Genomic DNA, 101,244 nt, shown 5'->3' on the forward strand with positions numbered 1-101,244 from the left:
CATGGATTCATAAGCAGCGTCGCAAAGGTTCCACAATGGATCAGTGATCTCCCCTGAGTGAGCGGAAGCCACCAGCTCCCATTGGAGGAGCCTGTAGTGAGCTCGGTGACCACGTTTTACAAAAGGACCAGGACCAGCCCTGCTGGGGTTTGGTTGGGGGGAGTGGGGGGGGAGGGGGGGGGGGTGGTGTGTGTGTGTGTGTGTGTGGAAATATGTGTGGGAGTTGAGTGCGGACAGGGTCATGATACCACCCACGACACAAAAGTTTAGATTTTTGGATCTGTGCCTTTGTTCAGCCCCAGCATCAGGTCGTTTTAAAGGAATGGGTTAATGTGGGTGTTGAAATAACTGCTGCATCATTAATTCTGCCCACATGGAAAATAACCAGTGTAAAGGACAACTGCCATTTCCTGTGGAACTGCATCCCAGGAGAAGTGGAAGCCTACACGCTGTCTCAGAGGGAAAGAGGCAGGCAAGAAGTGAGGTGGTTACAGGAAAGGAGATTTCACTTTTTGCTGGGGAGCTACACTATGAGAAGACACAGTAACTCATTCAGTAATTGAATAATTACAACCTTACAAACCTTATGTAGCTTCTCATCTTTCAAGTGTTCACTTTGAATATTATGTATTTTATTTGTCATTGGCATTCTACATAATTAAAGGCAACAGGAAGACACTGGAAGTAATACATGGCCCAGGACATGTTACATAGGAGATACCAGATGGCTGCCAATGAACAACAATTTATTAACCTGATTCTGGAGTCCAGATTACAATGTTAACAGTGAGAACAAAACTCAAGTATTTTACGTAGATCATCTAAACTCCAGGTGATTATTATAATAAGTATGAATTATAATGGGACAGAATTTGCTGTCAAAATAACAGGGAGAACAATGGTACTTGCCATTGTTTGTGTGTAAATGTCACAGCAGCTTCAGGAGCAGGGGCAGTTGTGAGATTAAATGTGAAAATATTAAAGTTGGTGTCTGAGTTGTGCCCTTCCTCTGCTAGCTACACGAACTAACATCTTGCTGTCTGTCTGACCGTTGAAATGCATTGAATATTATGAAGTTGCTATCTTTGCCCAGAAAGGTAAATCACGTCATATAGTCTAAGTACTCTTTTTACTGTATCATAAATTTTAATTACAATCTCTCTAGCCCTGAAAATAAACGATCACAAGTGTATAGTCTCATTCTTCAGGTTTTGATTATTGATGAAGGTCTTTTTTTTTAATCTGCTCTTTTTTCCTACGTCTTAATCCAATCTGTCTTTTCCTCTCTATCTCTTTCTGTACTTGGTTTGAGGATGAGTTCACTCACTCTAACTTACATTTCCTGGTTCAGGGTCTGCACTTGTCAATCCTTGATCCTTCAACTCTGATTGGTTAAGGGGGAAAAAAAGACTCATTTCTATAGCACCTTTCACATAGGGTGTCCCACAGCATGTCACAGCCAATGAGATACTGTTTGAAGTGCAGCTATGGTTGTAAGGTAGAAAGCACAGTAACCAATGCTTCACAAACAGCAATGTGAGTGTGACCAGATAATCTGCTTTTTGTGTTATTGATTGAGGGATAAACATTGGTCAGGACCCTGGGGGGAACGCTCCAGCTCTTCTTCAAAATAGTGCCATGGGATCTTTTACACCCAACTGAAAGTGCAGATGGAATCTCAGTTTAACGTCTCATCTGAAAGGAGTCACCTCTGACAGTGTAGCACTCCCTTATTATTGCACTGGTGTGCAGCCTGGATTGTTGTCCTGAAGTCCCGGAATGGGATTCAAACCCACAAAACTTTGATTTAAGACGTGAGAGTGCTACCAACGGAGCCACAGCTGACAGAGCAGGGAGTGAGGGAAGTTTCACTTGGGACTAGGAGGATAAGCAGGCTTGAGAAAACTACTGGAATAGCATCAGGAGGGCTTAGCTGAAATAAATCGTGAGAAAATATCAGAGCAGAGAGCGAAGGAAGGAGATAAGAACGGCGTTGTAGAAGGATCAAAGGATATCAAACAACTAAATGAGAAATGCATGAAAAAGAATAAAGATCAATGTTCAAAAGATTGGAATCAGTTGAGTGGCACGCGTGTGAAGACATTCTAAACATTTGATGCACTGATAACTAAGGAAGGATATGATATAATGCAGCCCACACAGATTACTTAAAGACAAGTTGTGTTTAACAATTATAATAGAGGTTTCCTTTTAGAAAGAAAATTACTAATTGGGCAGAGGGTCCAGTAGATGTAGTTAATATAAATGTTCAGAAGGGATTTGACAAGGCATATGCTTGAATTTTTTCAACTTAAGAGGAAAGGAAAGCAACATGGATGGAAAGTTTGTTGATGAAGGGTCCGGGCTTAGCTCAGTTTTGTTTGCTCTTCGTTGTTTCTATTGTTGCTCTGTTGTGGAATACGGCTGATCCCTGGCACGTGGAGATGATTTGGGCACAGGAACACTATTCCAACGTTTTCTGAGAACAAAGTATGTGAAATATGACTGTGCATCAAGAGAGAAGTAAGAATTGGGAGCCTAAAAAATGTGCAAGTAAAATTAGCAACAAAAAAAAAAACAATTTTTAAAGTTTTTACAACCACAACAAAAATTAAACTTATACCAGGAAAAGCTTGGAATATATAACTGGTCAGCCAGCGTGTCTATACATGAAAAAAAAAATCAACATGTCAGGTACAATCCCTCTTCAGAACAGGTCTAACAAAGACTTTCATCAACAATGTTAATCTGTCTTTTCACTACCCTGACTGATCAATAGTATGTATTTAGTATCTTCTAGTTTTAATTTCAGACTTGCAGCATTTACCGGGTTTAAGGCTAAGCTAATTGAAAAGAACCATTGTGGGTGACCCAATGCTACTGTCTGGAGATTGCAACCAACAAATGTAATGCTCACAACCACTTGTAAATTCCTTGATCAGTTGTCTGGGAACGAGCCAGTTTAACTGTACAGCTACCATAACCCAGTAGTAAACTCTGTCTCCACTGAAGTGGTTGTGCTGGGCGATTAGGTTTATTGTTTCTGATCTTCTTCCTCCAGATCGCAAACTGACAAAAGCCGCAGCAACAAATGAATATTTCAGCAGGGTGCTGAATTAGCCATCGCTCACTCTGTGGTCGCTTTTAAAAAGAAAACATCTCTCACAGCGACAGCAGCTAAACAAAGTTACACAGTTGCCTTGGCAGGACTGGTTTGTTAAAAGCTGAGGTGCCTGTGAACTTTAAATTATACAGGCATCTTCTAACAGTCCAGCTCAGAGGCTGTGTCTGGTTTCATTATTGACAAACAGAGACTCAAAAAGGTCAGAAGAATGCTACAGAAAGTACTTAACTCATCCCAGACAGTCCAAAGTATTTTTTTTTTAAAAAGCGAGTAGACTTGGAAAATTGGTTTTGTAAATATTTGACTATTTTGAAATACTGGGACTGCTGTGTCTTAAGATTTTAGTTTCAGTACCAGCCAGCCCATGGGAGTGTGTAATTAACAATCCTGTGCCCATTTGTGATGTATTCTGGTGGGGGGGGGGGGGGGGGGGGGGGGGGGGTGGTCTCTGTTGACCTTGCAAAAAAAAATTTCCTTCCCTCCTCAACTTCAGTCCTTCACTCGCCCCAGAAGGTCACTGCGATATGCTGACTACCAGGAGCAGATTCCTGCCAGAAGACAGAACCCTATATTTAGTGTGCTTCAGACGTGAACATTTAGTAGCACTGACATGATCGGAACACTGAAGTTCACTGCTCGAGAGGTGTAAGGACACGTGTTTGTCTACAGGATTTTGAATCAGAATAAATCATGTAGTGAAGGATTTGCAACTGAAACTAAGAGGTGCCATAGCCCTCGTGGGGTACAATGCAGGAGGCTCATATTTGGGGAATTCTCCCAACACAAAGACGAGTTGCCTTGAGTAGCTCATTTGCTGGGATTAAATGCACATTTAAAAGCAAAGGCTGGTAAAGCGAGTGATGTGTGTTGGAGCCGTGCACATATTTGAAATATTTGAGTTATTGTCTGCGTAACTTCATATCTGTAACCTCCGACCTGTAACAATATATTACAGACTCTGAAATCACCGGGTTTTTTTTCCCCGAGGGTGTCATTAAGCGTCGGTGTTGCTTACATTTTCTTTGTGGTTTCTCTAATTTCCCCAACCTCATTGACAAGGAAACATTTGCTCAGAACAGGTTGTGAGTTAATTTCCAGGGTTCGTCGAGAGCTGATTCACTTTGCACATGGAAAACCACGTGTGAACCCAGCAGCTCTGGGCTGTTGAGAAATAGGAGGCAGCTCATGTGAAAACACCAGCACAGACCAGCTGGGCTGAATGGCCTGTTTCTGTGATTGACATCAGTCGGGGTGACTGATGTTTGACCTGCTCCTAAAGCTATAACAATACCAAGCAGTTAGCTCAGTCAATTGAAAATTTGAAAACCGAGATTGATAGATTTTAGTTGGGCAAAGATATTAAGGATTATGGAATCAAAGCAAACTTAAAAGGATCAGCCGTGGTCTGACTGAATGGTGGAACAGGCTCGAGGGGCTGAATGGCCTCCTGTTCCAGTACTCTTTCCATTTCTGGCAGTCCCAACAAGAGCTCTTCCCCACACAGAGTTCACCCCTCAAAGGGCAAGGCTGGCAGGGGATGAGAGAATATGGGACTATCCAATGTGCTCCCCGGCACGGAATGCTTGGTCATTTCTGGATTTTGTATTCTTCAGGATTATGGAATAACATCAGAGTGTGTAACCACAAGTATGTGAGTCAGAAAACAGCGTAGATATAAATATTTAGCTAAAGTATAAAACAGTAGAAAAACATTATAAAGTAGTAATAAAGATTGTTTTATTTATCAGACACTGTCTCCTGTACTAAAATGATGCCAATGATGCCAATGAATTCTGTGGAATTCAGAGAGCAGTGGAGGCAGGGTCATTAAACATATTCAAGGGTATGTTAGATAGGATTTTAGTCGACAAGGGAGTCAAGGGTTATGGGAGACAGGCAGGTAAGCAGAGTTGTTAGATCAGCCACAATCTTATTGAATGGCAGAGTAGGCTCGAGGGCCTACTCCTAATCCTATTTCTTATGTTCTTATGTACAATCAGTAAAACAAAAGAGAAGGATATAGTTTTTTTCTCCTTGTATAAAACTTACACATTGAAGAAATTGTGTTAAAGGTAAGTATAACATCGGTAAGAATTGAATTACAAGATGCAGGGTATAGCATTTTCACAGGATCTGGAAGATTCTGCTGGCTGATGGGGGTCATTGGGTATGCAGTTAAAACTAATAGGAACAAGATATTTAGTCTCAGCAGCTCAGACACAGTACTAGCTTAAGACAAAGAGATCCCATTGTCTGTGCATTGACTCAGCATCAACAGGATCAGAAAAATAATTATGGCTAACCCAAAACTTACGAGTTTTGTTTTTGTCCATTCTATCATTGACTGATCATGGAACAATTACACACTGTTCACAACAAGACAAACACCATCAATGGGATAGGTTTAAAAGTGGAAGCATCCAAACTAGCAAAAGATCATTTTCTTCATCTTATATTGAACCTTTTTACACATTTTTTCTAATTGTACATAAATCTTGTAAAGATATTTGCTATTCAGTAATTCCTTTTGCAACATTGCTATATCCTAAGTGGAATAACAGCCTAACCAGGCCAACCGCACTGAAGTCCATTCCTGTATACTCATCCCCTGATATCTATGAAACATTTACCCCATGGGATAAACAGGAACTCCATGCGGTTACTGCAATGTTTGGTGTGATAAGTGTTGCTCTTACGCTCTATGCACTAATTTTTCTGCGGTAGAACAAAAAATGAAAACTTCTTTAAACATGCACCAGAATCTGACTCAGACTCTGGTTATCATTTACAGGGGATTTAAAAAACATTCCAGTCACAGCTGTAAATCAGGAGGTGGAAGGGAGAGGGTAACTTGGTGAAATTACAATCACTAGGGAAGCGGTGCTGAGCAAGCTGATGGAGCTGCGGACTGACAAGTCTCCGGGTCCTGAGGACTTCACCCTAAGGTCTTAAAAGAGGTGACTAATGAGGTAGTAGATGAATGGTGTTAATTTTCCAAAATTCGCTAAATTCTGGAAAGTAGCAAATATAACCCCTCTATTCAAGGAGGGAGGGAGGCAGAAAACAGGAAACTATAGGCCAGTTAGCTTGACGTCTGTCATGGGGAAGGTGTTAGAGTCGATCGTTAAAGAGGTTATAGCTGGGCACTTAGAAAAACTCAAGGTAATTGCCAAGTGTCAGCATTTTTTATGAAAGGGAAATCATGTTTAACCAATTTAGATTCCTAACTACATCATTCTGATAAAGGACCAATTTTTCCATGAGAATGTAAAGACCCCATTCAACTTGTTCTCACTTGCACAGATCAACATGTGCCCCCCACACATGCCCTGGGATACCCCCCTACTTCAGTACAGCCCTCATCCTGCAGCCTCTTCCCTTGCCTGAGGCCACTTCTCCCCCTTCCCAAAACAAGCCCCAGCCCTGCAGCTGTTGAAAAGCCACCTCCACCTTACGGCTGCTCTGGTCGGTAGAGACCTGCCCATGAAAGCCCCCCTAAAAGCGACATGGTGCTGCCTGTGAAGCCTGGTGCTGATGACCATGAGTGTTGCCTGAAGCGAGATAGGTAAACAAACCTCGAAGTCCTGAGCAAAGTGCAGCTCGCCAGGTGTACGTCGCTTATGTACAGTTGTGACACACGCCAACGTGCCTGGATGATCCAGCGGGGGTGGGGGGATGATTCCGGAGAGCAAGGCTTAGAGCGAGATGCTAAGGTATCGAAATTAGGTTCCCAATGTGCGGCCTGCCATTGACGGATGGAGCGGATCATCGCAAACTGGTTTCACCATGGCATCAAACCGATTTTTGGCCTTCTCACCCTATTCCCCCCCGCGTCTGCCATAACGTCCAACACCAACAGGGCCGGAAAACTCCTGCCAAAATCTTAATGGAAAAAAGTTAGTTTTGACCTGAACATATCCATCAGCATTGGCATGAAGTAGATCAGGAGAAGCCTTTTTACATTACTGGAATAAATTACCTTGTTTGATACCTTCACTAGTTAACACAAGCCATGCAGCTGCTGAAGGAATGTCAAATTCTGATACAAATAGTTAGCCAGTATGAAATATATTTTTCTTTAAAACTTCATCAATGACCTTCTTTCTATCATAAGGTCAGAAGTGGGGATGTTCGCTGATGATTGCGATTCCTCAGACACTGAAGCAGTCCATGTCCAAATGCAGCAAGACCTGGTCAATATTCGGGCTTGGGCTGATAAGTAGCTAGAAACATTCAGGACAGGCAAGTGTCAGGCAATGACCATCTCAAACAAGAGAGAATCTAACCATCGCCACTTGACATTCAATGACATTACCATCACTGAATCCCCCACTATCAACATCCTGGGGGGTTCCCATTGACCAGAAACTGAATTGGGCCAGACATATAAATACTGGGGCTACAAGAGCAGGTCAGAGGCTAGGAATCCTGTGGTGAGTAACTCACCTCCTGACTCCCCAAAGCCTGTCCACCATCTACAAGGCACAAGTCAGGAGTGTGATGGAATATTGTCCACTTGCCTGGATAAGTGCAGCTCCAACAACACTCAAGAAGCTCAACACCATCCAGAGCAAAGCAGCCCACTTGATCAGTACCCTATCCACCACCTTAAACATTCACTTCCCCCACCACCAACGCACAGTGGCAGCAGTGTGTACCATCTACAGGGTGCACTGCCGGAACTCACCAAGGCTCTTTACCTTCCAAATCCACGACTGTCACCATCTAGAAGGACAAGGGCAGCAGATAGATGGGAACACCACCACCTGGAAGTTCCCCTCCAAGCCACTCACCATCCTGACTTGGAAATATATCGCCGTTCCTTCACTGTCGCTGGGTCAAAATCCTGGAGCTCCCTCCCTAACAGTATTGTGGGTGTACCTACACCACATGGGCTGCAGTGGTTCAAGAAGGCAGCTCACCACCACCTTCTCAAGGGCAATTAGGAATGATAATAAATGCTGGTCTAGCCAGTGATGCCCACATCCCATAAAATAAAATAAAGAACCTAAGAAATAGGAGTACATGTAGACCATTCAGCCCATCAAGCCTGCTCCATCATTCAATAAGGTCATGGCTGATCTTCTACCTGAATTTCATTTTGCCACCTTATGCCTTCTCACCTTTGAACCATATCCCTTGATTCCCTTGGTATCCTAACGTCTGTCAATCTCAGCCTTGAATATATTCAATGCTGGAGCATCCACAGCTCTCTGGAATAGACAATTCCAAAGATTTACAGCTCTCCGAGTGAAAAAATTTCTCCTCATCTCTGTCCTAAGTGGCCGATCCCTTATCCAGAAAATATGACCCCAGGTTCCAGACTTTTTAGCCAGAGGAAACACCCTCAAGCTTTTACCGTCAAGTCCTCAAAGATATGCCACTGCTTGTTACCCAGTGGAGCTCAAGTACCTTTCATCAGAGAGGGTGACTGAATCATCACAGGCCACTCTAATAATGGTCATTTATAAAGCTGACTGGTAGCAGAGAAGCTAAACAATCAGCTGCTGGAATGGAATGCTGTTGGAACACAGAAAACAAAAAGAAAATAAAAATTGTGCAAGTATAAATGCAACAATATTTCCAAAAATGTATTATGACATGTATTAAGTGATAATATAAAATGCTTCATTTCTAATTCTCATTGGTTACCTCTCAATCAAAGATTTCCAAAGCTTAGGAAAGCGTAACTTCAGCAACAACCACATCCTGAGACAGATGGCAGAAATGGTTGTGCTCACAGCAGGGAAGATTAAAGACATTCCAAACTCCTTTACTGAACACATGTTTGAAGGCACGTTGGTGGGGGAGGTGGTGGGGGGGAGAAAAGAGCACAATAGCCTTTTATCATTATAACTTGGGTTCGAGTCCAAAGCAGGACCACATTAGGGAAACCACATCCGCTGCTTTCAGCTGTAAGAACCGTGCATCAAGGGAGTTCAGACAGTTGGAATCATGCCCCCAAGCAGGTACATGGCCACATACACACACACACACACACGCACGACTGGCCATGAATCGGAAGGTCACCTGTGGGTGGCGAAGGTGAGAAATGGCAATGCTGCCACTGGGTTCCCCTTGCTTTCTCCAAAAGTATCAGTCATCGTGATCCAGAAAAAGAAAACATTTAAAACTGTACAGACAAAAAAAAAAATTAATGATTTCCTGCCAGTAGCAAGATTAGATTGTCTCTAATTAGGCCATTATGAGAAATGAAATCATTCTGCAAGAATATTTAACCTTTTGTATTCCAGTTTGTTTTAACACACCATTGAACGCCCTGTGGAGATGTACAGACATAAATACCAGTTGCAGATAACGACTGCAATATGTGAAATATCTTCATATCACCTGGTTCAAAGAAAACATAATCCCATAAATATCTGTCACTAGTTGTGGGGAAAACGTAGGTTTTAAGCTCTTACTCTTTCCACATTGCAAATTTGCAACACTTCAAATACATCTAGCTTCAAAATTCTAAATTTTGGCATTGGAAGAGCCAAGCTGTTTGCCAACTGTGTTAGCATGCTGCAGTTTATTAGGGTGCTAGGGTTAGAAGGTTGTCCTACAAGGAGATCTCGATTAGAATGGCCCTTATACTCCCTAGAGTATACAAGAATGAGGTGATCTCACTGAAACTTATAAAATTCTTGGAGGGCGTGATAGGGTACATGCTGTCAAGGTGTCTCCCGCTAGCTGGAGGGTCTAGAACAAGGGGGTCACAGGCTCAAGATAACGGGTTGGTCATCTATGACTGAGACGAGGAAACATTTCTTCATTCAGAGGGCTGTGATTCTTTGGAATTGTCTAGCCCAAAGAGCTGCGGATGATCCATTGTTGAGCATACTCAAGACTGGGATCGACAGGTTTACGGACACAGAGAATCAGAGGATAGGGCGGGACATATAGGGGAATTGATATAGAAGATCAGTCATGATCCTAGTGAATGGTGGAGCAGGTTGGAGGGACCAAGTGGCCTACTCCTATTCTTATGTTACGATACACCTACAAGCTAATAGAATACTTAAGCTACAAGAAAGAGTATCAGCTGCCCTGATCATTTGGCTGGTAAATGCACTGTTCACTGTGAAACTAATCTGTGTGCAACCCAGTGGATCTTGCAGAAAAGTGCGCGTGACGATCAGAGGAGATGAACGTGATAGCCCAATACAAATGGGCTGGCACCGACAGTCTAGACTCAAAATTGACGCTAGACGGGGCATTGGCCACCTTGAGATATGAAGAATGAGGGAACAACTTGTATTCATATAGTACCTAGAGCAGGTGGCCAAAAACTTGTTTAAAATAGGTAGGTACTAAGGAGTTTCTTAAAGGAGAGAGAGGTGGAGAGGCAGAAAAGTTTAGGGAAGGAATTCCAGAACTTAGGGTCGAGGCATCTGAAGGAATGGCTGCCAGTGGTGAAGTGATTAAAACTGGGGATGTGCAAAAGGGCAAAGTTGGAGGAGTGTGGATATCTGAGAGATGGGGGGTTAGATATTAGGGATAGGCAGGGGCGAGGACATGGAGGGCTTTGAAAATAAGGATACATCCCCCTTAGAGTCAAAGTTCATACAGAATCAGCGGTAAACATTGAGCCTTTCCACAATCCTTCTAAACATCCATCTCTTTAGTGCTGCTTCCCAAGTTATTAGATAGTTAGTGGCATATACTGAACCACGCACTGTATAAAGAGAAATGCAAAGGCAAAATCTGTTTGCAGGACGAAGGTGTCACTCAAGAATGCATTGCAAACAGGATATTCAACAACACAAATTGTGGGGCAAATGTACTGGAACACAGCAAGTGGAAAACACTGAAGCAGATTTCTTTCCTTGATGTGTCTATTAAAAGATGGAAACTCAATCATATTGACAAGAGATGAAAAATACTGGTCAGAATGAATGAGGTGGGATACAATTTCATTTTGTGACTAAACAGGTTCATTTTTGCCCAAATTTAAAGTACTGTGGATACACAGGTCACAGCTGAGTGCATTGCAAGGCTTTTCCATTCATCATAAACACTGTCAAAAATTGAACTTAGAACCATAAGACATAGGAGCAGAAGTGGCCATTCGGCCCATCGAGTCTGGTCCACCATTCAATGAGATCATGGCTGATCTGATAATCCTCAATTCCACTTTCCTGTCTTTTTCCCATAACCCTTGATTCCCTTACTGATTAAAAATCTGTCTATCTCTGCCTCGAATATACTTAATGACCCAGCCTCTACAGCCCTCTGCGGTAAAGAATTCCATAGATTCGCTACCCTCTGAGAGAAGAAATTCCTCCTCACCTGTGTCTTAAATGGGCGACCCCTTACTCTGAGATTATGTCCTCTGGTCCTAGGCTCTCCCACAAGGGGGAACAGCATCTACTCTGTCAAGCTCCCTAAGAATCTTATGTTTTAATAAGGTCACCTCTCATTCTTCTAAACTCCAATGAGTACAGGCCCAACCGACTCAACCTCTCCTCATAAGAAAATCCCTCCATACCTGGGATCAACCTAGTGAATCCCTGGACTGCCTCCAATGCCAGTATATCTTTCCTTAAATAAAACTGTTCAGAGTATTCTAGGTGTGGTCTAACTAGTGCCTTGTCTAGTTTTAGCAAGACTACCATATTTTTATATTCAATTTCACTTGAAATAAAGGCCAACATTCCATTTGCCTTTCCTATTGCCTGCTGAACTTGTGCACGAATCTCAAAAAGCTAACATACAAGGACTCCCAAATTCCTGTGCTGCAGCTTTCTGCAGTCTTTCTCCATTTAAATAATATTCAGCTCCTCTATTCTTCCTGCCAAAATGCATAACCTCACATTTTCCCACATTATATTCCATCTGCCAAGTTTTTGCCCACTCACTTAACCTGTCTATATCCCTCTGTAGACTCTTTGTGTCATCCTCACCACTTGCCTTCCCATCTACCTTTGTATCATCCGCAAACTTGGTGATAGTACATTCATTTCCCTCATCCAAGTCATTAATATATATTGTAAGTAATTGTGGCCCCAGCACTGATCCCTGTGATGCTCCACTAGTTAGTTACGGGTTGCCATCCTGAAAATACCCCCCTGATCCCAACTCTATCTTCTATTAGCTAGCCAATCCTCTATCCATGCTAATATACTACCCTCAACACCATGGGCTCTTATCTTATTAAGTAGCCTTATGTGCGGTACCTTATGGAAATCCAAATATATTACATCTACTGGTTCCCCTTTATCTATCCTGCTTGTTACCTCCTCAAAGAATTCCAATAAATTTGTCAGGTATGACTTCCCCTTCATGAAGCCATGCTGACTCTGCTTGGTTATATTATGTATTTATACATATATTACATATTTTGTAAATGGGTTTCATTTTGGGCAATAGGAATGTTGCCTTTAGAGTTATTTTGTACCATAAGTACTTAAACTTGTTCCGACTCTGATCCATAAAATGTCACATTGGGCGGCTGTTCTTCAATCATGGGCCCATGTTTATGTTGGGGTGGGGAGTTCTATAAAAGGAAACAAGGATGAAGATCACACAGGGAAAGAACATTGGGAGAGAAAAACCGATGGTTAAAATAGGCAGGAGGTAGATAATGGTAAGAGGAGCGACTGAGAGAATTTTGTTTTTTGCGAGGGGCTGGAGGGTGGGGGGTGGTGGTAGGAAGAGTGGCTGACTGCCAAGCCATCAGTGATCGCAGAGTGTTGGATCTTCACTATCAGTACTATGAAGGACAGAATCAAGCAAGAAATTCCTGACGTATGCTATCTCAGCCATATTCATGAGACTGCCTCCTTTTGGGGGTTGTGGGGGTGCAGTTATACTGTTATGCACGGGAGAAGATTCCTCTCCCTTTGACAAGCTTGACCACCACTTGTAATGTTTAGGAACAAGCGCACAAAGATACAATGAGCAACACAAGGAAGGGGCAGTGTTGGTGTAAAGTCTAAACAGTTTCTTTAACATAGACAGGCAATGGCTTAATTAGCTTGAATTCAGTTTATTCTGTTTTGACATTCTAAGCATTCCCTTTATGGGCTGTAGTTGCACCAGTCCCTGTGCTTACCTATGTAGCAAATTCCTGTCCTGTCTTCATCCTTCAAAAACAATGTTAATAGCAGTTGTTTCAATATCCACATGAAGCAGCTTTAGGCTATATTGACTGATTAAACTGGATGAGGCAGGACCGTAAACAATTCAGAACGTCATTCACGACATTCAAAGCTATTTAATGATTGAACAGGAATGGCTTCACTGGTATAAGAAAGCTGTACCACAACATAGCACAGTCTCAACTGTTGCCCAACTCAATAGAACAGGGCAAAGTTTAGACCTGTGCTAATAAGGTGAGTCATTATGTTAGCTGGAGAAAAACCTCAGAACAACCAAATTCACTTCTAGCCAGCTTGAATGACAACTCTTTATGAACAATATCAAATACTTTTTAATGTTGTCTTGGAACTGAGCATTACTAATAACATGAATGTTCAAGTATTTGATTAAAACAGGTTTTGCGCTATTAAATGCTGAGGCTTGCTCCCTAGCTTGTGCAGCTAACAATTTAAATACTACAACCGAGGACAGGGAAGGAGAAAAAAACCCCAGTCAGAGTGGTAGCTATGTTCTCTCCTGGAGAAAGTGTAGACCGACAGGTGGAAAGAGGGGATTAGAATCATGTACAGTCACCTCACAGGCTGACAGATGGAAAATGGGCAGCTCAGGAACAGGGTTGCCAACACTGCCTACAAAACCACACTCAAACCAAAATCAGTGTTGACTAGAAAGAAAACTGTTACGAGGAAAAAGTATCAGATTTTTCACCCAGAAGAACCCCCAAAAAAATACAAACAGAAATATTACAGTGAAGGGTTCTTCAAAATCCATTAAAACGTTCAGTAACTAAAAGACAGCTGTACGGAGCAACTGAAAACATCTACTGTAACAAGACTGCAGACTGGTCTGAGGGACGTGACGCTTGCTAGACAGTTACCTAAAACACAGAACATTCCACAGGCCTTCCTGGATTATTGTCTCAAAAGCTTTGGTCACACCATGTAGAGGTCCTTATTCTGCTCATGGGACTTATTGAGTTTGACCTGCTGCTAAGGTCCCTGTCCTGCAGGGAATCTGCACTGATTCTGGGTACACAGGAATGAAGGGAGTGACAATCTGATTGGCCTTTGCAAGAATTTGTCCTGCTCCTGAAAGAAGTGATATGCCACAATGATAGTCATAGGTGGACTTGTTCACTTTCCCTTTGTAGAGGCGAGTTATGGAGGCATCCTTGTAGTCTTGGGGCACAGTGCCCTGGTTCCAGATTAGGCAGAAGGGGCTAGTGAGTTTCCCAACCATGAGAGTCCCTCTACACTTGAATATTTCAGGTGGGAGGTCATCAGCTCCCAGCAACTCACCCATAGAAAGTTGCTTTATGACCTTCATGACTTCCGCTTGAGAGCAGGTTCTTCCAGAGTGTGGTGCTGTGGAAGCGACTGAATGGTATCATTGCACACTGTGGTTTGTTGGGTTAGGAGGTTGAAGTGCTCTGCTCAACGAGGGAGAATCTCATGTCTATTTATTAGGAGTTGAGTGCTGAGAGGATGGATATCACACCGCTGGTTTCGGGACCATAGACTGAGCACAGACGTTCATGTGGAGCCTTCGGGTCATTTTTACCAGAAGCTGCTTGAAGCTCATCAGCCTAATTTTCCCACCATTGGTTCTACATCTCAGTTTGGTGTGCAGCATGTGTTTTGAATGATGGTATTTGACGTCCCTTGGTGATTTCTTGTCAGATATGCAAGACCTGAGAGCGTCGTGTGCTTTGTCTAGAAGCTTGTCCATGACTTGGTTGTCTTTGTCAAACCAGTCTTAGTGCTCCACCACCCCGCTCCCCCCACCCCCCCGCCCCCCACCAACCCACTTAGCGAATCCTAGGCCCTCAGATGCCACGCTGTAACATTCTTTAATTTTTTCCAAGAATCTTCAATGGCAATATTGTCCTCCAGGATATCAGCAATTCCTGTGGCTAGATTGTGTTCCAGTTCTTGTCTCTTGGCTATGACATTAAGAACAGTTACATCGAGCTTCCTTTGTGGCTTGACTTGGTGCCAAAGTGCCTTTGAAGATAAAATCTAAGACAATCCTCTTGACAAGACCAGCATCGTGCAACTTTAAGGGAAGGGATAGTGCGTAGCCTTTGAGATCTCTCTGTCGCACAATAACGCAGTTGAACATGTGCCAGTGTTTGGATCTGGGGTGTATCCTTGTTGTTTTCAGTTTGTCTGCTTGCTGGAAGACTATTTGTCATAGTCAAGTCAAACTCAAGAGAAGGGGTGGGCCATTGGAGCTTGCTCTGCAATACCTCGGTGTCCTTTTACTCCTCTTCATGCATAATAGTCTGTGTCAACACTGGCATTGAAATCACCAAGAATAATGAGTTTGTCCTGGTTTGGGGGGGGCGGTGAGGGGGGGTGAGTGGGGTATTTGAATTATCTTGCTGATTCGTCACAGAATGCTGCTTTGACCTCATCTGTATGTCTCATTGTTAGAGCATAGGAGCTAATGAGTGCTGCATGCCCGTTACTGGCAAGATATAAATGAAGAACCATGAGTCAATTGCTGATCCCCGAAGGAAGTGAGTCAAGTGTGCGTACTAGTTCAGGTCGAATGCAAAGTCTCGCCTGACTGTTAAGGCTTGACTTGACTATGACAATAGTTTCAGAACAAGGAATGTTAAATTGTTAGATTTTATCTTCAAGGCACTTTGGCACCAAGTCAAGCCACAAAGGAAGCTCGATGTAACTGTTCTTAATGTCATAGCCAAGAGACAAGAACTGGATTGCCATGCATCTGAGGGCCTAGGGACAAAGACAACCAAGTCATGGACAAGCTTTATACGATGGCTAGTAGTCTTGTGCTTTACATTTTCACCACAAGAAATGGATGACCAGTCAGGAGCGGTAACCTGACAAAGAGAGGTGATGGCGTAGTGATATTGTCGCTGGACTTGTAATCCAGAGACCCAGGGGAATGCTCTGGGGACCCGGATTTGAATTGCACCATGGCAGATGGTGGAATTTGAATTAATTCCAGATTTTTATTGAAAAGTCTAATGATGACCATGAAATTGCCAATTGTTGTAAAAACCCATCTGGTTCACTAATGTCCTTTAGGGAAGGAAATCTGTCGTCCTTACCAGGTCTGGCCTACATGTGACTCCAGACCCACAGCAATATGGTTGACTCTTAAATGCCCTCTGAAATGGCCTAGCAAGCCACTCAGTTGTAACGGACGGCTACAAAGTCAAACAAGGAATGAAACCAGAGGGACCACCTGGCATCTATCTAGGCACCAGAAACAACAACGGCAATCTCAGCCTTGTTGACCCTGCAAATCCTTCTTACTAACATCTGGGGGGCTAGTGCCAAAATTGGGAGAGCTATCTCACAGACTAGTCAAACAACAGCCCGACATAGTTGTACTCACGGAATCATACCTTACAGATAATGCCCCAGACGCCACCATCCCTGGGTATGTCCTGTCCCACCGGCAGGTCAGGCCCAGCAGAGGTGGCGGCACAGTGGTATACAGTCGGGCGGGAGTTGTCCTGGGAGTCCTCAACATCAATCCCATGAAGTCTCATGGCATCAGGTCAAACATGGGCAAGGAAACCTTCTGCTGATTACCACGTACCATCCTCTCTCAGCTGATGAATCAGTGCTCCTCCATGTTGAACATCACTTGGAGAATGCACTGAGTGTGGCAAGGGCGCAAAATGTTCCCTGGGTGGGGGGCTTCAATGTCCATCACCAAGAGTGGCTTGGTAGCACCACTACTGACCGAGCTGGCCGAGTCCTAAATGACATAGCTGCTAGACAGTGTCTGCAGCAGGTGGTGAGGGAACCAACAAGAGGGAAAAACATACTTGACCTCATCCTCACCAACCTGCCTGCCACAGATGCATCTGTTCATGACAGTATCAGTAGGAGTGACCACCGCACAGTCCTTGTGGAGATGAAGTCCCATCTTCACACTGAGGATACCATCCAGCATGTTGTGTGGCACTGCCACCCTGCTAAATGGGATCGATTTCGAACAGATCTCGCAACTCAAGATTGGGCATCCATGAGGTGCTGTGGGCCATCAACAGCAGCAGAATTGTACTCGAACACAATCTGTAACCTCATGGACTGGCATATACCCCACTCTACCATTACCAGCAAGTCAGGGGATCAACCCTGGTTCAATGAAGAGTGCAGGAGGGCATGCCAGGAGCAACACCAGGCATACCTAAAAATGAGGTATCAACCTGGTGAAGCTATAAAACAGGACTACTTGCATGCCAAACAGCATAAGCAGCAAGTGATAGACAGAGCTAAGCTAGCCCACAACCAATGCATACGATCCAAGCTCTGCAGTCCTGCCACATCCAGTCATGAATGGTGGTGGGCAATTAAACAACTCACTGGAGGAGGAGGCTCCACAAATATCCCCATCCTCAATGATGGGGGAGCCCAGGGCATCAGGGCAAAAGATGAGGCTGAAGCCGAGTGGATAATCCATCTCGGCCTCCTCCGGAGGTCCCCAGCATCACAGATGCCAGTCTTCAGCCAATTCGATTCACTCTACGTGATATCAAGAAGTGGCTGAAGGCACTGGATACTGCAAAGGCTATGGGCCCTGATGATATTCCAGCAATAGTACTGAAGACTTGTGCTCCAGAACTTGCCGTACCCCTAGCCAAGCTGTTCCAGTACAGCTACAACACTGGCATCTACCCAGCTATGTGGAAAATTGCCCAGGAATGTCTGTACACAAAAAGCAGGACAAATCCAACCCGGCCAATTACCACCCCAACAGTCTACTCTCCATCATCAGTAAAATAATGGAAGAGGTTATCAACAGTGCTATCAAGCAGCACTTGATTAGCAATAACCTGCTCACTGACGCCCAGTTTGGGTTCCGCCAGGGCCACTCAGCTCCTGACCTAATTACAGCCTTGGCTCAAACATGGACAAAAGAGCTGAACTCCTGAGGTGAGATGAGAGTGACTGCCCTTGACATCAAGGCAGTATTTGACCGAGTGCAGCATCAAGGAGCCCTAGCAAAACTGGAGTCAATGGGAATCAGGGGGAAACTCTCTGGTTGGAGTCATACCTAGCAGAAAGGAAGATGGTTGCAGTTGTTGGAGGTCAGTCATCTCAGCTCCAGGACATCAGTGCAGGAGCTCCTCAGGGTAGTGTCTTCGGCCCAGCCATCTTCAACTGTTGCATCAGTGACCTTCCTTCCATCATAAGGTCAAAAGTGGGGATTTTTGCTGATGATTCCACCATTCGCGATGACTCAGATACTGAAGCAGTCCATGTCCAAATGCAGCAAGACCTGGACAACATCCAGGCTTGGGCTGAAATTTGGCAAGTAACATTCATGCCACACCAAGTGCCAGGTAATGACCATCTTCAATAAGAGAGAATCCAACCATCACCCCTTGATGTTCAATGGCATTACCATCACTGAATCCCCCACTATCAACATCCTGGACATTACCATTGACCGGAAACTGAACTGGACTAGCCATATAAATACTGTGGCTACAAGAACAGGTCAGAGGCTAGGAATCCTGTGACAAGTAACTCAACTCCTGACTCCCCAAAGCCTATTTACCATCTACAAGGCACAAGTCAGGATTGTGATGGAACACTCCCCACTTGCCTGGATGAGTGCAGCTCCCACAACACAATAAGCTTGACGCCTTCCAGGACAAAGCAGCCCACTTGATTGGCACCACATCCACATTCACTCCCTTCACCTCCGACACAGTGGCAGCAGTATGTACCATCTACAAGATGCACGGCAGGAATTCACCAAGGCTCCTTCGACAGCACCTTCCAAGCCCAAGACCGCTACCATCTAGAAGCACAAGGGCAGCATATGGATGGGAACATCACCACCTGGAAGTTCTCCTCCAAGACACTCACCATCCTGACTTGGAAATATATCACCGTTCCTTCACTGTCACTGGGTCAAAATCCTGGAACTCCCCACCCCACCCAAACAGCATTGTGAGTGCACCTACACCACATGGACTCCAGCAGTTCACCACCGCCTTCTCAAGGCCAACTAGGGATGGGCAATAAATGCTGGCCTGGCCAGCAAAGCCCACATCCAGTGGATGAATTTTTAAAAAAGGTGAGGGGAGAGGAGGCTGTGTTTAGGGTTCTTCCACTTTTTCTTGCCTGGATCGGGGGAAGCCATATTGTACCGGAGAAGGTCTGCTCTGTCACCCCAGGATACGAACTCTACATCTATCCCAATCTGTGTAAAGAGACCATCACTGAGGTCCCCGGTGTGCAGGATTATGGTGGAATACTGCCAGCAGCAACCTCTACCTGCCCCCATCATCACAGGACTTGGTATATCTGGTGTTTTGGCATTTGATGGCTCACTGAGCAACCTGCACGTTAAGTATAGTGAAGTGGGTAATTTGTACAGAAGGTACAAGGTACAAAGCCCTGAAAAGATGATCAGTGTCATTCACTCATTTCACCTTGGCATGATGGCCAGCGCAATGCAAAGTGGCGTCAGTCACTGCCTTTCCTATCACCAACCCCACGAAGCAAGGCTATGTATTGGCTCCAGCTGTTTTCCATGCTTCTGGGCTATGTTCCAGTATGTACTCAAAGATCATGACACAGGAGTGCACATTCAATCCAGGGCAGACAGCAACCTCTTCAACTTGCAAAGGCTCTAGCCTTGTACAAAGGTTACTGAACAGCTGAGTGAACTCTTGTTTGCAGCCAACTGTGCTCTCATTGCACATACTCCGAAGAAAATTCAGTTGCTTATCGCTTTGCCCTAGCCTCAGGACCCCTTTGGCCTGACAATAAGTCTTGAATCAACCCGCTGCTGGCCACATACTCCAAGACCCAACAGCCAACATCAACAACACACCTCCCCATTCAGGGAGTATCCTCCCTAATGACACCACGTTGGATAATGAAGTCATCGCCTGGCAAAAAGCAAGCTCTGCATTCGGCAGATTCACCCTCAGACTTTGGAAAGGGCATGGAGTTTGCCTCAGAATAAAGGTCAAAATTGTCCAGGCAATGGTTCTTACATTACGACTCTATGGGTGCGAGACTTGGACAACCTACTGGCATCACAAAGAAACTAGAAGCACTCCATCTTCACTGTCTGAGATCCATTTGCAACATCAGGTGGCAGAACAAAATCCCTAACACTGATATTCTTGCAAACTGCTGCATATCGGCATTGGAAGCATGCACATCAGAGCTCAGCTTCAGTGTGTGGGTCGTGCGGTTTGCAGGGTTCCTGCATACTGAAGGCAGTACTCTACAGCCTGCTGAGCACGGGAACCCCGCGCCACAGGGCGTCTCAGGCTTACATATATAAAGACAATACAATGTGAAAGCCAAACCCAGGGCCTGCATGCTGGATCCCCAATATATGGGTTGGGGAGGAGGGGGGGGTGTGTGGGCGGGGAGGAAGGGAACACAACAACCTTGGATTGACTCAAGATAAAAGCAAGATACTGCGGATTCGAAACGCTAACTCTCGTCTTTCTCTCCACAGATGCTGTCAGACCTGCTGAGTTTTTCCAGCAATTTGTTTTTGTTTCAGATTTCCAGGATCCACAGTATTTTGCCTTTATCTTAGTGTTTAATTGATTGCCGCTTCTCTTCCAGGAATGCCCCCCTTGAAGTACTGCTCTTCTCTCCAACAGGATTTCTGCTTGGATAGACCCAAATGGAGAAGTCTCTGTCATCGAGTGATTTCATGACTTGAGGACGACAGAGTCAAGTGCCTTCAGGACAAGAGAATGCAGCAAAGTCAATGTCTCCATCCATCTGTCCGTCCAACACTGACTTCATATGCAGTGTTTACAATCGGTAATGCAAATCAAGACTTCACCTAGCATCACACGAAACAATAACCTAGACTGCAAACTGGTCTTCAAAAAACATGAGAACACATCCAAAACGACAGGAAAATCCATAATCACACAAAACAGGAATCATTCCCAAAGTTTTATATCAGTTTAAATGGGATAAACAAAAAACAATTAACCTATAACACAAGGGTTGTGGTCTCTACATTTCCACCTTCCTTTCCATTCCCACAGTAGAGGTAATGCTACCAAAGCATTAAACAGACAGGGGATAATTTTTTTAAAGTTGTTCTGTTTGAAAGAATTTAAAACTTCTTCTGAAAGTTTTCCTCAACGCCGTTTCAGAAGGCAAAGTCACAAATTAGGATTACAGCCTCCACAGAATGTTTTTGCCATTAAGAGCTACTGAAAGCACCCAAATATATATATATAGGCACAAGAATCAGCATTTTAATTGACATGTTGGGGGACAGGGAGCCACTATAGGGCAGGATACAGGCAAAGTTTTAAATGAGATTGTTTATGGAGCGTGGGAGATGGAGAAAGCTGGGAGAGCATTGGAATAGTTGAATGTGACAAAGGTTTGAATGAGGGTTTTAACAAATTGGCTGAGGCAGGGGTGGAGAAGAGTGATACGAAAGGTATAAGTATGCAGTCCTTGTGTTGAGAAGGCTATGGGGATGGCCCAGAGTAAACTAAGACTTCACTGATCTAGATAAAGAGGCATGGGAGAATGACCCCAAGGGGAAATAAAAAGCAGGCTGGCAATGGTATTGCACAATTGGCTCAAACCCAAAAATCCAATTTCACCTCTAGTTAAGGGCCGCAATATGAAACCTGTGGTAGTGACTCTGCCCTTATTTTAAAGTGCTTTTCCTGTGCTGTGGGAAAATAGTCACTTCAGGTTTGTAATTCTTTTAAATTGCAAGACACCTGTCACAGCTGAGAGAAACAATGCAGTGGGTGCAATGGGGAAAAGTGTCAAATGCATTGCCAGATTAGAAGATGCACACTTTGAATCTGTGCTGTTGCAAAGGGAAGCCTAAACTAGGCTGCTTCATACTGACACCTACAATTCAGATACATTAACTTTGCATGTCAGGGGGAGGGCTGCAGCTGGTACAACCTTGATGTGACAGTGTAAATAAAGCATTACACCATGTAAAAAATATGCTGGTTTTAATCCACAAGGATTAAATAATCTTTCCATAATACAGTACAAAACACAGTACAGCATTGTTACCAAGCCCAAAACAGATGAAAAATAACCATTAGCAGACATTCCTACATTGCCCTGTTCAAGCACGTTCTGAACAATGCTAACACAGGGGAATGAAACGGACTCTTGTACTTACATTTATACTACAAAGCCACATTGGAAAGTTGTATTGAGTATCCAGTCTTCTCTGTCCTGCTGGTTAAACTACCCCATTTATGCAGCACAGTGTTTCTACCCACAGGACATAAAGACTAACAAAGAATAATGACGCTGTGCCAATTGTTCAATGGGTGACTTGATTCTTCTTCAAGGCCTATGTAGGCATGTTTAAAAAAAACTGCACATGCAATGTTGGTGTATACTTTTAATAAAAGTGCACTTGTGCACATAAAGCACACGAACAGCAGTGTAGTCATAAGCAGCTTCCAAGAAAACCATTTTGACATTAGCACTGACCCTGTAATCTCAGGGCAAAGTCCCTTGACGTATGCTGATCGAGGAAATGAAAGACATGCAAGTCAATGTCATATTTCGCAAAGTTATCCAAAGATAGGCTTCATTTCCTCCAGACTTCTGAAGATCATGGGTCTTCACAGTAGTAAACTGCTACCAGAGTTACTTCAGTAAATTTAGTAGCAAGTTACATATTGGTTCAAAACTGCCTGTACTGAAATACTTGCCAGCTTTCAAGCAGTGGGTGAAGATTTACTTATCACACTAACATACAGGGACACTAACTTAAAATTAAAAGTAACTTAAAACAATTTTTGGGGAATGAAAAGCCATGGGCTTAGATATACTTCTGTGACAGGCAGAAGGCCTTAAAATACATTCCAAAGTGGATCACAGGGGAATGGCAGAGGCAGACTTTCATTCACATAGCGCATTTCACAACCACAGGGTGTCTCAAAGTAAGTTACAACCAAACAAGTGCTTCTGAAGCGTAGCCATTGCTGTAACGTAGGAAACAAGGCCAGCAGTTTGCACACTGCAAGCCCCCCACAAACAGTAATATGATAATGACCAGATATTTTTGTGATGTTGATTAAGGCATAAATATTGGCCAGGACACTGGGGAGAACTCCCATTCTCTTCAAAATAAAATACCTTGGAATCTTTAAGGAGCAGAGAGAGCCTGGGGTTAACATCTCAACCAAATGACAGCACACCTCCAAACAATGCAGCACTCCCTCTGTACTACACCGAAGTGTCGGCTTACGCTTTGTGCTCAAGTCTCTGGAGTGGAAGCCGCCAAATCAGAGGTGAGGCCTGTGCTGATTGAGCCACAGCTGACATGTACAAAAACCAGGGCGGTAGTAGTTTTGGGCGGAGTCAAGGGAGTAGTACTCTGCATCTGGTGCTCGAACTTCGAGGGGGCATCCAAATTAGAAATGTTCCGTTTGCTGCACTGACATTTCTCAATGAGCACAACAAATTGCTAAAAAAAAAATTAAAATGCAACTGCAAAAATATTTGACTTTGTACTTGAAAATGTACCATTTTCCTTCCTAAAACTAATTCTAGCTTCTTCAATTTCTGTTTCGTTCCCTAAAAATAAATAAGAATCAAGAACTGGTGACACACTAGTTAAAAAGTTATTCGAGACGAAGGAGTGCGGTGGCTGTGAGGCACTCCTCCCGTCGGTGAGCATTCCTATTTAGTACAGCGAAGACACTCTGTGAATACCCAGGGAGGGGTCCAGCTCTCTACACCTACTTTGCAGCATGGGGGGGGGTGGGGGCAGCAATCTTAAACTCATAGCATAATCATAGCTTCATATTTTCACAGGTATCGGATCTAGTTCTTTAAACATCACATTATTTACACTGAGTGCAGCCAACTGCACGCCCATCATCAGATGTTATGTTAAAAGACGTTGAATGTTTCAGTGCGACTGGGAGTCAGAAAGTCAAGCTTGCCAATAATTCCTTTTTTCCCCCCACTGAAATTTCATTTTTAATTCTTGAAAAATCCATTAGCCTCTCAACTAACCTGGGCTGTGCAAATATGCCCAAATCTTCCATGCTCTACAAATCTTTAAGCAACGGCATTATGGGACATGTGTAGGGATGAGGTTAACGACGGTGAAACATCCAGGGCCAGACACCCGGTTTGCAGGTTTCACTGGCCAAACAAAAGCCCATTAAAATTGCTACTACTGAATTGTCAACGAGTGATTCATGATAATGGTGCAGTGCGAAGTTGTAAGTGGCGAAGAAATCTATCCTGGTGTCAGCCTCCCATTGACCTCACTTCTGGTGTCAAGACTCATCACTGGGAGACAGGCAGTGATTGCAGCCACCGTGAGCTTCACAGAGCCAACAGCCCTAAGAAATTGAGGCCAATCAAATCACAGAGAGATTGAACCAGTTACCATACTGTTCATTGAATCCACCTAGCATGAAAAAATCCCAATTCAAAAAATTGCTGAGCTTACACAGAAGATAGCAAATCCAACCTTGCTGAAGATCCTACTTTTATGGGTAATAGTACTGTTGCGAATAATCATAAAGACTTGTCCACAGGCAGTTTTCTAATTTGACTCTGTGACAGTGAGCATGCATCTTCTGAATCTTTTCAGTGCCCCTGAAGTTAAATGTGAAATTACCCAGGTGCTCTAAGCAGCCTCATGTACAAAAGATAGCTGATTAATTTTGTGTGGCCAACTTTGCACTAGTTTAATAGCAACCGTTTACACAAGTTGTTTGCTCAACTTTTGGTTCCGAAAGTTGCACAATACATTTTTAAGAAACAGAGCAACCATTAAAAACTGAAGTTCATACAATACTCTCACCAGTTTACTCATTCTGAAACACAGTGCTGGTTCAAGCAAGGAGGATAATGAGGGTAACCCATAATTAAACTTTATTAAAGATCCAAGATAATTGAAGAATGTTATGCAGGTATGTTCCTTGTTAATTCAGCTATTTAGAGCTGCCAGGTCAGATAACATCTCTTTAAAATAAGTTGAAGGGGACTCTGAATGGCTTCGCATTTTCTTACAGACCTTCCAAATAGCTTGTGTGCCACTCATTCAGCTTTTCTAAAAAAGATCACACACCCTCTTCATATTAGATTTGTATGTTACAGGCAGGCACACCAAGCCTTTCAACATATTTGATAGGGACCCAAGGCTGCAAGTTTTATAATCGAAATTTGGCAGATAACAGTTGAGAAGTTTGGCACCAACGTTTACACTGTTTGGTTCTATAGGAATTGCAGTATGAAGGATCTCTTCCCTCCCACCACCACCCCAACACAATAAGGTCATTAGGAGATGGAATGCATTTTACAGGTAACTACTGAAGCCAAGTCGATTGCATTTAAGAAACAGTTGGATAAACTAGAAGAAAAACAAATATTAAAAGTTACAGGTAAAGTGCAGTGGATAGTTCAGATCAGCAGATTAGTACCAGCAGAAGCATGACGGGCTGAGTGGGCTCCATCTGCACACAGTTCCCAATTCTATGACTGTCTGAAACATTACATGCCCCATCTCACCCTACACAATGACACCAATCTAAACAATGTATGCACAATTATCTACAAATCACTTTGCTTTATTTTGATTTATGCAGTTGATATGAAAAAGAGATCCAGTTCTGACGACTCTTCTGGCACTGGGCAACCGTATACGCTGCATTTTAAAAAATTTCTCTTTAATATTTAATGAGTTCCAACATGAAGCGCTTCAGACACAATTGAGCGCTGATCAACTTAAATATCAGCTCTATCAATTTATATGTTCTAGCTTTTCATATTTTATATATATTTATATAATATAGGTTTAATTTTAGTTTAACATAGCTACAAACTTTAAACCTAACACAAGGGAACCCAGTCCCTTTTGGCTGAACAAGTTTTCTTTTTGCTGCAGCTTTGCGCCAAATGAAGAGTATTTTGTTCGTCCATTGCCACATTCCTTATTGTATCGTATCAGAAATGTGCATCACTGCATACCACGGTTTCAAAGAGAAAGCAACATACATAGTTAAATCAGGCTAGCTGGCTTTTACCATTGAAACATCCCACAACAGAAAAATCTTGGAACCGAATTTAATAATCGACTACCACTGCGCATCCCTGGACACTACAATGAAGACTTGTTAAGAAAACAAAAATGACACTAACAATATACTCTGGCCCCACTTCCTGAAGGTGAACCTACGTTAAAAATCATTAAGTCAATAGTGCCAACCACTGCAGTATAGTGGCAACGAAAGCTGCTTTTTTCTTTAAATGAATGCAGTAGCTCCTCTTAGCCAGAGCATCAAACCACCTGGTGTTCTGCAGACAGAGTTAGCAGTCCAATGCTATGGATGCAAGTAAAGCCTACAGGAGCCCTCCATGTGCCTACAGAGCGGTCACAATGCAGCAGACAGGCCCTTCTCAATCCCATCCCAAACCCCACATGGCCTTTTTTTGTTTGTAAGGAAATAGTCAAGTTAAATGCTTTTAAATTTAGGCAAGTTGACAAACATTAAACAAAGCTCTCCCAGGAAACCAGCAGTACCAGTGAACAAAAGCTGACCCCCAGGATTCAAAGGGCAGAAGCCTATTCATGTCAGATAGTCAAACGATTTTAAAGATGAGCAAGAAAAAAAAGCAGCAAGAACCGTTGGAACAAATGTGTTAGTTTATCGAACATTCACTCCAAGTTTCTCTAACACACGCACGCCCTTCTCCTGATATTCCTGACGGGTCATCCAGAAGCTATCCTTGTCCTTCATGATGTCTGCTAGGACAGCTCCACCCAAAAACACCATGTGCTTGCGCCGAGGTGGATCTTCAATGCGAATCTTGAATTTCTATATGGAAGCAAACATTCAGCAAAAGTCAAAAACTACCAAACTATACTTTTTTTAAACAAGGTTTAATTTCTCCCTCCACACGAACAAAAATAAAAAAATCCTGCTCACTTACTTGAACTATCCCTTTATATACAACTGGGTAACAGATTCCAATGTTCATTTCCTCCTTTAGTAAAAGTTGTGGTGATTATTTTGGTGTCTAATGGGACTTTATTACTGTATTGCCACATTTTACTAGGACATTTGTTAATTGCATCACTAATTCAGGTTATGCTCCACTAGAACATTCTAACAGGCATCTATTCACGTCTCATTTTTATGTAATGGCAAAGATAGATTACAAAGCAGCTTCTGAAGGACTCCATAAGCTGAGTAAATCTTCCATCTCAACCATATTTCTCAGGAGGAGCTCACAAAGTGCTGAATCAGCCGGGATTCCCACTGGTACTGCATGTAGAGACATCAGATAGGGACACAATCAGGATCAGTTGAGTCCAGCAGCTTGCAAACACTCTCAGTCATGGGTCACCTGTAAATAGTATTCTCTTTGGCCAAGTAGCAACCATAGTCCACGGAACTGTATCACAAGACAACTTAGGGAATGCAGTGATTGAAGGAAATTGATTTAAAAACTATTCCGGAAAGTATTTCATAGTCCCAAAAGATTTTTCCACCTTTGTTGATTGCTCTTTGATAACATTATTTCCTCAATCTCCCTTTTCCTTTATGTCTCTCGCCCTCCCCACCATTGGTTCTCTGGATTCTTTACCATTCAAGGCCGCGTGTGCCTTGGCCTAACGGCATCTAAATGACAGCACCTCAGACTATTCAGCACTTCTTCAGTATTGCAAAGCTGAGATAAACTAACAACCTTCTGACTCCCAGGCAGACATGACCCAGTAATACACAAGTGTAGCTTGCTGCTGGGTGGGTAGCTGCATGATTTATTTTTAAAAAATGAGATCCTCATGGCAAGAATCAAGAGCCGCAGGAAGTGATTGTTTTAATTATCCGTTTATTCTTGGCCGCCACTGGCAAGGGTGGCATATAACACCCATGCCATGCTGCCCTCAACTAAGAGCCGTGCTAGGCCACTTCAGAGGGAAGTTGTCGGTGTGGGACTGGAGTCACAAATAAGCGCAGGCCAGATAACTATGACAAATTTCCTTCTTTACAAGGCCAGGGATTCAGTTGTGTTTTTACAAGAAACCGATTAGCTCACGTTGACTTTTTATTTACTCCAAACAGGTTTTAATTTCCAGATTAAAAAAAAACTGAACACAAAGTCTTAATCTTCAATTTGAACTCAAGTTCTGAGGATTATGAGGTCAGTAATATGGCCACTCCCCTCTCACGCCCTGTGCAGGACAGAGGTTACCCAGCTATCGAGATGATTTGTTTGGGACTACATGATCCACACGCTGTTCAAATGGTGAGCAATCAAATTCAGCCACACTATGCTTCAAAACATCAGCAGGCAATTTACAACTGGCAGCATTAGACACCAAACATGAAAAAGAGAAGCAAGATTGAGGGGAATAAGTGAAAGCAGGAACAGAGATGGGGTTTGAGGAGCCATTCGAAATGAGGAGATAAATGGCTGCACAGAGATTTAGGAACTGAGCACCAGACGAGGCATATGAAAGTTAAGCCTCTACCATTGGAGAGGAGGGAGAGAGGGAGGATGGGGGAGGCACACTACTACTACAACCATCACTTACATTTATATAGCACTTTTAATATGCCGCCAAAGTACATCATGGGAATGCCCTTGAACAACATTTGATACTGAGCCAGATGAAGATTAGGGAAAGTCACCAAAAGCTCGGTCCAAGTCAGTTTTAGACAGCGCCTTACAAAGGGAGAGAGAGGCAGAGAGGTCTGACGGAGGGAAGCTGAGGGCTACATTAAAATCAGGGTAGCCACAGGAGGCCAGCAGGTGGTGTACAGAGATACGAGGGTTGTGGGGTCGGAGGACATTGCACACAGAGGGGAACAAGGCCGTGGAGAGATTTGGAAACAAAATTTGAGTTATCGCTGGGCTGGAAATCAATGTAGGTCAGCAATCACACAGGCGATGGATGAATGACACCTGGTGCAAGTTAGGACACAGGCAGCAGCGTTTTAGATAAGCTCAATCTACAGCCGGAAGTGCCGAGTGGATGATCCATCTCGGCCTCCTCCGGAGGTCCCCAGCATCACAGATGCCAGTCTTCAGCCAATTCGATTCACTCCACGTGATATCAAGAAATGGTTGAAGGCACTGGATACTGCAAAGGCTATGGGCTCTGACAATATTCCGGCAATAGTGAAGGTTTGTGCTCCAGAACTTGCCGCACCCCTAGCCAAGCTGTTCCAGTACAGCTACAACACTGGCATCTACTTAGCTATGTGGAAAATTGCCCAGATATGTCCTGTACACAAAAAACAGGACAAATCCAACCCAGCCAATTACCGCCCCAGTCTACTCTCGATCATCAGCAAAGCAATGGGAGGGGTCATCAACAGTGCTATCAAGCAGCACTTGCTTAGCAATAACTTGCTCGCTGATGCCCAGTTTAGGTTCCGCTAGGGCCACTCAGCTCCTGACCTCATTACAGCCTTGGTTCAAACATGGGCAAAAGAGCTGAACTCCCGAGGTGAGGTGAAAGTGACTAACCTTGATATCAAGGCCGCATTTGACTGAGTGTGGCATCAAGGAGCCCTAGCAAAACTGGAGTCAATAGGAATCGGGGGGAAACTCTCCGCTGGTTGGAGTCATACCTAGCACAAAGGAAGATGGTTGTGGTTGTTGGAGGTCAATCATCTCAGCTCCAGGATTCATTACAGGAGTTCCTCAGGGTAGTGTCCTAGCCCAACCATCTTCAGCTGCTTCATCAATGACCTTCCTTCCAGAAGGTCAGAAGTGGGGATGCTCACTGACGATTGCACAATATTCAGCACCATTTGCAACTCCTCAGATACTGAAGCAGTCTGTGCCCATATACATCAAGACCTGGACAATATCCAGGCTTAGGCTGACAAGTGGCAAGTAACATTCGTGCCACACAAGTATCAGGCAAAGACCATCCCCAACAAGAGAAAATCCAACCATCGCTCCATGATGTTCAATGGCATTACCATCACTGAATCCCCCACAATCAACATCCTGGGGGTTACCACTGACCAGAAACTGAACTAGCCACATAAATACTGTGGCTACAAGAGGTCAGGGGCTAGGGATTATGAAACGAGTAACTCACCTCCTGGCTCCCCAAAGCCTGTCCACCATCTACAAGACACAAGTCAGGAGTGCGATGGAATACTCCCCATTTGCCTGAATGAGTGCAGCTCCCACAACACTCAAGAAGCTTGACACCATCCTGGACAAAGCAGCCCGCTCGATTGGCACCCCATTCACAAACATTCATTCCCTCCACCGCCGATGCACAGTGGCAGCAGTGTGTACCATCTACAATATGTACTGCAGGAATTCACCAAGGATCCTTCGACAGCACCTTCCAAACCCACGGCCACTACCATCTAGAAGGGCAAGGGCAGCAGGCACATGGGAACAGCACCACCTGGAAGTTCCCCTCCAAGTCACTCACCATCCTGACTTGGAAATATATCGCCGTTCCTTCACTGTCACTGGGTCAAAATCTGGGAACACTCTTCCTAACCACACCGTGGTTGTGCCTACACCACATAAACTGCAGCGGTTCAAGGCGGCAGCTCACCACCACTTTCTCAAGAGACAATTAGGGATGGGCAATAAATGCGGGCCCAGCCAGCGAAGCCCACATCCCGTGAATGAGTAGTAAAAACAAGTTTATGGAGGATAGAATATGGGAGGCCAGAAGTGCATTGGAATGATCAAGTCTAGCGGTAATAAACTCACGAATTAGAGTTTCACAACAGATGAGCTGAGACAGGATGGAGACAGCCGATGTTACGGAGGTGGAAGCAGATGCTCCGAGCGATGGCGTGTATGTGGTTAGAAGCTCACCTCAGATTCTAATATGACACCAAGGTGGCAAAGAGTCCGGTTCAGTCTCGGACAGTTGCCAAGGAGAGAGATGGAGTTTGCATTGAGAGATGGAATTTGTGACAGCAACCAAAGGCAGTGATTTTGGTCTTCCCAATATTTAGTTACAGGAAAGTTTTGCTTACCCAACACTAGATGTCAGAAAAGCAGTCTGATTATTTAGTGACAATGGAGGGATCAGGAGAGGTGGGGGTGAGGGAGAGCTGGATGCTGTCAGTGTACATGTGAAAATTAACACTGATTTTGGATAATGGCAGTGAAGCACAGTAACTAGAGGAGAAACAGGAGGGGCCACCCTTGGAGGACAGAGGTAACGGTGGAGAAACAGGATGAGAAGCCAGTGCAGGTGACTCTCTAGTACATAAAAATGGATTTGAAAGGAAGGATGAGAATTTTTAAAGCAAGACTGGAACCAGGAGGGGAGAACACGGCTGCAGCATTAGATACCAAGTTTTTCTGGATCTTGGACTAAATTAAATTGTACTGCATCACTCCACTAAACCAGGTTCCTACCAGAGTCATGAGTGGAGAAATTTGGAGAACCATTTATTACAAAGTTTGACTTACAGAAAGTTTCTCGACATCTCCTTTAAGTACACGCTCAAGGTACAGCTGTTTGAGCTCACGTTCCAGGCGTGAAGGTAAACCAGGATACATGGTGGAACCACCAGAGAGGACAATGTGCTTGTAGAATTCCGATCTGGGAGGGAAAAATTGCAGGCAGCAATGAATCACTCGGGTAACAATTGGAAAAATACTCACTGCTTTGAAGTTGTATTTGACTATCACTCGGTACAAATTCACAAGCTAAAATTCATTAGGGAACCTTGAGAAAAGAAAACCGATTGGAGCAGATGCAATGTCTAAAAGCACAGGGAAACTTAAGTCACTAGTGAGAGCAGTTGCACAGAGCCATGTAATTAGTGATATACCACAGTTATAAAAACCAATGTACATAGCCTACATACCTGGTATCAATGTCAGCTGCCTGGATAGTATTGAAAAGTAACTCAGCCACACCAACACCTTCAACGTTGATGAGATGAGGCTGAAACAAGGCTTCAGCAGCTTCAAACCGCTCTCCTCCAACTTTAATAACTCGGCCATCTGGAAGCTGAAATACTTGTGCTTTGAGAATTTAAACCCAGTAAATGTAGCCCGTACAAATCTACAAATATAAACTGACTACTCCCCAAAAGGAATACGTCACATTGCAAGCAACTCTGACAGAGGGCTGTTTTCAGCACTGAGATGAGTAACAGGTTTTCACTGTTTGGATGTTTTTAGAACATACATTTGGAAGGCGGAAGTGAGTACCCAGTGAATCCAACTGGGAACTGAATGAAGGGGCATTAAGGCAGGACAAGATCCAGCTCAGTGACAATGCACCACCCTCAGCGCTGTGGGTGAATGACCTATTGTTCAACCTACAGCTGAGATATAGAATAGGCACTTAAACGGGGGACTATAGATCAATGTCCCAGGGAGGGTACGAGGCAGAGGGGAGGAGGCAGGGTGGGGAGGCAGAGGGGAGGAGGGAGAGGACACAGAGGGGAGGGAGGGGGGGGGGGGGGGGGGGGAGAAGAGAGAATCTTTAGAGCCAGGATAAGGATCTTTTGGGGGTTGTAAAATGGGGGACACAGTGGAAAGATCATTGAGAAATAATCTCAGGAGGGATTGCAGTTATTTAGTAGGTTTAGTAATTATCTTTATTTTCTGCTCACTGCTGAACAAATTCACAACACTTTTAAACTTTAGGAATTCAACAGTTAAAGATTCCAAGACAACTACACTCTGTAAAACAAAGAAATCATTCATTTAGACTCTAGGAATACACACCGTATAGGACTCCACTAATACAGTTGTTTCCAATGCCAGCTTCTGCTCCTGTTCAATGTTGTATCCCACATAACACAGCTTCTCCTTCATCATGCGAACGGTTTCAAAATCAGCCGAGTGGTTGAAGGCGTAACCTCGCAGGAGGAGTAACTGCAACGTGAAAAATGGTTCAATACCAGGTAACAGAGTCACTCAACAGCAAGAGACACAGGCTGGCCTTTCAAAGCCTGGCAGCATAAGTCACACCAGGGCTTGATACCCAAGGTGAAGTGTTTGCAAAGAAATTCTCAGCAATTACATCACCTTGTGCTCTCTGTACTTTTAGAATTCTGGGAATGCTCAAGAACACAATACTTCTCCATTGCAAAGACCAGATAAGCAAAAGAATTTTGCTTCCATTAAGTTTCTAAATTCACTAACATTGAGGGATTTACAGTGCAAGTTGTTAATGATTTAAGCATGACTCAAGTAGGTAGTAATAACTGAAATTTTCCCACTGTAAGCACCTCCCTAACCTTACAGTTCAGCAATTCACATCACAACTGCAGCATTTCATAGCCAATTCATTACTTTTGGATAATTGTTTAGTTGACAAATGCAGCAACTTACTCATAGTAAAGGTATCTGAGGAGCAAGGAAATCAGCAGATAGCGTTCCGGCTCATGTTGACTGAGGGGCCGATACTGGCTAGGATACTGAGAACAGACCTTATCCCTCTTCCCAAAGTCACCAAGAAATAGCTTAACACCCCAGCTTGAAAAATGATAATGTGACAATGCAGAGCCCCTCAGCACTGCAGAGGTCTCAGCCCCTCTCTCGATTACATGCTAAGGCATGACATGGGCTTGAAGTCACAACCTTGGATTAAAGAATGCAACAACTATTCAACTTGGACTTTCAGAAGGCTTTCGACAAAGTCCCACATAAGAGATTAGCGTGTAAAATTAAAGAGCATGTGATTGGGGGTAGTGTATTGAGATGGACAGAAAACTGGTTGGCAGACAAGAAACAAAGAGTAGGAATAGACGGGTCTTTGTCCGAATGGCAGGCAGTGACTAGTGGGGTACCGCAGGGATCGGTGCTGGGACCCCAGTCATTCACAATATATATTAATGATTTAGATGAGGGAATTAAATGTAATATCTCAAAATTTGCAGATGACACAAAGCTGGGTGGGAGGGTGAGCTGTGAGGATGCAGAGATGCTTCAGTGTGATTTGGACAAGCTGAGTGAGTGGGCAAGTGCATGGCAGATGCGGTATAATGTGGATAAATGTGAGGTTATCCATTTTGGTAGCAAAAACAGGAAGGCAGATTATCTGAATGGCTATAAATTGAGAGAGAGGAATGTGCACCGAGACCTGGGTGTCCTTGTGCACCAGTCGCTGAAGGTAAGCATGCAGGTGCAGCAGGCGGTAAAGAAGGCAAATGGTATGTTGCCTTCATAGCGAGAGGATTCGAGTACAGGAGCAGGGATGTCTTGCTGCAATTATACAGGGCCTTGGTGAGACCACACCTGGAATATTGTGTGCAGTTTTGGTCTCCTTATCTGAGGAAGGATGTACTTGCTATAGAGGGAGTGCAGCGAAGGTTTACCCGACTGATTCCTGAGATGGTGGGACTGACATTTGAGGAGAGATGGAGTCAATTAGGATTATATTCACTGGAGTTCAGAAGAATGATGGGGGGGGGGGGGGGGGGATCTCATAGAAACCTATAAAATTCTAACAGGACTAGACAGGGTAGATGCAGGAAGGATGTTTCCAATGGTGGGGGAGTCCAGAACCAGGGGTCACAGTCTGAGGATATGGGGTAGGCCATTTAGGACTGAGGTGAGGAGAAATTTCTTCACCCAGAGAGTGGTGAGCCTGTGGAATTCGTTACCACAGAAAGTAGTTGAGACCAAAATATTGTATGTTTTCGAGGAGGAGTTAGATATAGCTCTTGGGGCGAAAGGGATCGAAGGATATGGGGAGAAAGCGGGAGCAGGCTATTGAGTTGGATGATCAGCCATGATCATAATGAATGGCGGAGCAGGCTCGAAGGGCCGAATGGCCTACTCCTGCTCCTGTTTTCTATGTCTCTATGGAAGTAACCCATGAAAGCTAGCTGGGGCAATTTAGCATAAGTGGCTCAACAGAGTCAGATTTTAAAGACTTCAACTTGAAATAGGAACCCTCCACCCAAGCTTATCTTTTTTTTTTAAAAAAAAGCCTGCAGACTCGATAACAATGTTTGTGAAATTCCTTTTTCCTGGGACACTGAACACACCTTTGTCTGTCTGACTGAACGCACCCTCCCTCCCTCCGCCTCTCCATTTCACAGCACTGTCCAGTCAGCGTGTTTGGCCCCAGGGTCTTCCTGCAGTGCTGAGCCCGGTAAGTGTCTGCTGTGCCACTGCAGCTACTGGTTGAACCTGGTCTGTATTTCCAAATGAGAAAAGGCCGCAGAAGGCAGAATGGTGAATTGAAAAGCAGTGTAGCCACCTCTCACTGCCCTTGGAGTTACTCTATAGACAATTCCCCATAGTTAAAAAGCAGCCCGCCATGGATTAAACATGTGTACACATCAATAATGCAGTTGAATCATCGTTTTTTTTTAGGCATTTATTTATTTTGAGAATGTTCAAGTTAAACTAGTGACATAAGAGATTGGCAACAATAGGTGTTTAAGGAAATATGGTTTTAAAAAAAAAAAGAGAAAGGAATTGTTTTAAGGACAAAGGGCAAGTCGTCTGTCAATAATCCAAATCAAACACACCCTGATCAGCAAGTATTATAGTGTCATTTCAGACAGCACAGCTATGTGCTGACAGGCTATTTCAATTCAATTCAGAGAATCTATTTCAAGTCAATTAATCACACTGTTGCCAGGCCTCCAGCATCATTACTCATAACTGGCAGCAATGTGACAAAATACGGAGTGACGTCACGATGGCTGAAGTCAGTGACCCCATAATTTTCTCTTCCTTCTGCCCGGCTGCGGTCGGTTACGCCGGAGGTCCATCACTACAATGACTAGTCATTTCTGCAATTCCACTTATTGTCACCAGATGGCACTACAGCACCACCTGGTGGTGGAATCTCAAACTACAACAGAAGAGAGATACATTTGGAGAAACAGAAAGAGAGAACCACTGCACAAGGTTCAAAGCAAAGACAAAACAGGCATTAAAGAAAAAAAAACTATTATAACTGGACTCCAAGAGCCAACATGGAGACAAGACCCAATAGAGGGCCAACATCCTCCGTCCCATGGGCTCCTGAAAAACACAACTGGAAAATGGGCCCAGGCAAACTAACCTGAGCGCATATCCCGAATGTTGTGGCTTGGAGTTTAGAGGCACTGCAAGGGGAGAGGAGGGGCGAGAGCTGGGTCAGGAAGAGAAAACCCATCAGGAGGGAGAAATTAGAGTATGCAGGAATACTAGCCAGAAATATAACAGTAAGACTTTCTATAAGCATTTAAAAAGGAACAGAGTAACTAAAGTGAGGGTTGGTCTGAGAGAGAGAGAGAGAGAATGGGAATTAATAAAGGGAAATAACGAAATGGAGGATCCACTGAACAGACAGTGTGTCTGTTTTCACTGGGGAAGACAAATAACATCCCAGAAATAATTGTAAATCAAGAGGTGAAAGGGGCGGAGGAACTGAAAGCAATTCCACTCACCAGGGAAAGGGTGCTCAGTATTAGAACTGAAGGCTGACCTGTCCCCTGGGCCTGCATCCTAGGGTCTTACAGTGGCTGCAGAGATAGCGGCTGTAATCTTCCAAAATTCCATCGATTCTGGAAAAGTCCCAGCTGATTGGAAAATACTGAATCTAACACCTTTATTCAAGAAAGGAAGGAGACTGGAGGCAGAAAGCTACAGGCCCATTAGCTTAACATCTGTCACAGGAAAAATGCGGGAATCTGTTAGTAACTCTTTCGAGTACAATCACAGTTCTTGGTTTTCCAGGAGTGAGACATGAACCCACAACCCTCTGATTCAAAGGCGAGGGTGCTATGAACTGAGCCACAGCTAACACCTCTGGAATCTGTTAGTAAGGAGGTTATAGCAGGGCACTTAGAAAATCATAAATTCAGGCAGAGTCAACATGATTCTGTGAAAGAGAAATAGTGTTTCACTAATTTATTAGAGTTTTTTGAGGGAGAAAGAAGCAACATGGATAAAGGGGAACCTGGAGACATGGTATGCTTGAGTTTCCCAAAGACATTAGATAAGCTGCCACATCAAAGGTTACTACAGAAAATAAATGCTCATGGGGTAGAGTAACATATTAGGATGGATAAAGCACTAGTTAGCTAACAGGAAGCAGAAAGTAAGGATAAATGGGTAATTTTCAGGTTGGCAAGCTGTAATTGGGAGTACCACAGAGATCAGTGCTGGGTCTCAACTCTACAATCTGACGGATGGAGGGGCTGAATGATTAGTTGCTAAATTTGATGAGACAAAGACAGGTGGGAGAGTAAGTTGTGAAAAGGACCTAAGGAGTGTGCAAGGGATATAGAGGTTAAGTGAGTGGGCAAAAAATTGGCAGATGGAGTATAATGTGGGAAACTGAACCTGTCCACTTTGGCAGGAAGAGTAGAAAAGTAAATTATTTAAATGGAGAAAGGGTGCGCTCTGTGGTAGAGGGATCTGGGTGTCCTGGTACATGAATCACACACAATGCAGGTACGACACGTGATTAGGAAGGCAAATGGAATTTTATTTATTGCAAGGAGAATCAAGTATCAAAGTAGGGATGTTTTGCCACAGTTGTACAAGGCCTTGGTGAGACCACATCCGGAGCACTGTGTAGTTTTGGACTCCTTATTTAAGGATATAATCACCTTAGAAGCAGTAAGGTTCACTTGACTGGTTCCTGGGATGAGGGACTTATCTTATGTGGAAAGTTTAGACAGGCTGGGCCTGTATCCATTGGAGTTGGATGCTTCCCATTTTGGGACAGACTAGAGTGAGGGGACAGAGTTTAAGACAGAGAAGAGAAAAATTTTTTCTGAGGGTCGTCAGTCTGTGGAATTCTCTTCCCCAGAAAGCAGTGCAGGTTGGGTCACTGAACTTATTCAAGGTCGAGTTAGGATTTTGATTGACAAGGAAGTTGAGGGTTACGCCGGGGGGGGTGGTGTGTGTGTGTGTGTGTGTGTGCACGTGCATGCGCGCACACAGGAAAGGAGATGTGAGGCCACAATTAGATCAGCCATGATCTTATTGAATGGCGGAGCAGGCTCGAGGGGCCGAATGGCCTACTCCTGATTCAAATGTTTAAATGTTAGGATTGCCATTACTGATTTCACTATCCAGCTGTCATGTGAGGATCAGCTAGCACCCATCATGAAATAAGACCCCAATCTTTGGAGGAACAGCAGAATGGTCAGCAGGACCGACAGGCTTCAGTCACTGTCGTTACAAACATACAAAGCGAGTGGAAAATTTGGGAACTCCAAAGAGTTTATTCATCCTCCTCCTCCCTCTGATGAAAGATACATTAACTCCCTCCACAGACACTGTCACACGTGCTGAGTATTGTCAGCATTTTGTTATTATTTCTCCTCCACTAACTGTACACTATAGGGCCAAGAACCACCAAAACATTTCCTGCTGTCTGGAAATTCTTTCCAATGGTTTGTGCACATGGCCAGGAAGGTGAGCAATGAGAATGGGACAGAGACTTCTCACTGCAATCCAGACAAATCACATATACAGGGTATGTAGTGTTTGGAGGAAGAGCACGATAAACATCACAGTTCACTATGCTTCATCCCAACAATATCACCAGTGGAAGCGACAACCAGACATATCCAATAACGTAGGACATTTACCGACCAATTACTTAAATTAAACGCTCCTGGAGCAAAAAGTCACTTTTTTTTTTATAAAGAAGAGTGCATCCAATTACAACATGGAACACAAGCTACTTTGACAGGCAAACGACAGGAATAAAAGTTTGATTTATCAACCACAGTTGAAGTTTCAGTGGTTCATGTTCGAACAACAATTCTACAAGGTCAGCATACTGACAGCTGCAAGCACCATACTACGTGACATTATCCTCTCCCATCGACCACTCTGCAATACTTGGCAAGGTGCTCCCATCTCCTCCATGAGCCTGTCCATTGTGGTTCCAGTTCATCTCCAGCCATAGGTGCACCCAGAGTTCCTCAACAATGTGCCCGATGCCTGGGTCTCATCTTTATTTTGCCCCATAGTGACACCTAGTGGCAGACTCCAAATCCACGTGTATGCTGCAAACGGCCAGTCCTCCCTCCCTCCCCACCTCTTCACCAAAATGTCTCATTCTCATGGATTGATACAAATTTCTTCAGCCATCTCGGATCCCCACCAACCCCCTTCCCGATCCCCTACCCCTCTCCCGCCCGATCCCCTCCCCTCCCCCTCTCCCGCCCGACCCGCACTCCCGCCCAACCCCCTCCTCCTACCCTACTCCCTACCTCCCCTCCCCCCAGACCCCCTCTCCTCCCCCCTCCCCCAGAACCCCTTCTCCTCCCCGCCTCCCGCCCAGACCCCCTCTCCTCTCCAACCCCCTCTCCACCCCAACCCCCTCTCCTCCTCCCCTCCCGCCCAACCCCCACTCCTCCTCCCCTCCCGCCCTACCCCCACTCTCCCCCCAACCCACTCTCCTCCCCCTCCACCCAACCCTCTCCCCTCCCCCTCCCATCCCCCCCCGCCCGGCCCAACCCCCTCTCCGCCCTCCCTCCTTCCCCCGCCCAAACCCCTCTCCGCCCTCCCTCCTTCCCCCGCCCAAACCCCTCTCCGCCCTCCCTCCTTCCCCCGCCCAAACCCCTCTCCGCCCTCCCTCCTTCCCCCGCCCAAACCCCTCTCCGCCCTCCCTCCTTCCCCCGCCCAAACCCCTCTCCGCCCTCCCTCCTTCTCCCGCCCAAACCCCTCTCCGCCCTCCCTCCTTCCCCCGCCCAAACCCCTCTCCGCTCTCCCTCCTTCCCCCGCCCAAACCCCTCTCCGCCCTCCCTCCTTCCCCCGCCCAAACCCCTCTCCGCCCTCCCTCCTTCCCCCGCCCAAACCCCTCTCCGCCCTCCCTCCTTCCCCCGCCCAAACCCCTCTCCGCCCTCCCTCCTTCCCCCGCCCAAACCCCTCTCCGCCCTCCCTCCTTCCCCCGCCCAAACCCCTCTCCGCCCTCCCTCCTTCCCCCGCCCAAACCCCTCTCCGCCCTCCCTCCTTCCCCCGCCCAAACCCCTCTCCGCCCTCCCTCCTTCTCCCGCCCAAACCCCTCTCCGCCCTCCCTCCTTCCCCCGCCCAAACCCCTCTCCGCCCTCCCTCCTTCCCCCGCCCAAACCCCTCTCCGCCCTCCCTCCTTCCCCCGCCCAAACCCCTCTCCGCCCTCCCTCCTTCCCCCGCCCAAACCCCTCTCCGCCCTCCCTCCTTCCCCCGCCCAAACCCCTCTCCGCCCTCCCTCCTTCCCCCGCCCAAACCCCTCTCCGCCCTCCCTCCTTCCCCCGCCCAAACCCCTCTCCGCCCTCCCTCCTTCCCCATCCCAAACCCCTCTCCGCCCTCCCTCCTTCCCCCGCCCAAACCCCTCTCCGCCCTCCCTCCTTCCCCCGCCCAAACTCCTCTCCGCCCTCCCTCCTTCCCCCGCCCAAACCCCTCTCCGCCCTCCCTCCTTCCCCCACCCAAACCCCTCTCCGCCCTCCCTCCTTCCCCATCCCAAACCCCTCTCCGCCCTCCCTCCTTCCCCATCCCAAACCCCTCTCCGCCCTCCCTCCTTCCCCATCCCAAACCCCTCTCCGCCCTCCCTCCTTCCCCCGCCCAAACCCCTCTCCGCCCTCCCTCCTTCCCCATCCCAAACCCCTCTCCGCCCTCCCTCCTTCCCCCGCCCAAACCCCTCTCCGCCCTCCCTCCTTCCCCATCCCAAACCCCTCTCCGCCCTCCCTCCTTCCCCATCCCAAACCCCTCTCCGCCCTCCCTCCTTCCCCCACCCAAACCCCTCTCCGCCCTCCCTCCTTCCCCCGCCCAAACCCCTCTCCGCCCTCCCTCCTTCCCCCGCCCAAACTCCTCTCCGCCCTCCCTCCTTCCCCCGCCCAAACCCCTCTCCTCCCACGATTGAAAACCATTTCCTAAACTGCAGACATACTGGTTTTGTATTCTTCTGTAATCAACAGGGATTAATGATTTTATCAGACATTCCCAAGATGAATTCCCGGTGTTTTCTGCATTACGTCAGCAACTTTAGAAGCATAATCAATGAGCAGTAGGCAGCGCAGAAAGACAGTAAAACACAGCTCGGCTATTTCACACCGATAGTAAGTAATACAATCAAACTCTTGTCACCTTAATGAGGTATCGGGTGATATCCCTGCCGGCAATATCAAGCCTCCGCGTTAGATGTGGCAGTGAAAACCCTTCATACACAGGGCAGATGTGTGTCACTCCATCACCCGAGTCCACAACCACGCCAGTCAGTAAACCTGAGAAGTAGAAGGGCAAAGAGTTCATCAGGGTAGGACAACTCAACATGACACTTGTGAATGAAAGCAAACCATTGTTACTGGAAGTACAGTACACTGGGAGGTTATCTGCTTTATCAGCTCAGTGATGCTGTAACAGTATGTTGCCTCTCCCTCATACTCAGCACCTACCTGGTTACACGCTCCATCATTTGTCACGCCCCCATGCCCCAAAGCACCTTGGCAATAGCTTAGCTCCCATCACGGAGTACCATGATGGTCTCTGCAGGCACCTCAATGCTATCAGATTGTCTGATTAAGTCACAAACAAGTCAGAATGTTTGCAACCTAAACATCTCAAGAATGAAGTTGTGGTTTTATTCACTAGTATAAGCACCATTCCCCGGCACTCAATTTCAATCAGGTTAATGTAGAGTCTTGGCATGCCAGGGCGCTGGAGTAAGATTCGAACTCCACTTCTAGCCCTCACTAAGGCCGCTTACCCCCACCTGCCACTTCTCACCTTTGTCCCTATTCACTCATCAATATCAAGAGCCTCTTGGAGCTACTGCCACCTGCAAACTCAACTGCTCCAAGTCCCTCCTTGGAGTTTACATCCTCTACCTCATTCCCCAATTTGAGTGTTGATAAAGTCACACTTGACCAAAACTAGCAACCCTGTCACAGGCCCACTCTAACTCCATGCCACTAAGCAACCGGAAATTGAAATCCAAGTGCTTCCATTCCCTCCTAGCCTCTGATCCACTGACCCTTGTCCTCTTTGCATTTCTCTCTCTTCACTAATGGTCAAGTCACCATAGCCCCTCCTCAAACCCAACTATTCTGGCCAAGCTTTTAATCACCTCTAACTTTCCTACCATGGCTCAGTGGGTCATTTTATTACCACCTCCCCACAAAGCTGCTGGGGACAGAGTCTATATTAAAACTGTTAAGAAAAACTGTAAATTGGTGTTGTAGGGACAGGTGTGGAAAGCAGTCAAGCATAAGAACAGGACAGCAGCCATTTCTCTCCCAGTTAGGGAGTAGCTCCAAAGTAAATGCTGTTGTTTCACCAGCCAAAGAAATTGTAAATATACAGGCACTTCCCAAAAGCACTTACGAAATAAATGTCAGAACTCAGCTTCACCAGTACAGGGCTTTGATGGAATCAGGGTTTGAATGACCCACTTTACAGCAAGCGTCCAACTGAAATAAATCTAACCCAGTTCTCCTCCATGTTAAAGTTATCGCTAACCCAATTTAAAATTTCATTTCTATACAAGTTATTTTAGTTTCAAACCACAGTCTGTGATGCTTTAGCTAATCTGATTGAGCAGAGCAACTGTGACCATTGCAATCTCCGTCTATGGCAGAGTTCGAGGAAGCCAGGAGCAGAACCTTGCTTTTAACATTCTGCATATAGCAAGCAACCCAATCAATATTTGTTTGAGAGGATGGATCATTGTTAATAAAAATGCTGTCAAAACCTTCAGTGGAATTTTGTCCTTGTTAAAAACACATTATTTTAAATTGCACAAAAGATGAAGATGGATGATGACATTCATTTACCCCAACTAAGCTCATTCACCCAGAAAGAACCACATAGGCTTCAATAATGATTCCAGGGTTTTTGCCTCTGCCCCCAACCTGCAGTAGAATTTCACATGATCAATCCTTAATGTGCCTTTTGGTGGTTTGAACCTGAACCTATGTTCTAACATTAAGGTCTGATTGGAAAGTGTTGCGATTTACTTCTTACAATATCAGATCAACTCTTAGGACTAAAATCCCAAGTCTACCCAATCTTTTCACAGTCCTTGAATGATAGAAATGTGTTTCATGATCTTTGCTGCACCACATTTGCAAGGCTTGAATCTTTCAGTGACTGAAACTGGACACAGCACTCCGGGTATGATCTGACCAGAGCATTGCACAGCCTAATCTCACTTCCTTTCAGTTGTCATCTGCTGTTTTGTCCATATAGTTATACATTCTCTTTGCTTCACTTCACAGTGAATTAACTATTTGAGTACTTAAGTTACTCAAGCCTCCAGATGTCCTGCATATCACCCAAAGCTACTTCAAATCTATGCAAATAGTACTCCAGCTGGCCGCTTTTCTATGTTGAATGCTTCTTGTGCTTACCTATAATCAATTTAATTTGTCACCTAAGTGCATACTTAAAATATTTAAACTGATTTGTTTAATGTCAGGGCATCCACCTCAGATCCAAGAACTCTTCCTTCATACAATGATAGAAACTTAGAGCACAGGAGGCCAGTTGGCCTATCCCCCCCCACTCCCTGCTTTTTGTCAGTAGCCCTGTCAGTTCCTTACCCTCAAGAACCTGCTCAATCCCTATTAAAACTATTTACACCATCAGCTTCCACCACCTTTTCAGATCCTGACAACTGAGTGAAAAGGTTCTCATCTTCCCTCTAAATCATTTGCCAATGATTTTTAAACTAAAAAGAAAAGAAAGACTTGTATTTATATAGCGCCTTTCACCACCACCGGGCAGCTCAAGCTGCTTTAACGCCAATGAAGTACGTTTTTTTTATTGAAGTGTAATCACTGTTGTAATGTAGGAAACACAGCAGCCAATTTTCACACAGCAAGCTCCCACAAACAGCAATGAGATAATGACCTGAATGTTGTTGTGATGTTGATTGAGGGATAAACATTGGCCAGGGCACCAGGGATAACTACTTTGCTCTTCTTTGAAAAAGCACTAAGGGATCTTTTATACATTTATATAATTTTTCTCTGATCTACTCTATAAAACCCTCTCATTGTATAAACCTCCATTCAGTCACCTCAAACCTTCTATGTTCCAAGCAGAACAGTCTAAACTTTACCAACATTCTCTCATCCCTGGTAATACCCTGGTAAATCTCCTCTGTACCCCAAGGCCTTTATGTCTTTATTTGGTAATATGTACAAGTATGACTAGTTTGCATTCCACTTCGGAATCCAGCTTGTTAATGTAGGTTAAGAACAGTTAAGTGTCACTCCCCCAGATCGTCACCATATATGCTAACCTAGAAAGCCAGCAAAAGTAATGGGTTCCAAAAAGCCGATTGCAAAAACACTCCAAATATAAACCTATATGGACATGTGAAAACAGATAATGACACTGTGAAGTGGGAGACATGGTTCTTACTTGAACTGCAGATATGCTGAATGTTCCTTCACTTCTATTGCAGGGAATTGACCAGACACCTGTGAAAGCTTGCCCACAGGGGATCTAAGTATTCATACACTTAAGATCAATTTCCTGTGGTGGTCTGAGGATGCACTACATAGAATATAAGACACAGTAACAGGCCACTGGGTCCAATTAGTTTGGGCTCAAGCTTATGTTGCACCTGAGTCTCCTCGCATTCTACCTCCCTCATCACAGCTTTTCAGCTCATCTTTCTACTCCTTTTATATTCTCATATCCACCAGGACATTATTTTTTGATCCTATTTGTCACTCTACCAGGAATCTGGGGTTAAAATTAATATGGGTTTGTGTGCATGAATTTCAAAAAAAAAATCTAAAGGACATTGCTCAATTTTATTAAAACTAGTCTGTTAAGGAATTATCTTTTTGTGTTCCAGAAGTTGGAATACACAGCATTGAGTTACACTTTTGTTGATCACCTTAGGAAGCTGGAGAGTAAAGTCTTGAATTTTTCCTTAAAATCAGCAAGGTTTTGCCTCTACCTGACTGATTGTGGGGCTGGAAGTTTCAGGTCAGTAGCTGTATCACAGGTGAGGCAGGAGGTTGACGAATATATGTTTAAGCTGCATGCGTGACATGCTGTCTTTTCCAGGAAGGTTAAGACCTCCCATGGAATTTACCTCCCATGTAAAAATGGCAACATTTGGGCATCGATAATCCCCTATAACCACCTGGTGACTTTTCCAAAGGAGTTCCCACTGTTAGTTCAACATTGGATCAAGCTGCAAGATCCTGTGCAGATCCACAATTCGGCCGCCATTCCATGTTTCAGCCCCCAGAACAAAACAAACTTTACAGCCTCCCGGTCTAGATAGAAGAGGCAAGTTTAAACTTTTGTGATACAATACATTTTTATTTTCAACTTAAAATGATAGTTTGAAACCATTTCACTCTATGTTGTCAACAATGGGTCACGAAACCTCTCCCTGCCAACCACAACTCCCACCCCATATTAAACTTCCAGAACACGCGATGCTGCCCATTTCACATCCTTCGTCCCATATCCTTTTTATTGAGTTTTTTAAAAAAATTCTCTTCCAATAATGTTTCATGTTACTCTTCACCCCATTTTCTAATGTTTGAATTCTCATATGGTTACTTTATTATGCAGTTTCCAAATTTAAGTTAACTTTTTTTCTTTAAGTGTAAATACTTACCAAATGCTGCTCATTTTATAAATAATTTTTTACATTTTTACAATTATGTTGGGTGATTCAATTTTACTGTGGTATTCCATTTTTAACCTGCCTACATAGCAAAATTAATGATTTTAACATTTTAGTGAGATTAGGCAAATAGTAATTTTTATTTTTTGTTCAGTCATCCTATAGGACATCTTCCATTCCTTGTAGCACTTTAGAACTTGAAGATAAAGGGCAGATTATTGTATTCAAGGCTGTGATGTGACAGGAAGGTGTCAGGGCAATTATATTCACAGGTCACAACGCAGTTGGCAGCAACACAGATATAAGTGACAGGCTGAATCCTCCAACTTACTCAAATTCTGCAAGAGATCTGCCAGCAAAGTTTTACAAATGAAGAGATTAGTCTGATCAATTTAATTGCAATTTTAAAGCAACTTTTGGTCCATTAAGCCTTTACCTATATATTACCTTACATCTTGGTTTAACTTTAGCATTTCTCCCAATTCAACTGAATCTCAGGCATACGTACCTTGAGCATACAGTGTGAGTACAGCTTGAATAGCAATGTAGACTCCACTAAACTGGTATGTTTCAAACATCACCTGAAACAAAGAAAATAACTTGTTAGCCAGCCTCACCTTTCCATCCATCTTATCCCTCTTACATTTTTAATCCAATTGACAAAGAGCCAATCAGTATAATACATCCTTACACATGCCTAGCTCCTCTTACTTTGCTGCCTGAATTTTAAATATTCCTAGCCTGAGTGATGCAATAGTCTGGTTTTCAGAAATCTACTCTGGGTCTTGCTTGATGGTGCATTTGAAACTGAAGGAAGCAAGTCTCCTCTCAACCTCAGATCATTGCTCTGATCGGCCAGCTCATCATGTGAGAAAACATGAATGCTCAAGTCCTTCATGGTTGGACTGTGATGAATTCCACTCAGTAAGCCAAGCATGATTACTGGGAGATGTTGAAACTCCTCCCCTGTAATGTGGTTTGGGTAGACGTAATTTAGTCTACATCCTTACTCATTGCAACATAAAAGGTAGGTTTTGACTTGCATTTGATCTACTTTACAAACTATGCTACTGGGGAGGTGGTAAGAAATTTCAATTTTGGAAGTTGTCAACAATGCATATGATTCTAAAATTAGAGAGCAGGAATTCTGAAAACATTGAATCATTTAACTTTCCAGCATGGAAGGAGACCATTCAGCCCTTCCTGCCTGCGCCAGTCGACAAGTGAACCAGCCAGCCTAATCCCACTTTACACAAATAATCTGTCACCCCTGCACCCCAAGAGCTTTTAACCCAACCAGTCAGTTCCTGGGAGAAATACTGTGTCAGGACAAAGTTATAATGGTTGTGATGCAGTGTTTTGGGGTCAGCGGGTTGGATCATGCCATTCTGTTCACACTTGAAAGAAGGGGGGGGCGGGGTGCGCTGGCAGGACCAGCATTTTCCACAGGATTTTGTTAAAGCGAGAGATGTTAAGCCAGGGTGACGTATGGAATGCCACTGCTAGATGACGTATGGAATGGCTCGAGGAGCAGAGCACATTCTGTTCTGAGAATAACACCTTGATGAACAAGAACTCCCTTCAATGCATCAGTGTGCATTTTGGGGGGTTTTCTTTTGCAGAATTAAATGAAGTTTGTGTCAGTTACCACACAATGTCATCCCATTTTTAATAAAGAATTTCATGCCTTAACAGTTTCAGCTCCCAACATTTCACATTAGATTTCAAAACCAGACAAATGAGTGCCAAAATCTGTGTCTTTATGCTGCAACACTTACGGAATGTAGACTAAATCATGTCTACCCAACTGGTCCAATTACCCCCACTCTCTAACTCTTGATCATGACTCATGTTCAACTCCAGGAGAGATCAACAAATAAATTGCTAATTCTGATAAAGCAACAGTCTATAGGAATTTGGTGAGCATTTGCCAAATTCTTTATTTTAGTTGATTGAATAGTTAGGGAATTGGCTTTATAACGCTCCCCTGGTCCCCGCCCCCTCCCTACACAGTATCTGCACAAAGTCCACACCTTGGGTACAATTCAACATTAGACTGTGGCTTTTATCCCTCACTGACATGCAGAGTTTAGAACTCTTCCAAACAGCAAACCAAAGCTAAACAAAACCCACCATTGCTCACTGTACTCTCTTTACTGGGTAAAGCAACAGGGAAGGAAAATGGAATGATCACGTTCACATATCACAGCCACAGAATATCATGGGAAGATGGGAGCCCTTCTACCACAGCCACCACCTCCCCCGCCATCCCCTAGTACCCAGGGTGACTACATGTGCAGGTGATGACTTCAGCTGCAGGTACTCAAAATCCACATTTTGGAGCTGAAGCTGCGGCTGCAGTCACTGTGGAGTGTTCACAAGGATAAGATCTTCATGGATAGCACATATATGAGGTGGTCACACCGCAGGTAAAGAGTGCACAGGCAGAAAGGGAATGGGTGACCGTCAGATAGTAAAAGTGCTAGGCAGGTAGTGCAGGAGTCCCCTGGACCCATCTGCCTCTCCATCAGATTTTCTGTTTCGGATACTGCTAGGGAAGATGGTTTCTCAGGGGAATGCGCAGCGAGAGCCAAGTTTGTGGTACCACAAGTGGCTCATCTGCGCCGGGGGGGGTGGGGGTTGTGGAACAGCAATAGTGATAGGGGATTCTATTGTAAGTGGAATAGATAGACGTCTCTGCAGCCGCAGACGTGACACCAGGATCGAAAAGCAGGACCTCAAAAGGTGGTAATCTCAGGATTACTTCCAGTGCTACGCGCTAGTGAGATCAGGGATAGGAGAAGAGAACAGATGAATGCGTAGCTGGAGAGGGTGCAGGGAGGAAGGGATTTAGATTACCGAGGCCTTTGGGCCAATTCTGGTAAAGATGGGACCTGTACAAGCTAGATGGGTTGCATCCCAGCAGGACTGGGACCAATGTCCTTGCAGGGGTATTCACTAGTACTGTGGGGGAGGGTTTAAGCTAGAGTGGCAGGGGGGTGGGAACCTGAGCAGGTAGACACAAGAGAGGAAAATAAAGATAGGAATGAAAGACAGACAAGTAGAAAGCAAAAGTGGAAGGCAGGTGAAACAAGGGCTAGCAGCAAATAGGGCCATAGTACAAAAAGATGTACAAAAATGTTAAAAAGACAAGGCTAAAGGCAGTGTATCTCAATGTGCTGTTAATTCATCTATCTTATTGCGAATTGTGTGTGTGTTAACAGGCATGATATGATTGCGATTACAGAGGCGTGACTGCAGGGTGACCAAGGCTGGGAACTGAATATCCAAGGGTACTCAATATTTAGGAAGGACAGGCAAAAAGGAATAGGTGGCAGCATTGCTAGTTAAAGATGAAATCAGTGCAATCGTGAGGGGGGATATGGCTCAGAAAATCTGGATTTAGAATCAGTCTGGGTGGAGCTATGAAACAACAAAGGGTGGAAAACGTTAGTGGGAGTTGTACACTGGGCTCCAAACAGTCATGATAAAGGTAGAGGACAGTATTAAACAGGAAATTAGAGATGCGTGTAACAAGGGAGCTACAGTAATCATGGGTAACTTTAATCTACATATAGACTGGGCAAACCAAATTAGCAATAATACTGGTGGGGGAATTCCTGGAGCGTACACAAGATGGTTTTTTTTAAACCAGTACATCGAGGAACAGGCTATCCTAGATTTGGTTGTGTGCATTGAGAATAGGTTAATTAATAATCTTGTTGTGCGGGGTCATTTAGGGAACAATGACCACAACGTGTTAGAATTCTTAGGATGGAAAGTGAAGTAGTCTGATCTGAAACTAGGGCCCTAAATCTAAAAAGAGGAAACTACGAAGGTATGAGATGTGAGTTTACTAAAATAGATTGGGGAACTTTATTAAAAGGCATGACGGTGGATAGGCGATGGCTAATATTTAAGGAACAAGTGTATGCATTGCAACAGTTATACATTCCTTTCTATCGCAAAAACAGGAAAAGTAGCCGAACCATGGCTAATAAAAGAAATTAAGGATAGTATTAGATCCAAAGAGGAGTCATATAAACTTGCTAGAAAAAGTAGCAAGCCTGAAGATTGGGAGCAGTTTAGAATTCAGCAAAGGGGGACCAAGAGATTGATTAAGAGGGGGAAAAAAACAGAGTACGACAGTAAACTTGCAAGGAACATAAAAGTAGACTGTGAAAGCTTCTATGTAAAAAGAAAAGTTTAGTGAAGACAAATGTAGGTCCCTTACAGTCCGAAATGGCAGAATTTATAATAGAGAACAAGGATATGGCAGAGCAATTAAACAACTACTTTAGTTCCGTCTTCACAGAGGAAGACAAATAACTTCCCAGAAATGCTAGGGAACCAAGAGTGTAGTGAGAAGGAGGAATTGAAGGAAATTAGTGTTACTAAAGCAATAGTGCTGGAGAAACTAATGGGCCTTAAGGTAGCGGGACAGGTAGACAAGGTGGTTAAGGCGGCATATGGGATACTTGCCTTTATTAGCCAAGGCATAGAATATAAGAGCAGAGAGGATATGCTGGGACTGTATAAAACGCTGGTTAGGCTACAGCTCAAGTATTGCGTGCAGTTCTATAGAATCCGCATTATAGGAAGAATGTGATTGCACTAGAGAGAGTGCAGAGGAGATTTACCAGGATGTTGCCTGGGCTGGAGAGTTTTAGTTATGAGGAGAGATTGGAAAGACTGGGGTTATTTTCCTTGGAGCAGAAGAGATTGAGGGGGTACATGATTATGAGAGGCATAGATAGGGTAGACAGGAAGGAACTTTTCCCCTTGGTAGAGGGATCATTACCCAGGGGGCATAGATTTAAGGTAAGGGGCAGGAGGTTTGATGGGGATATGAATAAGAATTTTTTCACCCAGATGGTGGTGGGAATCTGGAGCTCACTGCCTGAAAGGATGATAGAGGCAGAAACCCACATAACATTTAAGAAGTATTTGGATGTGCACTTGCGATGCCATGGGCCTAGTGCTGGAAAACGGGATTAGAATAGTTAGGTAGTTATTTGACCAGCACAGACTCGATGGGCCGAAGGGCCTTTTTCTGTGCTGTGGACTTCTATGACTGAAAACCAATAAATCCCCAGGGCCTGATAATCAACATCCCAGGGTACTAAAGATGGCAGCCATGGAAATAGTGGATGTGTTGGTGTCATCTTCCTGAATCTACAGAATTTTGGAACAGAACTAGCAGATTCGAGGGTGGCAAATGTAACCCCACTATTTAAAAAAGGGAGGGAGAAAAACAGGGAATTACAGACTGGTTAGCCTAACATCAGTAGTAGGGAAAATGCTAGAGTCTATTACAAAGGATGTGAAACCAGGACACTTAGAAAATATCAACGGGGTTAGACAGTCAACATGGATTTATGAAAGGGAAATCATGTTTGACAAACCTACTGGTATTTGTTGAGGGCATAACTAGCAGAATAGATAAGGGGGAGCCAGTGGATATGGTGTATTTGGATTTTCAGGAAGCTTTTGATAAAGAGGCTATTATGTGAAATTAAAGCACATGGGATTGGGGGAGCATGGATTGAGAACTGGTTAGCTGACAGGAAACAGAGTAAGAATAAATGGGTCTTTTTCGGAGTGGCAGGCATTGACTGGTGGGGTGTTGCAGAGATCAGTGCTTTGACCCCAGCTATTGATAATGTATACCAATGATTTGGATGAGGGAACCAAGTGTAATATTTCAAGTTTGCTGACGGCGCAAAACTTGGTGGGAATGCGCGTGGTGAGGAGGGTGTTAAGAGGCTTCAAGGCGATTTAGACAAGTTGAGTGAATGGGTAAATACATGGCAGATGCAGTATATCATGGATAAGTGTGAAGTTATCCACTTTGGTAGGAAAAACAGAATGGCAGAATATTAGTGATAGATTGGGAAATATTGATGTACAAAGGGATCTGGGTGGCCTTCTACACCAATCACAAAGCAAGCATGCAGGTGCAGCAAGCAGTTAAGGCGACAAATGGTATGGCCTTCGTTGCAAGAGAACTAAGAGTACAGGAACAAGGATGTCTTACTGCAGCTGTACAAGACCTTGGTAATACCACACCTGGAGTAGGCACGCAGTTTTGGTCTCCTTTCCTGAGAAACAATATACTTGCCATAGAGGGAGTGCAGCGAAGGTTCACCAGACTGATTCTTGGGATAACAGGATTGTCGCATGAGGAGAGACTGGGCCAGCTAGGCCTGTATCCACTGGAGTTTAGGAGAACGAGGGGGGGGCGGGATCTCATTGAAAAGTATAAAATTCTGACAGGGATGGACAGACTGGATGCAGGGATGATGTTTTCTCTGGCTGGGAGGGTCTAGAATAAGGGGTTACAGTCTGAGGATACAGGGTAGACCATTTAGGACTGAGATGAGGAGAAATTTCTTCGCTCAGAGGGTGGCGAACCTATAGAATTCTCTGCCACAGAAGGACGTGGAGGCCAAGTCACTGAATATATTTGAGGAACTAGATGGATTTCTAGACACTAAAGGTGTCAAGGAGTATGGGGCGAGAGCGTGAGTATGGCATTGAGATAGAGGATCAGTGATGATCATATTGAATGGCAGAACAGTCTCGAAGGGCTGATAGGCCTACTCCTGCTCCTATTTTCTGTGTTTCTGTGCTTTTATTTCTCTGGGAATTTGACATTAATCTCCAGGACGGTGCTGCAAGCAACACCTCAAGAAAAAAATCCAGCATCTTTCAAATAAGGTGCTCTTTTACTTTGAACATTTTAATTCATTAGTTGTAAAAATATTGCAAATGGTGGGAGAAGCGGGAATTGGCTGTTTCACTGATGGTCAAACTTAATCCAATTGACTAAGGAAGAGTTTGTTCACTTTCGGAATGGCTGTGAGAAGGTAGTGAGACTGAAGGGCAAACCAATGATGGGAGTGTGGGGGCAGGGTCATTGGAGGCACTTCAGGTGATGAAACTTCCAGGAATGCATCGAATCAGAATTAGCAACACTATGGCCAGCAGATAAACTAAAATCAATTTTCCTTTTACTGAAAGTTTGTGTTACAATCTATAAAACAGGACACAATGTACATGTGCAGTTCAATGCTAAACTGACATAACTTCATGTATATGGTGGCTGTAGGCTTCAGCAAACAAAATATTTACTGGGCAGCAGGCCATTTGGTCCATCATGTCTGCACCAGCTCTCAGAATGGCACTGAGGGAATTGTTCATTCTCCCGCCTTCTCCTCATAACCCTGCACATTCTTCCTTATCAGATAACCATCTCATTCCCTTTTGAATGCTTCCATTGAACCTGCCTCCAGTACACATTTGAGCAGTGCATTCCAAACCCTAACCACGCACTGCGAGGAAAAGTTTTTTTCCTCTCCTTTGCCAATGACTTTAAAATCTGTGCCCTCTTGTTCTCGATCCTTTCATGAGTGCGAATGCTTTTGCCTTTTCTACTCTGTCCAGGCCCCTTGTGATTTGGCCTTTACCATTGGTAACGCTGAAATAAATGTGAAGTGGTTCACTCATTGTGTAGCATATTGTTAAATAACGCACAACTAGGAAATGCAATGAAAGCAACTAGCTCTACACTCAGGAGGCTAAGATACCATACCTGGAACTAGCATGGGATTATCTTGGAACCAAGCAGAAACTACACAGGACTATTATCATACCACAGATCAGGTTCTCAGATGTATTACTGCTGTCACATCCGGCAGCTTGACAAGTTCCTCCTTCAACATTGAAGGTTTATCAACCGTTCAAACAAAATGAAGCAGGTCAAAGCCACCACAAACCACACCCTGCTAATATAGCACGTTTGCGAGGGTCAGGGATTGTCTGATGCACAGAATAACCCATTGTCAGAGGATCCTGCACACCAAGCTGGAATAGTGAGAGGGGAAATCAGGCTGGCAACAGAAAAATTGCTCAAGCACAACCTGAAGTTGTCTAATATCAATGTTAACAGCAGGAAGAGTCTCTGTTGAATGCACAAGTCAGTGAGCAATGACACATTGCAGAATCAGCCAGTACGAGCACCAAGTGTGTGGACCTCCTGAAGCAGTGGCAAAAATAGCAACATAAACAGCAGCAGCCCATTCAGAGACTGCACTCCTCCAGTTCTGGCCTCTTGCATATGCCCAATTTTCATCACTCCACCATCAGCCATTGTTTCAGTTGCCTGGGCTCTAAGCTCTGGAATTCACTCCCTAAACCTATCCACTTCTCACTTCCTTTCAAACAGTCCTTAAAACCTCTCTCTTTGACAAGGTTTTTGCTCATTTGTCCCAAATCACCAAATGCAGCTCAATGTCAATGTTAAGAAGCTGGCCTGTGAAACATTCAGGGCAGCTCACATCTCATCATGACTTTAATTAGCCAAACAAATTCACTTGCCAACAATAACTCAGTATTCTGGGTAAATATACCTATGCTTCTCAACATGGCAGACTGCAGAATGCTCAGAATTATTGAACAGATTTTCCAAGTGAGTGATGCGCAGGTTTTAATCTGGAAAATGTGATTTATGGGTACAAAGCGTTGATGCACCAGGCCCCTTCTCAGCTCTAAGTTCCTCTAAGACAAAAGACAGTTTGCGACAACATGCTGCCGATCAGTGCTGTGTCCAACTCCATCCCCAGTATAGTGCAGCTGAAACCGGGTGGACAAGTGTATGTGATTGAGCACAACCCCCTGGTCACAGCCTCCGATGCCCTCCTAATAAACCGGTCTTCCACAAACTAAGTCAAATTGCTTTCCAAGGACAGAACAAATTCCTGTAAGGACTCCGTTCCATTCTCCCAGTTCCTCCACCTCTGTGGCATCTGTTCCGATGATGCTGCCTTCCAAAATGGCGCTCCTGACATGTCTTCTTTTTTCCTTAACCGAGGTTTCTCCCGCACTGTGGTTGACAGGGCCCTCAGCCATGTCTGACCCATCTCCCGCACCTCTGCTCTCACCCCTCCCTCCCAGACCATGATAGGGTCCCCCTTGTCCTTACTTTTCACCCCACCAGTCTCTACATTCAAAGGATCATCCTCGGCTATTTCTGCCAACTCCAGCATGACACCACCACCAATCACATCTTCACCCCCTCACCCTCCTCGGCCCCAAACACTCCTTTCAGGTGAAGCAGTTCTTCACTTGCACCTCCTTCAATTTGGTCTACTGCATTCACTGCTCCCAATGCAGTCTGCTCTACATTGTGACCGCTTTGTGGAACACCTTCAGTCTGTCCGCAAGCATGACCCAGGCCTTCCTGTCGCTTGCCATTTCAACACTCCATCCTGCTCTCATGCCCACATGTCCGTCCTTGGCCTGCTGCAATGTTCCAGTGAAGCCCAACACAAACTGGAGGAACAGCACCTCATCTCCCATTTAGGCACTTTACAGCCTTCTGGACTTAACATTGAGTTCAACAACTTCAGGCCATGAACTCTCTTCTCCCTCTTGGCTCCTTTTTTAATCTAATTTTAAAATGCATTTATTTTTACTTTTTAAAATAAATTTAATGATTTGCTCATTTTTTCTTTTTCCCCCCCAACCACCACCCCCCTCCCCCCACAGGGCCATCTGTCACTCGTCTCTGTTGTGCTTTCACAGAACGCTGACCCTTGTTCTGCTACATTACCTTTATGCCACTCTCAGCACCTTCTTTAGTCTGCAACACTGCCATTAACACTCCCTTTGCCTGTGTCCATGACATCTTTGAAAATCTCTCCTGAACTGTCACCTATCCCTCACCTATTTCATCCCACCTGCTCCACCCCTTCTTAAACAGTACAAAATATGTCACATTTCTACTTCTCTTTAGCTCTGAAGAAGTCATACAGACTCGAAATATTAACAGTTTCTCTCTGCACAGATGCTGCCAGACCTGCTGAGGTTTTCCAGCATTTTCTGTTTTTATTTCAGAACAAATCCCTGTTCAGGTATGTCTTGGGTTACCACAGGTGGAAAGCTGGTCCGACAACCATTTCTTGGGGAAATGGCAGCTATTGAATACTTCCAGAAAGCTGATCAAATTCCCAACTCTATAGGTCAATGACTGATGAGGCATGCTAGACTGACATTAAGGAGAACTTTGCAATGTGTTGGACAAGTGTGATCAGGGAAGTGATCAGGGTTTATATTCAGTGGTTATCAACACTCCGACATCTCAGCCCTGGATAACCAGCAAGGTGCCATGTTTCAGCCTGGGGCACAATTGCTCTGGCCAAGGAGATTGTCAGGGTCACCCAGTACTGAAGTGGAGATATCAGTCAGCCTCCTGACAAGCACACGTCCAGATTTCACCTGAAATTCACTAATATTTCACCAGCTATTTGACAGGCTGTCCAAGACCGTTTTCCACATGATGGCTTATAACTCCATTGGTCCAGTAACATGTATCAACCAGAGAGTGCAGAGATCACAAGGTGTGGAGAAACGATACAGATTATAATTTCTTTAGTAAGTCTGAGTCTTTTATTTAACTTCTTACATTTTTGTAATGGTACCTTATCTGACTAACAGAAGGATCGACTTATGTTTATATAGCACCTTTAACATAATGAAACTTCCCAAGGTGCTTTACAGGAGCAAAACCAAGGTGACACCAAGCCACCTAAGGAGATTAGGTCAGGTGACCAAAAGCTTGGCCAAAGAGGTAGGTTTTAAGGATTATTTTAAAGGAGGAAAGGGAGGTAGAAAGGGGGAAAGAGGTGTAGGGAGGAAATTCCAGAGCTTGGGGCCTAGGCAACTGAAGGAACAGCTCACCAATGGTGGAGAAGTTAAAATTGGGAATGCACAAGAGGCCAGAATTTGAGTGTAGATATTTCAGAGGGTTGTGGAGTTGGAGGAGATTAGAGATAGGGAGAGGTGAGGCCAGAGGGATCTGAAAACAAGGATGAGAATTTGAAAATAGGAGTGCTGCTTGACCAGGAGCCAATGAAGGTCAGTGAGCACAGCAGCAATGGAGGAATAGAACATTGGCCAGTGGCTGCACCCATTCTGATTCACTGCTATACTCGCAGGCATTTACAAGCAGGGCATTTGGAGTAAGTGGGAGTTGTTGAGCGCTGAGCAGGGAGGGGGAGGGTGGGGAGTGGAGTGGGCACCAATGTCCACAATCATTTAAGGCTTTCATGGGACCTTGGAGCTAAGAGCCATGTGTGCGCCTGTAATGGAGACTTACCACCGATTCCAGGACTGCCCCACCAACCACACATTTAGGCTACTCCCAAACACATTCAAAGTGCCTCCATTACAAGCACACAATGAAAACCCCCGATCAACCAAAGCACTGAACTGAACGACCATGGCAGCAAAAAGCTGTCACACTGGCTAACCATTCGGGGGAAAGAAAATAGTGTCCCAGCCAGATTGTCAGCTCGACTGTCACCATCGCTGCCTCAGAGGCGACCACACCAAACAACCAGCTCATTACCCCATTGGGGGATCTGACCCACAGCTTGGGAACCCTGGCACTACACAGTTTTGTACCAACGAATACATGATAATCGTGAAATCAATAGGTTATGTGGGTAAACATGTGTCACAAAGGTTAACAATAACCAACACCATAATACACTGCTCTCAATCTTAAAACAGAGTCTGGCAAACGGGCAGATTACAGAGCAAACATGGATCAAATTTCAAAGCATTCTAAACTATTTTTGTCTTGATAAATAAACAGCCAGCAGTGACATGACCAAGACCATTCCTAAAATCCCCAAGTGATGGTAGCCACCAGAATAAACCAGCTAAGTTACATTCCAGATTCTCTCAGACAATATGCACCCTCCTGGACTAACTGTCAACACAGAAATTGTCATGTCACAATTTTCCACATTAACCCAATTAGCTCAAATTTCATAATCATAAACTCACAAGACAAGACAACAGGGAGGGAATGCACCAGCCAACAAGCTGAATATGGAAAGAAACTCTGTTTTAAATGAATGAACGAGACAGTGTCAAATGCTCGCACCTAACTGTCGCAGTCTGAGCTCATTTCAACCCTCTTCCCAAATTCCTTAACTGGAATGTGCAATGGCTCTTCCATCCCAGTACCTCCAATTCACCCTGCCCAGCCACACATGACATTTAACTTATATTAAGCAGCGTTTTGTTTTTAAAAGTCAGCACATAAGGAAAAGGTTAAACCTTCAAGTGGAGCTGAAAAATAATTTGGCCCTGCTAGTTTAGATGTTAGAATCTGTAAACTGTGAAACTATGAACAGACTGCATGCACAACATCTGATCTTCCTTTTTACCTCAACAGGATCGTAATTGGCCAATATGGAGAAATATTTTGAGATACTAAAAAAGTCCTACAGCAAACTCTGAGTAGAGCTGAGTGCATCCCAGTTAGATAGTTATTGTTCTGACAGCCACAAGAGAGGCAGAGGCAGAAAGGGAGCCTCCGAACTAAGTCAATTCTTCTTTCCTGTCTTTCTGAAATCCAAGTCTTCATCAAAAATCAGCGTTTCTCAACAAACATTCTTACCTCTATTATCTTCTCTCTATTCTTTGTGGGGTTCATTGGTGGTTCAGTTAGAAGAATCTTGCAATTCTTAGAGTCTACATCTAACTTCTCAGGGCCAAACGTATAATCCCACAGATGCTTCATGTCATCCCAGTTTCGAACGATGCCATTTTCCATTGGATAGTTAACCTCTAACATAGAACGCAACTCACTGGCTTCATCCCCCACCATCAGATCCTGCGAAGGGAAAACAAAAGATGATGAACTCCAGAATAAAATCACCGTTCAATAAGAGAAGAAAACCCAACTTAAACAAAAACTGAAATGTCAAAACAAAATAAAATCACCAGGATATTCTGAAAGCAGGAACTTTAAGGAAATACAGTGAAATAAATCTGCACTGGGCAAGTTATTGGTTAAATTAACTTGTTTACTAAAGTGTTTAGCAGTATCATTTTACCCCTTAAACATTGGAAGCCAGGAAACATTCACAATCTTTGGAGAGGAAATGCAGAGTTAATTTGCAAGGTGTGGGGTCTGGAGAGATTTTCTCGGGACAGGGTGATGAGTGCAGTTTTGAAAGAGTGAGGGATGGCACACCAGGGGAATTTCTTTCAGAGATGGGCACAGCAGGAATTTGGGCTGTGTGTGGTGATGATACAAAATAATGGCTGAAGATGACCTGGTCTATGATAGAGATCACAGGATTAGAGCTACCACTGAAGATGACAATGGGTCGCAGTGTTTATAATGGAGGAGGAGGTCAAAGGTAGGACTTCAGTTGAGAGGGCTACAATTGCACTAAACTCAAACAAGTTGCGAACCAAGCCAAAATATTGATTAATCAAAAGGCTTATTAAGCAAAATGCTCTTGCACAAAATATTTGAATTATATTAATATGAATCTCATACAAGTATGTTGTTATTTTTAATTAGAAACTTGTATGGTTTATTTCCATTTATTTTTCCCTTTTCACCCAAAGACACCGTTTTATGCTACAAAACACACACAATACCCAGAAGTGGCCTTTTTCATTTAAGAGGAAAAAGTTTACACAAGCAGTGCATTGACTATTAAAACCAAGTCAATACTATCTGTGTCCATAAGAGTTCAGAGATTGTTTGACAGTAACAAATGGGAAAACTGCTAGCCTATTTCTCTCCAACCGTGGCAGAGATGCTGAGGCCAACTCCAATCTTCCCACTGCTGTCCTGATTGAGATTACCCATCACTCTACACAACAATACTGATAAGGGATGTCTTATACATTTGGAGAGAATATTGTAACGGAATGCCCGTGATCTCAATCAGTTTATAAGCTCCTACAAACTGGGACAAGTAGTTTTGTTATAAAGTACAAATGCATAGAAAACAAATGCACATTAAAGACGGGCAACGGGTGTGGTTGTGGGGGGCGGGGGGTGAGGGGGGGGCGGGGGGGGGGGTGCTCTGGGGTAGTATTTTCCATTGAAGGTATTACATCCTACGTGATTGTGCTCCTTTACATCTGGGTGGATGGGGATTGGCTCAGAGATACTGCACCCATGGAGTAAGAAAATCCAAGCCTACTGTTCAGAGTTATTCCACAGCTGAAGATCTTCGACAAAAGCAAGAATTTACAAATAATTTTCCTTCTATTCAAAGAATTAATCATTTTATGTCCAAAGGACTTGAAATGCACATTATCCACTCGAAACTGGTACAACCACCTTACAGAAATGCAAGGTATTTATTGCACCACATACATTGTTATTTGCTGAAGGCAGTTTGCAGAATGCCTGTACAAAAAGTTCTGCATGTAAGCACATTACAGGAAGCATAAATTAATGACCAGTCATGCCCAGACAGTTTACTGGATGCTGATAAAGGTCCAAATACTGACTAGTGCAAAGTAGAACACACTTCACGGCTACAAAATGAGCACACAAACCTAGTCAGATTTCAACTTGGATTCTGATAAAATTGATGAACTAAAAGCATTCATCAAATTTTGAAGTGATCCATTAAGTACATGCAGTCAGTTTTGGGCAGGCAAATACATTCAATTCTGGAAATAAATGAGATAGAACCGTCCAATCAGCAACAGCATTAAACTGCCTTTTAAAAAAATCAAACCTCTTCGATGCAAATCTCAAACAGTGTACACAAATGTGTAGCATAGGTTTTACATAAAATAGATACACTTCTTGCTGGTCGGTCCACTGCAAAGTGAATCTGCATTTATACAGCAATGCAAAAACTGCTCCACCTGAGCAGCCAACATCCCATCGCCACTGAAAGAATGAGGAAAGTATTTGTATCTAGTAGAATGTTAATTAAACCCCAAACAGCCAAACACTATTACCTACACACACAAAAACATGGATAAGTTCAGTTCAAATACATGCTTCAAAGCAAAATAAAGGTATTGTGGCAAATTCATGCTGCAATGTGAAACGCTGAAAACCTAAACAGGCTTTATTGGAATTTTTTTTAAAGATAGAAAATTACTACTTATTTTATTCAGGAACTTAACCAAAATGGAATTTAATGTTTTAACAGTCAGCATGAAATCGTGGTGGGTCTAACTGTTCTTGTAGCAAGACGGCGAGGTTTGTTATACAGGTGTTTATCAACCACCACCTTCCTCCTGTAGGCTAACCTGTTCCAACCATTGTTGCTTCTTCTTGGGTTTCTGGCCTGCAAATGACCAGGAGGAAAGATATGACCAATGCTGTAACTAGCCCTCCTATTTTCCCCTAACTGGATAAGTTGCTCGGCTCCACGACACTTGCTGGACAGCTTATAAAAGGTTATGCAGGCACGAAGCTCTGTCTGCCACTTCCATGATGTTATTTCATTAGTGTACCATTACACAAACACTCACTCATCTTTAAACAGCCACCTTTCCTTGAAAAATATCTTACCTGAACTGTAATTCAAGTGAATTTCACAAATGCTTTCAATCCTTGAATTTGTTTTTAAGTCTTGGATAATGTAACTGAGTTTGAGAAAGAAGTTTTCAACTTCAGAAAAAATGATTTGACGTTCCTCTAAAATGCCCACCACACCCTTGTGAAATCCCAACACAGCATTCCACAGCTGAGTGGCTAATCGTACTGCCTAATGCTAAGCCTTTTTCCGATGCTCTTCAGCAAGCAGCATTGGAGGGGGCGGTGGGGGAATGCAATTGCAATGGGTGACATATCCTTGACTTTTCCTACCAACTGCACCTGATTTTTACCCAACACCTGCCCCAAATAGCCTGGAAAAGACCAGCAATTTGCTGCGTGAGTAACACATGACCCTGTGCTTTATCACTCTGATGCAATGCACCAGGCCATCAACATGCCACCAATACAAAATCCGTCTAATCCGTGCTTTTAAAATTTGAACAGAACAGACAAGTTAACTTTCCAGCATAACAGAGGGAACAGCAATCTGCAAAAATGCTGTCTTGTTATATGTTTAAAAAGTTGCAAAATGTTAACAAAAAGGAATTGTTTCAACGCAAATTTTGGATGTTTTGATTGCAATACCAAAATAAAATGAAATGAAAAGATGGAACACACCACACTCCAACAACTTACTTACCATCTTTTTGTTATTCTACTTCAACAGGTGAAGAAAGAGAGAGAGAGAGAGAGAAAGGTAAAAACAAAGGTCAGAAAAGGTCTGAGTGAAAACATCACTCCCGGAACTCAAAGATCCAAAGTGCCTTCCAAAATTAAAAGAAGAGAATGACAGCACTTTGAGAAACCTCCCCATCAGTTGTGTGAAGAGTCTAGCGTGCAGCTAAAATCTATGGCTCTGTTCAGCGTCATTCCTTATAAAGCAAGTTACTCAAGAAATATTTAGAGTTTTGCGAAATGTATTTCAAGAGCACATTAGTTCTGCAATAATAAAAACAAATAGGTTACCTTTCTAAGTGTTTCAGAATCAATACTGTCAATCATACACCGTGTTTCTCCATTTCTCTCAATATACATAGAATTTAACTTATAATTGAAGTTAACCATATTGCGCCGTGTTTCACAGAACAATCTTTTCTTAATCTTATCTGACACTCTGGGGCTAAACCTGAGCATCTGAACTACTGTCTCAACAATCATTTGTTTGACTATTCTAAATTCTTTTAAATGGGAAGCGAACATTTCTCACATTTTGTGAGAATCTTCTGAACAAGCTCAGTTGCTCAACTTTTTGACTCTTTTCACTGAGGGCGGTGCTTACAACTCTTCTTGTTTGCAAACATATCCATAATCTTTGCACATTGCTGCTACCAGAAAATGGAAAATCCTTTCAGAATGAAAGACATTGCCAGGAGGTTGCCTAAATTTAGAAAGTATTTGAGAGGAAAGAGGGAATGGAGGTGGAAAAGAGAACAGTTTACCCTCATCCAGAAGAAACTCTTCAGCAAGACTACACTGCACTTTTGGTCTTCAGTATGTGATCTCTCTACCTACTGCAAAAATTTGAAATCGCACAGCAAACATTTCTTTCCATCGTATATTGTACTTGCGATAGCCAAGACCAGCAACTGGAGGTCAAAAAGTAAAGGCATATTATCTTAATTTGGCTTTATCAAAACATTTGATTTTGACCAAGTGTGCATCTATAAGCTCTGTACAGAACAGTCACACGTATTTTAAATATTTATATTTTAAAAGATAAACTGAACACTTTTGCAAACGTTTTGAGAAGCTCCTACTGGCTGTGTAAGGCGTGTATTATTAAAAGAGGGGTTTTTTTTTTCTTCAGTTCATTATACAAAATGATCAAAAACATGCCAGATCCAATAAACACAGGTCACAAACACACTGGAATAAAATGGTTAAGAGAAACTGTAGTCACATTAAATTAGTAACATAGCCCTCCATATCCTTACCTTGATCTCAATATTCCCAACTTTGGCAGTGGAGCGGATAATCGGGCGGCCCACCAGCGCTGGAAAGATGTGCTCTGGAAAATTGGAGCCAGCATAGCCACATTTCACAAACTATACAAAGTGGGACAGAAAAGAAAAATCAGTTAGTTTCTTATAGTCATTTTGCAGTTAACCATCCATGAAAACAGGAAAAACAGACTGAAAATAGACGTCTTGCTTTGGCAGAAAGCAGATATCCCTTCTCACCCACAATTTGGATTTCTGTTGAACACTTAAATTAATCTCTTGAAGATTAGCACTTACACATTTCCCTTTTATGAAGAACATACGCAGTACTCAGTTAGATCCAATGCTCAATTCTACACAGCAAGCATCCTCAAATATATATTATGTACCAACACTTACACTTGCATAGGTGCAGTAAGTGGTAAATCCATTCAAGTTATTACTTCTCAAATGTCATCTGAATAACTTTATAAATAATAGATTTAAAAAATTAAAATGCCAAGCAATATAAATCTGTCTTATTCATTCACAGAATGTGGGGACTCTGGCAAGGCCAGCATTTTCCCATCTCTAATTGACCTAGAGATGGTAGTTAGCTGCATTCTAAATTCAACTTAGTGGCTTGCTAGGTCATTTCAGAAGACAGTTAAGAGTCAACCATATTAATCTTACAAAAACCACAGACAAATAATAAGCATTTTTATCGCATAGGTAATTGAGTGAAACATCAGGAGACACTTCACAGGGGTATCAAACAGAATTCAACACAGCCACAAAAGGATGACCAAAGGCTTGGCCAAAGAGGTAGGTTTTAAGGAGTGTCTTAAAAGAGAGGGGAGAAAAGGTGGGAGGTTTAGGGAGGGAATTCTAGAGTTTAGCAGCTTAAGATGCAACCAATTTTGGAGGAATGAAAATTGAGGATGTGCAACAAGCCAGAAAACCAACTATCACGTGACTGGCTTTTTAATAGAAATAGGTAGATGCCATTAATTGACTGGTGACTGAGTTTCAATTGCCTACTGTACTATTGAATTCCATTCGCTAGTAACCTTTGTGAAACAGGAATTTCCTCAAATTATCCCTTCTTTGTTAAGAGTAGAAATTGAGAACTGGAAGACAAAGAGGAGGAACTTAATGGATTTAATGTAGAAAAATAATTGGAGTTAAGAGCCAAATCTCTGCCCTGGTGATTTCCATCCAAGGCTACAGAAAGAAAAGGGAGTACATTGCAGGTGCAAGAACCAACTTTTCAAAGCATTATAGGTTCAAGAGTTGAGCCTTTAGATTTGAAAAATGCAAAAGTCACTCCATTCTGAAGGGAGGGACAAACCAGGTAATGAGACACCCATCAGCTGCGGGTGCTGCAGGATTCTATCAGAAGCAGTGACCTGATGACAGATGTGAGGTTGGGTAATTTTTCTTCTGGTTGAAGCTTTTTTGAGGGCATGAGCTTGGCAGAAAGGGGAGCGCGTCTATGGATGTTGCCGGTATGGACTTGAGGAAGGCATTTTATAAACTTCCGCATAAGAGATTATTTATGACATGGCAGGTGATGTGTGTCAGGCAGGCCAAATCCATAAGGAAAACTTGGCCGTGCTATCACAACAGTTTTGCCATTTGTATTTATTAGAAGATTTGTGCACTGAATTCAGAAGTAATGAGTCCACTAACACCTTTAGAGATTTTAAAAACTAAATTAAAACATTAACAAAAGAGATTTCAAACACATTGGATTACAGTTACTTGATACTATAACAAATCTCAAAATTCCCAATTAACATGACTCCCAACTATACACCCACCTTTAAGGTAACAGTGCAAAATAGATTTCAAAGTCGCATAGGCCAGTCAGGAAGTTTACCACAGCACCCACTCGACAGTGGAATTCTAAAGGCTTTCCTCCACCTTTACTGGTTACTCAACACAACAGACTTCTGCTAAAATGGTTGGAGGCTTCCCCAAGGTTGTTTTACATGGTCTTCTTAAATCTTACGTGGCCCCACAACATGGCCTTCCATTCTCTTTATGTTTCTCTCTCTTTAATCTGTAAATTCCATTGTTGTGTCTCTCTTTGGAAATTTACTTTTTCCATAATATAAAAATCTTTCATGTTGCCAATACCTTTGAGAAAAATAAATACACTGCTTGGCCTTTCTTATCTTGTTAGTTGTAAACATCCTATCATCCCTTTGAAACCTAAACAACCCTTCACTTATCTAAAAATGCAAATTTTCTTCACACCCTATATCAGCCCTCATCCATGTTTACTCATTTGCATTTAAAATGCCTTTTACTCTGAACTTATGATCATTTTAAGCTCGCAGTCTACCTGACTCAAACTCAATTAAAACACACAGACAGAACCATCTACACTCGCACCCATCAACCTACTTTACGATAAACCACAATAATGTAATGAAACATGTTAGTTTCGTGACAATTTGCAAAAATGGAAGTGCATGGAATTAGAGGCAATCTTGTGCACAGATTGGGATGTATGAAAGAGAATAGGGAAAAAGAGCTCTTTCTGATTGGTGGAATTTGACATGTGACACCACAAACCCCACCCCCCCAACAAACCCCAGGGATTGTACAGCGGCCACAGCTTATTGTCATTTATGTTCTTTCATCCAAATCAGAAATTATGTTGTATATCCAAGCTGCAGGTGGCACTAAGTTAGGTGGCACAGTAAATTGTAACTTCCTGCTTCCCTTTACACAAAGGGACATAGAATAATTGAAGACAAAACAATGGCAGATGGACTTCAACGTGAAAAGTGAAAGGTCATCTAAGAAAGACAAATCAGAATAATTTCTTATTTCTCACAAGAACTTGTGCAGGCCCAAGCTTTGTACACAAATTACTAAAAGCTAAAGCACAGGCTCATGATAAATTCCCTTAAGATAAAAGCCAATGTAAGTTTAAAAGGCGATGCCACAAAGCTTTAGTCTGAACAATCTTAGCTACTGTTTTCAGTTTTGGAAGTATTTAGTGGCCTTGGAGAGGGTACATCACAGGTTCACCCGAATTATATTATGGCTTAAAATGTTCAATGGTCGTATCCTTGAGAACCTGTGTAAACCTTGTTTGCATTCTCTCAAGTTTAAGGTTGATGGGTGATCTAATCATCATGTTTATAATGGTAGAGATTCAGTAGGGTAGAGAGAAAATTACATTTCCATGATGCAGCGTCACAGTTCTCAGCTGTGAGCTAAGCGACATCTTGTACAAATTCATCATCTTGCTTCCACATTGTGCCCTAAATATAAAACCATTGTTTGTTTTTTTATTTATTCACGGGGTTTGGGCTTCGCTGGCTGGGCCAGCATTTATTGCCCATCCCTAGTTGCCCTTGAGAAGGTGGTGGTGAGCTGCCTTCTTAAACCGCTGCAGTCCCTGAGGTGTAGGTACACCCACAGTGCTGTTAGTCCTTTTCATTAAATGAACGTTGACATTGTAGCTTATTCATCCAGAAAGCCTCAATACTAGGATAAGCATTTGTTGAGACTCCAGTATTTTGCACCTTCATCAGTAAATGCAGAAGTCCATTTCATGTATCAGTCATTGAAGAACTTCCTGATACCAGTCCTGAATTTGTCTTATTTGAACATGCCTTCCCCCACCACTTCCCCTTCAGTTATGGTTTTAGTAGCACTTAGGTTAAGTTTTTCCGTACCACTAACACTATTACTTAGTCACCAACTTTCAAGACTAAAAACCAAAGTTTCTCTAATCTTCACAAATACTAAAGGCTAGATCACAAGGAATGAATCACATAGTTCTTCTACTATTTCCAGAAGCTCCACAATTTCTCCCTTGTCTCAGTTACCAGAACGGAACTGAGCATTGCTGTTATCAGAAGAGTACAGTACAATTTAAGGGAAACTTCCTCAAACTTCTACAATTTTATACAGTTTAACATTCACTGATTGCTTTGATATTAAAATTGAATTTGAAAATCGTCATTCTTGTTTTCAAATCACTCTGCGGGCTCACCCCTCTATCTCTGAAAACCTCTGAGCCTACAAGCCTCAGGGTCTCTGCTTTCCTCCAATTTTGGTCTTTTGCATCCCCGGCAGCCATGCCTTCAACTGGCTGGACCCCAAGCTTTGGAATTCCCTCTGTCAACTTCCTCACCCCTCTCCTCTCCTTTAAAGGGACTCCTTAAACCATATGTTCCTGGATCAAGCTTTTGCTCAGCTATTTCCATTGTCTCCTTATGGGGCTTCGGTGTCACACTTTTAATAATCTTCCAGTGAAGTGCCATGGAATGTTTTAGTATGTTCATGGTCCTATAGAAATACAAGCTGCTGGTGGTTGTTGATGCAGTAAGTAAGCATCACCCATCTGCAATCCTGCCTTTAAAATCTCAAGTCTGTTCCTCCACTTGACTGAGAATTTTACCATTTGAGTGTGGCAACTACCTCCCCTATAATGCTCCACTTCTCTTCATCTACACTGAGCTATACCCGTCAACTTATCTGCTCACTCCTGTCTTCCTGTACCACCTCACATTCTGTCATCATGTGATTAATATGTCAACCAAATTCTTCCATATTATTCTGTCAAGATCAGTGATATGTATAAACACCACAGGTCCGAGGCACCAGCTACATCCAGTACAGACCTTGTTTGCTTTCCAATACAAAATCATAATTACAGTGCACTCACTGATACAGGTGTAACTGTCCCCCTCCCCAACAGGATGGGACCTTGCAATGGGTTCTCCTGAAGAAGAACACATTTGGAAACATGCTGGGGAAGGTGCACAAGTGACAGTTTCCTGTAACTGGTCAGTTCCTTTCATGGAAATAAGGCACTGATCTACAGATTAGTGTAAAGAAAGAAAACTCACTGCTGCTTGACTGCAAAACCACAATCAAGTCTTAAACAGTAGAAGACTAATTCAAAAAGTGAGTGACGTTCGAAAAACCAAAATGCATGCTGCTTATAGCCAGACATGCGTACACAGCAATAAAATGGTTATACCCAAGGCAAGAATAAATAGTCACAAATATCAAGAGATTTTCAGCTTGCATCAGGTTTGGAAATGAGTGACCACGAGTGGAGTTTTCATTATGATTCCCAGCATATTCAAACACTCGGAAATTATTCTGTAAAGTTAAGTAAACTAGCATGGGTAAATTTTTGCTAGCAAAACATTAATGTTGTAGTATGCATTAGAATTTTATAACATCAACACTTTTCAAACTATATTAACTGTTCACTGTGCTTTAACCTTGACCTCTGGCACAGACAGCCAACTTTAATGGGAGAATAATATAGCACTTCATTAACACCACTGCACAACCTAAATAGTGCAAACAAAGCTAAGTACCCACAATTACATACATCACTTAATGCTTACATTTTAACAGCTTTCAGTTAAATGTAATGCAAGTACACAGGACATGATATGGCATCTTTGCAAACAGCTGAACCATGCATAACAGACTAAATCGTTCCCATGTCTTAGTAATGGGCTTTGAACATGAAAGACTATAGTTATGATTGTGCTCACTGACCTTCATTGATTCCCAGTTAAACACCTAGATTCAAAAATTCTTCTCCCCAATTTTAATCACTCAACCATTGGTGGCCGTGCCTTCAGCTGCCTGGGCCCTAAGCTTTCGAATTTCCTCCCTAGCCCTCTGCCTCTTTCCTCACTTAGGTGCTCCTTAAAACCCACCTCCTTGAGCAGGCTTTTGCCCCACTATCTCCTTATGTGACTTGGTCAGAGAGTCATTTACGGCACAGGAGGTGGCCATTCGGCCCAGCAAGTCCATGCAGACTCTCTGCAGGGCAATTCGTTCAGTCCCACTCCCTCGTTCGCTCCCCATCACCTTGCAAATATATTTCTTTCCTGTTCCCATCCAATTTACTTTTAAATCATTGACCGTTTCCTTTTGATAATGTTCCTGTGAAGCACAATGGGTCATTTGTACAATACTATGATGCTGCATAATGCAAGTTGCTGTTGACTGGTGGGGGAGAATATGTGAATATTGAAGCTAATGACCAATAACTGCTGCATGCGAGTTAAAATCGTTCAAAAGTCCAAACGCCCCCAGTCTCTGCTTCTTCAAAGCAATAACTCAAATTCAAGGGCAGCTACACAAGTTCAGACAATGCCTTGAGGGAATAGCGGTTTGCGTGAAGGTCAGCAGGCTGGTCACCTCAGGAGGGCATCACAACTGAACTGAGGGCCTTTACTATTCCTGTCTGACATCAACGTGCACACCCTCTCCAGCTGCAGTCAGAGTAAGGAGTGGAATCCTTGTCCATTCCCACCTTTCTCATTCATGCAACAAGGTCAAATGCAATTCCTCAACTCCTGTCTTGCTAAAATCAATTACCTGAGCTCACCCCATGGATCAAACAAGGTCTTTTCAGTTTACGAACAACAAAGAATGAAATCACCCATCTGTAGAGTTTTCTTCCCCCAAAAGTGGGGAAACTAAATTTGCAGGCACATCATCTCCACCCTTCCCCAACATGCACACCTTCGAGCATGTAGACTGTGGTATCTGCTCATAACCACATTGAAGAATGTGGCTTGGGGCCAGTGCAGTCTCTTCCTGTCAGTTGATGCTTGCACGGTATTCTCCCCAAGGGTGTTTACTAAGTCAGCAGAGAGGTTTTAGCACAGGAAGCAGCAAATCAGCCCTCTTTGCCTATTTCATTAATCCACAGGTCACAGTTCCATTTATTCACTCTTACAATTACACTGGAAGGGAAAAGGTTATTGTTCAAACAGCACGTGTTTCAACTACTATGAATAAAGCGGTCAAATTCTTGAGATATGAAGTGGTTTCTGAAATGGAAGCTAGTTTTTCCCACTTAAAAGCCCATAACACAAATCACAAAATTTGACCAAAAGAATTTCAAGTGCCTCTTGCCATTTGTCAGAGCGCCCATCAATCGAACGTTCACAAAACTCTCAGGGTGAGTGCAGAAAGTTCCACACATTATCCGGAATAATTAATATATGAGGAAAAATACATTTTGAAGTGATCATTTTAATAAACCAAAAGTGTTTCTTGCAATGCCCACAAACCTTCTCATGGTATATGTTTTGTAAAGTCTCCTTGTTTGGGCATTAACCTGCACAGCGCACACAAATCTACAGACGCATTCCCAGAAACCATGTACAGATAGCAAACATTAAACTTTGAACACAGCAATCAATAATCAAACCCACAAGGAAAGGCCCAACTTCCGTTTTTTTTTAAAAAAAGTGAAGTTCTTATGAACATTTTCCCCCTCTAGTCATAGAATGATACAGCACAGGAGCCCATTCAGCCTATCGTGCCTGTGTTCTGAAAGAGCTATCCAATTAGTCCCACTCGCCTTGTCTTTCCCCACAGTCCTGTAGTGCATTCTGTATCAAAGTATTTTTCCAATCTCCTTTTGAAAGTTACTACTGAATGTTTCCATCGCCCTTTCAGGCAGCACATTCCAGATGCTAACTGAGTCTGGTTCAGACACCTGGCAGGAATGAGAAGTGGCTGAGCCACTCCCAGTGCTGCTGACCAATGACAGGCAGTTAGGACAGACAATGCTGTCATGTTCTCTCTCTCTCTGAAACCTCCTCCATCCCCCTATGACCTTCTGGAATTCCTGGACCGAGCCACCTCCATCCCCTTGTTCAACTCTAGTTTGCATTTCCCATTGGTAGCTATGCTCTCAGCTACACCAGCTGATATTGCCTCCCTAAACCTCTTGGCCACTGTCTCTTTATGCCACTCCTGAAAAGTGATCACTTTGACCAAGCACCAGGTCACCTGCCCCAATATCGCCTTTCATGGCTCAGTGTTAAATTCTGTTTGATGGTCACACCAGTGAAGTGCCTTGGGTTGTTTTATTCGCAGTTCAAGTACAATGGAGTACTGCGCACAGTTCTAGTCACAAAATTATAAAAAGGATCTAAAGGCACTGAAGGTGTATAAAGATGCACAAAGATGATCCCAGAACCAGCGATAGCCATCAGGGAAACCTGAATAGTCTAGTGCACTTTCCTCCAGATAAGACTGAGGGGTAACCTGATGGAGGTCTTTAAAATTATGAAATGATTTGAAAGGGCAGACATTGAGATGTTTCCCCTCCTGGGGAAGAATTTCAGCCATAAATATGAGTCACTTATAAATCCAGTAAAAATTTGGAATAAACTTCTGCACCCAGAGTGGTGAAAATGTGGAACTTGCTACCACTGGGAGTAGTTGAAGTGAACAGTATAGATGCATTTAAGGGGAAGCTAGGAAAGCACATAACAGAAATAGAATATGTTGATATAAAAAAACTGCACTGCCCCAGGACATTCCAAAGAACTTTGAAGCTAATGAGTTACTTCTGAAGGGTGGTCACACTAATACTGGAAACACTGCAGCCAATTTGTGCAAAGAAAGCTCCCACAAATAGCAATTTGAAAATGACCAGACATTGTTTTTGGTGATGATGATGATGATGGAAGAAACATTGGCCCAGGACATCAGAGAAGAACTCTCCTGCTCCTCTTCAAACAGCGGTGCGGGAGATCTCGCACATCCACTGGAGAGGGACAAAGCCCCAGTTTAACGTCTGAGCTGAAAGACGGCGCCTCCGACAGTGCAGCACTCCCTCACCACCGCCCTGGGAGTGTCAGTCTGGATTGTTATGCTCCAGTCTCTAGGAGTGGGACGGGGACCCAGAGCCTGGTGGCTCAAAGGCGGGAGGGCACAGCAGTGGGAGGTGGTGGGGGGGGTTTGAGGGGGGAGGGGGGTTGGAGAGGGGGCTGCTCCGGGCCATTTATAACCAGCAGGGCCGAGCGGCCTCATACCAGGCCCCCCCCCCCGGGGGGGGGGGGGGGGGGCGGGCAGTTTTCAAGGCGCTATATAAATGCAGGGAGTTGGTGCAGGAGGAGCAGGACCCGAGGCGGCCGGCAGGCCCCACACGGAAACTCCGGCTCCAGCGAGAGGGGGGGTGGAGGGAGCACTACTCCACCCCCACCCCCAGGGGCCGGCGCCTCGCTTCCTCATCCCAACATCCCCGCCATCGCAGTGAGTTGAGCACGTACCCCGGTGCCGTTGTCGCACACCACCACCTTCCTGCCCTGGCTGTCCATGGTCCCGAGCCGCCTCCAGCTGAAACTTTCCGCCCCGCACCGGAAATCAGCACCGACCGTTGGCTCCCACTCCGCAGGGCGCGCCGACACGTGACCGGCGAGGGGGCGGGGATTGGCGCCTGACGTAATCGGGCAGCTACCGAGGGGGGGGCGGGGCCCGTTTGATTGACAGGAGGAAGCACGCGCAGGTTTGATTGACAGCCTCGGTGGGACCAATAGCCTTTGGACAGATAGTGGAGGGGCGGGGAAAGGGGCGGTGGCCGGAGAGTCTGAGGGGAAAATCTGAATTAAGCTGTTAAAACATTATTTAATCCGTTGATTTAATAATTTGGATTTCCCTGTTAGCGTTCGCGCATCAAAAGTGATTATTAATCATTTTTTTTAATGGTCACGGAAGATCGGATTGCTATGGCGGCGGGATCAGCCGGGTGGGCCAATCAGCGAGCAGAGGAACGGGTTGCTATGGCGGCGGGATCAGCCGGGTGGGCCAATCAGCGAGCAGAGGAACGGGTTGCTATGGCGGCGGGATCAGCCGGGCGGGCCAATCAACGAGCGGAGGATCGGGTTGCTATGGCGGCGGGATCAGCCGAGCGGGCCAATCAACGAGCAGAGGATCGGGTTGCTATGGCGGCCGTGGGGACGTGGGCTTTTTCTCTGGCGGCGGTGGAGAGGGTGAGGCGGTTGATGGCGGCGGGGAATGGAGCCACTCACTGTGTCCAGGAGGCCATGGCAGGTGATCCCCAATCCCTATCAGAGGGACAGTGATCCGGGGGAACCTTCCACACCCATCCCAGGCCATAAACTGGGCCTCTTAACATCGCATCCAAACACAACTCCACCAACAGTGCAGCACCCCTCCCAGTACTGACCCTCCGACAGTGCAACACTCCCTCAGTACTGACCCTCCGACAGTGCAGCGCTCCCTCAGTACTGACCCTCTGACAGTGCGGCACTCCCTCAGTACTGACCCTCCGACAGTGCGGCACTCCCTCAGTACTGACCTTCCAAAGGTGCGGCACTCCCTCAGTACTGACCCTCTGACAGTGCGGCACTCCCTCAGTACTGACCTTCCAAAGGTGCGGCACTCCCTCAGTACTGACCCTCCGACAGTGCGCCGCTCCCTCAGTACTGACCCTCCGACAGTGCGGCACTCACTCTGTACTGACCCTCCGACAGTGCGGCACTCTCTCAGTACTGACCTTCCGACAGTGCGGCGCTCCCTCAGTACTGACCCTCCGACAGTGCAGCACTCCCTCAGTACTGACCCTCCAACAGTGCGGCACTCACTCTGTACTGAACTTCTGACATAACGAGGCACATCGTTGAGATCATAAATGATGCTATATATAAATGCAAAATTTTCTTTCTTTCATTAAGCAGACTTTTATTGATCTCACTGTGCTCCAAATAGCATAACTGATAATGTGTAAAAGAAATATTTGCACTTATATGGTGCTTCTCACGACCTTGGGACATGCCAAAGCAGTTTACAGCCAATGGAGTACTTTTGAAAATGGTCACTGTAATGTACAGAAATTCAAGAATTTTAGCGGCCTGAGGTGAATCAAACCAATACCACTAGCTGTGAGGTTGCACTGCATGTTATGATCCAGTTATGTGTTACAGCCTGTTCTAGTATTACAGCAATTTTTAATTTGCCCAGCCAGATGCGTGCCTGTGCATTGCTGTTGTGCCATGGGTAGGCACCAAGCAGAAGCAAGGGAAAAGTATATTTAGGAAAGAGGAAGTTGGAAGTTAAGTATTTGTCTGGAACTATTCTGAAGCCAGACCTGGATAATGTGTGTGCTTGGGGAGATATCCATGTGCAGTAGAGCAGAGATCATGTTCACAGCAATGTAAATAAAGGTTGTCAGAGTTACTACTTGTGAATCTATCGGCACACCCTTGTGGAAAGTTGTCTTTCCCATTGGTTGATTGGGCCTCTGCATCTCTTGCTGCGGATATTGTCTTTGTAGGGTGGGGATGCTGGGGGCAACAATAGCACCGTAGTTATGTTACTGGACCAGTATTCCAGAGACCAATGCCAGTGATGTCGGAGACAGGAGTGAAGAATAATCCCTTGGCATCTGGAGAATTTAAATTTAATTAGTTAATTGAATAAAAGTTAGAATCAGTCAGTAATGATGACTATTGAACTAGATTGTCAGATCAACTCATCAGGCTCATTAATGTCCTTCACGGAAGGAATTCTTTTCAATTTATCCAATTTGTGGATTGTCAATTTGAACTGAGGGAAGAGGATCAGAGTGAAGATGTAAAGATTGTGAGTTTCAAGTATCTGGGGGTCAATGGTGACAGAAGATGAAAGTATGGAAAATAAGCAATGGATTATCTCTGGCTGGAGTAATTGGAAGGAGCGCAGTGGAATGTTGTGATAGAAAAGTATTGCTGAAACTGAAAGGAAGAATCTACAAGACAGTTGTGAGACCGGCCTTGTTATATAATGCAGAAACCCGGGTAACATCAAGAAGAGAGGGACAATGTGTGGATACTCATGAGATGCGGATGCTGAGATGGATGTGTGGAGTAATGAGAAAGAACAAGATCAGGAATCAGCACACCAGGGACTCCGTGAAGATTGTGGGAGCATCAAAGAAAGTAGCTGAGAAGAGATTGAAACTGCCTGGTTATCGGTTACAGAGAGAGAGGGGGAATGTGGTGAAGTGAGAGATGGAGATGGGACTGCCAGGAAGAAGGAGAAGAACCAGACCAGAAGGAAAGAAGTGATGATGAGAGACATAATCACAGTGCAATGGGAGGAGGAATGGTGACTGACAGGAGGAGGAGGAAATGTATAAGGGTGATCAACCAGCATTGTGGCGAGCCCATGTAAAATGAGAGAAGCTAAAATGAGGAGGAGGGGGTAGGAAATCTGTTGTCCTTACCCTGTCTGGTCTGTATTTAACTCCAGACTCACAACTATGTGGTCTATTTTTAACTGCTCTCCAAAATGACTGAGCAAGCCATTCAGTTGTGTTGAAGAGGGGTGACTCACTATCACCCTCTCAAGGGAAATTAGGGATGGGCAGTAAATGCTGGCCTCGCCAGTGACACCCATATCCCATGAATGAATATTAAAAAAAACACTTGTGCCTGTAGATGGCAGTGGTCGGCTAGCTTCCTCTACTGACAATTCTGAACATGTTTCCTGAGCTATGTCCCCCAAATCCAGAGGGAAAACAGATTTATCCACAGGAGCATGTGTTTCACATCTCTGCCTTGCCCATCATACAGGAGGTTGCAATGATTTAGAAATATCTTCCAAATATAATGACATAAGAACATTTTGGCCCATCGAGTCTTTGCCAGCCCTTGCGAAGAAAAATCTAAATAGTCCCACTCCCTCTGCTCTCCCCCAAAACCCTGCAATTATTTTTCCTTCAAGTAGTTATGCAATTCTCCTTTGATAGGTACTATTGAATCTGTATGTACCATCCTAACAGGCAGCTTGTTCCAAATACTTGTGGTGCAAAAATATTTTTTCTCGGGTCATCTCCGGTTCTATTTGCCAATCACCTTAAACATGTTCCCTCTGATTAGCGACCCTTCAGCCATTGGAAACAGTTCTGCTTTATTTACTCTATTGAAGCCCTTCGTATTTCAGCTCAAGAATTGTGGGACTGGCAGTGGGCACTCCCAATCCACGACACAACATGTTAGATGGCCAGTAAGATCTACCAGGCAGATGAGGCTCAAGAGGCTATTTGGCGGATGGAGTATACTGTGGGGGAAAATGTGAAGTTGTCCACTTTGGCAGGAAGAATAGAAAAGCGGCATATTATTTAAATGGAGAGAGATTGCAGAATCCTGCAGTACAGAGGGATTTGGGTGTCCTTGTACAAAAGTCAGCATGCAGGTAAAGCAAGTAATTAATTAGGAAGGCAAATGACCTTTATTGCAAAGGGAGGGGGCGGAGTTGCTACAACTGTGCTTGGAATACTGTGTTCAGTTTTGGCCTCCTTAGTTAAAGAGGGACATGCTTGCATTGGAAGCAGTTCAGAGAACATTCACTGGGCTGATTCCTGGGACGAAGAGGTTTATCTTGTGAGGAAAGGTTGAGCAGGCTGGGCCTATTCTCATTGGAGTTTAGAAGAATGAGAGGTGATCTGATTGAAAAAATATGATATTGACAAAGGGGCCTGACAGGGTAGATGTTGAGAGGATGTTTTCCTTGCAGGGAATCTAGAACTGGGGGCAGAGTTTGAAAGTGAGAGGTCTCCCATTTAAAATGGAGATGAGGAGGAATTTCTTCTCTCTGAGGATTGTCAGTCTTTGGAATTCTCTTCCCCAGAGAGCAGTGGAGGCTGGGTCATTGAACATATTCAAGGCTGAGTTAGACAGAGTTTTGATTGACAAGGGAGTTAAGGGCTACAGGGGGTCAGGTAGGAAAGGTAAGGCCACAGTCAGATCATCCATGATCTCATCGAATGGCGGAGCACCCCGAGATGTCGAATGGCCTACTCCTGCTCCCATTTCTTATGTTCTTCTGTTTCTACCAGGCCATTCCCGAGTGTTGCAGATTTTTGATAATATTTCAGGGTAGCACCCCAAACAGAAATAAAGCATATTAATAAGTGAAAGTTTCTTTCTATTTTGACTTACAGAACTAGAGAATGACAAAGAGACAGGCTGCTTTGTGGTGGGTCGTGGGGGCTTCCCAAACAAAGCTGGAGTTGTTCAGTGTGATGCTGCAATCATGGAAGGGCTACCTGGCCGTTTTGGAGCTGTAGCAGCCTTGCCCGGGTATGTGCTGGCTGTTTGATGTTGTCATTATTACTGTTAGTAGCTGTTCCCATCTTCACCAGAATTATTCACTTTTACATCATGGATAATTTAGAATCATGGAATAATAAAAGATGAGCTGAATGCCCTCCTGTGTTATATTCTCCTGGTCTACAAACCAAACTATCAGAGATTCTTGCAAAAGCCCATGTTTGAGGGGATATTTGAAACTGCACTGAAGTCTGAAGTAATTGATTGTCTAATATTTAGTTTGAGTTGATTGATTCACATGCATTGTTGTGTGTTAACATTTTGCCAGATTTCGCCACATTTGGTGTTCCTTATGCATTCGATTCACCCAGGAGTTGGGACCTTAATATAGTGCAAGCAGAAAAGTAATTCTAGTCAGTTAAACGTGTTCAGTATTGAAGATCTTTAATGCAGCACCAATTATAATGCATAATTTTTCACTTTGTGAAAACGCCACTCTGAAGTTTGTGCAGCTGTTCAATGTTGAAGTGCACATGTGGAACTAAAGAAAAGCACAAATTGCTATTAGTTGACATGGCAAATTTCTTTTATAACTCCGTTTTACCTTTGTCAATGTGTTTTTCAATAGTGTTGGTATTCCACTGACAGTGGCTCGTGTGGTGATGGATAAGAATACACATAACATGCTAGTTGGAGAAGGAGCAGCAGCCTTCGCCAAAGAACAGGGATTCAGTATTGAAGACAACAATGACATGATGTCTGAGGCAGGCTTGGATGCCTATGAGGTGATCAAACAGCCGTTAATAAATACCCATGATTGACACTCCTGCATATGATGTTTTCTGGCCAAGTTTGTAGAATTAGAACTATTGGTAAATTTTCACCAAGTGCAACTCAAAGTTTAATTTCAAGCCCCCAAAAAATTTTTATCTTCCATTTCAATTGTTGATCTAATAAAAGTCATCATGCTGCAGCTTTCTTGCTCAATTGTACATTTATTTACAGCTGGGAACATAGGAACAGGAGGAGACCATTCAGCCTCTCGAGTCCATTCCACCATTCAGTTAAATCATGGCTGATCTGTATCTTAACTCATTCTACCTGCCTTAGTTCTCTAATATTTAAAGTAATATCCTTACCTGACAAAAAATCTATCAATCTCCGTTTTGAAATTTTCAGTTGACCGCCAGCCAAAATATATTTTCCCTGTCTCCTGAGGAGTCATGGGAGTCCAGTTCCATAGACCCCGGTAATCCTTCAATACCTCACTTAATGTCTGTCCTTCATGTGAGTGTGGGAATGTTCTTTGACCAAGTGAAAAGGAATCACAGCCTTGCCTGATTGCTTCCCAACATCCAAATATATGCACTGGATAGCAGTCAGAGGTAGGTAATATGGCTAATCTTTTTAACCGTTGTTAGGACAGGATTACAGAAGACAATTGTGGCACTTTCATCAGTGCCATGGCTATGACCAGCAGATTTATATCGAGTTTACAACACAGAAATAGGCCATTTAACCCAACTGATCTACACCGGTGTTTATGCTCCACTCGAGCCTCCTCCCGAACTTCTTTATTTAACCCTATCATCGTATCCTTGTATAAGAGATTCAATCTGCAACTTTCCTCTTCTATGGCTCAGTATTACATAATTCAGTATCATTATCCTTTAAACCAAGGGGGAGCCTAATCTAATGCTAAGTAATGGATTATAATATTCTTGCGTTTATTATAATTCTCCAGCAAACCTGTCTGTATATGGCATATTCTGGATTCACACTCCAGTCCCTAACTTTCAAAGCACTTATGTATACATATTATTAACTTATATAATTGTGTACACTTGCCAAATTTATTTGCTATGCATTTGCTTTAACAGAATTCCTAGGTGGTTACAGATGGGAAATGAAAAGACACATCATTAGCTTTTCAGCAAATTTTCCAAATGCTTCCTAATTGCACTTTCAATCTTTATCAGATGGTTGAGTGTTGACATATGTTATGCTTTTTCTGTTTATTTTACATTTGGAGGTTCTTAATTGTTTCAATTTGTTTAGGAATTTTTAGAAAATCGCAAGAGTACTTCCAAAAATCATGACACTTTAGGTAAGAAATATCTTGTGCACCAAAAAGAAGAGTACTTCTATACAAGTAGTCATTTGGTCATACAGAACTTGAGTGTTGCTGAAACAAGATACATTTTTTGTCGAAGCTTTTTGTCTTGCACTCAGGACAACTCGCAAGAAAATGTCAATGTCAACGTAATGCTGACAACCAATTTAAGATTGTCAGTTGGGCTCGCAGTGTGGTGCATTTGCACGTACTGGAAGCTACAAATATTAATACGCAGGGCCCTGTTCTTTGCAGGCAGAAAGAACATGTACACACGTTGGGCCTGTTTCAGCTATACAAGATATTCGCTGGTTCATTCCTCAGGGCAATGCCTTGACCAGAGTCAAGCTGCCTGGTTTACATTTCAAACAATGCTTGCCAGTTAATTGTCAGTCACCATCGACTGGTGCATTCTCCATGGCACCATCTCTAACAATCAGAGTCCACTTGCCAACCAATCAGCACTCTTTTTTCTCATACAGTATAAATTTGTTGTTTCCCCTGACATTGGTATTTTCTTGCGAATTGTCCTGATGAGTACAAGATGAAAAACTTTTACAAAAAATATCTCTTTTTATCAGCAATACTTCTATATTCTGGTGTTTACAACTTGCAGTGAACCCTGCTTAGTTACATCAATGTTATCAAAGGGATATGGTTGCTTTTGCTAGAGACATGTTTCAAACCTTCTCATTCTGAATAAGGCTTATAGCATTACAGACTAAACCCAAGAAGGTATCCACAACGGACCTGAATCTTTAACAAACCTTGAAAATTGCAAATAGTCAAAATAGCTTCTTCTTGTCATAAAATGCAATTGCATCCAGGTGTCTGCAATAATGGTACTGATACATACATAAAACAGGCAGATATATACCATGTGACTTTTTAAATGCAATGTGTACTGCTCTTATTAAAAGAAGATCCCAGTTAATCTAGAACCAAAGCCAATATGGCACTTAGTTTCAACGAAGCCAGTATAACAAGCCTGGACAGCTACAGACTCAGTGATGTTTTTCAGTAAATGTCAAAAATGGGGGAGATGGTGGCAAAGTGGCAATGTCACTGGACTAGTAATCCAAAGATCCAGGGGACAAATCCCATTATGGCAGCTGGTAGGGTTTGAACCCGTCTGGTTCACTAGTGTCCTATAGGGAAGGAAATCTGCCATCCTTACCCGGCCTAGTCTGCATGTGACTCCAGACCCACAGCAATGTGTGGTTGACTCTTAACTGCCCTATGCAATGTTAAGTTCAAGGGCAATTAACAAATGCTGGCTTTGTCAGCAACACCCACATCCCATGGAAGAATAAAAAAAGGTAATGGAGAAAACCATTAGGGATGAAGTTGAGGCCTACCTATATAAAAGTAATCTAGTAAATGGCAACCAACATGCTTTCAAAGGGCGCAGACCCTGCCTTCCCAACCTCCTTGACATTTTCAGGAGGATACATCCCAAATGGATATTGGAAAAATCAATCATATGGTGTATCCAGTCTTCTGGAAATTCTTCAGTAAAGTTCCACATGAAAGGTTTCTCACAAACTTAAGGCACTGGGTACTTTAGGTAAAGCTCTGGGTAGCCTAAGCAATGCTCTAGGTACCCTAACTAAAACTTGGATGCTGATGAAGAACTGGCTGAATGAGAGAAAGCAGTAGGTATTATTTAGGAGTGTCATCAGGCTAGGGGTGTACATTATAAGGAATTCCCCAGGGATTAGTGCTGATCAATGTGAATGACCCAGATTCAACAATTCAAATGTAAATTGGGGGGTAGGGGTTCAGAGGGGAGGGTCTGTGTGGGTGTTGTGCGCTTGCCAGAAAATGGAGGCTGATAAAGCAGCTGAAGAATAACAGGAGGTCCAAGTCAATACTTAAAGTGAAAAGAACTGTGGCAGATGAAATTGAAGTCAGTTGAGTGGAAGATCCACACCAGGGAAAAAAAATGGGGAACAACTTAATGAATATTTAAGGAAGTGTAACACTTGCAGGAATTAGTTGCAATAAGCAAGACATCCAATTCACAAAGCCACTTTGTTTAATATGATATTTTCTGTTTTGTTTGTTATTAGGTTTGATTGTTTTGGATCATCTGGGCAATATAACTGTAGGTATGTACAATTCTGCAGTAGCTAGAAATGTATCTATCGCAGTTTGGGCTGATCCAGAAATCTCCATTGGTTTATAAATCTACTTTCAGTGGTTTTGTTTTGAACTCTTTAGGTGTATCTACTTCTGGAGCTCCATTCAAAGATCCTGGACGTGTTGGTGACTCGCCTTTGCCTGGATGTGGACTGTATGCAGACAATCGGGCAAGTTCCTTCCACAATTTAATTCTAAGACGCTGAGTGAGAAGAGTCATATCACTCGTTTACACGTTGATAAACATTTGACAATGTCTTTATAACTGAATTTGCTTGGCTTACTTTTGATTGGAAGAGATAGCTGAGTAATCCTTTTAGGATACAGTGTTGCTATGACCTAACATAAAAACAGAAAATGCTGGAAATACTCAGTAGGTCAGACAGCATCTTTGGGAAGAGAAGCAGAGGTAACGTTTCAGGTCTGTGACCTCTCTCCACAGATGCTGTCTGAGCTACTGAAACATTTCCAGCACTTTCTGTTTCCTTTCTGATTTGCAGAATCCACAATATTTTGCTTTTGTTCACATGATGATATATTATTGCGGCTTTCTAAGGGGTACCTAACCTCGTTCCCTGAATAAACAGATTAAAATGATGTCACTGTGAATTTGATATAAATTTGGAGGCCTCTTTTAATTCACCCTTGGGATGAATTAAATGCAATAAATAAATGCAAGGCCAGCATTTATCGCCCATCCCTAATTGCCCTTGAGAAGTTGATGGTGGGCTGCTGCCTTGAACCTCTGCAGTCCATGTGACGACAGTACATCTACAGTGTACTGTTTGGGAGTGAGTTTTGGATTTTGATCCAGGAACAGCGACATATTAGTTTTGACCCATGAGCAGCAATATATTAGTTTTGATCTGGGAACAACGATATATTAGTTTTGATCCAGGAACAGTGACATATTAGTTTTGCAGGGTCAACTGGGCATGATGTACCTTTATCGTACCTGGTGCGTAGGTCGATGCTGAGTGCTACATCCAGTTTTATTCTTATTCGGCTCTTCTGTAGTAGTTTTTGATGCAGCCACTTTAGGGGGCAGTTAAGAGTCAACAAGACTGCTATGGGTCTGGAATCACATGTCAGCCAAACCAGGTAAGAATGACAGATTTCCTTCCCGAAATCAACCTGGTGGTTTCATGACCATCATGACTGAGATTAGCTTTTTATTCCAGATCTATTTAATTAATTGAATTTAAATTTCCCCAGCTGCCATCCTGGGATTGGAACTCATGTTCAGAACATTAGTCAGGGCCTGTAACATTACTACTACCATTCCCTTGTACAATAAGAGGCTTTCTGTGTGGGAGGGGAAATTAGTGGACATGCTGTTTGAGCTCCCGTTTGTGACTGATTATAACATGGCCTTTACAGAGCAGGCATTGTTCTGGGGCAAGGTTACCTGCTCCCCCTCTCGACTGGAAAACACTGGTTCAAGAATTTGAAATGGGATGGAAAATGAATTTGTATAAATTCAAATTACAGTATTTCTAATTATTCATGTATTGTTTACTGGTTTGTTTTTATTTTCAAGGTCAATTGATCACAATCAGCCTTATGACAGTTGTTATTCTTACAGGCAGGAGCTGCTGCTGGTACGTGTTTCAGAAAATAAGTTGCATGGTTCATTTCTGGTCATCCATGATGCTAAAGAAACGATACCTCTTAAAGTAATTTTTGCATTGAACTTACAATATATTCACAATACTGTGTATGATTAACATCTCAAACTTGTTAGTTTTGAGAAATTGGAATAAAGCTGTTATCAGCTATTTCAGGTTTTGCATTTCTAAACTAAAATGTAAGTCTTGTCTTAAAAACAAAAGACTAGTTTACAATAGGGTTGTGTTATAAGGGATTAGATACAATCATATAGTATAGGCTGTTGTAGTTCGCACTAACTTCTTTATACTGACACTCCATTATTTGGAAGGAGAGTTGTACCATTCTACTGTCCAAAGGTTTTCAAGAAACAGCAGATACCTTGTTAATAGTTTATGGTATTTTTGGCTTTATTAAGCTGCAGTATTTCATTAAGTGGTTGAATATATAGCACTAAGTGGAAATATGTTTTTCAGTAGTTTAGATAATTATATCTACTTGGTCATTCTTGTTCAAATTTTCCCTCTCCATACTTGGGACTATTATTATTCAGTATGGACTATGCCTTCCACCCAGTTACGTGAGATTAATTTAGATATGGAAAACAATCCATCAGGAAACACTCCAAGCATCACAGGTGTAAGCGGACATGGTCATCTCCACGTTCAGTTTAATTTCTGTGATCTTCCAGGTGTTTGACTTGCCTTTAGTTTTTCTATCAAGTCCTCAGGCGATCCCACTGCCAATCACCTCCAGTAAATTAGTTTTGAAGTGCGGTCAATGTTATGTAGGTGAAATCAACAGCCAATTTTAGCAGAGCAGGATCCCACAAGCAACAAATGAATTGAATGACTATTTAATCTAATTTTGGTATCAGTTGTGCATGGAAGAACTTTTGCTGTTCTTCAAATGGTCGTCTGAGTTCTTTCACAACCCACCTGCACTGTGAGACAGAGACAAAAACAGAAAATGCTGGGAAAACTCAGCAGGTCTAACAGCATCTGCGGAGAGAAATACAGAGTTAATGTTTCAAGCCTGCATGACTCTTCTTCAGAGCTAAAGAGAAGTGAAAGTGTGATGAAACTTATACTGTGTAAGGGGGTGGAGCAGGTGAAGCTGGATAGAAGGCCAGCTATAGGTGGGGGCAAAGGAGAGACAGAGTCTGGGACAAAGACAAATCTCTTTGAGACAGAGATTTGGTTTAACATTTCATCCAAAAGATAGCACCTTTGACAGTCCAGCTGTTCCTCAGTACCCCACTGGACTCTCAACCTAGATTATGCGTTGAAGTTATGACAGCGACATGAGCACATGGTCTTCTGTCTTAATTGACACTAGGCTCAGTTCCTGCCCCCTGAATAAGATGTTTTGCTTCCATTGGTAACTAATAAAAACTGGAACAGCAGTTTTAGGTGATCCACCATGCTATTACATCTTATTTTTCAGCTGCAGGATGATAATGTGGATATGTTAAAAGTTTAATGCAGGCTATCATTTCAATTCAATGTTCTCAAAAATGTCATTCAAAAGAATATATTTTGTCTTCTTTTCAATTGGAGCCACTGGTGACGGCGATAAAATCATGTGCTTCTGCCCTAGTTTCCATGTGGTTCAACTCATGAAACAGGTAATATGTTTGGGGACATATTTGGAAGTTTTATGTGAGCTTGTTTTTGTGTTTTCATTAAATAAGTAAGCAACTAAAAGAGTGAGTTATTCAGTCGAGCCATCCCAAAGATGTTACAATCTTTAGGAATGCCAGCAGCAGCAGCAGATTGAATTCATGTTGTTTGTTCACTGCAGAAACTTTGGGCTGAATTTTACCGGCTCCCACGAGGCAGTGAGAGCTGGTAAGATGGGGAGCAGTGTTGGATTGGCTTCCCAAGCATGTCCTGTCGTCAGGGAACTTTACTGACGCTGGGACCAGAATCTGACAGGCCACCCACCCCAAGGAGGTGGGCAGCTAATTTACGCATGTAAAGGCCCTATTCAGGGCCATTTCACTGTGCCGGTGACATTTTCTCAAGTGCTAACGGTGCATTGACCCCCTGCTACACGAGGAGGCCGCCAGCTAAATGGAGATAGACTCCCAACAGCAGCTTGGGGTCTAAGGTTTCTTGAAGCCAAAAGGGGGCTGTGGGCAGGGAAGGCAGCCCACGCAGTCCCAGCGATTTCAGTACTTGGCCCTGGGATTTTTCTTTTTTACACTTTTTTTTTTTGCCTACCTTCTGTAGGCCGCAGGGCCCCTATCTGCTTCAGCATCACTCCTGGTGGCACTGCTGAGCTGCCAGCCCTCTGATTGGGTCAGCAGTTCAAGACGGCAGCCACTTAATTGGCGGTCGCCCATAAAATTCAGGTGCAAGTCCCACCAGCTGCCTGTGCATGATGGCGACATGCACTGCCTGCTGATGTTGAGCCTCCACCCGTTTGGTAAAATTCTGTCCTTAATTTCATTGCTTTGTTCTTATTTTTAATGTTAACTGTTAACATTTCTAATACCACATTACCTTGTGGTGGGTTTCCCTAAATGAACATTGTTGCTTGAGTTTGCTGCTACTTTTTAATAAACTAATCATCTTTTCTTCATTAATATAATTTTTTCCATCCAATTATAATGTTGCACACATCTCGTTAAAACACATCAATCGGTCACTCAATATTAGCGTTTTTCATAATTTGCATCTATTTGAAACTTTCAGAATTACTGTGCTTTCAGGATTGCAATTTCCGAACAACATTGCATTATGTGGGAATTAATTTTTCTCTCAATCTCCACAGGGGCTTTCTCCTGCAGATGCGTGTCAGTCTGTAATTCAGGATATTTGCCACAGGGTAGGAAAGAAAGACATCTTTGAAATTGGGCTCATTGCATTGAATATGAAGGTACCTACGATAGCTCCTTCAAGTTTTAAAGTTTGTATAAAAAGCTCACAGGCTAGCGACCGGAGTGAGAACTCAGGCTCATACTTTCCTCTCAAGTCTCAGGATGTTTAAGGCAATTGAATCAGGCTTAATCCCACTCCTCTGAGCTCAGCATGGAGTGGAGATTGAACCCTGAACCTTCCCTTTCTGGTTTCAATCAGATTATGCAGTGCATTGCTGGATGAGCGAGTGAGAATGCTTCCAAAAGATTGAATTTAAACTCTGAAAAGCTACAGTTCGTATCAAAATTCATATTCATTGTATGGAGTTAGATGTAACCAACAGCATATCTTTAGAATGATTGGAGTGATCTTTATTAATCTACCTTTGAAGTGACATTAACACATTGCTGAAATCTAATCCATTTAAATCCACATAAAGCATTGACTGAAAACCTTTGTTAGAATATGTACTAGCAGAACACTGTAATAGCCAGATGGCATTTCATGTCAACATTATATATTATTGTTCTGCATGATTGTGTCTGCAGTGCACGATGTCACACTGAGAACTGTTAAATGAATGCCGTATTCGGCAAGAACTTAACAAAATGCTCACTTGCTCTAACACTAGTAACGGTTGGTTAGAAGCTGGAAATGCAAAAACAAATTTCAGAGGTGTTCTCAGAACCACAGAATTGTTACAGCGCAGGAGGAGGCCATTTGGACCATCATGTCTGTGCTCTCTGTAGGAGCAGTTTACCCAGTGCCATTCCCCCACCTTCTCCCCATAACCCTGCACATTCTTCATGTTCAGATAATAATCCAATTTCCTTTTGAATACTTCGATTGATCCTGCCTCCACCACACTTTCAGGCAATGCATTCCAGACCCTAACCACTCGCTGTGTGAAAAAGTTTCTCCTCATTTCGCCATTACTTCTTTTGCTTATTACTTTAAATCTGTGCCCTCTTGTTCTCGATCTTTCCACCAATGGGAACAGTTTCTCCCTATCTACTCTGTCCAGACCCCTCATGATTTTGAAAAGCTCTATCAAATCTCCTCTCACCCATCTCTTCTCAAAGGAAAACAGCCCCAACTTCTTCAACCTGCCTACGTAACTAAAGTTCCTCATCCCTAGATCCATTCTTGTGAATCTTTTCTGCACCGTCTCTAATACCTTCACATCTTTCCTAAAGCATGGCTCCTAGAACTGGACATACCATTCTGTATGTAAAATTTTGGTAGCTTTCTACAGAGGTGGCGTGGTGGTTATTTAATAGAAAGATTATTTTTATAGTTAACCAAAGGATATAATATTAGGCAAGATTGTTTTTGCTGAAGGATTACTTTGGGCAGGTGGAATATTTTTCTGATATCATCGCTTTCAGGTTTCATTTTGTTTTAGTATTCTCTGATGGTAGAAAATACTCCACTTACTGCAAAGTTATTAACTGACCATTTATCAGATTTACTTTATTAAGGGAAGTGAGGGAGACTGATTCTCAGTAGCCCTATGAGAGTTTGAAGAACGAGGATTGCTAGGAGCATTTAACAGGCAGTGGTCACATACGAGGAGAAATGTTTTGTTTGCCTTTGAAAATGCTGTAAATATCTGAAATGGTTATTTAATTTTTTTAGAAGGCTTTGGGGGGGGTGCTGGAAAAACCTAGTGGCTAGTGAAATAAATGCAGAGGCAAGTGAAGTACATGCAGTACTTGAGCACTCTTGTTGCCTGGCAATGAGGAGATAATGCCACTTGAGGTGGTTTCTGAAAAGTGTCTGTTTCCCTCTCTGGGGCATTCTCCCCAAAGTACAGCAATGCAGTTTACCAGAAAAGGCATAGTGAGCACCCGTGCTCCATGAATAATGCATGGGATTATTTTACTTCCTTCACAACAACAATAACTTGCATTTATACAGCATCCTTAATGTGGTAAAAACATCTAAAGGCGCTCCACAAGAACAATTATCAAACAATGAGCCACACAAAGCGATATTAGGACAGGTGGCCAAAAGCTTGGTGAAAAAGATAGGCTTTTAGGAGCTTATTAAAGGCAGAGAGAATTCCAGATCTAAGAGTCCAAGCAGCCAAACCACAGGAAAAGACCAGACAGGGGCAACTTGGTTTAATGTCTCATCTAAAAACGCAGAGCCTCCGACAATACAGCGCTCCCTCCATGTCATCCTACATTATGTGCTTAAATAAATAAGGGTAATTACAAAGGAATGAGGGCAGAGTTGGCTGGAGTGGACTGGGAAAGGAGTTTAGCAGAAAAGACAGTTGATGAACAATGCCAGATGTTTAAGAAAATAGTTCATAACTCACAACAAAGATACATCCCAGTGAGGAAGAAGGATTCTAGGAAGGGGATAAACCAACCGTGGTTAACCAAAGAAGTTAAGGATAGTATCAAATTGAAAGAAAAAACAAACAATGTGGCAAAGATTAGTGGTAAGCAAGAGGATTGGGAAAGTTTTAAAAACCAACAAAAAATGACCAAAAAAAATAGAGGGGGAAAATAAACTTTGAGGGTAAACTAGCAAGCAATATAAAAACGGACAGTAAGAGCTTCTTTAAATATATAAAAAGGAACATAGGTCTCTTAGAGAACGAGGCTGGGGAAATAATAATGGGGAACCAGGAAATGGCAGAGGAGTTGAATAAATATTTTTCATCACTCTTCATGGTAGAAGACACTAATAGCATCCCAAAAATACTAAATAACCATGGGGCAAAATGGGGGCAGGAAATAAATACAATAACTATCACTAGAGAAAAAGTACTAAGGAAACTAATGGGGCTAAAGGCCGATAAGTCCCCTGGACCTAATGGGTTGCATCCAAGGATATCAAAGGAAGTAGCTACAGAGATAGTGGATCCACTGGTAGTAATCTTCCAAGGATCCTTAGATTCTGGAAAAGTCCCAGAGGATTGGAAAACTGCCAATGTAACACCCTTATTCAAAAAGGGGGAGGAGGAGAAAAAAACAGGTAACTATAGGCCAGTTAGTTTAACATCTGTCATTGGGAAAATGTTAGAGTCTACTATAAAGGATGTAATAGCAGAGCATTTAGTAATGCAGAATCTAATCAAGCAGAGTCAGCATGGCTTCATGAAGGGGAAATCATGCCTGACAAATTTATTAGAACACTTTGAGGAGGTAACAAGCAGGATAGATAAAGAGGAATCAGTAGATGTAATGCATTTGGATTTCCAAAAGGCGTTCGATAAAGTACCACACATAAGGCTACTTAATAAGATAAGAGCCCATGGTGTTGGGGGTAGTATATTAGCATGGATAGAGGACTGGCTAACCAATAGAAGACAGAGAGTTGGGATAAGGGGAGCATTTTCAGGATGGCAACCTGTAACTAGTGGAGTGCCACAGGGATCAGTGCTAGAGCCACAATTATTTACAATATATGTTAATGACTTGGATGAGGGAAGTGAATGTACTATTGCCAAGTTTGTGGATGACACAAAAATAGGTGGGAAAGCAAGTGGTGAGGATGACTAAGAGTCTACAGAGGGATATAAACAGGTTAAGTGAGTGGGCAAAAACTTGGCAGATGGAATATAATGTGGGAAAATGTGAGGTTATGCATTTTGGCAGGAAGAATAGCGGAGCTGAATATTATTTAAATGGAGAAAGACTGCAGAAGGCTGCAGCACAGGGATTTGTGGGCCCTTGTGCATGAATCACAAAAAGCTAGCATACAAGTTCAGCAGGTAATAGGGAGGCAAAGGAAATAGAGTATAAAAATATGGAAGTCTTGCTAAAACTATACAAGGCACTAGTTAGACCACACCTAGAATACTGTGAACAGTTTTGGTCCCCTTACCTAAGGAAAGGTATACTGGCATTGGAGGCAGTCCAAAGAAGGTTCACTAGGTTGATCCCGGGTACAGAGGAATTTTCTTATGAGGAGAGGTTGAGTTGGTTGGGCCTGTACGCATTGGAGTTTAGAAGATTGAGAGGCGACCTTATTGAAACATATAAGATTCTTAGGGGGCATGACATGATAGCTGTTGAGAGGTTGTTTCTCCTTGTGGGATAGTCTAGGATCAGAGGGCATAATCTCAGAGTCAGGGGTCACCCATTTAAGACATGGATGAGGAGGAATTTCTTTTCTCAGAGGGTTGTTAATCTGTGGAATTCTGTACCACAGAGGGCTGTAGAGGCTGGGTTGTTAAGTATATTCAAGGCTGAGATCGACAGATTTTTAATCAGTAAGGGAATCAAAGATTTTGGGGAAAGGCAGGAAAGTGGAGTTGAGGATTATCAGATCAGCTGTGATCTCTGAATGGCGGAGCAGGCTCGATGGGCTGAATGGTCTACTTCTGCTCTTACGTCTTATGGTCTTATAGAGTGGGGCTTGAACCTGTAAGTTTCTGATGCAAAGGAGCAAGTGTTTCCACTGAACCTGGCTGAAACTCAGTGATGTATTTGCAGCTCCACAATATGTTTCATTTTAGTCATTCTTTTCTAATCACCAATAAAATACATTAAAGCAGAATACTCTGTTTACCACAATCAATATGTCCATTCTTGAAAGGACCATTTAAAGGAAAGAATGCACTTGTATTTATATATCACCTTTCACAGTCTCAGGACATCCCAAAGTGATTCACAGCTCATTTTTGAAGCGAGGGATATTCTAAGAAGCAATGATGCATGTACTAAGCTGTTTATTTTTTACACAGGGTGAAGTTGGAGCAGCTTCAACTGTATCTTTTCCGTATACGTTCTGGGCTCGTGGAATGGAAGCAGCAGAACAGAGACAGAGCAACCCTCATACACACATTGATTAATATCATTGCAATGATTAAAAAACCTATAATTGTTACAAAATGTTGAAGTATTTCAATGGTTTTATGGGTTAGTGCCCTGCGCCATTAAGTTAGACATGGGTTTTAAATCAAGGTGGCAGGGTTGTTGAGCTTAATTTTGAGGTCCAAGTGCTGGAGTTGAAAATGGTTAGAAAACTGCTCTTTTTTCCTTTTGTACATTTTTTTTAAAAGTCAGTTCCAGTCAGTTTTAGAACCTACTAATTTTTTTCATGTATTGAAAATCAAGCTATCCAGACTGTTGAGATGCCTGATATAAAAGCCCCTGCTTTGAATGACAAGAATGTAAGAAGATAAGAAATAGAGTCAGCCATGCAGCTCCCCTAGCCCCCCTAAGCCATTCAATAAGAGTGTGGCTGACCTTCTGCTGAAACTCGACTTTCCTGCCCTTATCCTCATTTTCTTTGATAAAAGCAAAATACTGCAGATGCTGGGAATCTGGGAATAAAAAGAGAAACTGCTAGAAAAACTCAGCAGGTCTGGCAAATCTGTGGAGAGAGAAACAGAGTTAACGTTTTGATGCCAATATGGCTGTTCTTTGGACCTCATTTTCCTTGATTTCCTTTGTGTCCAAAAATGTCGATCTTCGTCATGAATATACTCATCGATTGAGCATTCAAAGCTCTCTGGGGTAGAGAATTCCAAAGATTACAACCCTCTGAGTGAAGAAATTTCTCCTCATCTCAGTCCTAAATGATTGACCCCTTATCCTGAGTCTATGATCCCCGGCTCTAGACTGCCCAGCCAAGGGGAAGCAGCCTCAGCTACAGTTTGAATTTTGCGTGAGTTTGAGGGAGAGAAGGGTGGGCCCAAGGCTAGTATTTTAAGCTTAAATAAGGGCAATTATGAAGGCACGAAAGCAGAGCTAGCTAAAGTGAACTGGCAAATTAGGTTAAGGGATAGGTTAATAGCAATGCAGTGGTAGACTATTAAAGGGATATTTCAGAACACACAGAATAGATACATTCCAATGAGAAAGAAAACTTCCAAGGGGAGGACCCACCATCTGTGGTTAACGAAAAAAGTTAAAGACAGCATCAAACTTAAAGAAAAAGCATATAATTGTGCAAAGATGGGTGGCAGGTCAGGAGATTGGACAAAATATAAAGAACAGCAAAGAATGACAAATATGATTAATAAGGAGGGAAAAATTAGAGTATGAGAGAAAGCTAGCTGGAAATATAGAAGATAGATAGTAAGAGCTTCTATAGATATTTAAAGAGTTAACAAAACGAGCGTTGGTCCTATAGAAAGTGAGTCTGTGGAATTAATAATGGAAAATAAGGAGATGACAGATGAATTGAACAGGTATTTTGCATCAGTCTTCACAATAGACGTTACAAGTAACATTCTGGAAATAGCTGTAAATCAAGAAATGGAAGGGAAGGAGGAACTCAGGAAAATTACAATCACCAGGGAAGTGGTATTGAGCAGATTGTTAGAGCTGCAGGCTGACGAGTACCCAGGTCCTGATGGACTTCATCCTGGGGTCTTGAAAGAAGTGGCTACTGAAATAACTGATGCATTAGTTTTAATTTTCCAAAATTTCCTAGATTTAGGGACCATTAGATTGGAAAATAGCAAATGTAATTTCTTTATTGAAGAAGGGAGAGAGACAGAAAGCAGCAAACGACAGGCCAGTTGGCTTAGCATTGGTCATAGGGAAAATGTTAGAAGCTATTATTAAAGATGTTATAGCATGGTACTTGGAAAAGTTTAAAGCAATCCAGCAGAATCAACATGGTTTTGTGAAAGGAAAATCATGTTTAACCAATTTATTGAAGTTCTTTGAAGGAGTCACACGTGCTGTGGATAAAGGGGAACCAGTGGATGTACTGGAGTTAGATTTCCCGAAGGCATTTGATAAGGTGCCACGTCAAAGGTTATTGCAGAAAATAAAAGCTCATGGTGCAAGAGTAACATATTGGTATGGTTAGAAAATTGGATAGCTAACAGGAAACAGAGTAGCCATAATTGGGTCTTTTTCAGGTTGGCGGGATGTAATAAGTGGTGTGCCACAGGGATCAGTGCTGGGGCCTCAACTTTTTACAATTTATATAAATGATTTGGATGAAAGCACAGGTGGTATGGTTACTAAATTTGCTGATGACAAAAAGGTAGGAAAGTAAAATGTAAAGAGGACGTAAGGAGGCTACAAAGTAACATAGGTTAAGTGAGTGGGCAAAATTGTGGCAATTGGACTTTAATATGGGTAAGTGTGAAATTGTCTATTTTGGCAAGAAAAATTTTTAAAAAGCATATTATCTAAATGGTGAGAGATTACAGAGTTCTGAGATTCAGAGGGATCTGGGTGTCCTCGTGCATGAATCACAAAAGGTTAGTATGCAGATACAGCAGACAATCGTTTATTGTGAGGGGAATTGAGTACAAAAGTAGGGAGGTTATGCTTCAGTTTTACAGGGCACTGGTGAGACCACATCTGGAGTACTAACTACAGTATTGGTCTCCTTATTTAAGGAAATATGTAAATTCATGAGAAGCCATTCAGAGAAGGCTTGCTAGACTAATACCAGGAATGGTGGGTTATCTTATGAGGAAAGGTTGGACAGGCTAGGCTTGTATCTGCTGGAGTTTAGAAGAGTAAGAGGCCGCTTGATCGAAACATATAAGATCCTGAGTGGTCTTGACAGGGTGGATGTTAAAGGATGCTCCCTCTTGTGGGAAAATCGAGAAGTAGGGGTCACTGTTTAAAAATAAGGGATCGCTCATTTAAGACAGAGATGAGGAGAATTTTTTTCTCTCAGAGGGTTGAGTGTCTTTGGAACTCTCTTCCTCAAAAGGCAGTGGAAGCAGAGTCTTTGAATTTTTTGAAGGCAGAGCTAGGTAGATTCTTGATTAACAAGGAGTTGAAAGGTTATCAGGCAGTGGCGGGAGGTGACAATCAGATCAGCAATGGTCTTATTGAATGGCAGAGCAGGCTTGAGGGGCCGAGAGGCCTACTCCTGCTCCATGTTCGTATATCCAAAATGGCCAGATAGCCCTCCCATGATTAAAAGCAAAAAACTGCGGATGCTGGAAATCCAAAACAAAAACAAAAATACCTGGAAAAACTCAGCAGGTCTGGCAGCATCTGTGGAGAGGAGCACAGTTAACGTTTTGAGTCCGCATGACTCTTCAACAGAACTAAGGAAAAATAGAAAAGGGGTGAAATATAAGCTGGTTGAAGATGGGGGTGGGTGGGACAAGAAGAGCTGGATAGAGGGCCAGTGATAGGTGGAGATAACCAAAAGATGTCACAAACAAAAGGACAAAGAGGTGTTGAAGGTGGTGATATTATCTAAAGGAATGTGCTAATTAAGGGTAGAAAGCAGGATGAGCAAGGTACAGATAGCCCTAGTGGGGGTGGGGTGAAGGAATCAAAAAAGGCTAAAAGGTAGAGATAAAACAATGGATGGAAATACATTTAAAAATAATGAAAATAGGTGGGAAAAGAAAAATCTATATAAATTATTGGAAAAAACAAAAAGGAGGGGGAAAATCGGAAAGGGGATGGGGATGGAGGAGAGAGTCCATGATCTAAAATTGTTGAACTCAATATTCAGTCCAGAAGGCTGTAAAGTGCCTAGTCAGAAGATGAGGTGCTGTTCTCCAGTTTGCGTTGAGCTTCACTGGGACAATGCAGCAAGCCAAGGACGGACATGTGGGTATGAGAGCAGGGTGGAGTGTTGAAATGATTACTCGGTGCTGCTTCATGCTCTCATCTGGACCTGGAAAAATTTATTAATTTTTCTTCCAATTTCCACCCCTCCATCATTTTCACATGGTCCATCTCTGACACTTCCCTTCCCTTCCTTGACATCTCTGTCTCAATTTCTGGTGATAGACTGTCCACCAATATCCATTACAAGCCTACCGACTCCCACAGCTACCTCAACTACAGCTCCTCACACCCCGCTTCCTGTAAGGACTCCATCCCAGTCTCTCAATTCCTTCGCCTCCGTCGCATCTGTTCTGATGATGCCACTTTCAAAAACAGTTCCTCTGACATGTCCTCCTTCCTTAACCGAGGTTTTCCACCCACGGTGGTTGACAGGGCCCTCAACCGTGTCCGGCCCATCTCCCGCGCATCCGCCCTCACACCTTCTTCTCCCTCCCAGAAACATGATAGGGTCCCCCTTGTCCTCACTTATCACCCCCACCAGCCGCCGCATTCAAAGGATCATCCTCCGCCATTTCTGCCAACTCCAGCATGATGCCACCACCAAACACATCTTCCCTTCACCCCACCCTGGCGGCATTCCGTAGGGATCGTTCCCTACGTGACACCCTGGTCCACTCCTCCATCACCCCCTACACCTCAACCCCCTCCAACGGCACCTTCCCATGCAACCGCAGAAGATGCAACACCTGCCCCTTCACTTCCCCTCTCCTCACCGTCCAAGGGCCCAAACACTCCTTTCAAGTGAAGCAGCATTTCACTTGCACTTCCCTCAACTTAGTCTACTGCATTCGTTCTGTCTGTCTGCAAGCATTACCCAGAACTCCCCGTCGCTTGCCATTTCAACACTCCACCCTGCTCTCATGCCACATGTCCGTCCTTGGTTTGCTGCATTGTTCCAGTGAAGCTCAACGCAAACTGGAGGAACAGCATCTCATCTTCCGACTAAGCACTTTACAGCCTTCCGGACTGAATATTGAGTTCAACAATTTTAGATCATGAACACTCTCCTCCATCCATTGTTTAATCTCTACCTTTTAGCCTTTTTCGATTCCTTCACCCCACCGCACCCCACCCCCACTAGGGCTATCTGTACCTTGCTCGTCCTGCTTTCTACCCTTAATTAGCACATTCCTTTAGATAATATCACCACCTTCAACACCTCTTTGACCTTTTGTCTATGACATCTTTTGGTTATCTCCACCTATCACCGGCCCTCTATCCAGCTTTTCTTGTCCCACCCCCCCGCCTTAAACCAGCTTATATTTCACCCCTTTTCTATTGTTCCTTAGTTCTGTTGAAGAGTCATGCGGACTCGAAACATTAACTGTATTCCTCTCCGCAGATGCTGCCAGACCTGCTGAGTTTTTCCAGGTATTTTTGTTTTTGTTTTGGATTTCCAGCATCCGCAGTTTTTTGCTTTTATCTTAGTGTTTAATTGACTGCCACCTCTCTTCAAGGAATGCCCACCTTGAAGAAGTTTTGCTCTTCTCTCCGTCAGGATTTTCGTATCTCTCTTTTGCCTTGTTCACCTTCATTGCTTTCCATTTCTCTCCTGGTGTTTGACAAGGTTTTTACAAAATCCGCTTTCACAGCCATATTTCCTTCCTGAGTGACTATCTCCGTCTCCAACTTACCCCACGTGGATTTCAACTGAAATTCCATCCCTCATGTTTCGAACCCACCCAGGATTACCGGTATCTCCAGGACATACAACGCTCCTCGGACTGCTGTTCTCGTCGCATTCTGAGATCCACACTCAGTGCCATGCGCCGCCATATGAACACGCTCAACCTCTCCGTCCAGCAGCACTGCTGCACCCTTTTTCAAAGCTGCGCGTGCCCCCAGTTTCATTTTATTCTTCGTCTCATCCGACGCCTCAACAAGAAACTTTGTCTCTTTCTTTCAGGTGCAAAGGAACGCAAGCTACAACAACTCATCGACACCAACACCCATCCAGGACCCTCCACCCCTGCCTGTCCCTCTGTCCCCATCCCGTCTTCCAATCCCAGCCCCAGCCATGTATTCACCATACCCCCTGACCTTTCCCTCTCCGATGCTAAATGTTCAATGCTCAGCAAAGGACTTAGTTTCATACCCTTACGCCCTCATCTCAATGAATTTCGGGCTTGGCACGATGCTGAACTCTTCTTCCGCTGCCTTCGCCTCTGTGCTCACTTCTTTGGGCAGGAGTCCTCTCCCCATTCAACGGATCCTTTTACCCGCCTCCAATATTCTCCCTCTGCCTGGACCCCTCCCTCTGGATTCTTACCTTCTCTTGATCTTTTCATTGAGAACTGTCGGCGTGCATTAGTCGTCTCAATTTCTCTGCTCCTCTCACCCATTCTAACCTGACTCTCTCTCAACTTGCTGCACCCCGTTCTCTCAGGTCCAACCCTGACATTGTCATCAAACCCGCTGACGAGGGTGGTGCTGTTGTTGTCTGGCGCACTGACCTCTACCTCGCAGAGGCTGAGCGTCAACTCGCAGACACTTCCTCCTACCTCTCCCTGGACCATGACCCCACCACTGAACGTCAAGCCATTGTTTCCAGGACTGTTACTGACCTCAACTCCTCTGGAGATCTTCCTTCCACAGCTTCCAACCTGATAGTCTCCCAACCTCGGACGGCCCGCTTCTACCTCCTACCCAAAATCCACAAACAGGACTATCCCGGCAGACCGATCGTGTCTGCCTGTTCCTGCCCCACGGAACTCATTTCTTGCTATCTTGACTCCATTCTCTCTCCCCTTGTCCAGTCCCTTCCCACCTACATCCGTGATTCCTCTGACACCCTACATCATATCAACAATTTCCAGTTCCCTGGCCCCAACCGCCTCCTCTTCACCATGGACGTCCAATCCCTCTACACCTCCATCCCCCACCGGGATGGTCTGATGGCTCTCCACTTCTTCCTCGAACAGAGGCCCGAACAATCCCCATCCACCACTACTCTCCTCTGTCTGGCTGAACTTGTTCTCACACTGAACAATTTCTCCTTAAACTCCTCTCACTTCCTCCAAATAAAAGGTGTGGCTATGGGTATCCACATGGGCCCCAGCTATGCCTGTCTCTTTATGGGGTATGTGGAACATTCCTTGTTCCAGTCCTACTCCGGCCCCCTCCCACAACTCTTTCTCCGGTACATCGATGATTACTTCGGTGCTGCTTCATGCTCTCGTCTGGACCTTGAAAAATTTATTAATATTGCTTCCAATTTCCACCCCTCCATCATTTTCACATGGTTCATCTCTGACACTTCCCTTCCCTTCCTTGACATCTCTGTCTCAATTTCTGGTGATAGACTGTCCACCAATATCCATTACAAGCCCACCGACTCCCACAGCTACCTCAACTACAGCTCCTCACACCCCGCTTCCTGTAAGGACTCCATCCCATTCTCTCAGTTCCTTCGCCTCTGTCGCATCTGTTCTGATGATGCCACTTTCAAAAACAGTTCCTCTGACATGTCCTCTTTCTTCCTTAACCGAGGTTTTCCACCCACGGTGGTTAACAGGGCCCTGAACCATGTCCGGCCCATCTCCCGCGCATCCGCTCTCACACCTTCTTCTCCCTCCCAGAAACATGGTAGGGTTCCTCTTGTCCTCACTTATCACCCCACCAGCCTCTGCATTCAAAGGATCATCCTCCGCCATTTCCGCCAACTCCAGCATGATGCCACCACCAAACACATCTTCCCTTCACCCCACCCTGGCGGCATTCCGTAGGGATCATTCCCTCCGTGACACCCTGGTCCACTCCTCCATCACCCCCTACACCTCAACCCCCACCCACAGCACCTTCCCATGCCCACGCAGAAGATGCAACACCTGCCCCTTCACTTCCCCTCTCCTCACCGTCCAAGGGCCCAAACACTCATTTCAAGTGAAGCAGCATTTTGCTTGCACTTCCCTCAACTTAGTTTACTGCATTCGTTGCTCCCAATGCTACATTGGAGAGACCAAACGCAGACTGGGTGACCGCTTTGCAGAACACCTTCAGTCTGTCCACAAACATTACCCAGACCTCCCTGTCACTTGCCATTTCAACACTCCACCCTGCTCTCATGCCCACATGTCCGTCCTTGGCTTGCTGCATTGTTCCAGTGAAGCTCAACGCAAACTGGAGGAACAGCACCTCATCTTCCGACTAGGCACTTTACAGCCTTCTGGACTGAATATTGAGTTCAACGATTTTAGATCATGAACTCTCTCCTCCATCCCCACCCCCTTTCCGATTTTCCCCCTCCTTTTTGTTTTTTCCAATAATTTATATAGATTTTTCTTTTCCCACCTATTTCCATTATTTTTAAATGTATTTCCATCCATTGTTTTATCTCTACCTTTTAGCCTTTTTTGATTCCTTCACCCCACCCCCACTAGGGCTATCTGTACCTTGCTCATCCTGCTTTCTACCCTTAATTAGCACATTCCTTTAGATAATATCACCACCTTCAACACCTCTTTGACCTTTTGTCTGTGACATCTTTTGGTTATCTCCACCTATCACTGGCCCTCTATCCAGCTCTTCTTGTCCCCCCCCCCCAACACCCTTAAACCAGCTTATATTTCACCCCTTTTCTATTTTTGCCTAGTTCTGTTGAAGAGTCATGTGGACTCGAAACTTTAACTGTGCTTCTCTCCACAGATACTGCCAGACCTGCTGAGTTTTTCCAGGTATTTTTGTTTTTGTTTTGCCCTCCCATGATTGCTGCATCACATTGGGCAATTCCACTTTTATTTGGGAATGAATACAGAACACTGAGTATAATGAGAGACACTTGGTATATTCAATATAACTTATGTTCATGTGCTGTATTATGATCACATAGTTATCTTGGAGAGAAACGGAATGGTTTTGGCTGAGGATGCAGACTTGCCTGCACTGGCAATTCACCCCTGATCAACTGGAGAAGTGAATAAAAAAAGACCATTCCCTGTTGTTTGGAAATCACTAACAACGGGGCATCAATTCAAATTGTCACTAAGACAGAGTAGATGAGGCATGGAAACATTTCTTTACACGCGGGGTTGAGTATGGAATGCTTTGCCACATGGAGTGTTTGAGGCAGGGATCGCTGTATCTTTTAAGGGAAAATTAGCTAATATTTGAATCAAAGACTCGGAGAAGTCATGACAAGAGAGAAAGTGGAGAAAGATGTAGGTTCAAGACTAAGGTAAATGGGAGCCTGATGGCCATGAGGAAGTGGAGAAGCAGCTGAAAAAATGATCTCAATCATCATAAGGAAGTCCATGAGAACACAAGAAAAAGGAGCAGGCGTAGACCATATGGCCCATCAAATATGCTCTGCCATTCAATACGATCATGGCTGATCTTAGGCTTCAAGCCCACCCCTGCCAGTTCCCATTTCCCTCAATTCCCTGTCTATCCCAGCCTTAAATGTATTCAACGATGGAGCATCCACAACCCTCTGGGGGAGAGAATTCCAAAGATTCACAATCCTTTGAAGTAATTTCCCCTCATCTCAGTCCTCAATGATTGACTCCTTATCCTGAGACTGTGCCCTCATGTTTTAGGCTCCCCGACCAGCGGAAACAATCAGCATCCAACCTGTCAAACCCCTCCAGAGTATTGTAGGTTTCAATGAGATTGCCTCTCATTCTTCTAAACTCCAGAGAATAAAGACCCAATTTTCTCAGCCTCTCGTTATAGGACAACCCCTTCATCCCAGGGACTAATTTTGTGAACTTTCACTGTACCGCCTCCAATGCAATTCTTAAATGTGGGGACTAAAACTGCTCACACTACTCTAAGTGTGGTCTCACCAAAGCCCTGTACAACTCTAGCAAGATATCTTTATTCTTATACTCCAATCCCCTTGCAATAAAGGCCAACATGCCATTTACCTTCCTAATTGCTTGCTGTACCAGTATGTTAACTTTTTGCATTCCTTTTACGAACACACCCATGTCTCTCTGAACATCAATACTTACACATTTCTAACCTTTCACAAACTCAGTGAGGTCCTTGTACTTGTTGGGTGTGAAGGGTTTATATATATACTGTTGGTAGTGGAGAAAAGAATCTCGAGGTTATTTTTGTTTTCCAGGATGATCCTAGAAAAATGGGCAGTTTTGGGAGGGGAGAGTGCACTGATAGCGTTTGATGTGTTGGTGCCAGATCTGGTTAACGGATGTCTGAGCTGGTTGTGCGTCAATTATGCTCAAGTCTGAATTTCTTGAATGTGGGGGTGCATGGATGGGAAACATACAAAATATATTTAATTGGCATACACTTTAGAAAGTCTTGAGTTGTGAAAGGCACAATAGAAATGCAGATCTTTATTTTGTACCGGGGCATACCAGAGCCTAATCTATGGCAGTGCTTCCCTCCCAGTCAAAGCATTGGACTGATACTATAACAATATAAAAGCAAAATACTGCAGATGCTGGAAATCTAGAACAAAAACAAAAATACCTGGAAAAACTCAGCAGGTGTGACAGCATCTGTGGAGAGGGATACAGTTGACATTTCGAGTCCGTATGACCCTCCATCAGAACTAAGACATATAGTAATTGCTGTGAGTTTGGAGATCTGAAGATACTTGCAGGTGTCAGACTACATTTGAAATTCAAATTAAAAATTCATTTTTTTGAGTTCAAATGATAAGGATTTTTAAAAATCCATTGGTTATGTCTTCATTTCTGTGATTGACTTGGTCTCGCGTTCTACATCATTTTGCTCTTGACAAGGCCGGTGAGAAAGAGATTTCTTCATGAGACAGAAATTAAGTAACTAGTCAGACCTGTAAAGTCTCCAATAGTAGTAGGCTAAGTGAGGTACAAGATCAATTGTATATTTCAGTGTGGCTTCACAAGAACTTTTAAGTGTCTGACATGTAGGAGGTAGCTAAAAAAAAGCTGGTGATCTCTTCCACATAACCATGCTCAACAATAATACAGGAGATCAAGTGAGCGTTGAAATAACTACAAAATGTAGCCATTCTAGTGCCATTGGGCATCACATTGAGATAAATTTTGACCTAAGTAATTGGTGCCAGCTATTGCATCTGATGTATTTTATATCATAAACATGTGGGAAGGAGCAAATTTGTTTTGCTCGCTCACAG

General features: G+C 43.5%; 2 protein-coding genes across 6 annotated transcripts; one reads left to right on the top strand and one right to left on the bottom strand.

Annotated features, from left to right (window-relative positions):
• Nucleotides 1-24,897: 24,897 nt before the first annotated feature.
• LOC144689427 (actin-related protein 2) lies at nucleotides 24,898-72,275 on the bottom strand. Its single transcript, XM_078556508.1, has 9 exons — nucleotides 72,118-72,275; nucleotides 63,059-63,169; nucleotides 58,212-58,427; nucleotides 46,248-46,320; nucleotides 41,230-41,366; nucleotides 32,923-33,072; nucleotides 32,052-32,197; nucleotides 31,651-31,783; nucleotides 24,898-27,053 (listed from the first exon to the last, which is right to left on the bottom strand). The coding sequence occupies exons 1-9, from the start codon at nucleotides 72,163-72,165 to the stop codon at nucleotides 26,883-26,885; spliced, it is 1,185 nt and encodes a 394-aa protein (XP_078412634.1). The 5' UTR covers nucleotides 72,166-72,275; the 3' UTR covers nucleotides 24,898-26,882.
• Nucleotides 72,276-72,751: 476 nt separating this feature from the next.
• Nucleotides 72,752-90,479, top strand: LOC144689428 (N(4)-(beta-N-acetylglucosaminyl)-L-asparaginase). 5 transcript variants are annotated; one of them, XM_078556510.1, is made up of 10 exons: nucleotides 72,752-72,898; nucleotides 76,791-76,929; nucleotides 77,528-77,684; nucleotides 78,958-79,006; nucleotides 81,085-81,123; nucleotides 81,236-81,328; nucleotides 82,744-82,755; nucleotides 84,322-84,389; nucleotides 85,541-85,645; nucleotides 90,332-90,479. In XM_078556510.1, exons 1-10 carry the CDS (start codon nucleotides 72,790-72,792, stop codon nucleotides 90,437-90,439), a joined length of 879 nt encoding a protein of 292 aa, XP_078412636.1. In that variant the 5' UTR covers nucleotides 72,752-72,789; the 3' UTR covers nucleotides 90,440-90,479. The 5 variants fall into 5 exon arrangements, with proteins under 5 accessions (XP_078412636.1, XP_078412635.1, XP_078412638.1 ...); XM_078556509.1 differs by having other exon boundaries at nucleotides 82,744-82,753; nucleotides 84,317-84,389; XM_078556512.1 differs by lacking the exon at nucleotides 85,541-85,645.
• The last annotated feature ends 10,765 nt before the right edge of the window (nucleotides 90,480-101,244 follow it).

This window comes from Cetorhinus maximus, chromosome 14 (genome assembly GCF_964194155.1).
Source record: "Cetorhinus maximus chromosome 14, sCetMax3.hap1.1, whole genome shotgun sequence".
Taxonomy (NCBI): Eukaryota; Metazoa; Chordata; class Chondrichthyes; order Lamniformes; family Cetorhinidae; genus Cetorhinus; species Cetorhinus maximus.

Bases quoted from the DNA above. Each gene is read 5' to 3' on its own strand.
- LOC144689427 (XM_078556508.1), bottom strand. From the start codon at position 72,165: ATGGACAGCCAGGGCAGGAAGGTGGTGGTGTGCGACAACGGCACCGGG. The intron at 63,170-72,117 runs GTACGTGCTCAA...CACTTTGTATAG, and splicing joins TGTGCGACAACGGCACCGGG to TTTGTGAAATGTGGCTATGC. The intron at 58,428-63,058 runs GTAAGGATATGG...TTCCCTTCGCAG, and splicing joins TTGGGAATATTGAGATCAAG to GATCTGATGGTGGGGGATGA.
- LOC144689428 (XM_078556509.1), top strand. From the start codon at position 72,790: ATGGCGGCCGTGGGGACGTGGGCTTTTTCTCTGGCGGCGGTGGAGAGG. The intron at 76,930-77,527 runs GTATGTGCTGGC...GTTTTTCAATAG, and splicing joins GCTGTAGCAGCCTTGCCCGG to TGTTGGTATTCCACTGACAG. The intron at 84,390-85,540 runs GTAATATGTTTG...CAATCTCCACAG, and splicing joins TGGTTCAACTCATGAAACAG to GGGCTTTCTCCTGCAGATGC.